The sequence below is a fragment of the Sceloporus undulatus genome, chromosome 2 (assembly GCF_019175285.1).
Source record: "Sceloporus undulatus isolate JIND9_A2432 ecotype Alabama chromosome 2, SceUnd_v1.1, whole genome shotgun sequence".
NCBI lineage: Eukaryota > Metazoa > Chordata > Lepidosauria > Squamata > Phrynosomatidae > Sceloporus > Sceloporus undulatus.
In genome coordinates this window covers 159,509,601-159,653,779 of record NC_056523.1, presented here as the reverse complement: position 1 = coordinate 159,653,779, position 144,179 = coordinate 159,509,601, and the positions used below count along the sequence as shown (strand labels likewise).

General features: G+C 43.7%; 4 protein-coding genes across 11 annotated transcripts in view; 1 reads left to right on the top strand and 3 right to left on the bottom strand.

The window, feature by feature from the left end:
• Positions 1-509, top strand: part of C1QL4 (complement C1q like 4) — a 28,274-nt gene extending 27,765 nt beyond the window's left edge. The window contains exon 2 of the mRNA XM_042454609.1: positions 235-509. Within this exon, the coding sequence (XP_042310543.1) occupies positions 235-414 (180 nt within the window). The 3' untranslated portion in view covers positions 415-509. The remainder of the gene's footprint in view (positions 1-234) is intronic.
• Positions 510-31,383: 30,874 nt separating this feature from the next.
• On the bottom strand, positions 31,384-68,198 carry LOC121922034 (trophinin associated protein). Of its 7 annotated transcripts, none has more exons than XM_042450900.1 (17): positions 68,114-68,198; positions 63,938-64,171; positions 62,843-63,017; positions 60,705-60,862; positions 58,096-58,177; positions 57,860-57,948; positions 57,111-57,229; positions 56,095-56,135; positions 54,621-54,778; positions 53,577-53,670; positions 53,312-53,436; positions 51,526-51,585; positions 50,662-50,736; positions 43,537-43,635; positions 38,478-38,871; positions 35,448-35,620; positions 31,384-32,697 (listed from the first exon to the last, which is right to left on the bottom strand). In XM_042450900.1, the coding sequence occupies exons 2-17, from the start codon at positions 64,115-64,117 to the stop codon at positions 32,632-32,634; spliced, it is 2,088 nt and encodes a 695-aa protein (XP_042306834.1). In that variant the 5' UTR covers positions 64,118-64,171; positions 68,114-68,198; the 3' UTR covers positions 31,384-32,631. The 7 variants fall into 7 exon arrangements, with proteins under 7 accessions (XP_042306834.1, XP_042306838.1, XP_042306835.1 ...); XM_042450904.1 differs by having other exon boundaries at positions 68,083-68,117; XM_042450901.1 differs by lacking the exon at positions 68,114-68,198 and adding an exon at positions 67,925-68,063.
• Positions 68,199-72,042: 3,844 nt separating this feature from the next.
• PRPH (peripherin) lies at positions 72,043-97,386 on the bottom strand. 2 transcript variants are annotated; one of them, XM_042454717.1, is made up of 9 exons: positions 96,738-97,386; positions 91,470-91,530; positions 91,017-91,112; positions 88,130-88,294; positions 87,381-87,506; positions 84,053-84,273; positions 83,152-83,201; positions 82,406-82,485; positions 72,043-77,899 (listed from the first exon to the last, which is right to left on the bottom strand). In XM_042454717.1, the coding sequence occupies exons 1-9, from the start codon at positions 97,298-97,300 to the stop codon at positions 77,852-77,854; spliced, it is 1,410 nt and encodes a 469-aa protein (XP_042310651.1). In that variant the 5' UTR covers positions 97,301-97,386; the 3' UTR covers positions 72,043-77,851. The 2 variants fall into 2 exon arrangements, with proteins under 2 accessions (XP_042310651.1, XP_042310652.1); XM_042454718.1 differs by lacking the exon at positions 82,406-82,485.
• Positions 97,387-120,317: 22,931 nt separating this feature from the next.
• On the bottom strand, positions 120,318-132,674 carry LOC121922225 (tubulin alpha-1C chain). The gene is made up of 4 exons (XM_042451353.1): positions 132,525-132,674; positions 124,374-124,596; positions 123,497-123,645; positions 120,318-121,382 (listed from the first exon to the last, which is right to left on the bottom strand). Exons 1-4 carry the CDS (start codon positions 132,525-132,527, stop codon positions 120,408-120,410), a joined length of 1,350 nt encoding a protein of 449 aa, XP_042307287.1. The 5' UTR covers positions 132,528-132,674; the 3' UTR covers positions 120,318-120,407.
• Positions 132,675-144,179: the final 11,505 nt, after the last annotated feature.

Genomic DNA, 144,179 nt, shown 5'->3' with positions numbered 1-144,179 from the left:
CAATTCCCCCAAGTCCCATATACAGCTAAAGCACTTTTGAAAGATGCCCATCCATCCTCTGTTTAAAGATGGAGAGTTAATCACCCACACAAACAATCTATTCCACCATCAAAAAGCTTTTACAGTGAAAAGGTTTTTCCTAATGATAGGTGCAATCTCTTTTCTTGTAATCTGAATCCATTGGTTTGTGTTCTCTTTCTCCACTGCTTGTTGACCTCCTTTTCTTACTCCCAGGTCCGTGCCAGTGCCATTGCACAGGATGCTGATCAGAACTATGACTACGCCAGCAACAGTGTGATCCTCCACCTGGATGTCGGCGATGAAGTCTTCATCAAGCTGGATGGAGGGAAGGTGCATGGGGGCAATACCAACAAGTACAGCACCTTCTCAGGATTCATCATCTACCCAGATTGAGCCTTCTTCCACCTGGCTCCCTATTTCTGCCCCCCAACTCCCATTCTGCCTACCCAAAACACTCTTTCCCCCCTAGGTCAGCTTTTCTTCTCCTTGGCTTTTCCACCTCCCTGGATCCTTGGGGTGGGGGTCCCTTCTGCCACTTCCAATCCTTGGAGGCTGGAACAGGAAAAAACATAACTCTGAGGAGGTGGCTATTCTGCTGCCCTCTCTTCTTGGGTCAATAACAGTGCTAGGAGGGTGGGTGAATTAAGGGATTTATGGTGCATGGGGAAACCAGGGAGGGGGTGGACTCAGGGTAATCTAATATCATCATGGGTGGGGCCCTGGTCAGTAGAAGCAATGGTCTTGAGAAGAGGCAAAATCCAGGTTTTGGGTATGCCTCTTTTGAAGGGAAGGGCAATGAATGCAGTATGGGGTCCAAACCCATGGCAAACTGGGTGTGGGATTCTATTTCTATGTCATCCCTCTTCCCTGGATAGCTCTAAGGCAACCTAGAGCTAAAGAAGGACAGCTCCATTAGTACCCCTCTGCTATCAACATTCACAAGAAATATTTTATTTATTACATTTCATGCAGTATCTTCCTTCCAGCAAGCTCAGGGTGGCTTGTGTGATCTCTCCCTCCAGCCTCATTTTATCTTCACAACAACCCTGTGAGGTAGTTTGTGACAGTGAGAGATAGTGACAGGCCCAAGGTCATCCAGTGAGCTTCTTGGCTAAGTGGGCTGGAGTTCATTTTTTGGACCTTGTGCGTTCATCTCTTTCTTCCAACCCAACACACAAATACAATGTACTTGTTCAAGATATCCCATACACACACAGATACAGTTTTTTCCCACTGAACAGATGTCAGTTGGAAAGGTAACTATGTGGATAATAAATTTATCCTGCAGAAAAAGCCGCTGGCCTTTTTATTCAGTGCAAAAAGTCAGTCCCTTTCCGACTGGAAAGTGGAAAAAGCAGGATCAAATGAGAGATAGTTTGAGTGGGCATTCATTTACCCACTTCCATCCTGTGCAGGAATTTGTGTGTCCTCTCCCGCAACACAACTACAATAATTCAGAGGACACAATTCTGGTGGCAGGTTCCATATCAGCAATTGGAAGGATGTGGAATTAAAATTTTGCTTATTTATACTGGGGCTTTCACAGTTTGAGCCTGCTGAATTTAAACAATGCAAAAGAAACTCAGCCTTTCTCATCTGTCTCTTGCCCTGTCTCCCCACCCATTCTCTGTATTGAACAGTTACCAAATAATGTTTCATGTACCAAACTGGACATTGAAAGACTGTTTCCCTCTTACTATTGTAAATTTCTCCACAGGTTAGCAGGGCAGCTGCCCACTTGGTGTCCCTTTGTCCACCCGCATGAAGATATATATATAGATAGATAGATAGATAAAAATAATATTCATATGTACCCTAAAATGGGACAAGTGTCAGAGGCCTATGTACCTCTGTATGTAAATATCTCACTGCAATCATCTCTTGCATTGAGACAATAAACACTGATTGCACCGGTCTGTGCTGCAGATCCTCATACAGCAAATGGTAATCCCTCTATGGCAGAAAGAGGAAGCATACTAAATCAGACAAGAATATGTCCCAAAGAGTTTCTGTACCATCATTGCTGCCACCCTGGAATCAGTAGAGGCTATTAAGGCTCTGTCAAATAATAGAATCTGGTGTGTCCTTGAAGGCCTCCACATGCATAAAGGAGCGCCACTAATTCATGTCCCACAGTATCTGTTGTATGAATCGCCACTTCCCCAGGACAAAACAACCAGCTCCTAAGCATACACCATTATAATCAGATTTTAGGTCTGTAACACCTACCAGTAAAACCTCATCCATGCCCCATTGCTATCACTGTGTCCACAGGTCCATTACAATGCATAACCTCCCTACTCCCCAAACTCCAGAACCACGCTTCATCTATGTCATTAGAAAATCACAAGCACCTCAACACATACAAGGACAACTTTAGATGTTATCTTAAACAACATCACAGCCATGCACTCCTGCAAGAGGGCAGTCATGCCATGCAGATGAGCTCAGCAACTTGCTTCAGGCAACACCACAGGTGAAAAGCAAGCATTGGTGTCTGAATCAATTAAATGAGGATCTAGAAGAGAATGGGGCTCTATTTAGGCTTTTTTCAGGCAGCATTACAGCTCAGACTATATTTATTAAAAATTAACGTCATCACATCATTACTTCAAGTGTACACATATGTATCCCTGTGCATCCCTGATGGCTCATGCACACATCAACACACATACAAAGCTTTTCTTTCTCTTACTTCAGGTTCTCCCATTGGAAGCACATGAGAAAGGAAAGAGGCAACGTTACACTACTTGTAGGTTATAACATGGCAACAGCTTTCCTCTGTTTCATTCCACACATCTCTAGACCTACCGAAATCTTTTAGCTCCTTTTCCAATGGTGGGTTAATTTGCACTTGTGACTTTGCTCCTCCCCTGAGATGTGAACACCTGCATTTTCACTAGGTATGTTATGTGTGCACATACTTGAAAGTGTTTGCATATGTCAGAATGGTCATGTTAAATTGTTGCTGCTGCTAAACTATAATTCATGTGAATTCATGGTACCTAGAGCATTGCTTTGCATGCGTGCGAGCAGGGATGCATCTGTACTAGGTCCCAGGCTTAATAGGAAGGAGGAGGAAATGAAATGCTGCACAGCCACAGCCACATCAGAAACAGCCCTACAGAAAACTGGATTCATCATTTCCATTTCATATTCTGAAACACCAATAAAAATAATAATTAAAAGTTCTCTGTGACCACTCTGGGACTCTTCCAGCCCAGTAAATAATACATGAAGATGTGACTGTCTGGGGTGGCACTCAAAAATACACATACCCATACAAAAGCATGCCATGTACATAGGCATTTTCATTTCTGTATTTGAACTTCAGGGTCTGGGTTGAAAGTATAGTGAGATAAAAAGGAGAAGCTCCAAAATGGACATCATACACAAACTAAATTGCACAGGAAAACATCCACAGGGTAGAATATAAAAGCCCAAACGTATTTGTGTATGGCTGTGTGATTAATTTTTATAGCACCTCAGTCTGCAAACACACTCATGTAAGTAAGTGAATGCAGATGTACTAGTGTACAAACATGCTGCATATAATTTTTTCTTGCACATTTATATTTGTGCCCTGCATATCTTCTTCTTGACTATTCCATTCTCATAATGCTTCCCTCTGCCTCTTCCATTCTTCATTCTTTCATGGATAGAGAAAGAATCCTTCTGCTGCTGGTGGTTGCTGTATGGAGGACCACACTGCGGCCTTGCTATTTTGCACAGTTCTCCCACCCCCCCCCCCCGCATGTATGTCTCTTCTTTCATTAGCAGTTTTGAAATCCACTGAAGAGCAGGACAGTGCCTAGTACATACTATAGATGGAAATCTGCCAGAGAGGCCCCGGGCCATGGCTGTAAACTCAGCCTCAGGATGGCTTTGCTGCCAGGAATGTGAACGCTGCTGGGACCACTCAACTCTGTGTCTTTAAATTAATAGAAACTATGTCTTATCGGTTAATAAAGATACTCTGGTTTTTGACTCACATCTTGTCTTTTGGTGGTGTCAGTTCAATGAACACTGCATTTCTTGAATGCAAATACTGTTATTTACTAAGCACTAACACATTCATTTGCATGCATATGCACCATATATGCGATCCCAGAAACACTTACATGCATACAGACACCAAAGCTACAGGAGCAAAGGCCCATACAGAAGCATACACATTTTCTGGACACATATTTGCAAATTTCTGTTTTCCCAGGCTCAAGAGTAATTCTTTATAAGAGATATCTTCCCTCAGTCTATTTACACTGCCATAGAATTCTTTAGCAGACACTGACTGGTATAGCCAAAATTGGGTAGTGGGGAACAACAACATTTTGTATTAGCTGGCGTATTCCGGTTTTTGATCATCTCAGCTATCTGTCTATCCTTTTTCAAATCAAGTTTGGGACTATGTTTTGTAAGAAATAATGAAAGCAACATTTCTGAGTCTGAAAGAAATTTCTGAGTCTGCCTTTTAAAGGTACTTATTATCTTCCATTATACAACACAACTCCCATGTTACACTTGTTCTACTTCACCATTTTTAGTGTTCCCTTGTGTTAAATGCAAAACAAACAAACAAAAACTGTGTGAAGAGCAAACATGGACCAAAAAAAAACAAACTTTATGCATCAAGGTGACATCACAGCCCTCTCTGTAGAACATTGGAGTTTATCGCACTGGCCCTAAAATGGGCCCAGTGCGTTCTAAAACGTGCACGCGTGTAGGCACGCATGGAACGGGATGGGGCCAAGAACCCCATTTTATCGCACGCTGGAACGCCGCCCTTGCCACCGGGCATTACAATTACATTCCCGTTTAGTTCCAGAGGGCGCCCTTTCTGAGAACGCTTTAGAACAGTTCTCAGAAATGGCGCCCTCTAGAACTGAACGGGGACGCAATTGGAATGCCCAGTGGCAAAGGCAGCATTCCAGCATGCGATAAAATGAGGTTCTTGGCCCCATCCCGTTCCGTGTGCACCTGCGCGCATGCACATTTTAGAATGCACAGAGCCCATTTTAGGGCCAATGTGATAAACTCCATTGTCTGTTGTGTTTCTTTTAATATAGAGAAGAAATCAACACTGTAATCCCTCACTTACAGTCAAAGTCGTATATTTCATCTCATTCTGCTGCAAATATAGAATAAACCACATTTTGTGTATTTGGAGTGGCAAGTAAAAGAGAAGGGAGGAAGAGATAACCAAACAGCATCAAATTCCGGATGGGCAGCCACATAGTCTCCTTAAAAACCAACATAACATTCTACAGTGTAGGCATGTCACCAAATATGTGATGTCCCTTGAAAAGTAATGTTACAGTATGTGCCTTCAAGCTGTCCATCAGTTTATGGCAACCTCATGAATTTCATAAGGTTCTTTTAGGCAAGAAATACTCAGAGGTGGTTCACCATTGCCCTTCTATAAAATATAGCAAATAGGTAATTTCAAACACTCATCTATTATTTATTTATTTATGAGATTAATTTTTATTCATTTTTAGTACAAACAGTCCAATTTACAATCAAAATAATATACAATCAAAGATAAAAAAAATTGAAGGAAGAAAAAGAAAAGAAGGATTGGAAAGAAGCAGAAGAAGAAGAGACATGCTGTACAACTAATGTTAATACACTTTAACCCCCTCCCATCCTGAATGTAATGACAAGAAAACGAAAAACAGAAAAACATTATTCTACTATTACAGATCAAATTTAATAAGCCTACTAGAATTACTAATATCCACAGCCACATATTATTATATTATTAGATTGTGTTTATTGCTCCAAAAATCCATGAATGGCTTCAGTCTTTTTTTAAAAAATCCTAAATTTGCTAATCCTTTAGGACCCATGTCAATTTGCCCAACTTGGACTAACTCAATAACTGTAACAACCCAGTCTTCCATAATCAGTGCTTTGTTCATTTCCAGGCTTGAGCAAACAGCTGATGTCATTTATTGAAGAACTGATCCATATTTACGATCCATTTCTTTATCCATAATGCCCAAAAATATATTTCTGGTAACCTTACAAAATCTATCTTTAGAATTTTTTGAATTAACACATAAATTTTAGACCAGTAACTGTTTGCCTTCTTACAAATCCACAACATATCAAAAAAGGAACCCTCCTTATCTTGACATCCCCAACTTTCATTTGAAACATCCTGGGCTATTTTCAACCGTTTATTTGGGGCTATTTGGGTTAACATCTTATACAGGTTTCTTTTAAATTATTGTAGAAAGTAAATTTTATATCTTTGGACCACATTTTCCCATACATCCATATGGACATTATGCCCAAAATGTTTGCCTGTTTTATCATTTACTCTTCTCTAAACTCATCTTCTGCCTCTAGTTTCAGAAACCATTTATACACTTTTTAAATTACATGGTCAGCGTCTTTACACAACTAATTTTCTCTAACATCTTGTCAAGATTAAATTTGTCTTTAAGTTGCATTCAAGCAAACCAGTTAAGATCACTGCCTTCCTTAAGAATCATCTCTTTTGATTTAATCTTCCAGCCATCTTGTTCAAAATACAAAAGGTCATAGAGCAGCCATCTCTAATTTTACCCCTTTTTTTCCTCTAAAAAAGGCTTCCTGTGGTGAGGTAGCTAATATTACCTTAAGAAAAAAATTATATTTATTCTTATACTAACCCTTAGGAAAGTCTTTCTAAAATATAATGATTTTAAAATTCATCATGTGCCTTAACTTTATCATAACAAAGATAACCATGCCAACCAAATCTTAAATTATGGCCCTCAAGTACCAAGAGCCTCACATCTCTAAGCAATATTCATTCCTGCAAACAGAACAACAAGGCTTGTAATACAATTTAACACCAGGGACTCCCAAACCACCACTTTCCTGAGCTTCATAGAGTGTTTTAAGATTTATTTCCGGGTTTCTTTGCCTGCCAGACAAATCTAGAAACCTCTTGCTACCATTACAGAAAAGTTATTCCATTTCTTATAATAGGGATCATTTGAAAGAGAAATAAAAGCTCTGGCAAAATATTTGCTTTTATTGCTGCAATTCTAGCCAAAAGGTATATATTTAATTTTCCACATTTTTCTAGGGTGTCTTTTTATTTCTTTCCTATTTCATAGTTATTTTGAAATAATAAACTGCTGTTCTTTGTAATCGTAACTCCCAAATATTTAATCCACTTTTTTCTACTTCATATTTTTTGTTAGCAATTTTGCTTTGTCACAGTTTCCTATAATGTCCCAGACACCTTGATTATTTTCCAAAAGAGCTTTCATTGAGTCCAATGGTTTTTTGTGTCATTAACATAAGATCATCTGCATAAGCTCTTGGCTCATACTGTTGTGTTGTTTTTTTTACTTTCACCACACAGATTCTGTTGTTGATTATTATTTATTTCTTACATTTACAGCCTACCTTAAAGCCAGTGATCTCAAAGCTGGAGCATATACAGCTCTCCATTTCCAAATCCACCCTCACAACAATCCTGTGACGTAAGAGCAGGCTCAGAGAGAGTGACAGGCCTAAAGTGAGTTTCATGGTTCAGTGGGGACAGCACACTTAACCACTGCAACCACAGACTACATCAAAGTGGCTCAGTAAATCACATGTATATATCTATGTCCCAAAGTATGGAGGTTGCTGTCAAAAGTAGAGAAGCCCAGGCACTCCATTTCTGAATTCCCTCCTGCTTAATCACATTGCCCTATTCATATATGGACACCCCCAGGGACTCTGGCCTGACAACTCTTTTAATAGCAGAGAGAGCATGATTCCCTGTATTCCTTTTGGGATTTCCATTGTCACCTACAATTACACTTCTCTTGTGTACCCCTTCTCAGGGCTGATCAATGCTGGGAAAGGCAAGGCATAAAAATGCCTCTGGATGGATGGTCCACCTGAAGGCACATCTCTCATGCACAACATTTAGACTAAACTGCAGCAGATAATACAGTACAAAGACATCACACAGGGGCCTCCTACTGAAGCATTACATTTAAGTCCGCACATCTTTCACATGCACTGGACCACCCAAGCTCCACAAATCAATTTCTCTTAGCTTCCCAGATGCAGCATCACAGTGATGCACAGTTGCCTTGATATGACCTGCAAGCTGGAACACCAGTATAGTAGCAAACATCTCTGGACATGCAGACATATGTAACATACATGTCACTATGAACACCATGCACAGGCATGTAGTTTATCCATGCTGTAGAGAAATATGCCTGCTGTTGACTTTATTTTCCATTTGCAGACAGCCATGAAAGGCCCATGAAACCAATAAATACTGACACTTTCCTAGAACCATCTGTGTGAAGCCCACTCTTCCCCACAACACTTCAAATCTGATGCAGCCAATGGCTCCTTGGTGCTGCTTGCTGGCCTCTGTCATTGCACTGACAGCTGATGAGAGACGTTTTTGCCGTAATGAGCTCCCCAGCCCATCTGAGGTGGGAAGCTGGGGATTTAAACTTCCCGACTGATCAGACTGGGGAAGCATCTATGAGAAGGAACCAAGGGCCAGGGAATTGTGTGGTGGCCTGTTGGGAGGCATAATTCAGCAAAACTCATCAATACAGCGAAGGCACAAAAGCAGAGAGAGAAAGGAGGCTGAAGAGAGAATACCCTCCAGTTCTGACCTCGGACCCTCACATATCCCTTCCTTTCTTCCCTGTCTCACGGATGGAATTTGCATTAGGCAAAACATATGCTGAGGGTGGGGTGAGGGGAGGAAAGGGAGGGAGGGAGGGAGGAAATTATTACAACAAGTTGCAATGAGAAGGCACAGAAGCGAGACACAGGCTTTAAAAGAAGGTTTGCATGCACAGCACTAATCTCAGAAGTACAAACTGGACAGATTGCAGAGGACTGCAAAAGCTATGGGGTATATAAGCCTCTGAGGCATGGCATGTGAGTAACACATACCATGTATATCATATGTGCAAAACACAGAACATTCATGCACAATGTGGTAGTATACATGCATGTACATGCTCAACTTTGGAGATACCTGGCAGTTAGCAGACCTTTCACAACCAAAGGTGTTGTCCTTATAACCTTTGAAACAAAATTATATACAGTATTTTGCAGAAGTTTCAATGGCAAGCCCAGCTTGATGATGGAAAAGTCATGTGATATATTTTTAAAAAATTAAGATAAAAAAGAATAACAATAATCATACATACAATAAGCCACAAAACATTACAAACACTAAACACTACACATAAACAATCAGACATACCTCACAGCACACTCACAAAGACTTTCAATTATCCACCCTTCACTGATTCATACATACATTCTTAACATTTTGCGGATCTCCTTCAAAACAAAGCTCTTTTAATCAGTTTACCCTTCCTATCTCTACATGAGCATATTAACTTATAATAAAATAAAAGCTATTATATAAGTTCCACAATCTTACTCTATTTCTTTTCTTATTCTTTTCCAGTTTCTCCCACTTTATCCATAATTGGGATATTCGGCCACTTCTTCTTTATATATACACATATTTTACCCTAGTCTTCTGTATTGGTTTCCTTCATATTTTCATTTGTATTTGCATTTTTGACATAATATCTACTTCCATCATATCAAATAATTTAAGGACCCATTCATCAATTTGTATTTCTTTTCTTACTTTCCAGTGTCTTGCATACACTAACCTAGCTGCTGTTAGCATATAAAAATGATCTTAGCATACTTTCCTTCAATGTTTTCTTCTATCATTTTCAAAAGCAAAACTTCTGATCTAAATTCCAAATCAGTTTCTAATATTTCCTTTATACCTTCATATATCTTATTTCAAAATCTTTTTACCTCTACACAATCCCACTATATATGAAAAAAGGTCCCTTTTCCCGCATTTTCAACATAAGTTTTCTCCATTTCTATATATTTAACTTATCTTGTCTGGAGAAAAGTGTCATCTATATATGATTTTATATTTATATTTACATATTTATATTAGATGTAAATGTTCTTTTACATCTTGGCTAACTGAATATTTTAACCTTTTATTGCAAGATTTCTCCCACTGTGATAATTCCAGTGCTTTCCTACAATTCTTTGCCCATTGAATCATATGTTCTTTTATTATGTCTTCTTCCATATAGGTTTCTAACAATTTTTTGTATATTCTTGATAGCATGACAGGTTTCTCTGACCAAACGATTTCTTTCAGATCAGTCTTAACATTTGCTAACCCCCGGTTTTTTTATCCATTTTAAATCTAGATTTCAATTGGTGGTACAAAAACCATTCACAGGCACCTTACAGACGGGCCTAAGCGGTGCCGTCGTTGCGCCAGGAATACACGCGAGGGGAGGCGCTTCCAGACGCGCCTTGCCCCTCGTGCGTATTCCGTACAGCAAGATGGCGGCGCCCTATACATACGGGCGCGGCCATCTTGACGTAACAGACCCACAGCGTCCGGACGTCTAAACCCGGAAGAGCCGTCGTGAGTGCGCGCTTTGGCACTTGCGGCGGCTCTTCCGTGTTGCCGGAAGGAGTGCGATTTCTGCACTCCTTTTTTGCAGCGCGGTTGGCTGCTGCGGCTCCTCTGCACTGCAACTGGCAGCGGCCCAAGACTGCCCCTTTTGGGCGGTCTGTAACGGGCCAGTGTTTTGGTCTTCTGATCTGATTTGTTCTAATGATTTCATTTCATATCCATTCTGGTCTTTCTTTAGGATTTCATTATAGCAATAGCAACTACACTTCCATACTGCGTATCAGTGCACTTAAGCACTCCTTAAGCAGTTTACAAAGTGTAAGCTAATTGCCCCCCAAAAGCTGGGTACTCATTTTAGCGACCTTGGAAGGATGCAAGCCTGAGTCGACCCTGAGCCCCTGGCTGGTATTGAACTCACAACTTTATGCTTTCTGAGTGAGTGGCTGCAGTGCAGGCATTTAACAACTGCGTCATCAGGGTTTATATTTACTGTATATACTCATGTACAAGTCTAGAAATTTATGTCAAAAATTGACCCAAAAATCCTGAGTCAACTTATCCGTGGGTCAATGTAAGCACTGTATTTTACCTCTTGTTTAAAAGAAGGAACCATCTCCTGGTGAAATGCAAGAGTATAGTATGTGAAGCACTGACCCCTCTATTCTCTTATCCATCCAGTCTTAAAAATAAGCACAAAGAGTTATGTCTGCTGGAATTTTGGAAATTCTTTAACATTGTTTTGCTTTGCTTCATCCTTTAGGTCTTTTGTTACATGCCCCTAAATTTCACCCTTGACTTATCCACAGGTCATAGCAAAATACATCATTTTGGCCCCAAAACCTGCCCTCGACGTATACATGAGGTTGACTTATAGTTGAGTATATATGGTAAACCATTTTTCTTTCCTCTGAGAGTCTATTCTAAATAAAGCCTCAAGGGATGATAACAATAAAGGCAGTTGTGCCCATATTCTTCTTCTATATTTTTTCCACACTCTGTATAAAGCTGCTCTAATAAAATGGTTATTAAAGTCACGATTGACCTGTAATTTCTCATAAAATAAATAGGTGTGGAAACCAAATCTTAATTCAATATAGGGTTGCCATATCCTGGATTTTGGCAGGAGATCCGCGGTTTTTTTAGCCTTCGGAATGTCCCATCCCGCTTTAGACAGCTGTCACAGACTCCCAGTTCTTGCCTCTCAGCTCTGTGTCTCGTCTCCAGTCTCCTCCAGGCCTGGCCTCCCTTTCCCAACAGGCCTGCTAGTGGAAATGTTTGTGAGAGACTGAGGCTGCAGCCAGGGGGAGGGTTTCTAGCTCCTCTGTCCCCATGGGCCAGGCCTTCCTCTGTGGCTGAGAGAGTGTGACTTGCACAAGGGGTTTCTCAGATAGGGTTTCTCTTTGCCTTCCTCGCAGGGACGTAGCCGGGGGGGGGGGGGTTGGGGGGTCCGGATCCCCCCCCTTCCATTAGAAAAATGAATGGTGTGTGCTGCTGCGCCGCCGCACTCAAGCCCCATTATAATGGTGGCACTTAGTCTGGACCCCCCCTTCCTAAAATCCTAGCTACGTCCCTGTTCCTCGGAGGCTGAAAGAATGTGACTTGCCCAAGGGTTTCTTGGAAAGTTTGTTCAGAGGGGATTTGCCTTTGCCTTCCTCAGAGAGTGTGACTTGCCCAAAAGTTTTCTTGGAAGATTTGTTCAGAGGGGGTTTCCCCTTGCTGTCCTCTGAGGCTGATAGAGTGTGACTTAAAGGTTTTTTGGAAGATTTGTTCAGAGGGGGGTTTCCCTTCACCTTCCCTAGAGGCTGAGAGAGTGTGAGTAGCCCAGTGGGTTTTTTAATGCCCAAGGAAGGGATCGAACTCTGGTCCTCTTCCACCACTGCCTCCTGCTGCGCTTCCTCAGATGCATTTAGTCTCAGAGGTGCTCCAAAATCTCTATATCTTTTAATTCTATTATTAATGTTGTTCTTCTTATTATTAAATGAAAGAAAAAACTTGGCAGCATAAGCTTTCCTAAAGTCTGCTTCCTCAGATGCATTTAGCCTCAGAGGTGCAACAAGATCTCTATAATATAAGGATTTATATTAATTTTTTTATTCAAAAAATTAATATTTTTGGCTTTTAGTTGGTTGTACAGTGGGCCTGCATCATACGCAGGCGTGCTATGTGTGGTTTTCAGCATATGCTGAAAGCCACGCGGGAGTGCATGGGGTGTAAGGGGCGGCGTGTGCCATTGTGACTAATGGGGTGTGCGCCCATGGTGTGCGTGTGCCGCTACACTGCCACATGCACGAGCCCCATTCAATTAAATGGGTCTTGAGCATACGTGTTATTTGCTTTACATGGGGGAGTCCGGAACAGATCCCCCGCGTAAAGCAAGGGCGAACTGTATCCTCCATTTTTCTTGAATCTCCTACATTTTGGCCTAAATTTTGTCCTACATTTTTTCTACATTTTGTCCCAGTTTGGTGGTACAGAATTAAATTTAGTAGCTTTTTGTCTTCTACTTTAATCCAATCTTTTAACCATATGAAAGAACTGGCTTCAAAATACAACTTTAAGTTTGGTACTGTAAAACCACCTCTTTCCACTACATACTGTATATATTTTATCATTTTTAGCCAGTTGAATTGCCTATTGTAGTTCTTCCTTTGTAATCGGTTGATCTAACTTCTATCTAAATTCCTCTTCAGTCTACAAAGAGTCAGGCATTACTACATTTGGAGAGCCAACATGGTGTAGTTTACTATGACTCTGGAGACTAGGGTTTGAATCCCTGTCGGCCATGGAAACCCACTGAGAAACCATGGGCCACTCACACTCTTTCAGCTTCAAAGGAAAAACACCTCTGAATAAATCTTGCCAGGAAATCTCCATGATAGGTTTGCTTTAAGGTTGCCATAAGTCTGACTTGAAAGCACACAACAAACACCACTTTTATGACTTTTGTTGCTACTCCTCAGAATGTCAGAGGTGTCCTTACTTAAATCAGTATGCTGATGACACCCAAATATATTTCTCTATGTCTCAGACTGAAGCAGTGACTAAGGATGGCATCTCTCCTCTGAATGCCTGTCTTGGGGCGGTAGTGGACTGGATGAGGGAAAACCGACTCATGCTGAATCGAGGTAAGACGGAGGTACTTGCTATAGGAACCCCAAATCCAGGAATGGAGTTGTGTCAGCCAGTTCTGGATGGGGTCACACTTCCCCTGAAGGATTCAGTCCGCAGTTTGGGGGTGCTCCTTGACTCATCGCTCCAACTGACAGCTCAGGTGGATGCGACAGTCAGGAGCGTCTGATACGCCAACTGCGCCCCTTCCTGGAGCTGAGGGACCTGGAAACAGTAGTACATGCACTGGTAACCTCTCACCTGGACTTCTGCAATGCGCTCTACATGGGGCTACCCTTGTGTCAAGTTCGGACACTTCAGTTGGTACAAAATATGGCAGCCAGATTGGTTATGGGAACTTCTAGGAATGGCCATATAACACCGGTCTTGAAGTCCCTGCACTGGCTGCCTATTAGTTTCCGGGCAAAGTACAATGGACCCTTGTTATACGCTGGGGTTTGGTTCCAAGATCCCCCGTGTATAACAAAATCTGTGTATGCTCAAGTCCCATTAAATATAATGACATAGCAAAATGGTGTCCCTTATAAAAAATGGAAAATCAAGGTTTGATATTTGAAATTTATACTTTTTGGGAACATTTTCAAACCGTGTATGCTTGAATCCATGTATATAAAATATCAGTGTATAAGAAGGGCCAACTGTACAAGGTGTTGGTGATTACCTTTAAAGCCCTACATGGCTTGGGCCCAGAGTACTTGAGGGAACACCTTCTTCCCTATTGTCTGTCCTGCACACTAAGGTCCTCTGGATGAAATCTATTACTGCCAAAAAAATCTAGGCTCTGGGAACATCAGTTTCCCAGAGGGCCTTTTCTATTACTGCTCCAAAACTATGGAATGACCTGCTGGAGGAGACCCGTCATATTTCCACTCTGACAGCTTTTAAGAAAGCACTTAAGACGGATCTCTTCCGACAGGCCTTTCCAATTTAGTTACCCTCCCCAGATATAGAGATATTTGTCCCCTCGTCTGTCTATTCTTCCCCGCCTATCTTTCTGTCTATTTTTTGTTTGTTTGTTTAATGTCTTTAATGTTTTTAATGTTTTTATACTATTACTGTTTAATTCTGTTTTAGTACTGGGATGGAGGGGAGGTAGGTCTAGGGTTTGATTTTTTTAAAATTTCTATTGTAATTTGATGTATTTTACTGTTGTAACCCGCCCGGATTCTTCGTGATTGGGTGGGCTAGAAATAAATCTTTATTTTATTATTATTATTATTATTATTATTATTATTATTATTATTATTATTATATTAAAACATTTTCAGGCTCCACTAAAAATGTTCACAGGTCATGGTAGTGGAGTAAGCGTACACAACATGGCCAAGCACATCTGATTCAAAGCAACTGCCAGTTTGGTCAAAAAACTTTTGCTCATATAAAGTTATTTGATCTTATCAAACCATTTCCCAGCCCAATAATCCAGCTCTAGTGTCAACCCTCTCTCCTTTGCTGAGTTTCGTTTTGGTTTTTCAACTAGGAATGAAAGGAACTGAACCCTGGAAACACCCAGGATTGAACCCAACACCTTCTACATTAAGTGTTTTACCACTGCTAATCCAGAACACCTTCCAATGACTTGTCAGCCTAATAATTTATACACAGACTTTTATGACAGATTAACTTGCTATATACAGTACTGTGCATGCTTACAATGGCCTACAGTTTATACCAGTCTAATAAAATTTGTTACCTTTCCCTTTTAATGGAAAATTGCCAAGGTCAAAGAATATACAACCTTATCTCTTAAACTGGATAAGGTGTGTTAAACTGCAACTTGCCTTGCCCGAGGAGTACATTAGTAATATAAACAATCACTTCAAAAGGTAAAATGCATCTCTTTTCTGTTAGATCAATCTTCCTGTGCTTGCAAAAAGAAGACTATTAAATAGCTACTGCAAAGGATAAAAGCACCATTCTAAGTTGCATTGAATCATTGTCAGAATAGAGTTCAAACCAACTACATAGTATTTTAAGGTTGCAATTCTACACACACGTCCTTGGAAGTAAATCCTATTGAACTTTAAAGGGCTTAAATCTAAACAGAGATTGAGATTGTACCATAAAACTTCTATATGTAAAGTAAGAACACAAAAGTGAAATAAGTGTAGCTCATCTACCGGGTGCAAAGTTATATTAATTAAAACTGATAACTGCTTTTTCTAGGACACATAAATCCATTGGATTACTGAGTTCCAGTCTACATCTAGTATTTACTATTTGACACATATTATTCCTCAGTGATACTTAAAAGAATATGTTTGCTGATTATTTTCCTCTACAACATGCATTACTCTCTGTAACAAGCCCTGCATTTCAACTGTCAGTGAGCACTCAAGTCCCATATTCTTGCCATTTATCTTTCACTGTTTCAAACAAAAATTGTAATAAATGGAACACTTCCAGACATTATTCTTCTCCATTCATCCAAACCTCAAGCAAGAATGAACCAAACTCTTTCTTTCATTTATTCCATTTTAAACTTTAAAAAAAACTATCCAAGTTACAGCAACTAAAAGAATAAGAGAAAGGGAAATGGTGCAAGGCACACTTATACAACACTTTTAAAAGCAGCATCATTATGGTGAAAGCATACATTAATTCACTATCAGTTGATTAAAATGAAACAGTTCTGGCTAAAACAGTAATACTAATTTCTACTTAAGTATATGTATAAGCAAGTGGGCTAAGTGAATTAAATAAATAAATTCTCTCTTAAATTTGAAAACCTAACTCACAGATAAGAAACGAAGCTATCAACCAGACAATAAAAACAAAACACAACACAGTCGTACTACTCCAAATCACCTCCCCGCCATTTACATGACACATATTGACTGCAGTCCTATGATCATTTACAAAAGTAGTCCTAGCTAAATCAGAAGTCATTATGTCTGAGAAAATACATTTAAAATTGCATTGCCTGTGTATTTAACCAAATTATACTGTTTTGGAGAGAATCTCTTATAAATTAAAGCTTACTGTGGAGCGTGTCCAGATGACCAAAATGGTGAAAGATCTGGAAATCATTTCCTGAGTCCTAGGGGAGCTGGGTTTGTTTAGTCTGGAGAAGAGAAGGTTAAGAGATGATATGATAGCCCTGTTTAAACATTTGAGGGGGTGTCATTGTGAGGATGGAGTAAACCTGTTTTCTGCTACCCAAGACTGGGACACAAGAGCAAAGGATTCTATCTCAGTGTTAGGCAGAACTTCCTGACAGTAAGAGCTGTTTGACAGTGGAAAACCCTCCCTCGGAGAGTGATAGTGTCTCCTTCTTTGGAGGTCTTTAAACAGAGGCAGGATGGCCATCTATCAGAGATACTTTGATTGTGAGTTCCTACATGGCAGGGGATTGGACTGGATAGCCCTTGAGGTCTCTTCCAATTCTATGATTCTATGCTCTTGTCAGCCTGCCGCAAATTCCTCAGTGCAGTGCTGGTTGAAAATATTTCAGCTTTGTCTAATTATAACATTTCACTAAGAAAGATCAGCACTGCTATTTGTGTAGTTAGAATTTATGAGAAATCTGGGAAGTAAAACTTAGATCAGTTACAAGAACCTGCTGCTGATCAACATTTAAGTCATTTACAGTGGGGGAAATGGGGCCCTTCTGATGTTTTTGGAAGGTAGTCCCATCAACACTACCCAATACAACCAATAGTGAGGACTGATGGGAGCTGGATTCCAACAGCATCTACAGAAGTAGTGGAAAATGTATGGCGTTCCAGATCTTGTTGAACTGCTACTCCCAGCAGCTGCATAGTTAGCACAGAAATTTGTGAGGAATGCTGGAAGTTGCAGTTCAACCTTTGAAGGGGCACACAGTTGCCATCCCTGTTCTGGAGCAGTGCTATTCTAAGTGGTGGTCCCGGAATGGCTGCTGGTTCACTAAGTTTGCAGGAAGGAAAGAAAAAGTTGTAGCAAATGGGAACAAACAAGGTACTAGTCTCTGATGGAAATCCTGTTTCCCTACATCTGATAACCTCAAAAGCCCTGTTCTCAAGGGTCCCGCATTTCCCGCCATTGCTCCGTCTACAGTGAGCCCTTGGTATCTGCTAGGGTTTGGTTCCAGGACACCCCATGGATACCAAAATCCTTGCTGGCTCAAGTCCCATAATATACAAAGATATAATAAAAAGGTGTCCCTTATTTAAAAAATGGCAAAATCAAGGCTTGCGTTAGATAGATAGATAGATAGATAGATAGATAGATAGATAGATAGAGATATATTCAATCTGTGGTAGCAGAATCCATGGATTACATGGAGGCGGGATTACAACCTTAAAAGACACTTAGTACAATTTACAATCAATACAACAATAAAATACTAACACTGTATTTACCAAGAATTCCTATTAGTTCTCTAAAAATTACAATTCGTCCATTAGCCAACAATCAAAGTCAAGGAAGAGCAGTCGTCATAACCTTTTTATATGGAATTCAGTGGATAAGCCCGCTGGAAGAGATCCATTTTGAGTACCTTCTTAAAGGCCTCTAAGGTAGCAATGAGACGGATCTCTTCCGATAGGTCATTCCATAATCTTGGGGCCGCAGCAGTGAATGCCTTATGTGAAGTTGTCATTAGCCTCTTATTATAATATTCTAGCAAGAATTTCCCAGATGTTCTAATAGTGCAGGGCGGTTTATGTAGGGAGAAGCGCTCCTGCAAGTAACTTGGGCCCAAGCCATGTAGGGCTTTAAAGAAACAATTAGGGTGTAATAAATGTAACTGCACAAACTTAGGCATGGATAATGTTCTGACTACTGTTAGTCTTTATGCTGTCAAAGGACTGTTTATTTTGGCTGCACCACTCCAACATGTCTGTTCCTTCAGAAGTTATTACCATATTTATTTCAACATGTCTAGATCACGTTTAACCCCATGCTGGATCATAACACAGAACACCATATTTATTCCAACATTTCTAGACCACTTTTAAGCCCATGTTAGCTTATAATACAGAAAAGACTTAACAATACAAAATGGAGAACAAAATTAATAAATAGAACATATTATCAAATATTAAAGCAGATCATTGCTTGCTGAAAGCATAAAGGCCACATACTTATTAAGTCTATTGTACTTGCGGGACTTTCATTAATTAACTGTATAAAAAACTAGAGTCTTTGCTAGGAGGAGTGGGGAAAAAGCCATAAATTTTAACCTACCATAGTGGAGGCGATAAATCACTACCTACTAACCCTGAGAGGGTAAAAAAAAATGATGTTTGAAACATATAGTTAATTATTTTTTAACTTTTGTGATCAATGCTTTAGTTCTACCTTTTCAAATTATTGTAAGCCACTTTGAATCTCATTTTGGGAGAAAGGTGGGCTATAAACCCCTTAAATAGATAAATAAATTCTATATTTCTCTATTTAAAACAATTATACACTCTCCCATTTAGCCACCAAAGGCTGCAGTGCATGAGAGACCCAATATTAAATTATACCCCAAGCCTTTATGAGCAATAGCTTTCTCTGCTTACTAGACTAGGAACCACCAAACTATCAAAAGCTGCTGCTAAATGGATTCAGCTTCCCAACAGCAGCAAATCAGGTGAAATTGCAACACAAGAAGCAAAAAAGGCTTCTAGTTTTTCTATTAGACAAGAAATTCTACTGGAGTGGAGAATGATCTGTGTTCAGGTAACTTACAGCTACTTTCTGTTTTGCTACTTCTCAGATCATTAGAACTCACCTTTCTTCTACACTGCACTCTGGGTAGGTATACACAGAACCAATCCATTGAGCTGTTTTGAGTGGTCAGGGATCTGTTACGATCTGGTCCTGAGAACTTAAGCCACTCAACAGCTTGCTGTGAAGAATTTGCCCACTATTTTTCTGATAAAATTGCTCGAATTCACTCTGACTTAGACACCAGAGTTGATACATTTTCATTGGATATAACCTTGGCCCCTGCTTGTCCAGTATTGATGGCTACTTTTCAATTTGTATAGTCTGATGATGTGGACAGGTTACTTGGAGAGGTGAGGGCCACCACATGTATTCTAGACCGTTGCCCTTCCTGGTTTATTAAACAGGTCAAAGGAGGGCTGGTGGAATGCGTAAGGGAAAGTGATTAATGCCTGTTTACAGCAAGGCAGCGACCCAACATGCCTAAGAGAGGCTGTGGAAAGACCTCTTTTGGAAGAAAAAAAACCTTATCTGGAACCTACTGTATTAGATAATTACAGAGCAGTCTCTAGTCTCCCATTTCTGGGCAAGGTGCTAGAGCGTATGGTGGACTCTCCAGAAATTCCTGGATGAGATGGAATATCTAGATCCATGTCAGTCTGGTTTCAGACCTGGCTATGGGACAGAAGCCACATTGGTCACCTTGGTGGATGACCCACTCAGAGAACTGGACAGGGAGAGATGGTTCTGTTGGTTCTGCTGCTGGACCTCTCAGAAATTTTTGATACCATAGACTATGGTATCTTTTTTTGGGTCCCTCTGCAAGATGAGTCTTGGGGGCACTGTTTTATAGTGGTTCCACTCTTTCCTAGAGGGGCACTCTCAGAAGGTGGTGCTGGGGGTTTTGCTGGACCTCTCAGTGGCGCTCAAAACCATCAACCATGGTATCCTTCTGAGCTGCATCTCTGGAATGGGGCTTGGAGGTACTGTTCTACAGTGACTCCGCTCTTTCCTGGAGGGGCGTTCTCAGAAGGTGGTGCTGGGGGATACCTGTTTGACTCCTTGGACATTGGCTTGTGGGGTCCTTCAGGGCTCAGTCCTGTCCTCTATGCTTTTTAACATCTACATCAGCGATTCTCAACCTGTGGATCACAACCCCTTGCAAAAGAGAAAACAATTTCGGCTGCATCAACACCACAAAAATAACCCACCCACCATATTACTGTTCCCAGAATTCCATAGCAGTTAAAGTAATGTCAAACCAGATTATTTCTGGACTGAGGATTTAGCCTTCATAGTGGCAAAGAGGGTTTTTCTTTACGTAAAAATGTGGACCTCCTTATAGAACAAAAGAAGAGAAGGGTGGGCTACCTCTCTCCCAATAACCGCAGAATGGAGAAAAGGGGGAACAGTTGAGATACAGGGCCTTCTCTACTACTGCTCCTAAACTATGGAACGACCTGCTGGAGGAGATCCGTCACATTCCCACTCTGACAGCTTTTAAGAAAGCACTCAAGACAGATCTCTTCCGGCAGGCCTTTCCAACTCCCCAGATATAGAGATATTGTCCCCTCATTTGTCTATTCTTCCCCGCCTATGTTTCTGCCTTTTTAAAATGTTTTTAATGTTTTTATACTATTATTGTTTAATTCTGTTTTAGTACTGGGAATGAGGTGTGTGTGTAGGTTTAGGGTTTGATTTTTTATCTCTATTGTAATTTGTTGTATTTTATTGTTGTAACCCGCCCAGATTCTTCGTGATTGGGTGGGCTATAAATAAATTATTATTATTATTATTATTATTATTATTATTATTATTATTAACTGATTGGTGGAGAAACAAGTGGAGCAATTTGCCCTCACAAAACAACTTGGCATGCACTACACACCCTTGTGTTCTCCCTGATGTTCCACATGTTCATTGATCCTGTAGGAGATGGAGACAAATCTCATAAACCTGGGTGATTCTGAGAACTGCCATGGCTCTCTGTCCTCTCAAAGGCACCGCTGCTTTAAGGAGCATGTTCACTGTAAAATAATGCAGTTTGGCACCACTTTAAGTGCTATAGCTCCATTGAATGGAGGGCTTGGGATTTGTAGTTTTACATGGTCTTTTGCCTTCTCTGACAAAGAGTGCTGGTGCCTCACAAAAGTACAAATCCAATGATTTATAGGATAGTTTTTGGTGGATTTTTCGGGCTATGTGGCCATGTTCTAGAAGAGTTTCTTCCTGACATTTCGCCAGCATCTGGGGCTGGCATCTTCAGAGAAAACAGAGATTTATAGGATGTTTGTAGGATGCAGCACAAGTGATTCAAGCTGCATTATTGCTACAGTGTAGATTTACCTTTAGACAGAAGTGATGGGATAAGGGGCCTTACTCAGGGTACTCGGCCAGTGTGTGTGCGGGGCCTTTAAGGGACACCTGGGGGGAAGCCAGGGAGGAGCCCGCCAGGTGAGAGCGGCGGGTATAAAGCCGGGCAACCGGACCCTCCCTGACACGCCCCCTTTTGCCTCCTCGCCGGACCACCGTCGCCGCCAGAGCTGCGCCTTCTGCCGGGCGGCCTCCTCCCGGGGTGTCGGAGGTGCGCATCTGCGCACCGCCCCGGGAGTGCCACCCACGGACTGAGGAGCGCAGCTTTTTATCGGGTTAGGGAGGCTTTGGGTTAGCCCGAGAGCAGAGGATGCCTGGGGTGGCTAACCTCTGCTCTTTAAATGGCCATAGAGGGGTGGGGGGAGGTTGTGGATGCGGGGGATGCATGGGCCGGGGAGGAAAGGGATAACATCATTACGAGCGGAGCTCCTATCGAGGTAGTGTGGGGCAGGGGGAGGCATGGTGGTGGGAGAAGGGACTTGCGTTCCAGGGGAAGGAGAGATCGATGCATCATATCTATCTCTCCTTCCTGTCCCCATCCCAACCTTAGGGACCTGAGGGTCGCTCCAACCGTGCCACAAACCCTGTCGCTGCTCCTGTGCAACGCCAGATCAGTAAACAACAAGACCCACATCCTCCACGACATGTTGGAGGATCAAAAGTGTGATCTGGCTTGCATTACCGAGACCTGGCTTGGGCCTGAAGGGGACGCTGTGTGGGCTCAGGCCCTGCCTGCCGGGTTCTCGGTGAAGGACCAGCGCAGGTTAGGTGGGCGGGGGTGTGTGTGGCCTTGATACATAGGAACACCGTGTCCCTCACCAGGAACCACATCCGACAGACGTCCTATATCGAGTGTATTTACTTGACCCTAAAGGCTAGGGACAGTCTAGGGATTCTGCTGGTGTATCGGCCACCCCGTGCATTAGCGGACTCCCTTAACGAGCTGACACAGCTGGTCGCTGAACTGATATTGGAGACGCCCAGGCTACTTGTCCTGGGTGACTTCAATATCTCCCTCACTACCAGCTATGTTCCATCCGGTGCGGCTCGGGAATTCATGGATACCATGACGGCCATGGGCCTGTCCCAGCTGATACAGGGTCCTACGCATTGCGCGGGTAATACTCTCGATTTGGTCTTCTGTTCGGACGCGGAAAATCTGTGGGCGGAAATAGTTAATGTTTCCCCCTTGTCATGGACGGATCATTTCCTGGTAGAGGTGAAAATCAAGGTCTCTACCCAGATCCCCCCCGGGGGTGGTGGACCTATTAGGATGGTCCACCCTCGAAGGCTGATGGAACCTAAAAGGTTCCAAGAAGCTTTAGAGGGGCACATGGTTGGAAGTGACGGCGACTCTGTTGATGCCCTCACCGGTATCTGCAATACCGGTCTTTCTAGGGCTATACACAGCATCGCTCCCAAGCGCCCTCTCAGGCCTGCTTCCAAGTGTAAGCCCTGGTACACGGAAGATCTCCGGGCAAGGAAGCGGGAACTGCGACGGCTAGAGTACCGTTGGCGGAAACACCTTTGCTTAGACGACAAGGCTCTCCTAGACCAACTGTTAAAGGACTACGGAGAGGCAATACAAGCAGCAAAGAATTCGTTCTATGGTGCTCGTATTGCGTCCGCAGAGTCACATCCAGCAGAGTTGTTCAGAGTGGTCAGGGAGCTAACTCAGCTCCCTCCCGCCCTGAACCAGATCCTTGAACCTTCTAAGGCCTGCTGTGACAAATTTAATGACTTTTTTGCGGATAAAACCTCTCGCATAAGCGAAGGTCTTAATGCTGACATTCAAGCAGAACCTAGAGTAGAGGTATCCAGAGCCTCCGTGGACTCTATTAAACTGGATCGGTTTGAGTCGGTGAGTACCGAGGACGTGGACAAGATCGTCGGAAGTGTTCGGAAGACAACCTGCTCTCTCGATCCCTGTCCCTCGTGGCTAGCGGCCCAGGGGGGACCGGCGGTAACTTTATTGTTACGCCGGATCATTAACACATCTTTGAGGGAAGGGCAATTTCCATCAGAATTAAAATCAGCCATTGTAAAACCTATATTAAAAAAGCCCTCCCTCGACCCCCTGGTACACAATAATTATCGGCCAGTCTATCTGTTGCCATTCTTGGGTAAGGTGATCGAGAGGGCGGTTGTGATCCAGCTTCAGATGGTCTTGGATGAAACTGATTATCTGGACCCATTTCAAACTGGCTTCTGGGCGGGTCACGGGGTTGAGACGGCCATGGTCGCCTTGGTCGATGATCTCCGTCTGGGCATCGACAGGGGAAGCGTGTCCCTGTTGGTGCTCTTGGACATCTCAGCGGCTTTCGATACCATAGACCATGGTATCCTTCTGGGGTGCCTGGCAGAGGTGGGAATCGGGGGCACTGCGCTCCAGTGGTTCCGGTCCTACCTCTCTGGGAGGTCCCAGATAGTGCAGCTGGGAGACGTGTGCTCTGACTAGAGGCCCCTTAAAACCGGGGTCCCTCAAGGAGCCATTCTGTCTCCCATGCTATTTAACATTTACATGAAACCGCTGGGAGAGATCATCCGGAGACACGGGGCGCGGGGTTATCAGTACGCTGATGACACCCAAATTATTTTCTCTATGTCTCCGACTGAAGCAGTGACTGAGGATGGCGTCTCTCCTCTCGAGGCCTGTCTGGAGTCAGTAATGGGCTGGATGAGGAAAAACCGACTCAAGCTGAATCCAGAGAAAACGGAGGTACTTGTGATAGGTTCCCCTGGTCCAGGAATGGCGGTGGTTCCACCTGTCCTGAATGGGGTCACGCTCCCTGTGAAGGACTCCGTACGCAGTCTGGGGGTGCTTCTTGATTCGTCACTTCACCTGACTGCTCAGGTGAATGCGACGGTCAAGAGCACCTGTCATCAGCTTCGGCTTATTCGCCAGCTGCGTCCATACCTGGCCCGGAGGGACCTAGAAACTGTTGTACATGCTCTGGTAACCTCGAGACTGGATTTCTGCAATGTACTCTACATGGGGCAACCCTTATACCAAACCCGGAAGCTTCAAATGGTGCAGAACATGGCAGCCAGGCTGGTCACTGGCGTCTCCAGGGCCAGCCATATAACACCTGTGCTGAAAGATCTCCATTGGCTGCCCATCCGCTTCCGGGCTCAATATAAGGCGTTGGTGGTTACCTATAAAGCCCTAAATGGCTTGGGCCCAGGATTCCTGAAGGACCGCCTCTCCCCGTATATTCCATCCCGCACCCTCAGAACATCTGGGCAGCAATTACTGAAGGTGCCTGGGGCCAGGCTTTCCTCCACTATGAAGAGGACATTCTCCATCGCCGCCCCGGCCCTTTGGAATACGCTGCCCACTGAGCTCCGCTCATCAACCTCCCTGGCCCAATTCAGAAAGGATTTAAAAACCTTTCTGTTCCAACAAGCATTCCCCGAATAAAATCCTGTGGGCCTCCCTCCTCTTCCGTGGCCAAGAGGTTGGGCTAATGGGGCTTTTAGCTTGTTCTTTTATTGTATTTAGCTGTTTTATGTTTTTATTGTATCTACTCTGTTTTAAATATATGTTGTAAGCCGCCCTGATCTTGGGAAGGAGCGGGATAAAAATAAAAACTTTATTATTATTATTTATTTATATGCTTTGATGTGCACCAAAAATATGCATCGCAGGAGCCAAAATAAACACCTAAAGTGCACAACCATTTTAGCATTGTTTCTTAGTAAATTTGCATCAATACCCTCTTTCCAATAGTTTTTACACACACACATGCACACACAAAACAATAGCTCAATAGTTCAGGCTCCCTCTCATCTAAAAGATTTATACATCACAAGTTAAAATCTCTGAGCTGTGTGCTTGCTGCCTGTGCTCCTGGTGCTGATGTTTGGGGGGGGGGGGTGATGTACCATTGCTTTTATTTTGCTTTTTTTTTAAAAAAAATCTGTCATAGTCTTTCCCCCTCTGACGCATGTGAGCTCTCTTGGCCTTATTCTAGCGTAGCATCCATATATCTCCAGCCCTTCCATTAATTCCGCATAGCACCTCTGAACAACTATGGGTTTCCAGATATGTTTGGCCTACAGCTCCCACCATGAGCCCTTGCTAGCACAGCTAGCAGCCAAGGATGACAAAAATTAAAGTCCAAAAACAACTGAAGGGCCATAGTTGCCCACACCTGTCTATCATATAAGGCTGCCGTGACTGGAAGGCTGTGTCACAACCAGAAACAGAGAATAATTTCTAAGAGTGTTGAAGAGGGTATGAAAGTGCCACTGCTAGCACACCCACTAATTCCTTTCATTCTGCAGGTTGTCTCTGGCCAAATGGAACAGTGCTTCCAAAACCAGCAATAGACCCACTTAACGAGAGGAGACAGTGGCCAAAAATAAATGAATTGTTGCACACACCATGGATGATAATAGCTATCTGTCATATCCACTTTTGGCTACCTCCCAACACAAACTGTAATCAAAAACTTCTCATCACAAGGTGTAGAAGAAATTCCTCCGGAAGTGCCCTTTTAATTCTGCTTGTCCCTAGTTTACATTTAAAAGTGGCAGGAAGGAAACACAGTTTTTAAAAATATAATATTGAATTTACTGTTATATGCACTATCCATATTAAAAGCATAATCCATACTGTAGTAACATATATTGGGCCAGTCAAAAATCTTTTGCAAATTTGTGCAATCCCAGGCAATATTTTTTAAAAGTGGGGAGAGGAAAAGTGGCATGGGGAGAGATTTAATATTTTAAAGACATGTCCTCTGCATGCATACCTTCCAAGATTTCACAGATGAAAACCAAGACATGTGTGACCAAGCAACACCAGTGTGTGGTGCAGATAACAAAAGTTATTAAGAAGAACAGACAAGCTAGTAGAAGCTGCAGCCATCTGCTTTTGCCTGACCCTACAGGGAAGTGTAAGATTCCATCTCCTCTTCTTCTCTCCCCCCTCCCCCCTAAGTGTGGACTACGTTTGCATTTTGAATTTAGATGAAATGCTATTGTTATCTTTCACCCAAAACAGCCCCTGGGCTTGCTGGAAGGGGAAAGCCAGATGATTAATTACATTTTGATATTTTAATTCTCTTAAAATGCCTTTGCATTATTATTATTATTATTATTATTATTATTATTATATTATTATTATTATTATTATTATTATTATTATTATTATTATTATTATTATATTTATAAAGTGCCATAAATTTACACAGCGCTGTACAAAGTATCAAAATACAAATAAAAGCCTGCCTTCAAACAGTCGAAAACAAAAGGAAGAATTATAGAATAAACAACATATTAAAACATTAAATTATCAAACAGTAGATATCCATACATAGTGCCAGCAGTCAAAGATCAGATTGCAAATTGGAAAGTTTCTCTAAACTAAATAGTCTTTAATATGGACTTTAAAGTTGCTAATGAGGTGTGTGGAAAGGAGATTCCATGAGTGGGGAGCAGTGTGGGAAAAGGGGTGGATCCAAGTAGAGGAAGTGGAAACCCATGGTTGAATTCACAGCCCTGAGTCCCTGGAACGAAAAGCACAAACAGGATTGTAAGGGGAAATGTGCTGAAAGATAAGGAGGAATAAAACTATGTAAAGCTTTGAAAGTTAACAAAAGGACCTTATAGAGGACTCTGAAACAGATTGAGAACCAATGAAAAGATAACAGTAATGTGATCATTGCAAAGGGGTGTGTTTGTGCTGAAAAGATGATCCTGGCAACAGAATGTTGCACCGAGGACAAAGGGCCAAGGCAGGCAAGAGGAAGTCCCATCAGCAGAAGATTGCAGTAGTCCAGGCGAGAAACGACCAATGTGTGAACCAATGTCTTGGTAATAGAAACTGAAAGAAAAGGTCTAATTCTAGTTAAATTATAAAGAAAAAATTGACAAGATTTGGCAGTGACCTGGATCTGACGAATGAATGACAAGGAAGAATCAAAGATGAAACCAAAACTACGCACTTCATCCTTCATCCTTCCACTACCTAAAGACGCATTAATTCATCCATTTCAGCCTTTCTCAATTTGATACTTCACAGATGTTTTAGACTTCTATTCCCATAAGACCTAGCCAGTATGGCCAACAGCCAGGCATTATGGGTATTGTAATCCAAAATGGGAGGTTGTCTATTTAATTAGAGGCTGTTCCACTTAATTACAGGTTTCCAGTAATCTAGTCCACTCTCCCAACCTACATTCCTCTACTGTGGTCTGGGACAACATGTCTTACAACCACCCCTTTGGCTTCTGGTAGATCCACAGGGGACATAGGGTATACAGGTGATTCCTGTCTTCTAGTCTCGTGCATATTTAGTAATAGGTGAAGACCCCATAAGAACAACAAAAACAGGAATCAGACCACAGAGAGATGTTGTGTCCTCTACTTTATTGCTCACAATGGCCCCACGGTCGCAATCTACAGTTAGGGGGCATTGTTGTGTTGTTTGTGAGCACATTAGAACATAATGGGAATGTTTTGCTGCAAGTCAAGATTGAGTGGATTAAAAATAAAAACACATAGAAATGTGTAATAAGCTTATGCCATTCTTTCTCTCATGCGAAGAATGCCTGTTCACTCTTGGATGGAGGTGGTGGAAAGACAAATTCAGCGGGCTGGGCTCAAATGCCAGTGTAATATGTCATTCTTTTTTCCTGATGTATTTGCTTGTTCTTTTCCACTGAAAGCGCTTCAAGCAAGACTTAACTTAAAAACACTGGGAACAAAGTGGTAGTCGGGTGTTAGTACATCTAGCTTGGACTTGACTACCATCTGCTGGTCAACAGTTGCTATGACCAATTTGTTTTAGAGTAAGCCCTCCATATCCACAGATTCTTTATCCACAGATTCACAGCTTGAAAATCTTCCCAAAAAAATATAAATTCCAAAAAACACACCTTGATTTTGCTATTTTACATAAGGGGCACCTTTTCACTACACCACTGTGTTTAATGGGACTCTTGGTATCCACAGGGGATCCTGGAACAAAGCCCCAACAGAAAGCAAGGGCCTGATGTACTTTAGAAATGATAAGAAATGAAAGAGACTTAATCAACAAAATTGTTTTCTTTATCTAATACGGAAATGTAGCTGACCTTTAGCTAAAGACAATAAAACAGTGGTTGCTATATGCTTTCAAGACACATAAGACTCTGAAGTATGGCAACCCTCCCCATGGGTTTTCTGGGCTCTAATTCTTCAAAGGGCATTTGGCATTGCCTTCATCAGCAGCTGAGAAAGTCTGCCTTGGTTAAAGTCAAGCAGTGGGTTTCCATGTGTGAATAGGGATATGAACTCTGGTCTCCAGAGTCCTAGTCTAACACTCAAACCACTACATTTTCTTCTATAAATTGATATATAGATATAAAAGAATCAGTGGGTAAACTTGTAAGAGTGTGACATTTACACACGTGTCCATATCCACACAAATAGAATAGGTAAATGAAATGGCAATGTAGTTTGCAGGATTGTAGGGCATCAAGCAATTGTTTATAACAATTAGTGATGGTCCAAGTTGATGCAGGAATTCTGTTGCTCTTCTGTTTGCAGGTGCTATACTTCCTTTTCCAGAGCTTGGAAAATTTGCTTTGAGGGACTACAGTTCCAATCCTGGCTGGAGGTTTCTGGAAGCCATACTGTGTAGTCCAACTTTTCTAAACTCTTTCCTCTACTGTTCCTCTGGTTCTAGGAACTTCGCTCATTAGCCATGGGCCAAAAAGCTCTCAGGCCAGAAACGGAAATGGGTTTTAACACTTCTAATAGTGCGATCCTATACTCACATTACAACAGGAGTATAAAGGACAGTGGAGGGAAGATAATGGTGCTTCCACATCTGATATGTACTCAAAACAGAAGGGGTGGGAAAACACAGTATTGAAGCCAACACCTAAGTGCCATCTTTAAAAGCCCTGTAACCACCACCACCACCATATACTATACAGGGCCCTTGACCATGAGGAAGTGTCTATGCCACAGAAAAGTTGCCAACAAGCTAACAGAGAGAAGAACACACACCTCCTCTCTTCCCAACAAAACAAACAAGAAGACTGCCACAACAGCCCACCTCCTTCAGTACAAGTGGCACAGTCCTCCAGGGCCAGCTACTGCCAGTCCTCAAACATTCCCCACAGCTGTAGCGGGAAAATTGTGGCCCAAATGAATGCTTCTCTCCTCCCGTGTTCCACCTCTAAATGCCCTGAAGTGTATGCGTGTGTGAATCCCCTTATGCTCCTCACAATCAGTTTTAAGAGACCATCACACAAAGGAGAGGGAAGGAAGTTGCCTTAGCCCTCCCTGTAAATGTTTTCATAATACATAGCCTACATACTGCATGAACAGAGAAAAAATAGTATTTTTCCAAGTCAACAGAAAAACCAGTTTGATCACAATGGTACAGGATCTTTCCATTTTTCATGCCCCATTATCTAGACATTTAAATTTTGTGTGTAAATACTTTGACCTAAATCCAATCACCGCTTTCCCCCATTAGTGCAGAACTATTGAAGGAATGGAACTGGTAAAAGTTTTAATTTACCAGTTCATTCAGTGGATTTAGCCTTGATGGGTTTGGGAAATAAGATTAGGCCAGGGATGTGAATCATGAGACTCCCCCTCCCCCCGCATTGTTGGATTGCAACCCTCAACATTGGTATGCTGAATGAAGTTGCTGGGAGATGCAATCCAACATCAGGAGGACCACATGATTTTTACCCCTGCTTTAGATTTTTGTTAACTTTTTCCAGGCCAAATGACTGACTCTTGCTTGTGTTTGTTATTATGGAGTTGAGTACATCATAGTGCTAATGGGGTGGGGCTGGTTAGGCAGTCACCATTTTCATCCTTAGCTCTAGGAGAGGAATACCAATGACATTACCTTTAAGTTAATTGTTCAGAGTGGAGGAGTGTACCCAGCTGATCGCCTCTTGAATTTACACCACTCTAAAAACAGAAACCTTTGATAGTCTAAGACTGGTTTACCATACACTGTATGACCATACAACATGATGTTCAGATTGTAGCCCCATTTTTCTTTCCTTAACGAATACTGAAAAGGTGGGAAAGTGTTCACCCTTCAGATATTGTTGGACAATTACCATAATCCCTCACCATTAGTCATGCTGCCTGGGGTGATGAGCACTGGGTCCAACAATATCTGGTGAACACCAGGTTTCCAGTTCCTTAAATATAGTTAACCCAGACTGCAAGCTACAGGATTAATGTTCAATAGTAACTAAATGCTTTTAATCATGCAAGCAAAAGGGAGACATTTCTCATTTGTGTTGTGCATATATTTGTGTGTGTTTGAGCAAGACTGGTAGTTGGGTGTGTTTGGGGATAGTTTGTTATTTCCCTGAGAAAGACGTTCTGGTTATTTTCTTCGCAACCTCTCTCTCAAGATTATTGCAGTCCTCAGCATCCTGGGGCATTTTCTTCTATGCTTTGCCACTGGGCAGCCTTCTTAAAGTAACAATAGGCCTAACACTTCCCACTCTATGAACACTAGTTCCACAAAGCTGCAGCTACGGTTCTCATGGCTGCCTCAGTTCTAACTTGTGGCCTTGCCATTTTCCTGAGTGATTGAGGTAAGACAGGAATCTGACTGGAAGCCAGTGTGGGAAGGTGGTGGAGTTCAGCCTTGATCCTTGCAGTGCTTGCAGGGATGAGTAAGAATCATTCATTCTCATTTAGCTTTAGATGAAACAATGTGGGTGTAACTGAATTGGAACACAGACTGCTGTGTCATTTGTCACTAGCCATTGGGCAGGACAATTACAATACAGGAGGCTCAGACATGTTGTTGAAGCTGCATATTTACTCAGAGAAAGTAATGCTTCTGGCAAGGAGGCCCTTCCTGCCTCTGTAGAGGGTAGGATCCTACATCAGTAGAAAGATCAAGCAAAAGTAGATAAACTATCCTACATTACACATACATTTGCACATACATTACATTAGGGTCACTTGGTTAAGCATTCCCACACAGGCCTAAGGAAGAGTTTACATCACAGCCTTATTTTGATCAGAATTTGAATTTAGAAATTTGTAACTATAATTCCTGAATCCTCCAGCAGGACTTGTAAATCCTTTTAGAGTCTTCGCTAACCTGCTCTGGAGTTCTAGTAGAAAAAGCCAATCAGTGCTTTGCTCTTTTGTAAAGTTTAGAGGTACTAAATTTGACTCATGGACACACAGGTCCAGCATGAAATTTCCCGAGTGGTTGCCAGGGATTCCATTACCTTTAGAAAAATGAAAAAAACTGGGCACTTGCCTTGGAGGATTGTTACATTACAGAAAATATTTTTCAGTCAATTAAATATCCTAACCCAGGCCTCCTGATGTTTTGGCCTTCAGCACCCAGTATTTCTTATCACTGGCCCTGTTAAATGGGACAGATGGGAGATGAAATCCAGAACACCTGAAGGACATCATTCTGGCAAACACTTTTGAAGCTTGGCTTCATACTTTTCTTGCCTACTCTTGCACCTGCAATCCATCTATGGTCAGAAATAATGATAAAGGTCCTTGACTTTAAAAGCAGTAAGAGGTACTTGCTTATAGAGTGCCCATAACAAAACCCCAAAAAACTGACACTCCTCGTCAGAGGTCTTTGCGAAGAAGCCTTCTGTCCTTGGAACAAGGTACTTGCAAATAATAATTAACAGGCAAATTAGAATATTTTACTAGGAATTTTTTTTTATTTTTAAAAAATCTATTTGCATGCAGTCAATATAAACTTAGTTTATATACTCTTCTGCAGCAAGAGCTTACAGCTAAAAAAAACTTTCTTTCCTTAAGACCAGTCTTCTGTTTACCACAAGCACCAGATACTCCTTTCTATGGGAGCTCTCAGGTAGTAGTAGGTATTCCAGTTCCTGTCTCTCCTACAGCTATGACTGCCCTCTGGGCATTCAGCACCCCAATGAGATTCATATATATTTAGTGAGAAGAATCAAATGGGAAGCAGTTACAGATGGAGCAAAGCACCGTCTTGGTGAAGAGGAACTTCAGTGCATCATCTCTGTGTCGACAGTCTTATGATATCATCATGAGGATGCAGGCCTCTCTCCTTCTTCCACAGGGGACAGAGGTGCAGAGATGGGTATAAAGTGCTGTGGGTAAAGAGAGCAAGAAACATTACACAAAAAGAGGCACCTGCAGTCTGGGCAGTGAAAACATGCTCCCCCTGCACATTTGACCCAGAATAGTTTAAAGCTGAATTCCCAACTTTTAAATGTTCAGCATCAAATAAAATTAGGATTTTTTATGTTTCTGAGACAACAAAAGTCTCAGACTCCTGACCAAGGGAGCCAAAAGCCTCTAGGACAGATACACAGCTGTATCTGCAGCAGGCAGTCCATTCACATAAAAGCTAAATACGAATGCTATAGTGAAATAAGAGTGTTCAAAGCTGCCCAAAAGTTGAAGCCTTTTGTGTCATGGATTTATTTAACTACTGCCTTGTAAATATGGAAAGAATTGAACTGGAAAGTAGAGATGTTTCTCCACTGTTAAAGCTGTGCAGTAATGTGTGCATAGAAGAGGAGACAGAAGCCCCTCTTTGAACCTCAGTAAACCTTTGGAGGAAACAATTCTCAGAGATATCTTCCCTCAACAGAACACCAAGAATCTAAATTTACTCAGGGGGCACAGTATACCTAAATTCTGACGGAATACAGAGCACAATTTCCAGGTAGTAGCTTGCTGTGACACACAGTCAGTCCATAGGTCATAGCACTGCTTGATGAGGATGATGTTCACTGAGTGCCTCACAGTTGGAAAGCAAAGAATAATCAATTCCCCTACCCACCCACCTGACAAAATATTAGGCAGATGGACAGACATATAATATAGTCCCTGCACATTCACTGGAGTAAGGGATGAAGGACCCTCGTGAATATGGAAAAACCACATTTTTTAAAAAAGCATTCTGTTTACCTGAAAAAACACTTCTCTGGGATCTCCAGGTCCTCCAGTGCAACTCTATGATCAAGATCTGCCAGAAATTGACCACAGAATCATGTTGGAGAACCTACAAAAGCCTACAGAAGTGTTTTCTCTAGGAACTTCTAAGTTTTCTTACACAACTCTATGGTGAACTCCCGGCAGAGTTGTGTCAAGAGTACCTATAGACTGCTAGAGAGAACATATTAATCAAATCGGCAAATAATAAAATTGGCAAATAATCAAATCTGCAAAACTCAAAGCCACAGATGTGCAGGGCCAGCCGTAGACTGAAACACAACACAACTCTTTACCTCCATAGCGTTTAGAGCCCATCAGGATTTTATATTTAGAACCTTGTAAAGATGGCTATCATATCAGGACATAAATATGTAAAGATGGCTATCATACCAGGACATTTTAAAAAAACAACAAGATTCCTACCACACCACTTAAACACTCTTTATTACCATACTTTCCCCCAGTGTCCTACATACATTTTCAGAAGTCTTTACAAGCCCTCCCTTCAGCCACCATCTTGGGGGGGAGAGGCAGGCTGGCTCCAACTGCCTGCCTGAAGAAGACAAACCCTCCCTTGTATTGTTTTTAAATGGTATGGGTGGGTTTTTGTATTGTTGGGCTATGTATTGGTTTTTATGGTGTTTTTGTAAACCGCTGTGATCTACAAGGAATAGTGGTCTAGAAATAAAATTTCATTCATTCATTCATTCATCTTGCAAGGAAGACTTGTAGTGTCCCAGGATAACAGGTGGCAATATTTTGTCCATATTATATACTGCTGGAGGGACAAGAAAGCTAATTGCTTGCCTAAAATTATTTAGAAAGTTCACAGCTTCACCACTACCTTTCAAAATCACCCTTCTGTGAAGAGTTTTTAGAATAGAAGAAGTAGGAAGCGAGGAAGTTGGAATGAAGAAATGTTTTTGTCTTTTTGTTTTCTGATTTTTTTGTTTATTTGTTTGTTTGTTTGTTTTTTGGATTTTTTTTATAAATTTGTACAGTATAATGTCTTGGTGAGGATAAAAATTTTAAATTTCCTTTTTCTTCTTCTGAAGGTTGAGTACTGTGAAGAGATGTAGAAGAGGGAAGTGTATGTAGCTGAGGGTAAGAGCATGTAGTGGGGGGTAAGAATAAAGTGAATGGTGGTAATGAAATACAGGATGATAGAGAAGGAAGGTAGAGCAGAGGAGGAGAATGAAAGAAGGTTAGGAAGGGTAAAGAGAGAAGGGTAAGAAGGAAAATGAAAAAGAAAGAAAATGAATGAGAGAACGAGAGAAAAAAAAGAAGTGACATGGACGAATTTAAGAGGAGGAGGAAGAGAAGAAGGAAAAGTGAAGAAGACTAAGAAGAAGAAAGGAACTCAGATAAAGTATTATTGTATAATATGATTTTTGGAATCTTTAGTTATGTGTTTGTATATTGTTTAATATATATATAAATATATTTATTTGTCACCCTTCTGTACATAGATCAGTTTGATGCCCTGGACCACCATGCCATCAGAGTTTCGATTCTGTATGCACCAGATTCAATGTACTCAACTATCATTACAATGCTCTACCTAAGGCCCCATACAGACAGGCCAAAATAAAGCTGCTTCGGGTCACTTTGGAGGTATGCTGTTTAAATGATGCATGCCTCCTAAGAGTCCGGAAGCCCTGGTGGCGCAGTGGTTAAATGCCTGCACTGCAGCCACTCACTCACAAACCATAAAGTTGCGAGTTCAATACCAGCAAAAGGGCTCAAGCTCGACTTAGGCTTGGCATCCTTCTGAGGTCACTAAAATGAGTACCCAGATTGTTGGGGGCAATTAGCTTACAATTTGTAAACCGCTAAGGGAGTGCTTAAGCGCACTGATAAGTGGTATAGAAATGTACTTGCTATTGCTATATCTTACCATGGCATCATGAGCTTCTAGTGTTTTTGCCACAGGGTCTTTACACCGCCGTACTGAAGGTTGGAAGGTAGACATGATGCGGGCAGTGTAGAAGGCACATTCATCATTTAAGCAGGCCTCATGGAAGCGCTGAGGTGCACAAAGGAGGTCATCCAGCCGCTGCTTGACCTGGCCTACCAAGGAAGGCATAGTACCAAAAGAGAGAGAAGCATGAACTACAGTCCCTCAGCCAGGCAGAAAGATTGTCCTCTGCACTCTCTAGGCAAGACAGCCTCTTGAATTCCATCCCCAGGGAGAGCATGTTGGTTCACTGTCTCATTGCTGTTCTTAAGAACCCAGTTGTATTTGTCCACACATTTAATAGTGATGAATGCAGTATAAAATACAAATTATGTTGCTATTTTTGAAAGTTTGCTTTTATTCTTATTTTGCCAATCATATTTTGCAATTCCCCTTAAAAACAAAGTGGAATCATAGAATTATAACATTGGAAGCAACTGTAAAGACCTTCTAACACAATCCCCTTGCCATGCAGGAAAACACAAGTACATCACTACTGAAAGATATTCATCCAATCTCTGTTTAAAAACCTCCAAAGGAGGAGCACCCATCACTCTTTGAGGCAGTTTATTCCACTGTCAATCAGCACTTACAGTGAAGAAGTTTAGGTAGAATCTATTTCCTTGTAATTTGAATGTATCACTTCATGTTCTAGTCTCTGGAGCCACCAACTTCTACATGACATCCCATCAAATATGTAAAGATGGCTATCATATCAGGACATTTTTTTAAATAAAAATAAACAAGATTCCTCCCACACCACTTAAACACTCTTTATTACCATACTTTCCCCCAGTGTCCTACATACATTTTCAGAAGTCTTTACAAACCATCTTGCAAGGTAGACTAGTAGTCTCCCAGGATAACAGGTGGCAATATTTTGTCCATATTATATACTGCTGGAGGGGCAAGACTGAAAGCTAATTGCTTGCCTAAGGACTGGAGCATGGCTTTGGTGTGGTTTCCAGACTCTTAGGATGCATGCATCATTTAAATGGCACACCTCCAAAGTGACCCGAAGCAGCTTTATTTTTGGCCTGTCTGTACGGGTCCTAAGTGTACATATCAGGGCTTTAGCCAGGACAGATCAAGTTTGGGAAAGCTGTGACAGTAACTTCTTATATTCCTAACCATTGGCCATGCTAGCTTTGATTAATCAGAACTAGAGTCCAATTGAAGAATTTTATCTGTTTCTAGCAATGGATGCAGCAAGGGCTGATAAACACAGCATTTCAAATTCTAGAACTGAAATTGTCATTTTGGCTCAACCTATTTTCCTGAAGGCAGAGAAATATCCAGCTCCAAATCTGAGGCAGTGCTTTTCTGCTGATACTATGCAACCTACCTTTCATATTTATTTATATTTCAACAAGTAACAATTTAGAAAAGCTCCAGCAAACATGAGGCTTTCCTAATTACAGGTTGAGCACCCCTTATCTGGAATACTGAAATCCAAAATACTCCAAAATCCAAAAATGTCCACATGGGTGGCTGAGATAGTGACACTTTTGCTGTCCCATGGTGCAGTGTACACAAACTTTATTTCATGCACAAAATCATTTAAAATATTATTTTATTAGCTTCAGGCTATGTTTATAAGGTGTATACAAAACATAAATGAATTTCATGTTTAGACTTGAGTCCCATCTTCAAGATCTCTCATTATGTATATGCAAATATTCCAAAATAAATACAATAAAATATTTTTTTAAAAATCTGAAATCCCAAACACTTCTGGTTCCAAGTATTTTGGATAAGGGAGACTCAATCGACATAGGATTTTAAATATACTTGCAAAAATATTTTTACAGAGAGGAATAAGTGAAATGTATGAGAAGGTTAAGCAGAAGAACAAGATTTAGTGCTGATAAAACATCATATAAGTGCACACTACACTTATTTCTTTAGCAACTGTGTGATGTATATTAAGATGAATCCATCACTTGCCCAAGACCACCACCCAAGAGGCACTTAACAGCAGATGAGTAAATGAATGCAGGGTCTATTCCACCTTCCCTTATCCACTCAAGCATAATATTCTATGGGAGAGCAAGTAGTAACATGGTTGAAGACCAAGTGATGCAGTCGTGAAGTCATGACACTTTCTGCATCAATAATGAACTGGCTTCAAGTTAGTAGGTAAGCCAAGTTTTAAAATAATAATAATAATAATAATAATAATAATAATAATAATAATAATAATAATTATTATTATTATTATTATTATTATTATTATTATTTATGCCCCACCTCTCCAATGAGATTGAGGCAGCTTATTAGATACAATACCCCATAAACCCACTCACCCACCATAACCAATAAATCAAAACAATAAACAATAAAAAATACAATTAAGATTATTAAAATGGGCAAGACAGGGTAGTCAGTGGGAGGCAGAGGACCTAAATGTGTGGGACGGATTGCATGGAAGAAGGCGATCCCATAGATAAACTGGGCCCAAGCCATGAAGGGCTTTAAAGGTCATAACCAACACTTTGTACTGTGCTCAGAAATTAATGGGTAGCCAGTGAAGGGACTTTAAAATCAGTGATATATGGTCTAGAGCTCCTGGTGACCAATCTGGCTGCCATATTTTGAACTAGCGAAAGTTTCCGAGTTAGGCACAAGGGTAGCCCTATGCAGAACGCATTGCAGAAATCAAGTTGTGAGGTTACCAGTGCGTGTACCACAATTTTTAGGTCCCCAGGCTCCAGGAAGGGGTGCAGCTGGCTATCAGCCAAAGCAAGAAATGGTCCAATGAACCAGTTGGTTTTCTGAAGCTATATCTGGCTAATAGACAATTCTTTCAATGATTCACTACAGCTGGAGAGATAACGGATGCCAAAATTTTCAAGAACAGAAATTCAAGGTCACATTCCATGCAGTACTGTATTGGGATAGGACACTTATCCATTACCACACTCAAATCCAAAATGTCTGGTGCCTGAGAAATCAACTGTTCTGTCTTACCTGAACTACTTGCACTGGATGAGGGAGGCTGGGCCAAATGCACAGAAGTGCTTGGGTAGACAGGTGGTTGGCTGGAGGCGGTGGTAAGTGTTCTGCTCGTCTCAGGGCCTACAACAGTAGACAGTGGTGTGGCTTTGCGGAGATTTGGTTTAGGATCCTGAGAAGGTGTAATGAGTGTCGTGCTAGTCTCAGGGGCTACAACAGTAGACAGTGGTGTGGGTTTGCAGTGGTTTGGCCTGGGATTCTGAGAGAGTGTGCTGAGTTGGTCCGGCTGGGCAGGTGAGCAATGAGCAGACAACAGTTTGTGTAGTTCTTCCAATGAGGGGGCAACATCACGATCAACACTACCATTATTCATCTCCTGCCGTAACAATTGTGCAAGGAGCTCAATACACTAAGGAAATAAAAGAACAAAGAAATTAGGCAGCTAGCCAGAAACTAACCTCACATTTAGGTTTCATCTTGTTTACCTTGCCATATCTCTCTTTATTGCTGTATACCTTCAAGTCATTTCTCACTTATGGCATCCCACAGGGGTTTTTTTTTATTTTTTTTTTGTTTTTTTTGGCAAGATTTGTTCAGAGGTGGGTTGCCTTTGCGACCCAGTGGGTTTCCATGGCCAAGTGGGTATTCAAACCCTGGTCTCATATCCCACCCACCCCACTTCATTCACTTATACACATTCCAGCCACTTCACCTCATTTTTCCACATGACATAGAGGCCATCCAAAGTTAACTACTCCATTGCCTCCCAAACATATCAAGTTATCCAGTGCTATACATTTCTCAAACAGTTTGGAAGCATGATTATACATGTACATTCACACACAAACATAGAAAAAGCATGCCAATTCTCTCCAACCAGTTTCCAAGAAAGGTCAAGTACGTTAACAACATAGTCATCCCTCCATATCTATGATTTTTATCCATGGATTTAAGCATCTACACTTTGAAAATATTTAAAATATATAGAAATTTCAAAAAGCAAACCTTGATTTTGCCATTTTATATAAGAGAGAATACTTATCAAATTTGCAGATGACACCAAATTAGGAGGAGTAGCTAACACCCCAGAGGACAGCATCAAAATTCAAAATGACCTCAATAGACTAGAAAGCTGGGCCAAAGCTAACAAAATGAAATTCAACACGGAGAAATGTAAGGTACTGCACTTAGGGCAGAAAAATGAAATGCACAGATATAGGATGGGGGACACCTGGCTGAATGAGACTACATGTGAAAGGGATCTAGGAGTCCAAGTAGACCACAAGTTGAATGTGAGTCAGCAGTGCGATCCGGCAGCTAAAAAGGCCAATGCAATTTTAGGCTGCATCAATAAAAATATAGTGTCTAGATCATGGGAAGTAACAGTGCCTCTCTATTCTGCTTTGGTCAGACCCCACTTAGAATATTGTGTCCAGTTCTGGGCACCACAATTCAAAAAGGACATTGAGAAACTGGAGCATGTCCAAAGGAGGGCAACTAAAATGGTGAAAGGTCTGGAAACCATTCCCTATGAATAACTACTTAGGGAGCTGGGTATATTTAACCTGGAGAAGAGAAGGTTACGAGGTGATATGATAGCCCCATTTAAATACTTGAAGGGATGTCATATTGAGGAGGGAGCAAGCTTGTTTTCTGCTGCTTCAGAGAACAGGACCCGGAACAATGGATGCAAGCTACAGAAAAAGAGATTCCACCTCAACATTAGGAGGAACTTACTGACAGTAAGGGCTGTTCAACAGTGGAACACACTCCCTCAGAGTGTAGTGGAGTCTCCTTCCCTGGAGGTCTTTAAGCAGAGGTTGGATGGCCATCTGTCAGGGATGCTTTGATTGTGATGGCATGGCATGGGGTTGGATTAGATGGCCCTTGTGGTCTCTTCCAACTCTATGATTCTATGATTCATTACATTTAATGGGACTTCGGCATCCAAGGATTTTGGTGTCCACGGGGGATCCTGGAACCAAACTCCATCAGATTCCAAGCTCCCACTGTAGTCCAAACAAGATATAATCAAGGGATGTGTTACTTTAGCCTGATCTGACTTCTCAATGAATGGGCACAGGCTAGAGCACTAGTTTTAGGTTTTCAAATCCACTCCTGGCCACAGGCAAAACCTGGCTATCCAGGCACAGATCCAAGTCCAAAGTCGCAAAACTGAAAATTCAGGGGGAGTATAACCCCATCCAGCACAGGCTATTCCCTGATCTGCGTTGTGACTAACCAGGAACACTTTTGTTTTGTCTAGATTATGTTTCAATTTGTTTCATCTCATCCAGTCCATTACTGACAGAAGTCACTGGTTTAGTACAACAGCTTCGTTGGAATCTGGAATCGTGGGGGGGGGGAATATAGAGTTGGGTGTCATCAGCATACTGGTGACACTAAGTCCCAAAACTCTGGATGATCTCTCCCAGCTGTTTCATGTAAACATTAATCAACATGGGAGACAAAACTGAGCCTTGGCTGCCCTCAATGGCCAGGGTGTCAAACAAGCATCTCCCAATACCACCTTCTGAATCTACCCCTCCAAGGAGGACTGGAACAATGTAAAGCAGCGGCCCAAGTCCCATCCCAGAAGGATATGGTAATCAATGGCATCAAAAACTGCTGAGAGGTCCAGCAGAACCAATAGGGGCACACTCCCCATCTAGTTCCCTTTGTAAGTCATCCTCCAATGCAACCAAAGCTGTTGCTGTCCCCTAGCTAGGCCTAAGGCCAGATAGAAATGGATCTAAATAATCCATTTCATCCAGGAAACCCTGGAGCTAGAATGGCACTACATGATCTAGAATCTTGCCCAATAAAAGGATATTGGCGATCCACTACGTGACCTGGAGAAGTCACACTCTCTCAGCTTCAGAGGAAGGAAAAGAAACCCCACCTGAACAAATCTTGCCAAGAAAGCCCCATTAGTCGGAAACAGTTTGAAGGTACACAACAACAACCTGTCCTAGCCACCATGACAGAACAGTGGATATCCACTTTCTGCCTGTAGGCTGCAGGTTTGTTCTTCAAATTTGCAGGAACAACTGCTAGTCTGCCTCCAACCTCTGCTTCAAGTATGTAAACACTGATTTATTGTTCCTTGAGATTAATTCATTTGCATTCCTGGTGATTATAATACCCAGATATTTTAAATCCAGAGAAACAAATTTGAAATCCATAAGATTTGTGAATTATTTCTTGACATTCCAAAGCCACATGTATGCTCATATTCTCTCTAAATTTCTTTACCTACTTCAAACACTTCCACTGATGCCCAGCAATAATATTATTAGATAACTGCAAAAACAAAAACAAAAAAACCCCTGGAGATATTTATCAGGTGGTAAAAAATTAGATTTACAAATAACATTAAACATGGACCTTCCACACAGGGAGGCCTCAAGATCCCTCACCTTCTTACCTACTAAATAGTGATTCAACTAGCCCAGATATCAGAATTCATAAGAAATTACGATACTTTCATTTTTCTAAATTTGGAAAGAAGTTTGGTACCTCTCTTTTGATTCATAGATTTACTGCCTAGTTAAGCATAAAACGAAAATTAAAATCCAGAATCTGTTTACAAGCTAAATGCTATACATCTGTTGCAAGCATTCCAACTCATTGGCCCTGTCAATATTGCCTCTATGCCCCTTTCTTAAACACCCTAATTTTAGACACTATGATAAATCTCAGTAGTTTAAAGGCTAGAGACAAATTAGAGTCTTTAAACTTGGAGATCTGGTCTATGCAGCAAACCCATTTTAAAAAAATCGCACATCTTAGAAAGAACAGATGAAGGAAGTATATCTTGGTTACAGAGATTTCAGATTTATTTACTTCACCAATTAGATATTTGGGTCAGAAGGATCTCCAAGGGCACTTACAAAATTTGAACAAAAATAAGTTTTTTCTCTATTTAAAATTCAGTCTAATTTCATTTATTTATAAACTACTAATTGAGAAAGCACTTGGGCAAATGAAGCGTTCAAATATAGTTTAGGAGACAAATCTTGAATCAAAGATCTCACATAAAGCTTGGCACACCATCTGGTCAGCTTCTCCATTTACGCCTACTTTAAGGAAAGTGTTATAAAATCTACACACAGGTGGCATCTGTATCTGGATAAACTGGGTCATATTAATAAGGCTTTGTCTGATAGATGCTGAAGTGGTTTGTGCGGGGGGGGGGGAGGGAAGGTCCTTAGAACATATGTGAATTCAATGTTCTAAATCTTCCAATTTTGGAATGAAATCCTTTCCTACATCAGTCAAATGATAATGCAGAATATACAGTTCAGAGATGTATTATTAATTTTGTTTACTTTTGATACAGGCAATACAAATCTATCACACAAGCCATTAATATCTACAGTATAATGCTATATGCTGCTTGAGCTGAGATATGAAGGGCATGGAAATCAGCAAAGGATTTATCAGGAGGTAGTTAGATTAACAATTTTAATCTAAAAATTAAAAAAATTTAAAAAATAACATGTTCAGCTGAACAGAGGAGAAAAGGACACCATTATGGAATTCATTAACTATACTGTGGATCATCTCTCTACATGAGGTCTGCCATCTAAAATTGTGGAACAACAGACCATGAACTCTGACTGATTTTACTATGTACATGGTGACTAATCACATAACTTTATTTTAAACAGACAGGGGGGGTTGGGAAATACTATAATTACAAAAAATTAAAAGCTTGTGGGAACAAATTCATCACCTCTTGAGTTTAAAGATTGAAATAAACACTCTTTGCCATATTACCACTCGAAAGTATCCCTTTTTGTATTTGCTTCATTTATATCCTGCTCATGGTGGCATGTGGCTCTCCTCCCAACAACCATGTGAGGTAGGTCAGGAGAGAGAGAAAGAGTAAGCAGTTGACGGTCACCCAGTGAGTTCCATAGCTCAGAGATTAGAATATACGTCTACCTATTTCTAGCCAAAACACTCCAACCACTACATTGCACTGGCTGATTAGTAGGATCAATGAATTAGGGATAACAAACAACACTGGAGCACTCAAGGTACATTTCAATAAGACTCCCTTTTCTACCTGGAGCGTCCCCATTTCTGGGGTGATCACAGGAACAGCAGACACCTTCTTTGCTGATGCAGCCACCTCATCATCAAACAGGCGCACAGCAATCTTCCCCTATTTGAGAGAAAAATGTCACATCAGTTCCACAGTTATGCCTTCCACCAGATTGTCATCAACAAGGTAGTATGGGTAGGTAGTATGGGAAAGAAGTACCTCATTATTATCTGCCTTACAAGAGCTTGCTGAAGCTAACAGGTCTCCAAAGATAGTTACTACATTTTGGAGCTGTCAAATGAAATAAATAATACAACTACACCATTCTTGAACCTGCCACGTAAGGTAAATTCTGTGTGTGCTTGAGCCCCATTGAAACTAATGGGGCTCATGCACAGAGCGTACGTGCCATTTCCTCTGTGTTGCACAGCTTTCAGCATAAGCTGAAATCTGCGTATAGCGTGCCACCATATGATGCGGGCACACTGTAGTTAAGGTTTTCACTAAATGACCATTTTTTACCTCCACCTCAATAAAAAACAAGTTTTATAATGTAATACAGCAACAGACTTAATTCAGAAAAACGTCAAATCACAATTACCTAAAGCCATTGAGAATAAACATAACATGTTACACTTAGCTTAACAAAATTAAGAAAATTAAGAATGCAGCTGAAGCTGGACATAGATTTTTAGGTTAAAAATTTGCATGTTAAAGGGATTATCAGTTTTCTACCAAAAGCATTAGGAACCATACCTCAAAATCAATATTCTCCAGGACATCTATAAATTGGACAGAAAAGTAATATTGGAAGAAAATCTTCCACAATCCATGATCCATATTTTTGTCATGTAGGGCCTCCTAAATCCAGTACATTAATATTCAAATAATATAATGCGGGGAACATCTTTCTTAAAAAAATAAGACAAATAATCTGCAGATTCATTAATATTCTATAAATGTAATGATGTAAACATCTCTCTTAATAAAATAAGACAAATAATCCTCACAATTAGGACTCTGTTTGGTCAGTCCATCATAGGAAAAAAGTACTTGTTCAAACTATCACCAAATCTAATTGAAAATCAATGCTTTGAAGTTTGCTTTTTGAGCATACCGTACATTTTATAGCAAGGAATTCATGACAATAAAAAGGAACATTGGTACTTACCTGTGATACATTCCAGATAAGGTCCTAGCATCCTGTAGAATGGGTAGCTCCTCCCACTTGATCCTAAATAGGCAGAAAATTCAAAAAACAATACCCAGACCCCTTTGGAAGGCAGTCATTAGCCAGCCAAGCAAACCTCACCACTGACCAACAGTCAACAGCAGAGCTATCTTGTATCTGATTTAAAAACCAAGGTAAACAAACAAAGGGGAAAAGTCATAGAAGATGAGGCGCTAACAACAGGCCAACAACAAAATCAGAAAAAGAGAATCATTAGGGGTACCCGGACCCTCTGTCAGCACAGTGTGGGTAGGATCCTAAGACCTTATCTGCTGGAATTGAACATATCACTGTAAATACAGTCTGCCTTCCCCATACGCGGTCTTGCCGTATGCAGACTTGAGCTCACACAGACGACAAGCCCAGAGGGGGGACAAAATGGCACACGCACAGGAGCGTGCTGCAATTGAAATCAATTGGACCTGAGGGCCCACGTTTTTTCCCATATGTGGAAGATGGGTCCAGAATGAATCCGCTGCATATACAAAGGGCCTACTGTACCAAAGTTCCTTTTCCCAGCAGACAAAGTCCCACTGTCCTGTAGAATGGGATTTACCAAAGCCCCCCTTTAATAGGGAAGGAGGTGCAACTACTCAACAGAGGTTCTTGGCACCACCTGCCGAAGCACCACACTCCCAAAGACCGTTTGAGATGTCTGACAGACGTGGAAGGAGATTTCCACATCGCCATCCTGCAGACCTGCACCAGGGATGCATTGGTGGCCCAAGCCGCAGCTGTTGTCACGCTCCTGGAGGAAAGAGCCCTCACCCCTTCCCAAGAAAGAAGCAGGTGTGCAGACTGGTAACAGGCAAAGATGTAGTTCCTAAACCATCAGCCCAGGGCAGACAAAGACCCCTTCTACCTCAGGCACCACTGCTGGAGGGAGGCGAATAGCACCTCCTACATCCGAAAATTCATGTCCTCTTGATGTAGATTCTAACCACTCTGCACACATCAGGTGTGAGCTGGAGCCCTAACAGATCCCTTACCAGATGATGGCAGGCTGGAAGCAGATGTATAACCTGCGACACGTGGAACACAGACTCCATAGGACACTGAGGATGAATCCATAGTACCAGCTGGTGAAAACGACATCTGGAAGCCAGGATGGACTCCTCCACAGTACTCTGTTTGTCAATCTCCAAGCAGTCACTGGAGTCCCGCTGGGTTGAGGCCATAACCAGAACCTCTGGGAACCATGGTCCTCTCATCCACACTAGCTCCACTAAGATCACCTTTAACTTGTCCCTCCAAATCTACCTTGGAACCTTATACGAGGGCGGGATTGGGTCATAGGAGAGGAAACAGTCAGATGTTTCTGCCCCTCTGACCAGAACCCAGAGACAAACCTCAGGAATGTGGCCTTAACTGGCGAAGCAGACAACAAAGAGGCGAACATGCCCGTCTCAGGATAGCCCAACACATCCAATGTTGTCTGGGAGATTGGTGTCCATTCTACACCACCAGTGCGCTGATGCACAAAGGCCTCCCTGAAGATGATCTGCCTGCAGACACAAGAATTTTATCTTTGCCCGCTGGCACCACGGGCACAACTCCTCCATCAGGGCCCTCATTTGTGTTTGTCACTTATGATACCGACGAGGCTTTGTCGTGATGTCCGTCTTCACAAAGACAATCCTGCTATTAACAAAGTCGCTGAAAGAGAGTAGGATTGTCCTGACTGACCACAGCTTCCGCCAGGGGATGCAGTGAGACTGCTCCTCTGAGGCCATCTGCCCTGAGTCAGATGGAGGCCAACATAAGCACCCCCTCCAATCAGACTTGATTGTGTTGAGATCTGGACTCTCCCTGGTTCCTCAAACCGGATGTCTGTCAAGAATAGACAGGCAGGCCCACCAGCCAAGAGATTCTGGGTCCCAGCAGGGAACAGTGGTTCTGTGATGGTTCTTCAGTGTGATGGCCTCCTGGTGAGGCAGGAGAGGCCCAGTAAAGACCTGACACAAAAGATGGTCCAAGGGAGGCAGAGTATCGCTCAAAACCCCAAGCCCTGAAGGAGGGCTAGCAGCGAGAAAAAACCTGGCCCTGACTACTCAGGATTACGAGGACTGCCGTGGAGATAGCCATGGTCTAATCCTGCAGCGGGAACCCCATCCCCACCACTGTTGCCAAAGGCATTCCTGTTCACTGGCAGCTCTGAAAAGGAGACAGGAAGGATCACGAGGAAGCCATGCTGCCTCCATGACTGAAGCGTTTCCTATCTGTTATGCTGGCTCTGGAGTACCAACACTGACACGTTGCTGTGTAGGCCCGTCTTCCTCCAGCAAGCCACCTGTGACATGATGCACTTGGCAAGTGTATAAGGGACGCTGGCAGACACAAAGATAGGGCTTTGAGCTGGAGTAACCAGTAGTTAAAGGAGAAGTGCAGGCATAGGTGGTAACTCAAGTGAAACGCATCCCTAAGGCCCAAGGCAGAGATTCCCAGGCTGAGCTGCCTCAAGGATGGTTGGGAGTCTCCAACCGGAACCTCCTCTTTGTTATCATAATTAACATTACCATCATTATCATTGTCAACATCATCATTATAGTTACCATTATCATTATGGATTGCCCCTCAAACGACCATTTTTTACAGGTCTCTTTACAAGGCAAGAGCTGATTCTAGGTATCCACCTGTAGCCATTCACTTAAAGCTGCCAGCAAGAGGCAATGCTCCACAGAGTTCTTCCTCCCGAGTGATGGGATAAATATCTTGTGGGGCCTGCCGATGAACCCTATCCATAGCCTGATCTCAGTGAGTCTAGGATCCACCGGTCTGATGTAGAATATTTCCAACTCAGGAAAGAAGGAGGAATCTTGTTGTAGCATAAACCCATCCAGATTAAGACATTCAGGTCCTATGTGCCGGCAGTGTGCCAAGCACAGTCACGCACCAGCCCAGGTGCTAGCTGTGAGGCGCAGAACCTGCCAGGGCAAGCGATTTTTCAAAACCCCTATTGGGGTTTGAACTGCCTTTGTGACTGAGTCTAGTGGGCAGAGTGGAGGTTCCTTGAGGGGGCATTGCCCTGATGGTGATGTCCTGGCTCTGAGTAGCCTCCTGACAGCATGGCGAATGGTGAATCTGGTCACCCTGGGCAGCTCACATATAAAGACCCCACATAAGCCAGGTGGTCTGCAAGGTAACCTCCCAAAATAGGCCATATAAACACAGGAGAAAGGTCCTAGCCACCATGGAGGTGGTGGCCTAGGTTCTGACAGCCATAGCCAAGGTTTCATATGCCTTTATAAAGGCCAGCACTGACCCCCTCTCCCCAGCAATTTTCAGATGTCCACTCCATCCTTGAACCTCACAACAAATATTGGGGGCACCAGAGCAATCTGGGGAAGACGAGGCCTGTACATGACAACGGGGCCCACTAGGGAAACCTGCAGATCCATAACGGCCCAAAAGGGGGATTAAGAGGCTCCTTGTCCAAGGAGAACGTGGATCACTGGAGCCAGTTTGACCCACCCAGCCCTGATCACCTGAGCTGAAAGGAGTAGGGGATTGCCTAACACAGAGGCTGCCGGCACTGGAAAACAAGTCCTCCTCAATCCCGGAAAGCTGCCATCCTGGGAGGCTCTCTGGTCAGGCAGAACAACGCCAAGGCATCTACAGCAACCGGTGATCCCAGGCAGACCCCTATCCAGGCGCCAAGCAGGCCTGACCCTCCTTAGCTTCCAAGATCCAAGACCACTCCTTCATCTCCGCCTAGGAGAAGATATGCAGAGGAGGGCTGCCCTGGCCAACATCCAAGGCTATGCTGACTCTGAGGTAAAGACCTCTCCCGCCTCTAGCTTTCCTGGTAGGGCCAAGGGAGAGTCAAACTGCCTGTCCGATAGGCCTGGAGGTCTGTAAGTTTCCCTATGGGGGGGTGATGGCTCCGAGGAGACAGGCAGATCTCATCACTGTCCTCTCTCCAATGTTGCTTCCCCACCATACTCACTAAGATCCAAGGTGGAAACTGGTGGCCAAGGATGGTTGCCGCCATCCACATGGCCAAGATGGCGGCCACTGTTCACATGGCAAAGATGGCATCCAGCACTCATGTGGTCAAGATAGAGACCATCTTCCAGCCCACAGGCATGACAGCCCAAAAGGGTGTCCCTCAATGGTCAGCTAGGAGACAGTAACTGGCAGAGAAACCTCACAGGGGTGAAATAGCTTAGTACCTTGTGCATCCTAGGCACCCAGCTTGCAGTACAATTGGTGGCTGGAAAGCACTTGAGTACTTAATGTACCCCTCCCCCTCCTCTGGCACTCTGAAAACCCATAGATAGCAGGCTGCTGCTCAGGGAACATTGCCCTGTTATAAACAGCTGGTACTGCAGGTTGGCAGTTCGAGGCCTGGACGCTGCATGATGGGGTGAGCTCCCATCACTAACTACTCCCAGCTTCTGCCAACCTAGCAGTTCGAAAGCATGCAAATGCAAGTAGATAAATGGGTAGCACTTCTCAGTGGGAAGGTAACAGCATCTGGTGCAGTCATGCTGGCCATATGATCACCGAGTAGCCTCTAACACTGGCTCTTCAGCTTAGTAATGGAGATGAGCACTGCCCATGGTCGGACATGACTTGACAACCTTGTCAATGAGGAATAACTTTACTTTACCTTTTACTGCTGATGGGGGGGCTCGGCAGGGAGGGAGAGCTTACTTACAGACCCTGGATCCAGCGATGTGAATGAAGCCAGTTGTGCCCCCAAGTCCTCTGGCCCTGAATGGGCTGGGCGGAGGAATTGGGCATTCTCAGCAATGCAGAGGGTAAACCCCTCTTCTGGCTGTGCCCCATCATCTCCTCTCAGGTGCAGCAGATCAGCCTGCTGTGCTCCTAGTCCTGGAGCCAGTGCAGGATGCCCAAAAGGGGAGCCATTTTCTCAGCAACGCGGAGAGTAAACCTCTCATCTGGCTGTTTCACCATATCTCCCTCCAGTCATTGTAGATCAGCCCACTGCACTCCTGAACCTGTTGCCAGCTCAGGGATGGGACAAGCCCTCCCCATCATCCTGGCCTATTTAATCAAGTTTGGTCTCACCAGCCAAGGGAACCCAGTTCCCACACTAGGGAACCAGCAACGAAGAAGGTGGTGGATGGAGGCCAGGGAAAAAGTCCATAGGTAAAACGAACGACAAGTCTACTCAAGACCAAGAAATTTGGCTGACTCCAAAAATGCATCCTACTAGAAGTGCAGACAGGAAAAATACTGGCTTCCAAAGGGGGTAATAGCCCCTCGCACTGGGGGCCGGGTATTGTTTTTTGAATTTCCTGCCTATTTAGGAGCAAGTGGGAGGAGCTACCCATTCTACAGGAGGATGGGACCTTTGTTGGGAAATGCATGTACCATCACAGTCTTTATAAAAGCATTCCTATATGAGCTGAATGCCTCTGAGCAACATAAATTCAAGTTATTATGCACACTTCCCCCCCCCCCCCCCCGTGGAAGGCACTCTCTACTTTTCACCTCCTCATGCATGAGTCGTCAAATGGGGGAGAGAGCTTGAGTTCTCCCCAACTAGGCTGAGCCCCTCCTGAAATGTTCTAGCAAAATTTGACCACATACATAGCTGTGTCTCCTTGGGCATTATCAATTAGAAGTGTACCAAATTATCAATCACCAAGAAATGTTAAGACAGCAATTATGATTGAACCCTCCCAAGGATCATAAAGCCAGTCTGCATTCTGCCCTAGACATACTTGGGAGTAAGCTACAATGAACACGGAGACAGCAATTCTGAGGATACATTGTGTTTGTAAGAGCCTCCATATTTAAGTATGCTTCAATAATAATGAATGGGGAAAGTAATTTGCCCTCCCCCAAAAGTACCTTCAAGTAAGCAAAACTAGTAATGATCTTAAAAACAGCTGTTGCCTCACCTTAAGAACAGTTCCAGGGTCCCTTCACACATGAACACTTACCCAGGGCACTGCAGTGTTGTCCTGTTTGGAGCCCTCTGTGACCCTCTGTGGGGCGACACTGCCTGTCACCTTAACCTGTGAAGGGCATGATTTTAGCACAGTTTCTGACGCTGTCCCTGATGTACACTAGCCACAACAGATTCTAAACCCTATTCTGGCTTTGAAAAAATTTAATAAGACATTTGTGTACGTTTGTCAACTTTTGAGTTAAAATCAGACAGTTATCACATTAAAGTCACAAGGCTGTAATCACTGCTAACATAGCCATTTGCTTTGCTTTTTCATCCTTTTTGTCATGCATGAATGTTTTTAGCCCTCCCTGTGCCTAGTCACCTCCCCCACACATTACATAGCCACAATTTACTACAGTTCCCTCTTTATCCATGCAGACTTCAGGCTAAGCAGTTATGCCTGTCAGATTTTGTAAGTTCATTGGCATCATTTTCCTTTGCTTTGTCCTTTACATCCTTTGTTACATGCCCCTAAGTTTTACGCTGAACACATCCAGGGGTCATATCAAAATCCATTAATTTTGGTCCCAAAACCTGCCCTTGACTTACATGTATAAGGCCGACTTATAGTCAAGCGTAGACCTTTGGATCCATAGGGAGATACCGAAAAAGCAGTAACAGAAGTCCCATTCTCCCTAATAGCAGTGTGACATACGCGTACCAACTAGCACGACAATGTGCACACACCGCTATTGAGGACAAGAAGGGCTTGTTGTCCACAGATGCTTAAATCCGCAGTTGGCAAATCCATGGATAAGGAGGCCCCACTGTATATGCAGTAGTCCTTCTGTAATTCTTCAGATCATCAAATTGCTCTCACCTCCTCTGTTTCTGTTGGGTGTTGGGTACTTACCCTTCTGCCCTTACAACAGGAAGAAAGAGGCACACGGTGGCATGTCCAAGGACTGGGATGCTGATCAAATACAAGAAAAAGTATTCAGAGCATGACCTGATACAGTCACAGCAAACTGCAAAGCATAGAACTTGAGAAAGGGATGAAACTAACAACTCAGGAAGGACTGATAGCTCAGTGTCAGAACACATGGCTTTACATGTAAAAATTCCCATGTTCAACCCCAGGCACCCTCCAAGATCTTGGAGGACAACACTGAAAAAGACCTCTATTGAAGACTCTGGAGCACCTGCAACTGCCACTGCCGCCGCCGCCACCACCACCACCACCATCACTTAGGGTGGACAACAGTGGACTCAATAGAGTAGAAGTGGGACTCAGTATAAGGATGCTCTGTGTTTCTACAGTAATTTTCCCCAATGTTCCTATCCCTCATCACCTTTTCCATCCAATAATTTCTATGGTGCCTCAAATTATAAGGGGAAAATAAAAGTAAAATATTTAAATAATGTTACTGAAAAAGCAAATAGAAACTATAGAAGTTACTGTGCATTAAACACTCATACCAAAATAGGAGGGGAGAGAAAATGAGAGAATGAGCCACTTTCGGCTAGTACTTAAAATTCCATAGAGTGGACACCAGTGAAGTGCCTCCACCAAGAAAAGCCTATCCCCATTTGACCCCTGCCTAGCCCAAGAAAGTTAGGCCAGTGAATATGATCTAAAGGGCCAGACAAGCTGATATAGGTCCCAACATACACACAGAGGAAATGGGCAAGTAAGAGTCCATTCAGGGTTTTTTGGACTGCTACTCCTATCAATCCTTAGGATTGTCTATGCTGGCTGGCAGTGAGGGGAACTGCAGCAAAAGAGCAGAGCTTGGAAAAGTTAGGCGCCTTACAGACAGGCCTAAGCGGCGCCGTCGTTGCGCCAGGAATACGCGCGAGGGGCGGTGCTTCCGGACGCGCCTTGCCCCTCGCGCGTATTCCTTATGGCAAGATGGCGGCACCCTATACAGATGGGTGCGGCCATCTTGACGTAACGGACGCACAGCGTCCGGACGTCTAAACCTGGAAGAGCTGTTGTGAGTGCGCGCTTTGGCGCTTGCGGCGGCTCTTCCGGGTTGCCGGAAGGAGTGCGATTTCTGCACTCCTTTTTTGCAGCGCAGAGGAGTCGTGCAGTGTGGCTGCTGCGGCTCCTCCGCGCTGCAACCAGCAGCGGCCCAAGACCGCCCCTTTTGGGTGGTCTGTAACGGGCCATTATTTCTTTAACTAGAATCCTCTCTGATAGCATATAAAGAAGCATATGTCTTGAAGGCCTCACTTTCCCTGCTCCTGACAATAGGGTTTATAGATCCAAACAGCACTTTTTGCCTTGAACCTGGAAACACACAGACAGCTGGTGAAGTGGGTGAAGAACATTTAAGCAGTGTTGAAATAGTCTTATATTGGTGGGGACACATGCTCTTTCCTTTCAAGCCTAAAGCAATAAAGGACAGAATGAGACGCAGACCCAGTCCAGCAGAGCTGCATTCTCTCCTGTCTGATCCCACAAAACCTTGCACTATTGACATGATCTGGCCTTTGCCATACTTTTTGCCCATAGTTAGCTGAGAACTCATTGCAGACTTCACAGCTAGAAACTGTCCTTTCCCCCTTGTCAGGGCTCAGAAAAAGTTCATTTATTGAACAACTCCCAGAATTTCCCAGGCAGCATGGAGGCAATTCTGGGAGCTGCACTCTGTAAAAAGGAGGCTTTCCAAGCTCGCCTTGTCTCAAGCACAAACCAAGGATTGTGGACAGCTAATGGGAACCCTTCTAGCCAGTGGATAAGGCGAACAGTCAACAGCAGAAAATCTGTCACCAGGTGTGTTGGTTAACTGGGCTCCAGAAGCCTCTGACTTCTTTAGATCTGTGAAATGGGAAGGAGTAAAGTGGGGAGGGGGGGAGATGAAAGAGAAAAAGTTAGAAGATCTCAGCTGTTAAGACAAGTCTTTTCCTAAATGGCACAAATCTACACACGTCACACACAACCCCCTCTGCAAACTATACCTTTAAGGCCCTGAGTGGAACAACAGGACACACGACCAAACTTCCCTATTGAAGATACTTTTATATGGGGATCCCGCAAAAAGCCACTTTCACCCTATAGAGAGAGAGGGAGGGAGAATCAGTACTTGACTCTTGGAGTTGTATTTAAAAAAAAGGGAACATTTCACAAGTCTATAATTTCCTATTGAACAAATCAAGGCTTACCATTTACCTCTCTTTTAGCCCACAGCTGTTGACATACTCTAGCTGAGTTTTTATTCATGAGCTCCCAAAACAGATGTCAAAGATGTTCAAGCTTCTACCTTTTCTACTAAGTGCCCTATTCTGCTGACTGACAAGACAGCTGCTTTATAGGGCCTTTTTCACACCACACAATGGTACTGCTATGATTCCGCTTAACTGTCATAGTTCCATCCTATGATGTTTGTAGTGTAAGAAGGGTACTTAAGACTTCCTCACCAGGGAGCTCATCTAATGCCTCACTAATCTAACCCCAGGATTCCTGCTGATCCTTACGTAACGCAAAACTGCACCATCCACATGTAAGAAGGAAAATCAATGTTTGCCAGACTATAGAAGATTCTATGGACCTCCCCCTGAAAAACATTCCTGGGAAACATGCTCACTGGCCAGAGAAACCTGACTGATTGCTAGGGATGGAATACCAAGAAGAGAGACATGGAAAACTGTAGGACAGAAGACACAAAAAGAAGCATCTTGGAACAGGCCATAGCCTGGTGAAAAACATTCCACACTGGAATGTGATATCAGAGCAGAATCTGAGGAGGGTCAGGGTACCCTGAAGACTAATGAATACTCTCAGCCATTTTATGTTAAATATATCTCTCAGGACTGTTCCAATGACCCTAGAGATCAGTAGCCTTCTTCCTTAGCTAAAAACACTACACGGCACATGAGAATCCTAAGAAGACGAGTGGGGAGGCCCATAGTGCCCCAGTCCAACATGGATGCTCAACCCAGCAGCCAGTCACCTTGGTAACAGAGAGGGTTTTACAGAAATCAGTGCCCTCATACTTTGCTCACCCTAGTGCTGCTACACAGGACAGGAGGCTTCTGAGCACCTTTCACTGGCACCCGCTGGGCCAAGCTCAGCTTGCCATTGGCCCCTAGGGCAAAACGACTCAAGCCTTCATTCGAGAGGATGCTCGCTTTGGCAACTGGGTCTGGTACAAACTCTTCATCTGCAAATACAAGGGGAAGAATTGTCAAGGAGATGGGGGGTGGTTCAGAATTAGCAGAGCTGTTTGTGTTCTGCACCAAAGAAAGTCAAGGACTACGCTCAGAGCACAACACAACCAACTATCCTGTTAGTTTTGTTGACTGTTATTTTATTTTCATGCTTCACTTTGAACACTCCAAGCTTTTTATGAAGGAACAATTTGAAGATAATAGATGGACTGCCTGGGGAAGGCAAGAAAAAGGTTCAGATAACTATTATTAAAATGCTCACAAGCTCCATCATTTGGTTTTGGACTTTGCTAAAAGCAAATACAGGTTAAGTCTCCCTTATCTGAAACGCATGGGAGAAGAACTGTTATGGAATTTCGGAATATTTGTATGTACCTCATGAGATAGCATGGCAGATGGAACCCAGGTCTAAACATGAAACTCATTTATGATTCATATACACCAGGGGTAGCAACCTGCGGCCCGTGGGGCCGGATGGCGGCCCGGCAAGGCCTTGGGACCGGCCCCAGCCTGGTCCTGCCGCCGATTGCCACTGGGGCCTTTGGGGGGCAATTGTCTATAGAAGCCCCAGAAACATGCATTTATATTAACATTTTTAAAAAAATCAGCAAATTTTTTTGCATGTCCTCCATTTTTTTTAAAAAAGTGTCTTCCATTTGAAAATTGTGTCCTACATTGTCCTGGTTTATTTATATATTTATTTTTTAAAAAAATTATTTAATTATTTATTTTTTGGCTTCGGCCCCCCAGTTGTCTGAGGGACAGCAACCCCGGCTCAAAAAGGTTGCCTACCCCTGATATACACCTTATACACATAGTCTGAAGATAATTTTATACACAATATTTTAAATAATTGTGAGCATCAAATCAAGTCTGTGTACATTGAACCAACAGAAATCAAAGGTGTTACAACTTTGGATTGTGGAATATAGTGGGGCCCCATTATCTGCAGGCTTGCCATCTGTGGATTTAAGCATCTGCGAATGGCAAGCCCCATTGTCCCCAATGGCAATGTATGCACGCTGTTGTGCACGTTGCACTGCCATTAGGGACAACAGGACTTGAGGTCCTGTGTTTTTGGTAACCATGAGGTGGGGGGTCTGGAACAAATCCCCCACAGATACCAAGGTTCAACTGCATTTCAAATTTCACCATTTTAGATAAGTGACATTTAACCCTTACTATCAAATTAATGTACATAATTAACAGTGGGCAAAACTGTTGTCTGCCTGTAAGCCATTTAGAGGACAGAACCTACACCCACTCTTGTCCATCCATCTGGATTATAAAGAAAAATATTTTCGCTCACCTTTCCATGATGATCCTGTGGCTTCATTTGTCCCAGTTGAGCTGCAGTTGAAAAGCAAAAAATAATACAGTTACAAGGTGTTACATGTGAACAGGGCCTCGCACCTCCAGGATTTACTCTCGGATGTATTATTCAAGCCGGGAGCAGTGGTATGATTCAGAGAAAATAAGGAGATCATCATGCCTAATCTTCATGTTCCTACTGAAAAAAGGGCAACTTGTCTTCCCTCAATTAGATACATTCAAAGCAAGGAAGGAAGAGAAGCAGCAACCCCAGTTTTCATATAGTGCAAGACGAAAAGCAGAGTCACTCTCTCCACTATGGCCACATGTCCTCTGTGGACAGCAGAACAGCCCACAAAAGGTAGACAACATTTACTTTCCACAGAGCCAGTCAGTGCCCAGCTATGAGGGGTCCATAGAGTCTCACATTACAAGCAGGGCATTCTGGGAAACTGATGGTGATACAGCAGCACAGGCAACCACCCGGACAGTACGTCTCAAACTTTGTCTTAGCCCGCAATTTCCAGAAGCTCAAGCTAGCACAACTTATGGTCAGGGATGCTGGGAACTAAAGTCCAAAACAGCCAGAGGGCAAGCTAAGTATTTGGACTCTTGCTGTATCTGGAGAGACATGCATTGATTATTCCTCTGGTGCAGCATTTCCTCAGCAGGAAAGCAACTAGCAGAGTTCTCCCAATACCTCCCACATGATTCAGGCCAAGAGTGATCAGGAAGACTCTCCCAGAGCAATGGTGATTGTATGCACACTTTGTTGCCCTCACACATCCCCATCTGAGGCAGAATTTCCCATGCAAATAGGAGAACCAGCAATGCTGCAGTACATCTCCAAAAGAGATATTACACCTCTCCACCAGAAGAGTGACAAAGCAGGACAAAAACAACCATTAGTTTACTCATCATGCATTGTGGCCTTAATACAACTTCCTTGTCTTTCACAAATGTTGCAGGCCATTCACCTATACAACCCATTGGGCATTACTGTTACTCTCTCACCTTTGGATACCCGCCTGGGTCATTCTGGTCAGACATTCTGTGCTGGGCTTGGCTGCAGGATCTTCAGATTTGCCCACTCCCAGATCCTGTGCTGTCTGTTTTGGCTTAGCTGCCTCCACCTGATGCAAATGTCAGAGAGACACAAGGTCAACTGCTCTTAAGCACAGTTCTGCTGGCAGAAGCCACAAAAACAGGTAAAGGGGCAGCTTAATACAGTAACCCATCCATGACTATTGCCCCCTTCAGAACACTCCAATCAGCTTTTCCAGAGTGGGGAAGGAGAGCAGCTACTCAAAATATTGGCATACCACATGGAGCCATCACAGGGACAGTCCATGCAAACAGGAGCAAGGACTACTTCAAAATGATAGCACTTATGCTGCCATTTTGGAGCAGTCCTTCTAGTAGTGGAACTGCTCCCACACTGACATTTTGGTAGTTGTTCAAGACTGCCACTCTATTGTGTTGTGCCCTGACCAGCCACTCAAGATAGTGCTTGCATCTGGTTTCATGGTGGGAAAGTACCATCTCAGCTGCTAGATACTAATTCCAAGAGGCTAGCCAGCCTGGAATCTGGGATTCTTTAATCTCCATTCATAAAATTCCTTGTAACTTTGCTAAAGTAGAGTAGCTCCTAAGCAAACATGTTCAGAGACTGGTAGAACCTTTCAAACCTTTCACCACCCCTAGCTATTTAGCCAGTGCTGCCACATGCTCGTCAGAGAGAAGAGAGAGCATGCATTACTCACCCTGGGACCAATGTTCTTGAGATTAGTTGACAATGTCTTTAGCTGCTGAGTGTTCAGAGCCAGGCCACAGGACTGTGGGTGTTCTGAATCTGCCATGAGAAAATAAAATGAGGCATTTATAGTTTCAGATTCAATTCTCTGTGCCCAGAAGCAGTAAATTCAGCTATTTCAGAGATCCAGTAAATTGCAATGTGGAAGTTGAATGAATGAGTCTCAGACCCCAAATTTATTCATACCTTTCGAAGTTGATTTGGAGATGCAAGAAAAGCGAACAAGATTTCCTTCAGGAACATTCATATACAGGGAGCCTCGGGCAGTCTACAGGAAGAGGGAATATATTCATTAACCCAAAAAAAACCCCACCCTAAGGCAAAACAGAATGCAGAGAAGCCCTTAGTAACTACATGGCTCAGTCTAAATGGCTGAGTCTACCACAAGTACTGTATTGATTGCCACTTCCATAGTTTTCAAGAAATGGTAGATAGCACACACAACCAAAATGGAAGGCATACACCTAAAGGTGGATTTTCATGCAGACTAGGGTAAAATTTTGCTGAAGTGGATTTTTAGGATAAGCACAGAAAAGCCTTCCCAGTACACAGGAGAATTCTGTTCACGTTTATTCATCAAAGCTAAGTACCAACACAGAAGAATTTATGCAACTGCGCACTAGCCCAACACTAAAGCTAAGCTGGAACTGGAATTCTTTTTGAAAGGGAAAATTAAATCCAAGGAGAAAAAAAAATCAACACATGGGAAAGTAGAATTTCAAATTTCTTTCATTAAATGTTCTCATTAAAAGCTCTCTTAATCTACCTACCTAAGAGACTATATTTTGAGCTACTGCCTCACTTATAATAGAAGTGTGCCTACATTCCTGCTCTACTCCATTTATAGATCCATTTTCAGGCCTGATTATGGGGATGGAAACAGTTTTGGTCACCTCAGTGGATGACCTATGCAGGGAACTGGTCAGGGGGAACTGTGACCTGGTTGGTTTTGTTGGACCTCTCAGTGGCTTTTGATGCCATTGACCATGATATCCTTCTGGGATGGGGTTTGGAGGTATTGTTCTACACTGACTATGTTCTTTCCTGAACATGAAACCACCGAGAGAGGCTGTCCAGAGGTTTAGGGTCAGGTATCACCAGAATGCTGTTGATACCAACCTTTGTTACTCCTTTCCAACTAATTCCAAGGAAGATGTTGAACTGGTGCCTGGCATTTGTAATGGACTGAATGAGGGCAAACAAATTGAAGCTTAATCCAAACAAGACAAAAGGTGCTTCTCGTCAGTTGAAAGACAGATCTGGAAATAAGGATTCAGCCTGTGTTATATGGGGATATACAGTGCTCTCGCTTCATACACAGGCGTGCCTTATGCAGCTTTCTGCATACGCTGGAAGCTGCTCTGGAAGAAGCAGCACCATGTGCCAGAAAAAGCAATGGGGCTTCAGCATACAAAGAATTTCCCTTACACAGGAGGGGGTCCGGAACGAATCCCCCGCATAAGGGAAGGGACCACTGTACTCCCCTCTGAAAACACAGGTTTTTAGTTTAGGGTACTCCTAGATTCAGCTCTGACCCTGGAAGCCCAGGTTTCAGCAGTGACCAAGAGTGCTATTGCATAGTTAAAACTAGCGCTCTTACTGCACCTGTTTCTGGAGAGGATGGATCTGGCCACGGTGGTACATGCCTTAGTTACCTCCCATTTGGATTACTACAGTATGTTCTACGTGGGGTTACCTTTGAATGTTCTCAGATTTTCCCGTTGGCTGCAGTCAGATTTTTAACTGGCTCCATGGGCTGCCAGCCCGTTTCCAGGTACAATTCAAAGTGCTGATTTTGATCTATAAAGCCCTATATTGCTTGAGTCCAGGACTCTATCTCCTTTGATGAACCCATTAGAGTGCTAATATCATCTGGAGAAGCCCTTTTCTCTGTCGCACCACCCTCTCAGGCTTATTTGGTAGGAACAAGGGAGATAGCCTTCTTGGTGGCTGTTTCCATCCTTTGGAGCTGTCCTTTAGAAAGGCCAGGATGGTCCCACCTTTGAAAGCAGGTCGAAACATTTCTGTGCCATCAAGCTTTTACATACATACATTAGGGTTTTAATGCTGTGCAGTTCTGTGTTAAATTTGCTATATAGTTTGAGTGTTGGGCTGCGAGTCTGGACACGAGCGTTCAATTCTCCGCTTGGCCATGAAACCCTCTGGGTGACCTTGGGCAAGTCACATGCTCTCAGCTTCAGGGAAAGGCAATGGCAAACCTCCTCTGAACAAATCTTGTCAAGACAACTCCATAATAGGTTTGCCTTAAGGTCACCATAAGTCGGAAACAACTTGAAGGCCACAACTACAACATATAGCAATAGCACTTACATTTCTATATTGTTTATAGTGCTAAGCACTCTAAGCAGTTTACAACATGTAAGCCAATTGCCCCCAACAAGCTGGGTAGTCATTTTACCAACCTACGAAAGGTCAGAAGGCTGGGTCAACCTGGAGACCTGCAGATTTGAACTACCAACATTTTTGCTGCAGTACCAGCATTTAACCACTGCGCCACCAGTGCTCCCTAAATTTTTAATGCATTTAAATATTTTTAATGATTAGTGTTTTACCTTCATAAATTGTTTTTTAAATCTTATATTTGTACTTAATCTTTTTGTATTGTTTTTAAACTCTGTTGTTTTAAAGATGGTGTTACCCGCCTTGACTCCCATTATCAGGAGGAAGGTGGAATAAAAATGAATAAAATCAGTAAATAAATATGCAATGGACAAACATGCAGCGCATCAACACACAGTTACACAACAGCATGTTTATGGGAAGGAGGAACTCACTGTAGTGCTTGCTGAGCATGCTCTATTTCCTCTCAGAGGGACTCTTCGGGCCAGGCTGGGCTTATGGGTTGCACTCACTGTGTGGCTATTCAACCCTGTGTTGGACAATATGCTGGCAAGAGCTGCAACATCAGGCACAAACTCAACTGTGCTCACTCCTACAAAAAGAATTATGGACTCACATGAGCAGCACAGAAGATTAAAAAGCACAGCTGAGGGAGAAAAAGAAATTCTAAGCAGTTGCTTACCCATCAATACCCAGTTTTCCCACTCCCTGCCCCAACCCCCAGAGTCAGAAACATTTCCCCTAACCTGCCCTTGGTTAGTGGAAGACTAGAAAGAACTCAAACTTCTCAGCCATACCAGTGATCACAAATCACATCACTAGATGAGATAAAGATACCAAACAGGGTCCACATCTTCCAGAATACGATGAGCCGCAAGTAGAGAATGGGATGGAGGGGAAGGGGAAGCAAGATGAACTGTGCTAGAGGTATTGATAGATGGATTGATATGTACCAGAGCATCTTTAGGAAATAATTTGTTTTGATTAGTATAAACCTGAATGGCTAAGACAAGTAAACATACATGCTTCAGGGGAGAGGATAGTGGAACAAACTCTGTTTACTCCTGCTTACCAGATGCCTAATTATACTGACTGATCAGCTCGTCCATCAGCGCTCCAAGAGCCCAGATGAGCACCACTGCTGCTAGGAAACTGCATTAGCTCATGAGCTAAAGCCTAAGCATGTGATATTATCAGTTTTCTACTTGAGTGGTAGTTTATGATAGTTAAGAAGACATCCTGTTGATCCTGAAATGTCTCTCTTTCTGGGGATATCCTTGCAAATGACTCAGTTAGGTGACACAAAGATCTATTACAGTAAAATAATTAAATATGCAAGAAAGGACTTATAACATAAATACCCACATCCCTCAACTTGAGAAAATTTATTTCTGCTAAACTCATATCCCAGTTTTCCAGACTGACTTACAGTCCTCAGGCTCAAAAAAATCAGTGTATTTGAAACAAAATGACTGAATGATTTGCTCGAGGCCAGTTAGTAAACTCTGCAGTCTTGACACATGTTCAAACAAGGCTTACATCCAAACCAGTATCCTGACTATCTCCCCAGACTGAAGTTAATCAGTGGCTGCTTTTAGTAGTGCTAAAATCATATTTTAGTATTATGTGAACATGATCAACTTTTCCCTAGGGTTCACATGCCTGTCCTCCTCTGGTGCAACTGTACAAAAAACAAAAAAAGCTTTCTCTGCATTATAGATTATCCACAGTTTATCTGAAGTGTTGATAATCCCCAGTACAATTTGCAAAAGCAAGACAGCTTCATAAATCATGGCTTGAAAGTGGCTTGTTTCCACTAATTAAACGTAAGTTAACTGCAGCTGTAGAGGTTTAGATGATCTAGCAAGTTGTGCTTAATGGAGAACACAAACAAAAGCTACAGAGCTATTCCTCATGATCCCGCCTACGGAGGGAGGAAAAAGTACAGAAGCCCGGGGAGAGACCAGGCTCTTCTCATAACTGTAAACTATAGCATATTTTAAAATACAGCATAATAAACTAATGCTATGAGGATCAGCCTGGTGTAATAGTTTGAGCATTGGACTAGAACGCTGGAAGGCCAGAGTTCAAATCCCAGCTTGGCCATGGAAAAAGACTGGGTGATCTCAGGCAAGTCACAGAGGATGGCAAAGGCAAACCCCCTCTGAAGAAACTTGCCAAGAAAACCATAGGGTAACGGTAAGTCAGAAACAACTTGAAGGCACACAACAACAAACTACTACAGTTTAGCACTAGACTGGGGAGTCTGTAGCCTTCCAATGCCTTTGGACTGCAACTCCCAAATTTCTTCTAGCCATGAGAGCTGAAGCTAATGTAGCTGCAATCCAACCATATCTAGAAGGCCTACACTCCTCCCCCCCCCCCTTTAGTATTACACAGAAGCCACTTCATGGGTCCTGTTTGTATTATTTAGTCATCAACAGATTCCAAACAGCAAGTGTACCAACAACACATTATTCCAAGTTAAAACTAGTTACGACGTACATTTTGCTTTCATTCATCTTTGTCTTAAATACGAGCACCTAATCTCCTCTCCCACTGGGATCCATACCTTTACCATCAGAGACACTGCCTTCATTCCTATGACCAAATGTGCTGAGCTGCACTTCCCCCAGGGGTTCTCTGGAAAGGCTCTTGGGCATTAAGGCAGCTACTGGTTGCAAAGCTCCATCACCAGGTGTTGAACTCGTGTGAGGCACCTTGCTTCTGCCACTGGATGTGCATACCTACAGAAAAGGAGGGCATGAACTGAATGGCCTCCATCTTTAGAACCTTCCCAGCTTTAGGCAAAGTTCTTCCCCACTCTCTTGTGGATGTCCTTTAGGGAATGAGGACAGACTTCTTATTCAAATGCAGTAGCACAGGTCTGAGCCAAATCCTTGCTGGACTGTAACCTCCATCAGCTCTGGCCAGCATAACCAATGGTTTTGGAAGAAGGGAACTACAGTCTAACAATTTCTAGAGCAAGTATGGGAATTATGCAGCCCACTTAAGGCACCAGGGCTCCTTCCCCAACCTGCTGGGAAGAACATCTGCATAAAATGGCCAATTTGAAGTTAACTTAAAAACAGCTCCTGAAACTCTGTGTGTGTGTGCATGCTTGCATGTGCACACATGTAACTGGCCACTTGGCATGCATCTACACTGCAGAAATAATGCAGTTTAATGCTATTTTAACTACCATGGCTCCATCCTACAGAATCCTAGGAATTGTAGTTTGTGAGGCACCAGCACACGTTGGCAGAGAAAGGGAGTAGAATCTAGAGAAGCTTCCCTCCTCTGCCCCTGCTTTTAAAGGGTAATATATTGGGCCTTTGATATCCGCTAGAGTTTGGTTCCAAGACCTCCCTCATGGATACCAAAATCTGTGGATGTTCAAATCCCACTATATACAGTAGGGAAGTAAGATGGTATCCCTTATATAATATGGCTAAAATCAAGGTTTGCTTTGCCAGGTAGGTGGAGGGATTATTCTAATTCTGGAATATTTTCAAGCCATGCATGGGTGAATCTGTGGATTCAGAATTCATGGATGAGAGCCAACTGTAATGAAATTGAGGAAGTCTGAAGAGGGCAGGCACAAACCTTCCCCAAAAACAAGAGAACACACTATCTGGGCCATGCCAAAAACAACTTTCACACTCACCTGCTGATGCCAGCACTGCCGCTGGTGCAATTGCTTCCGTTCTGGCGGAACTCCACTTTTGGACAACACAGGGATCTTGCTGCTGCTCAAGGCATTTCTAGCATGGACAACGCTCTCCTTCCATGCCAGCTCTGGGAGGGGCAAGGCACCTTGCTGATTTTCCTTCCCCACGTGAGCCATTTAGTAGCGTTATCCCAATCCTATGGCTTAGTTTCTCTTTGTCAGTGCTTGTACCTGTGTGTAGTTTTTAAAAAGGTTTTGTGACAGACAGAGAAAGAAGTAACAGAGCAAGGCTAGAGGGAACAGAAGTACAATGGAGGTCTCAGTACAACCAGACACCTAAAACCTGGTTGTATAGTCAACTGCTCAGTTTCCTTTCAAGCTGCAAAATGTTCATGAATACTGAAGAACCTCCTATCAATTTCCTCACAAAAGTGCCAGAAGATGCACCAGTACTCAAAAAAAAAGTGCCAGAAGATACAATAACTACTCCACAGTGGCTTACAAAAGGCGCTACAGCCCCAAGGCAACCACTACATGCCATTTATAAAGGGCAGTTCAGGAAGGAGAGGCCTAGGTTGGGCAGAGTCCTCACCTCTTTCCCAGATTGCTCCAGGGCAGCAGCCATGACACTTCTGCTGCCCAAAGAGCTTCCACCGGAAGCAGGTAACAGGCAAAGCCCAACCTAGCGGTGCCAGGCTCAACCTCAACCAGAATTTGCTTTACACTCCTTCCTCGAGAATAGTAAGTTGGATAGTTTGTGAAAGCAGTCCCCTTTTCCTCACTTGCTCTTGAGTCTCACTGTTTCCTCGGACATTGCTTCTTTAGTATGAGGTTGAAAACACAATGTAGAAATAATCCAGTTTGAGACAACTTTAACTGCATTGGCTCAGTGCTAGGGAATCCTAGGAATTTATTGTGTCACCAGAGCTCTGACAGAGAAGGCAATAGTTTTGTGAGACCCAGTTCCCAGAATTCCCTAGCATGGAGCAAGTCACTCTCAAACTGGATTATTTCTGCAGTGTGTTTTCGACCTGAGTTCAGATTCTGAGAATAGACTTCTCTGAATGTAAAGGTTGTAAAGTAGAAATAGTTTTTACTTAAGAGGGTCTCGTCACTGCTTTACGGTGAAGAGCCATGCGTGCCATTCCATGAAATTCGTAGAAATAGAGAAGCCACCCCATATTCCTCACCCCCGGCCCTAGCCTCTGGGTTTTGTCATCTACAAGGCTGACATCTTGTCTTCAGTCCCCTGGCCCAGTCCCTTCAGCTCCCTGGCAGAATCCTCTGTACTACCTTTGATTTTTTGAACCAGGGTGCCATTTAAAAAAAGGCACAGGAATAAGCTCAAGAAACATGGCTCTAGCAGTGGTTCCTGCTTCTAGGCTTCTGCATGTGTCACCTCCACAGTCTCCATGGGGATCCTGTGAGAGCCGCACAAGCAGGGTGACTAGATATCCTCACCACAAAGGAAGAGAAGGCACCACAAAATGTAGGGCATGCAAGGAAAATGGAGAGCATGGCCAAATAAAAGCTGGAAACACTAATATAAATGTTAATTCGTGCTTCTCAATTATGCTGAAAAGGCAGGACAATTTAAAATTCCTCCTGGACAGAAGACTGAAACGTAGGGCATGTCCTGGAAAAGGAGGGTGTCTGGTCACCCTGTGCACAAGAGAAAGAAATGTTAACAGATGCAGTTCTTCCCAACACAGTAAAGCACCACTGGGAAAACTATACACAGCAGTCACACAACTTTTAAACAACAGGAGCCTTACCGAAGGGTGTCATCTTCATAAAGTTTTCTTCCGTCTAGCACAATGTTTTCTGACCTTTGGCCCACCAGGTGTTTTGGACTTTAATTCCTAGAAGCCCCTGCCAGCTTGAGCAAAAGTCATGAATTCAGGGAGCTGAAGTCCAAAATGACTGGAGGATCAAAAAGTTAGAAACCACTGCTCTGGCACTACTGCTTGATCATCCGTTCCACCCTGCTTCTTTGTCTAGTCCAGCAGTGGCAATCATATGGCCTTCCAGATGTTGTTAAGACTGTAAGTTCTAGCAACGCTAACCAGAAGACCAAAGGATGCTGGGCGTTACACTCCAGTTCAACAAACATCCGGAGGGCTGAAAGATGTCAGTGCCCAAGGGATAATCCTCTTCTTTAGCCACTGCCATCTTTCAACCACCTTGAATATTAACCAGCATTCTTTGTTACCAAGAAAATCTCTTTACCCCAATACACATAATTATGAGACCCAACACTACTACTACTACTACTACTAATAATAATAATAATAATTTATATTTCTCCCCCTCTCCAAGGATCAAAGCGGGAGCCTTATATCCCCCATACACTTCTAAAATTATTATTTTGTTTATATATATCCCACCTTCCTCCCAGTACAGGGAGCCCCCTTAGGCTTAAGCCACTAGGTTTTGAGTGCTGAAGACTCTTGATATGATAAAAAATTATCCTTATCTCAGGGAGGCTTAAACAGGGAATTTTTCTGGCCCACTAGATGTTCTGCACTACAGCTTCCACAAGCCCCTTAACACTGTAGGCAAAGCCATGCTTCACACACTAAACACATAATATCCTCTCTTCTGACAGTACTGTATACTTTTTCAGCCTTCTGTTTAGATCGCCCATTACTGAAATACTAATATAATACTAATACAAAGTAATACCTGACAGCAGCCTCTCCCCTGAGAGATAGAGGCTGCATCTGCATTGCACAATCCAGTTTGACACCACTTTACTTGCCATGGCTCAGTGCTATGGAATTCTGGGATCTGTAAATTTGTGAGACACTTATGCACCTCTGTCACAGAGCTCTGGTGCCACAACCAGGATGTCCAGACACCCTCCTTTTCCCTGACACGTCCTACATTTTAGCCTTCTGTCCAGAAGGAATACCAAAATGTCCTCCATTATGAGCATGATTAAGCAGAATTAATTTACATATCTGAGTTTTCTTAGCTTTTATTTGTTCATGCCCTACATTTTCCAGTTTGCAGTGCCTTGTCCTCTGCTGTGGTTATGACATCTGGTCACCATGGCCACCACAAACTACAAGTCCCAGGATTCCATAGCCCTGACCTAAACCATGGCAGTTAAAGCCGTGTCAACCTGAAGATGCAGCCAGAGAAAAGCTGTGAGAGAATTGAGCAGAAGGTAAAACTCACCTCAGCAAACTATTGTACCTTCATGATGCAAGGTTTCGAATTTGAATTTACATTCTCACAAGCAAAAGGATTATATAGGTCTGTCTCTGGATTTTCCACTCCAAACATGTATCTGAGGAAGTAGGCTCAAGTCTAGGAAAGCTCATGCTCCCACCTTCTTTCTTTCAGTTAGTCTCAAAGGTGCTACAAGATCCCTTTGCAGACTGATTTTCCAGACTAACATGGCTATGTCTTTGGATCCACATTAAATTATCTTTGTATCCATTACCTCCCTTGAAACTGCTGGAACATGCTATTTCACTCATTCACCGGTGAAATGTCACACCCTCAAAGGAGGACAAAGCACTGAAAAAAGTACGACCAAAGAAAAGCTAAAAACACTCCAATAAAGGTCAATTCTTGCTTCTTAGTCCTGCTCAAAATGGAGGACGTTTGGAATACATCCTGGACAGAAGGCAGACATGTAAGGTGTGTCCTGGAAAAGGAGGACGTCTGGTCACCCTGAGGGCAGGGCACCACAAAATGTGAGACATTCAAGAAAAATGGAGGACATGACCAAAGAAAAGCTGAAAACACTCACAGAAATGAAAACGCATGCTTCTTGACTCATATTCAAAATGGAGGACGTTCAATAAAAATGGAGGGCATGCCCAAATAAAGGCTTAAACACTCATATATATGATGTAAATTCCATGCTCAGAATGTAGGGCGTTTTGGAATTCCTCCTGGACAGGCACCGCAAAAATGTAGGACGTTCAAGAAATTGGAGGACACGACCACCTAAAGACTGGAAACACTTACTGAAATGAACATTCGTGCTTCTGGACATGCTCAAAATGGAGGGCGTTTTGGAAATGTAGGACATGTCCGGGAAAAGGAGGACGCCTGGTCACCACCCTGTTCCTTCATGGCTCGCTCCTCTTTTGCAAAGCCCTGGAGACCCCATTATTATCACTCACCTCCCCTTCCTTCCTCCAGCGGGATACTTACCTCACTCCATCCACACCAACCTCCGCGACCATTTCATAAAGAAGCAAAGGGCTCTGATTGGCCGGTCCGCCTCCGCACGTGCTTCCTGAAGGGGCGTGGTTAGAACGTTGAGAAGAACAGAGGAGAAGGCGGGTCGGGAGAGACCAAAGGGAGCAGGAAGACGGGGGGATGCGGAATGAGGAGAAGAGGCGGAAGAGACCAAAGGGAGCAGGAAGACGGGGGGAATCGGATTGAGGAGAAGAGGCGGAAGAGACCAAAGGGAGATGCGGAAATGGCTACTCTTTCCTCTTGGCAGAGAGGCCTGCAGATGGATTGATTTATGATATCAATTGGGATCCAAAGCGGCTTACCGTCTAAAAACTTCCAATTAAAAGCTTGCAAAGACACAGCTTAAAAACTTACAAAAGTGATAACTAAAATAGAATTAGACTGTTGCCATGTTAAAGCAGATCCATTGTTCAAAAACAGAATACAGCACAATTAAAAAGAGAAAAACACTTAAAAGCTATACACATCAAAACAACACAACAACACCCCCAGGATGTTGTTTAAAAGCTTCCTGAAGGAGGTTTGAAGGCTCCTTTGTTCACTGGACTCTGGAAGCCCTATTATTATTATTATATTCATTTCCAGAGCCCAGCTCCAGAATATTGATATAATATATAGATAAATGCCTCTGAACAAAATATCCATGCCACTGAGTGACCTTGGGTGAGTCACACTCTCAGCCTCAAAGGAAGGCAAGGGCAAACCTGTGAACAAAGGTGACCAGATGTCCTCACCCCAAAGGAGGACCAGGCAGTGCAAAATTGGAGGGGATTCAAGAAAAACGTAGGCGGTGACAAAAGCTGAAATGTAAATCCATGCTTCTTAGTCCCGCTCAAATCCTCTCAGCATGTTAAAAACCACAGATCTATAACTTTGGCCACCCAAACTGAAGTCATAAGAAAAGTGGATACTAGTGAAAGGAGGGAAAATAATCCCTGGATGAAGCTTTTAAGTGGTTTCTAGAATGTTTAAGTGCTTTTGTTTACTTACACAAGGTTGATCTGATGTAGTTGCTTTGTTTCATGTGGATATTGCTAGCTTTAAATAAACATTTGCTGAAACATATTGAATTGATCTTCTTTTTGTGGTCCAGCCAGGAACCTATCCCCATTCTTTCCATGTTATTTCTGACTCTGGTACCAAAGATTCTGGTAAAGAAGTAGTCATGCAAAGGAACATTTCTGTTTAGATAAATGAGGTATATTTGTATTGTGTTCAAAGTCATTATCTCTCTCTATAGTCCAGGGATATAGAAACACTGTTCCTTCAGTTCCCAAAAGTCCTAGCCAGAAGGGGCAATGATAAAAGATTAGAAAACTTTTAGTTTTCAAAGGTTCCCCACCCCTGGCATAGCCTTTACAAGAACCTTGTCTACCTTGTGAGGAAGGGAGGTACAGTTTTCTTGATACCATTGATAAATAAGTGAAGTTAGTTGGTATTAAAATACTATCTTATATAGTTTTTTAACTGCCTTTTAGGTCATGTGTTTACCTTCCAATATATACCAGCACAACAGTGTCCTTAAAAATCAGCTACCATTTCCACACTGATGTCTGAAGATAAATTTGAAATAATAGGTTTCCATTTGTGTGTAGTTTTCTGCCTAAGGGCTATTGAAATGCACTTGAAAGTAGAAACCTGATCCCCCTCCTGAATTATAATCAATAAAGATATTAATATTTGTAAATTGGGTCCCCTAGTACAGCCATACTACAGAGTCCTGACCATTGAGAAATAACGGTCTCAGAGGAACTGAGAAAGATACAGTTACAGCTGCAGGACTGTTGGAGATGGCAGTTCTCAGTATGAGATGTACCCCTTTTGATACATTTTATGTACAGGGGCTGATTAAAGGGGAAATAAATAGAATGCTCTATTGTTGATTTCTGAAACCTTACACCAAGTAGACATGTACACTGAATGAAGTAATGGGAATCTTAGTAATGTACACATGAATTTTTTCAGTCATCTGTAATGTAACCTTACAAGCTTATAAATGTTGGAATCCCATCTCTGAAGATGCCAGCCACAGATGCTGGCGAAACATCAGGAATAAACTCTTCCAGAACATGGCCACATAGCCCGCAAAACCCACAAAAAACCTATCAATAAAGTTGCTCTTTCTTTGCTCCCACACAGACTGCCAGGTTGTTCTGTTTGAGAGGGGAGGGGAATCCCTTGATCAAGCACAACTTTCTTTCCATACAGATTCAGGATCGGCCTGCAGTCCACATACACTAAGGGTGGTTGTGGTGGGAGCTGATATGTTAGTTCTCCCTCCTGCTTATAATTGGCGGCACATCTGGGGGAAAGCTAATGTGGGCTCATTTGGACCCAGCCAGGCTAACCTCCTTGGAACAAAGACCAGTACCACTGGGTGAGCAGTGGCTATAGTGAGTTTTCTTACTGACTTCCAGGAGGTGGCTATGGGGGTCTGGGTAGGGTAAGCATTTAGTTGTAGATCCCTGTATAGGAAAGATGGGAGGTGGAGAGAGCATTCCCATTGCCAGCCCATTGGGACTAATGTATCACCTTTGGGAGGATGGGCAATTGCCAGTGAGGGCAAACATGAAGCTTCAACAGTTGGTAGAACTGTGCATGAAAAAGTGACCCAGCTACACAAAAGAATTGAAGGTTGATGGCAAGATCTGGCCAGTGTGGAGGGCCTTCGAATCAAGACCTATCAGAGAGGTCTGGGGGGAAACTCCTGCTTATACACTCAGTTACTAAACTGTGATTCTGCATCAAGATCTCCCAAATATCTCCCAAAGACTTTATACTGAATGACATAAATTCCAAATTATTATTTGACAAAACATCCGTAGATGGGCAATCCTTATTTCAAACATTTCCTCAGCTTCTAATGTAACAGTATATAGAGAGATCTTGTAGCACTTTTGAGACTAACTCAAAGAAGTTGGGAGCATGAGCTTTCCTAGACCAGGGACGTATCCAGGATTTTAGGAAGGGGGGGTCTAGACTAAGTGCCACCATTATAATGGGGCTTGGGCGCGGTGGCACAGCAGCACGCACCATTCATTTTTCTAATGGGGGGGTCCGGACCCCAAGAACCCCCCCTTGGCTACGTCCCTGCCTAGACTAAAGTCTACTTCCTCAGATGCATTTGATGGAGTGGAAGCCAGGGACAGACATATATGTGCCATTGGTATGTCAGAATGTCAATTCAAATTCAAAATCCTTTGTGTATGAAAATGAAATGGAAAGTCCAGTATTAATGATGGTGGTTTGTGAACAAAGGCATTGGGAATTAGCTTTGGTGTGTGAAAATGAAGTGGCAAGTCCACTTTGGCATTGGAAACTAGCCTGTAGGTGAATACAATAGATGATTGTAGGATGCCCCCCCTGAGGATGGGGTCAGATAGTGTTGAAATGTGTGTAGTGGAAACCATTATCTTTTTCAGTTTATTGCTTAGGGACTGTAGTCTATAGATGAACTCCAGTTCTGCTGTTTCTCTTTCTAATCTGCCTTTGTGGTTCTTTTGTTCAAGGACCACTGTTCTGAGGTCTGAGATGGAATGACCAGGGAGATTGCAATATTCTGCCACTGGTTTTCTTCTTATCCACCTTGTTTGCTGTCCAGCTCTCCCATCTGTACATGGTGATGGTGAATACAATGGCTTGGACAAGTCTAATTTTAGTGCTCAGTTTAGGATCTTGTCTAATTCTTTCATAGCTGCCCTTCTCATTGCTAGTCTTCTGCTTTCTTGACTTCAGTCTCCGTTCTGATCAATACTAGATCCACAGTATGGGAAATCTTTTAACTATTTCAATTTCCTCATTGTCTAGGTTGAATTTAAGACTACTTAGCATCAGAGAAATCCTCCCCCCCAAAAAAGGACAGAAGAAGAAGGTCTCTTTAATATGATATTTACTGGCTGGTTGGAAGCAATACATGGCACACAATGTCCAAGTGGCATTAAGTAACAGTCACTATCCAGGTGAGATCAAAAAGCATCAGAAACAGTTCTACAGCAACCACTCCCATTTCCATGCTACCCTGCGTTGTCTTTGTGGGAGTGTGAGATTGATTGTTTTGTCACCTGGGCATACTACATCATCTTTCCCAGAGTGAAACATTTGTGAGACAAGCCAGATTGTAAGGAAGGATATTCCAGAGAGCCAATATATGACAGCATGCTGGGGGTAGAACACAGAAGAGTGGGCCTGATGGCTAATTAGCACAGTATGGTTAACCAAACCAAGATTGTGCCAAGATTGAGTGGATCAGGTTTAGGGCACTGATCTGTTCTTATGGAGGAATAGCACCGGGTGTTTTCACCAGCTGTGAGTAGGAGTATGGGGAACCAACAGGGAATCAGCACCAAAACCCATATAGGAGAATTCTGTGATCCAAAACCTATTATCAAGGGGGAATAATAAAGAAAAATATAGAAGTAAGGCTGAAAGAGGTGTCAAAAATCCAGAATTGGAACTGTGCCATGTGCTAATGCCATCACATAAGGAATCACTCTCAGAAAGTTTTGAATTATGGTGCAACCCAGTCCTTTACAGAGTTGAACATACTACACAGTGCATGAGATTGCAGACTTAGAGGCTGGAAAGTGGTGCTGCTCCTGCTGTTTTGCCAGAGGGACAATTTTATAACTGTGACAAATTTGCAAATCTTGCTTCATTTCTGTGACTGTCGATGTTCAGAACAGGATCTGAAGGAAAAATAGTTATCCAGATAGTTGTCCCAAATAAAAGGAAAACAAAATGAATGGCCACTAATTGGGAACAATCTCCTCTTTAGTTTTTTGTGCATTTTTGGGCTATTTCCTCTTTATTTTGAATGCCAGCTCCCAAAAACTACCATAAGCAGACTAAAACATCCGTCAAATCTCTTACAGATGAGAGAAACAATGAAGCATTTTCTGCAAGTCAGATCTCCACCAAATACAAAATAGCTCAATCTTAAACCATCTGTTATTGCCCTAAAGTATGATCTACTCAGAAAGATATCAGGTTCAAATGCTAAAGCCTCTTTAACTAGGATGAACACATACAAATGCTATTCTTTTTCTGCCCCCCTCCACCCCATTGCAGCAACGTTAAAATTGTCCCATGGCAGAGGTGTAGGCCATAAAAGTAAGGGGCAGCCAGAAGGGGTAGGGGCACAGTTTCCTTTTGCGTTATTAATATTAAAGATGGGCTTTTGAAGCTGCAAGTTAGCAATTCTGGAACCAGATATAACAGTTATCTGGATAATGGAATTTCTCAGTTATAGGCAGAGTTTCCAGAAGGTATGGACTACAACTCCCAGAATCTTCGAGTCACAGGGGCATTTTGGGAGTTGTATTCTAAGTAAATTCCTAAGTGCATTGCAACATAACAGAACTGGGAAACTGAGATCATTAAGAGAAGCTGGCAAGTAAACATACTTAGAATTCAGCTGTCAAGTCAACTTTTGGTTTTATAGACCAGAAGGGGAGAAAGACTCCACAGACGACAAAGAAATAAAAGCTTCAAAGGGTTTGGAAGACTTGGAGAAAAATGGAAACTGAGACATCCAAATTATCTTGCTCACGTTTAGGTTCTCAGCCTAAGGCAAGCTTTCAAAAAGTTAAATCAAGGCTTGAAAAACACTGAACTGTTCTTCCTTCAACAAGGGAACAGAAACGGAAAAGAAAAAAACCTATAGGGGCCTTATCTGTCACATTCTGATACTGTTGCAATTAATAATACTGTATCTAGGAGGTGTTTAAAAGAGAACTAGCCAAGTTCTTGAAAGTTAAAAATACAGATGTAAAATGGGATAGCTAAGGGCATTCTTACAGTGAACTCCTATCTAAAACATCAAAGAAATTATGAATAATGATGATACAGTATGTGCAGGCTTCCTTGTAAGCTAGTTTCTCTCCTCTTCTAAGTTAGAAGGCCTTATGCTACTGATCCCTTCATTGACTCACCAAGCCTCCATTACGCTCCTGATTTTGTTGTGTTGCATCTTCTTGAACAGTTTTGCCAGAAGTGTCCCTGAGAGCTACATCTTTCTTTGTACAGTGCCTTCAGACTAGCCGTATAGGTACATGAACTGTATTTTAAAGGATCTGTTATGGGATAAAAAGTTTTATTCATGTAATATGGTGGCTCTACAGCAGAGATGGGAATTGCCAGATCCTCCTGATGGCATTGGACTGCAAGTCACAGCACATAGTCAATGGTGAGGGCTGAGGGGACTTGTAGTTCAATATCTGAAAGGCTGTAATTGCCCACACCAGTAGCAGTTCAATGGGACATTGAGAGGAAAGAGCAAGCCCACTTCTTGGCCTGCCATGTATCCAGTATGCTTGGTTGCTGCCAAGCCCCATTTGTCATTTCCTTTACAAAACTAAATATTACCTGCATGAGTAGTATCTGAGATGCTGGCCACTAAAAACAGGCAGCAGACACAATGAATGGGTGACAAAGAAAAATGCAAGATGAATGGTGATGAGGCCAGACAGACCTTTTAGCTCACTGGCCACCTGCTAAGAAACGGGGTCCTAAAGCAGTTGGATGAAGATACAGCTAACAACAACATTGGTGAAGGCAAGCCATTCAGCTCAAACAGATTGGGAAATAGCATGTTGAGAAATGGACTTGGCACAGAGACCAATTACACTGATAGCAGCGGCTTCAAAAGCCACCACAAAGCTTTCTTCCAGAGAAATGTATTTTTTACTAACAAAAACCTGTTTTCCAATTGAGTTACTCATCTAGAGTGGGAATGAGAAGTACAGTCAGTTGTCCACTGTCCCTCATCACTGTAGCAGCAATATGCTGCAATTTTCAATTAAAATGGAAAATGAGTCCCTTGTTTTCAAGTTGTACTCTGCAAAGTCTCCTGGAAGCATGATTCTGCTTGAATCATGCTTTCTGCCAATCTTGTTTTAAAAAAAGATATTGCCTTTATTCTGTGACTGCTCTGCCTCCAAAATTCATCAACACAGGGGCAAGATCAGTAGCAGTGGTACTAGAAGGCAGCCCCTAGTGGGTTCAGGGCGGGTTATTCCCCACACCACAGTTGCCCCTCTCCAGTCTAGACTCTGAGAGGACTGGAGAGGTGAAAGATGCCTTCAAAAACATGTGTCTCTCTGGTGATTTCCTGCACAGGGACGTGACTAAAGAAAAGAGGAAAACAGTTCTCCCTGCCTACCAAGTGGCTCCCATGGTTTAAGGTGGAAAGGAAGAAATTTTCTCTGATCAATCAACATGGCAAGACATGCAGTGCCTATACCTGTGGTCGTCATGAAGTTGAATGAAGGAAGGGAGTATGGAATGTGAAGAGAAGAAGAGGTAGAAGTAAAAACAAAATGGCAGCTAGTAGGAGGGCTGAAGTGTAGTGATAGCTTCCATTTAAATGGGGTAATAAACCAGCTCCTTGTCTGCACTTTTAAAGACACTGTCCATGATACGGAACACTGTCCTGACAATATGTTCAAAACCTTGGACGGCTCTTTTAAATTTGGACTAAAACCGAATGGAATGTATCACTCACTCAGAGGATTTTATCTTGGAAGAAGTTATCTGCCACCACTGCTGAAGCAAAGACAAAAGACAAGGTGATAAAAGTGATTAAAATCTGAGAACAAACATAACCATTAGAAACCTGGATCTGAGAAGCTATCTTTATAAGACACTATCTTTAGCATCCACGAGAAGCTACAGCTTGTGCCAGCAAAACATTCATGCCACTTAATTATGTGTAATAAACATATCATTGTGTTGGTCCACCAAAACAAATCCTAGAGTCTACAGATAGCAATCTCTTTTCATTATATATAGCATTTCTATTGGCCAGCAGGAAGTAATCAACACCCACTCATGGTAAGGAATCACAATTGTTAGATGTAGGCATATTCCTTCAGTATTTTTAAACCATCACCTTTGGCTCAGCACGTGTGAAAGCAATGTCTACATGCTGCTGTAGACTCTAAAAACCATTTGGTCCTCTGCCTTTCTCACATCTGTGACACTGCCCTGTATGCAATACAAATGAAGGGGGAACCCAGTGGTGTTCTGGACTGAGACCAGCAAAATTGACTTTGGTGCCTTTTTGTACCACATAGGACTTGACCAGAGGGGGAATGAGAGTGTGAGGTTTCCACAAGAACACAATGAAGTGAGTAGAGGAGAGGGAGACTGCTTTGGAAGGCAGGAGAAGGTCAGATGAGCTGTCAAGGACTTGCAATCTTGAAATATTGTCTCAGCAAGACCCAAAGTTTATCTGATTCAGGAAAAGAGTTATCATTTTCGAGGTGTATGATTTGCCTCTAAAGAAGAAAGGCAAAATAATGTTACTTGAAGCCTGCAATAAATAAAACAAAACACATTTATTTAGGTTTAAGTCCCAAAAGCCCAACATTAATCAAACTGGGGAAAGGAAGCTAGCATGTTAGAGGCATACAAGTGGCCTGTGATAAAGAGTTATTTATGAAGGCAAAGTAATGTCACTCCAAGGCTGCTGTATGAGAATAAAACTGTCTAGGATTAAGACCAATTGAATTCAGTGGGACTTACTTCTGAGGAAAGGTTTGGGTTGAAAGGTTGCCATTGTGTCCCATCAGTGTTAAGAACCAGTGATAAACCATATCAATCAACTTGTCAGTGACCTGTCCTTTTTCTTTTGAGTGTTTTTGGTTTTATAAGAATATCCTTGAAAACATACATTTCTTTTAAAATGGAATCAATAATCTATTTTTCATTTATTATTATTGGGGGCATTTGTGAATACAGTACTTAAGGAATATGATTATTTGTAGCATTTGTACAGCACTTTCAAGGGTTCAGAGTGCCTTGCATGCATTTATCTTGTTATCCTTACAACAACCTTGTAAGGGAATTCAGTGGTATTCTCCCTCATGTTGCAGGCCTGGGGGAGAGGGGAATGAGCTAGTGAGAGACTGAGGTTGAGAGAGGAAGAGAGATGACTGGCTAAGGCCATCTGGTGAATTCATGACAGAGGCAAGAATCAGGAACTTAGTGGTACATAGCTTCCACTTATAATCTTGATAAGAAGATCAGTTGAGAATCTCTGTAAGGAATGATTGGTTATAGTGGTTAACACAGAGAATTAAATGGTGACCAAACATTTGGTTCTCTTTGGTGTTTCTAGGTTGGTGTTGCCTAGCTAGACTTGCCAGATATCAAGATTCTGCCATTTTGCACAGTCATTGAATTCTGTGGACCTTGTGATTATACTCAAGGTTTTAATCCAAATATACCTGGCACACCTAAGCCTCACATGGCTTGATCTGGATCAAGAAAGAAACCTTTCTCTCCTCCACAAGAGAATACTGATATAGGATGGGATGGGGCTTTACTGAGCAAGATGAGAGAAGGTGTGGTAAAAAAGAAAAGAGGCACTGGAAGAGTAGAGTAGGATGAAGAAGAGTGGCATCACCCACTCCCCAGACTGTGGGCGGTTATTGCTGGGATCACAACCAGGCTGACCTCAGGAAGGCTAGAGGTGCACATTAAGGGGTATAACTGGTTTGTGAAGCCTGGCAGACAGTGCAGGAAAGTTGTCAGAGGTAAGAAGTATCATTATCATTATCATTATCATCAGTAAGGCCAGTGTGGCTTTGTGAGGAAATGGGGGAATCTGCTGCTGGGACTTCTTCTGTAGATTGGTTAGCTTTAGTGCCCATCTCCATGGCATCTGGGAGGCACTGGGTGTAGCCAGCATCACTTCTCTATCTCAGCCCTCTGCTCTTTCCTGGATTCAGTCACCACCTGCAGAAGACAAAAGAGCAGGTCACAGGATCACACCAAAGCACAGTGAATGTGAGAGCAGGCAGGACGTGAGGAGTGAGAAAAGAGCCAGCATGATGTAGTGGTTTGAATGCCAGACTATGACTCTGGGGCTGCATCTGTACTGCAGAAATAATGCAGTTTGACACTGCTTTAAATGTCATGGCTCAAAGCTATGTAATTCTGGGGTCTCTAGTTCTGTGAGATATTTAACTTTCTCTGTCAGAGAGCTCTGATGCCAAAAGAAACCACACATCTCAGAATTCCAAAGGATGGAGCCATGATAGTTAACTGCATTAATTCTGCAGTACAGATGCACCCAAGGAGAGCAGGGATTGAATCCCCACTCAGCCATGGAAGACCTTGGGCAAGTCACACTCTCTCAGCCTCAGGAAAAAGCAACAGCAAACCCTACAAGTCAAAGTCAACCAGAAAATATAACAACAAAGGGAATAGAATGAGCACTGCTAGCCCATCCACAGATTCAGAGGTAGGGTCATGTGCATTCCCCCATTCTGTGCATTCCCTCCAGGCCTTTAGCATGGGGTGAAATACATACACACACACACACACACACACACACACACACACACACACACACAAACACATTAAAAATGTAAAATAAATGTAAAACAATTGATTTGAACTGTATGAGCCTAGAGAAAGAGCAAGAGAGAGAGAGAGATCACTGACGCTAGTGGACAGAGGAACCTGGGTAGGATCTCAGTCCATTTTGTGGCCCTTTGCTCCTTCCCATATCTGATGCAAGGAGGAAAATATGCAAAAAAAAACCTACTGTGTGCAAAATTTTATAACCTGCAAAACTAAAAGAGGAGCCAGAACGTAGAATTCATTTATTTAATGAGCCACTGTTGTAGCTTGCTTCTCCTCCATAGGGAGGGGGACAGCAAAAGATCCAACCTGCATGGTTACACAATGCCACAGACCCCTCTTCATGGTGACCTATATGGTGAATCACTTCTAAGACAGGTTCACTTCAGTGATGAGTAACAGAGATTTCCCCCCTCTTTGCAAGGAGAACTAACAGCTCACAGTCTCTCCAATCTAGCCAATACAATAAATGCACAGTCTTATCATTCACAACTGAGCTGGAATAGCATAAAGAGGCCACTAGATGGTTCTACAGTGTAATTCCACTGGCTTCCCTTCTATAGTCCTTTCCCTTTGAAAAGCAGCTGGTTTTACTCACTCTCCTATCCCATAGGTTTTTTTGTGGGTTTTTTGAGCTATGTGGCCATGTTCTAGCCCTCAAAAAACCACAAAAAACTATGGATACCAGCCGTGAAAGCCTTCAATTTCACATTCTCCTATCTCACATTCTCCTCTCAACTCTGCTTGGCATCCTACTTTTTCAAATGCTGCCCCACAACCTCACTCTCTCCTCACCAGACCTTCTGAGCTTATATCAGAGCTGGACTGCTAGTTTTTGGCTCTTCCTCCACAGTTATTTCCCACCACATTGTTACAGCTCCCAAGTGTCCCAGTAGCTTCAATCTGAGTATAGTCCAGGAGGGTTCCCCTGGTAAGTGTAGCCCTATTACACACACCCCCAAAGAGGACTGGCCTGTGTCCACTCTTCTCACGCCTCACCTTATCAAAAGAATTGGCATGTTGCTTCCCATGATGGTAAGTGACTGTAAAGACATAAGGCTGCAGGCTAAGGTACCACTGTACAAGGCTTTAGTTAGTATTCTTCACACAATGTAATGTAATGGGCATGGTCAGCTACTAGGCAAAAGGGGGCACCCCAGAAATAGTGCCCTAAAGTGTATACAGACCACTTAACTGCCAAGGCCTCCCATTCTATAGTGGAATGTCATCATTGCTGAGGGTTTAATTTTTTATTCAGAGACAACATGGGATGCAGTCTGCACTCCTTATCAGCAGATCAGGGACGTAGCCAGGATTTTAGGAAGGGGGGTCCAGACTAAGTGCCACCATTATAATGAGGCTTGGGCACGGCGGTTCAGCAGCATGTACCATTCATTTTTTTAATGGAAGGGGAGGTCCGGACCCCAAGAACCCCCCCTCCTTGGCTACGTCCCTGAGGAGACATGCCATCTGCTGCTTTAACCATCCATGGACTGCAAGCCACCATTTTTGGGTAATGGCGCCACATGCATGAGACCATGCTAGCCAGCACACAGACACCACACCGCCATTACTTTTAATGGGACTTGAATACGCATGGATTTTCATATCTGCATGAGGGTCCAGAATGGATCCTCCCATGAATACAGAAGTCCGACTGTATTTCTCTTTCCCACCTTTCTGATCCAGGATTGCTCTCAACCCATATTCCAAGGAATCTGTTTGCCAAATGAAAGGTTTGGAAAAATCAGGCACTTTTAATATGTGAGCTTGATACAACTTATCTTTGAATAGTTGGAATGCCTGATCTTTTTGTTTTTCCCAGTGTAGTTTTCTTGAACTCTTTTTAAAAAATCGGTTAGTGGAGCAACTATGGCAGCAAACAGACTGTCATCAGTACAGGCTGCACCACAACTGTACACTGGATTGTGCAGGGGTAAAATATCCCTTAGTCTTTGAAAGGTGGCCATAGCCCCATGTAAGCCAAAGGTCATAAAAGTGAAGTGATAGAGCCCTTGGAGGTGGCAAAGGTAGGACCTTACCACACAGGGCACAGAAGTAGGGTCAGTTCGCATTGGTCGATGCGTATTCGCATTATAATGCATCATTCATTCACACCCGCGCTCTCTGAATACGCTTTGTCGATTCGTATTCGCGTCATATCGCATTGTTGTTTCACACCTGGGCGGCCTTCCGAATCGAGGTTTTGCGAATTGGCCAATGCGTATTCAGGCAAAGTGAGGCAAGTGCAGATTGGATAACCACACCAGCCCAATACAATGTGTATTGGCCGATTCGCATCGGCAGCCTTGCGCATGCTCTGTGGGGCTCTGAACGGGGCGCAACATTTTTAACTTCCGGGGTGAAGAATGAGGTCACTGTTTAGCGCATAATATCGCAAGAATTGCTGCCTTTAGCCATTTACGAAATGGGTATGCACCATCTGTGTGTGTGTGTGTGTGTGTGTGTGTGTGTATGCACACACATAAATACATACATACATACTTATATATATACATACATAGTGGTACAGCCAAAAGTGAGATGCCTTTTTTTATGTGTACACACACATTTGTCTATATGAGTGTTTATACACACACACACACACACATATATATATATAGATATAGATATAGATATACACACATATACACATAGTGGTACAGCCAAAAGTGTGATGCCTTTTTTATGTGTACACACACATTTGTCTGTATGAGTGTTAATATATATATATATACACACACACACACACACACACACATATACATACATATATATATATATATATATACACACACACACACACACTGTGCCACAGCCAAAAGTGTGATGCCGTATTTATATGTGTACACACACATCTGTCTGCTTGAGTGTTTGTATATATATGTGTGTGTGTGTGTGTGTATACATATACATATACTGTATATACATACACACACACACACACACACACAGATATACACACATATACACATAGTGGTACTGCCAAAAGTGTGAAGCCGTATTTATATGTGTACACACACAGCTCTGTGTGTGTGTGTGTGTGTGTATACATACATATACATATATACTCACATATACATACACACACAAACTGTGGAGCAGCCGAAAGTGTAACGCTGCATGTATATGCTTACACACACATCTTTGTGTGTGTGTGTGTGTGTGTGTGTGTGTCTGTATACACACTATACATATACATTCCCCCCCCCCGACACAAAAGGTTTCTGCTTTATCTCGTTCAATGGAAAAATCGCTCCCCAGCCCCGGCAGTTGTCCTGAAAGGGGAAAGGGCCAACGGAAGGAGATGGGGGAAATTCCAGCGCAGCATCATGGGAAATTTGTAACCCATTGGTCTTCAGGAGAACCAGTGGATTGGATGTACACACCAGCCAAAGCAGCAGAGGTTTCGCACTGGCCATCAATATGGATCCTGTGAATCCACTATTTTTGCGGACTCGCAAAACGGAGAAGCTGGCTGCCTTCAGTTCGGAACCCAGCCGTGAATATGCATTGGCCAAAGCGTATTCACGTTATATCGCATTGGTCAATACGTATTCTGAGCTCACAGGTGTGAAACACCAATGCGATATAATGCGAATATGCATCGACCAATGCGAACTGACCCTACTTCTGTGCCCTGTGTGGTAAGGTCCGTAGTCTTTCTCAAGATTCAGGAATGAGGGGGATTTGCCAGTATCCTTTGGTGAGATCCAAAGAACTCAGATACTGAACAGTCCCTAGCTTTACCATAATTTGTCTACCCTTAGCATGGGGCAGGCATCAAACTTGGATACCACATTACCCCTGCGAAAATCTACACAAAAGCACATAGTACACAGCACTCCAAAGATGGGAGAAAGGGAACAAGCTCACCTCTCCATCCTGGGTCTCAATGGTTTTGATCAGTACTGTCTTCCTTGTATGGGTCTCTACAGTGGGCTCTGGCTCTGAAACTACATGGAATAGATGCAGTAAGGAGAGAGGATCACACCACCCTCAAGATAACCATCCCCCTTCATCTCCTTGATTTAAAAAAAGATCCCTTCAGACAGTGATAGGCAATCAGAAGGATCTGGAAATGGCAAGGTGGTGATGGATGGGAGCAGGAGAGGGACAGGCAGTGGTAGTGTCTTCCATGTCTGTTTCCAAGGGAAAGCAGGCGCAACAAAGAGACTGAGCTCTATAAGTCTATGATTCTATGAACTGAGCTCTACAAGTCTATGTAGGATAGGAAAGGAGAAAGGAGAGGAATTTATACAACACACCTTAGCTGTTAACCAGTGCATTTCAAGCAAAGTCAACTATAAATCAGCTCTGGGTAGGGACTGATCAACATGGGGCACAATGAGCGCATCAGGAAAACATAATCACTTTACACAAAGGCACAAAATCCTAGATACAGTTTAGAAAAGATGCTTATTAAAATTGCAGCTATCACCATCTTCCCAGTCAGTGGTGGCCATGCAAGCTAGAGATTCTGGGAGCTGCAGTCCAAAAATGTAACTTTTCCAAGCTCCAGCACTGATGGCACAAAAATATCTTTGTGCCAACTCTTCTAGAACCCCACATTCAGGTGCAATGGCTTGCCCCTCCCACAGAGTGAAGCAATATAGGCTTACCTGTAGTCCTGATGCTGAGAGATGCCATGGAATGGACAGGAACAGTAATCCTAAAGGGAACACACTAGTGAGTAAACAGTATAACATCTAACTAGCACCTAGGCTTCCCCTTTAAAAGTCCTCTTCCATCCTTTAAAGACAGATAATATTCCCCCTGTTTTTCATTCATGCAAGAATACCCTGTAACCTGAGAAAAGAGAGAGCTACCATTCCCAACACTGTTTTAGGAGCCACCAGAACACCCCACTTGGTGCTTCCCAGACATCCTACTAAGCAAAGTAGCCAATCTACAGTCATTTGCCATCTTTGTTTCCAGAAGTGCCATATGGACCCTAAGGCATTTTAACAAAATGAAGACAGCAGGCAGCTGCAATGTGTCTGAGTGCAAGCGTGGGAGGAGAGAAGGCAGAGTAGGGCATGCTAGATGGATGTATGGGGTGGGTTGCATTTGTGTGAGAAATAATGTATGGTGGATGATCTTTTGAGAAGAACCATTGGAAAACAATTCTGTAACAAAGAGAAGGAAATGATGTGTGTTATGTAGTGGGTAATTGGGTGTGGTAAAGTGAAAGTTTTGGTAAACTTGGGAAAGAAAGAGTGTGAGTGTGTGTGTCTGACTATCTGTCTCTGCATGCATGCACACATGTGTATCAAAGAGGGAGGGAGATTTGGAAGGTCAAGTTGAAGCTTTCCTTCCGTGAAACAGGTGGAGTAGAAAACAGTGGTGTGGTCTGGGATTCAGACTTCACCTCTGTCTTTTACCTCTGAGTAAACTGTGTTTCATTGCCTCCTCTGAAATGGCGCCAGGTCCACCACTGCAGCCATTTTTCACAGTGTTCATGACACAAAATTCCAGACATGCCCAGAAAGGTTGGAGAGTTCCTGTCCATTGGTTACCCACCTGCTCTCCTCCCCCTCTAGAAGCTTGCGGTAAGTGGCAATCTCAATGTCAAGAGCCATCTTGACATTCAGCAGGTCCTGGTATTCCCGCAGGTGCCGTGCCATCTCTTCCTTCATGTGCTGGATCTCCTGCTCCAGCCGTCCCACGGTATCCTGGTACGAGCCCACCTCAGCCCCATATTGGTCCTCCAGATCCCTCATCTGCCTCAGCAAGGCTTCATTCTGGCAAGGCAAGTAGTACTGGGGTTTTATTTTTATTTTTACCATATTTTTAAAGCATAGCTTGAGCCTAGACCCCTTACACAAAAACAATAGGGCTCAAAATGATGGTGAGTAAACGGCTAAAAGAAGATGAGTCTGCTGACTCAGAGCTAGTGACTAGATTCTTGGAGCTTCGAATAAAAGTAAACCCATTTTTAAAATCTTGTTATCATCAAACTTAAACCACTCTTTGGGTGAGAAAGATAAATAAGTGAACATATACATGGAAATATACAAATATGTTCATCAGGCCCAATCTAAGCACTAACCACATTGGCTCACCAGTATCTTGTCTCCCATCCAGCACACACACTGTGGTGTCAACTTGCATTATTTTTACAGTGTAGATGAACTGAAATCACTAGAAGTAGTTTAAAGAGTAGTTTAAATTTTAAAGAGATTGTCACAGAATTCTCAGTCTTAGCAGATGAGTTGCAGTATTTAGAAAAGGCTGTTAAGAAGGAGCTGGGATTCACCATTTGTTGTTGTTAACTGGCCGCAAGTCAATCTCAACTCATGGCAACCCTATGGATGAGACATAATTCCTGAAACCCCATACCAGTGAACTCCTTAATAGAGTCCATCCATCTTTCATGTGGTCTTCCTCTCTTCTTACTTCTCCCCACTTTTCCCAGCATTATTGTCTTTTCCAATGTGTCCTCCTTTCTCATGATGTGTCCAAAGTATGACAGCCTCAGTTTGGTCTTGGCTTCCAGGGAGGTTTCCAGCTTGATCTGCTCTAGGACCCACTTGTTTGTCCTTTTGGCTGTCCATGGGATCCTCAGCACTCTTCTCCAGCACCACATCTCAAATGAATGGATTTACAAGCTTCATTTTATATGCCGCTTCATACTGCCTAAGCAGTGTCTAAGCGGTTTACAACTGTAAGCTAATTTGCCACCAACAGCCTGGGTACTCATTTTAGCGACCTCGGAAGGATACAAGCCTGAGTCGAGCTTGAGCCCTGTTGCTGGTCTTGAACTCGCAACCTTATGGTTTTGAGTGAGTGGCTGCAGTACAGGCATTTAACCACTGCGCCACCAGGGCTCCTTTTCTTTTTATCTTCTTTCTTAACTGTACAGCTCATGCATCCACACATAGTAATAGGGAATAAAATGGCTTGTATGATTCTAATTTCTGTGCTCAGTTGTATATCTTTGCATTTTAGAAGATTTTCTAGTTCTCTCATAGCTACCCTCCCCATTCTTAATCTTCTTTTGATTTCTTGACTGCAATCCCCATTTCTACCAATGTTTGATCCCAGGTATAGGAATTCTTTTACTATTTCTATTTCTTCATTGTCTAGGTTGAACTTGTGAAAGTCCTCAATAGTAATTGTTTTTGTTTTCTTTATGTTCAACAATAAGCCTGTTTTTGCACTTTCCTCCTTGATTTTCCTTACTTGTTGTTCTAGGTTGGTGAGGTTTTCTGCTAGTACTATGGTGTCATCTGCATATCTTAGATTGTTGATATTCCTACCTCCTATTTTCACTCTTCCTTCTTCTGTGTCCATGCCTGCTTTTCTTATAATATGTTCTGCATACAAGTTGAACAAATAGGGTGAAAGGATACAGCCTTGTCTAACCCCTTTATTAATTGGAAACCATTCTGTTTCTCCATGTTCTGTTCTGACAGTCGCCTCTTGTCCTGAGTACAGATTCCTCATCAGGACTATCAGATGTGTTGGCACTCTCATGTCTTTAAGGGCATTCCATAGCCTTTCATGATTTATGCAATCAAAGGCTTTGCTATAAGTCTATAAAGCACATATTGATCTTCTTTTGGAATTCCCTGGCGCACTCCATTAGCCATATTATGTTTGCAATGTGGTCCCTAGTGCCTCTTCCTTTTCTGAATCCCACTTGAACCTCTGGGATTTCTCTCACCATGTAAGGTTGGAGTCTACGGCCCTCTCCAGATGGGCCCTTTGCGGCACGTCCACGACATGCTAGGGTTGCCTCAGGGCGGCACGTGCACATGCCCTGCAACCCTAGCATGTCATGCATGCAATGCCGTTTTGCAGTGCCTTACACACGGCCTGCGTAACCGTTACGTTGCAGCTGCACAGCTCCCATACGGAGCTGCACAGCTGTGACATATATGCGCTGTCTTTGGTGCTCTGTGGCGCAGCAAAAAGGAGCCACTTTTTGAGCTCCTTTTCTGCTGCGCGGCTGTGCCACGCAATTTGTATGCTGTGGTGCAGCTGTGCAGCAGAGAGAGGCGCCGAGGAGGTGCTTCTTCTGGGCGGTCTGTACCCCGCCTATGTTGCAGAATTTTCATCATGATTTTGCTTGCATGGGAGATCAGTGCTATGGTCCTATAGTTGCTGCAGTATGTGTCTCCCTTTTTGTGGACGGGGATGTATATTGATTGCTTCCAATCTGTTGGCCATCGTTTTGTTTTCCATATCTGTTACATATGTTGGTTAGCACTAGAGCTGACTCTATCAATGTGGATTGGAGCAGTTCAATTGGAATATCATCTGTTCCTGGTGATTTGTTTTTCGCTATTTCTCTTACTGCAGTTTCCACCTCACTTTTTAGAATTTGAAGTTCATCTTCATATGGCTCTTCATTTCATATGTCCTTCATTTTGTCATCTCTTTTGTATAATTCTTCTGTGTATTGCATCCAACATATTTTTATTCCCTTCTGGTCTTGAATTATGTAATTTTTATTGTCATAGAGCATCCCAGTCCTTGGTTTGATCATTACATACAAAAAATAATGAAAACAGAGCTTGGAAATACTGAATGATTTGGACCACATTTCCCATAATCTCCTACATGATGTTGAGAGCTGTGGTCCAAAAAAAAGCAATTTTTGCATTTTGCTAGAAATAGAATCTGAGGTTCAGGTTCTTGCTGAGGTTTTGTTCAACCAGCAGGAGCATCTCCTGCAGAGGGCGGCACTGAGTCCATTCTGCCTATGCACAAGTCTCAGTGATCAAAGCAGAGGGATCTTGGGATACAGAGCAAAGCATCTCAGGAAAGACAAAATCTTATGGGTCTGTCCCAGGAAAAAGGACCAGAGTCTCATGCTAGCATAGTGCAGAGGGAGACTACTCACAGTTCCTTTGAGCCCATCCACCTCACAGGTGAGACTCTGGATCTGGCGCCGGGATTCATTCATCTCCTGTTTGGCCTGGCGAAGCGCCTCATGGTTCCTGTTGGCTGCATCCGAAAGGTCAGCAAACTGCAAGAAATTAGGGGGTGGAAGTTTTTTCAAAACACGGGGAAGAGCCCCAAGAGCAAAGAAAAGTTCTCCTGTTAGGTGGAAGCATTTGCCTCCAGCCAGCCTGGGAAGAGGGTTGAGTGAACCAGGAAATTCACACTTAATTGTTCTAGTTAACAAGGCCAGCTTGAAACAGTAGATTGTCCCCTGTATCTAGGAATGTGGAGGATACAGAAAGTTGCCTGAGAATAGGACAGTGTAGCCCAGTAATGTCCACCCAGCCCAGTACTTTTTACTTTGACTGGCACCAGCTTCCCATGGTCTTAGGAAGAAATCACTCCTACACAAGGGTTACTTTTTTCTTCTTAATTGCAGATGCCAGCTATCATACCTGGGACCTTCTCAACACTACTAGTGGGCAATGGTCCTTCCTCACACTTGCAGCAGCCCCAACCTTGTCCTGCACAGAATTCACGGCAGCAAACAGAGTTTTCACAGAGTTATCCTCACAGAAACCCTACAGGGAGTTTCACAGCCAAATAGACATCTGAACCCAGACCTTGGCTATCCCAAGGACACTATGCAGGTTCTGTCAAGATACGCCCCAGCCACCCGCAACACATAATCCCCTCTAGTTTAGGTACCTTGGATTTGTACCACTCTTCAGCCTCTTGAAGATTCTTGACAGCGATGCTCTCATACTGGGTGCGGATCTCTTTCAGGGCAGCCGTCAGGTCTGGCTTGGCCTGCTCCACCTCAACTTGCACCTGCTGCTGGCTGTGGATGCTCACCTGCATGTCGTGCATCTCCTACATGTGTCAGGCCCAAAGGGAGGCATGTCAGAGACATACAAGGATGCATCAGTTGTGAAAAATGATTGGTACACATAAGGTCAATTGTGCATCACAGAGCCATATGAGGGCCATGCAGAAAAAGCAGAACACAAATGACAAAAGATCCAATTTGATACACATACAACACAATAACATTACACATGGTAACAAGAATTTGAAACTCTACACAAAAAATGGCATTGTTTAGAATTAGAGACATCATAAGAGAGTTGCCCACCCACAGACGAACTATCAGGCTGACAGACAAAATGCAAAACAAAAACAAACCACCCACATTGTCACTGAATTTCTCAGGGAGATCAGCTCTGCCCAGCCTAAACACACAGGCTAGAATCCTGTTGGTAACACATGTACACTCTATGCACACATATGTCCTTTCATAAATATTGTAAAAGGAGCTATTTAGTGGCTCCTAAATAACTCTCCCCTCCCACTTTGTACACCTGCTGTAAATAACAAGCTTAGCCATTCAATGGGCAGCGAAGAAATCATTTAGTGGCTGCAGGAATTGTGGGGCACCATGGTTATACAGTGGACCCTTGTTATACGCTGGGGTTTGGTTCCAAGATCCCCTGTGGATAACAAAATCTGTGTATGCTCAAGTCCCATTAAATATATATATCTCTCTGGCTTTACTTCGCGAACGAAGATTCAGGAAGGACTCATCCTGCACTTTCTACGAGCGTACTGATGACTAAAAAGGCCAATCCGAGATAAGCAAGTCTGGTTGCAAAAAGCACAGCAGAAAGTCTCCTTGGGTGATGTTTCTGGGTTGTGGTTCTTTCTGCGTTGTCGTTTCTCTTTGAGACTCATTCGGCGTGAGCTTTCAAAAAAGGCTGCAGCATCGTGGATAGTGCGTCTCCATGCCTCCCGGTATGAGGCTAGGGCGGACCATTGTTGGTGATCTATCTGGCCAAGCCTGAGATGTTGTTTCAGGGAGTCCTTGTATCTCTTCTTTGGGGCACCCCTCTTACGCTGACCCATGGCGAGTTCACTGTAGAATACTATTTTTGGGAGGCGATGGGCCTTCATCCTAGAAACATGTCCTGCCCAGTGCAGCTGCATTCTCAATGCTGGTGGTCCCTGCTTGCTCAAGGACAGCAACATTTGCAACATAGTCAGTCCGTATATTTAGAATTGTGTGTAAACAGCGCTGATGAAAGCATTCGAGGAGTCGTAGGTGTTGGCGATAGGTGACCCATGTTTCAGACCCATAACAGAGAATAGACAGTACAATGGCTCTATACACATTGATTTTTGTGCTTCGCCTCAAGTGTTTGTTACTCCAGACTCTTTTGTGAAGCCTTCCGAATACACTATATGCCTTTGCTAATCTGTGATCGATCTCTTTATCAATCTTGGCATCTGAGGAGATGATACTTCCCAGGTAGGTGAACTGCTGAACGGACTTAAGCACAGATTTGCCTACAGTGATGTGGAGATGGTAGTGTTCTTCCTGAGGTGCCAGCTGGTAGAGAACTTCCATTTTCTTCAGGCTGACTTCCAGCCCAAAGAGCTCTGCAGCTGTAGCAAAACAAGATGTTAGGCGCTACAGAGCTGCTTCCGTATGGGCAACAAGGGCAGCATCATCAGCAAAAAGCAGCTCACGGACTAGATAGTTTAGAGTCTTAGTGCGGGCCCTCAGGCAGCTTAAGTTAAACAGGCTGCCATCAGTATGGTAGCGTATATAAATGCCGTCTTCTTCTTCAAGAGCTGCCATAGCCCTTTGGAGCATCATGCTGAAGAAGATTGTAAACAGACTTGGAGCAAGAACACAATCTTGTTTCACACCATTAGTTATTAGAAAGGGCTCTGAGAGAGCGTCGCCATATCTGACTTGACCTTGCTGGCCTTCATGTAGCAGGATGATCATTTTGAGGAACTGGGGGGGAGGGCACCCTATTCGTTCCAGGATCTGCCACAGACCTTTTCTACTCACAGTGTCAAAGGCTTTGGTGAGGTCGGCAAATGTTACATAGGGGTCCTTTGTTCTGCTCTCTACATTTCTCTTGCAGTTGTCTAAGGGCAAATACCATGTCTGTAGTGTTCCTATTAGCTCTAAAGCCACATTGGCTTTCAGGATGAAGTTCTTCTGCAATAGCAGGAACTAATCTGTTCAGGCGTATCCTCATTAAATATAATGACATAGTAAAATGGTATCCCTTATAAAAAATGGAAAATCAAGGTTTGATATTTGAAATTTATACTTTTTTTAACATTTTCAAACCATGGATGCTTGAATACGTGTATAAAAAGGGCCGACTGTAAATGGGATTTAGAAAAAGCAGTGCTCTTCCTTTTGGATTTCCATTGTATTTGCTGAATATCTGGGACTGCTGCTGTTCTCTCATGGCTGCAGAAGAGCAGATGGATGGTTCCTGGTATCCTGTACCCGTGCTGGGGTATAACTATAGTGTAACTATGGAGTGGACAAAAAAGAAGACATTGCCCCCTAATAAGAATTTTCCTTCACTCCCAAAATATCTAGGGTTCTGTGGACATTGTGCACCTTAAAAGTACCTTGTTTTATGCACAGCTTTCCCTGCAAATGTGTATCCAAGGCAATTCTCCTGCAACCTTCAATGCTACTCTTTTTTTTAGCAGCCAAGTGAGATAAAAAAATATCAGTGAATAACTACAATAAATCAAGTGCCTTCTGCCCTTATGCCAGGCCTACCTCCTCATGCAGTTTTTTGAGGAATTCAATTTCATCCATGAGGGATTCAATCTTGCGTTCCAGCTCCAAGCGAGAAAGAGTGGCATCATCCACATCCTTCCACATCAAAGAAAAGAGAAAAATAGTAAACAAAGTCAAGGATAACTTATCCATCTCTTTCAATTTTCACGTAAAATGTGAAAGGAACAGTGCAGGACAGAAGGTAGTCAGGCGGACATGGGTGGAAGTTAGGGGATGGGACAGGATTCCCTGGCTCAGCACAACTAGGGAAGTCTACAGAGCTGCCAAAATGGCATTCAAAAACTAGTCCTGATCTTTGACATATAAGCAATGGATGAGAACAATAGTGTAGGTGAACACGCTCATTCATACATGGGTGTTAGATCCAAAGTGTGAGACCAGTATGAAAAGGGAAATGTGGACTGATGAAACAGAAAAGATGGGTTTGCTCACCTTGCGGAACAAAACCAAGTTATTCTCAGCATCTTCACGCTTGTGCATTTCCTCATCCAGCCTGCAGAGAGAGCAACAAAGACATGCAAACATGACTTGCCTTATTTCTAGTGTGCACAGGGCCAGACTGCAACCCTGACTCTGACCACACCCTATCTTACCCAACACATCCCCTTTCTTATATCAGAAAGTATATGTATATATATATATATATATATATATAGAGAGAGAGAGAGAGAGTACCGTGTGTGTGTGTATACACACACACACCTCCCTGCCCTTTGGACATCATATATACCTTTACTGTAACCCAGAGGTACTCAAACATTTTACCCTTGGGACTCCCACTTTACATCTATAAATGGACAAAATGCCCCCTGACTCAGTATAGCATATGAATAAAAATATTTTATTTAATGTATGTATTTTCATGCACACATTCATATATATTTGTATTTTAGCATTTTATCAGGAAATAACATTGTTCAAGTAAATTCAATATTTGACTAAATGCATGTGTAAATTTTACACATAAAAATGTCTGGATGATGATGAGGAGGGATCAGGGCCTCTAAGTCTTGTATCCCTCTGTGAGCAACCCTTGCACCCTCTGGTGCCATCCTCCGCCATTTGAGAACCACTGTTGTAATCTCTCCTTGCTGCCATCCACAAAACCACATGTTGGAGAAGTTACTTTTTTCACTATAATTGTCACAATCCCTCAGCCAACTTGCCTGGCAGCCATGCTAGCTGGCAGATTCTGAAAGCCAGGCTGCTTAATTTTCAAAGATGTTGCTGTGTTTGTTTCTTGCAGCAAAAAAGGAAGAAGGAAGAAGGGGAAGAAAAAGAAATGTAGCAGCATCTTTAAGATAACTGGTTTTTATTTTTGTATAAGCATTCATGGATATAAATCCCCTTTTTCAGATGTAGTGCACAGTGATAGTAGATGCATTGAAAACAGTATTCTATTACATCCCATCCTATTTCCATACCATTGTAAATATACATTGTGCCTGAGCACTTGTCATCATTCTGTACTGCTTCCAAAGAAGTGGGTTCATATCCACGAAAGCATATGCAAAAACAAAACCAGTTAGTCTTAAAGGTTTTGCCGCATTTGTTTTTCTCTTCCTCCTTTTTATCATGTTTAACTCTTTGCCAATGGCCAACAGAAGGGTATGTGAAATGAACTTCTCCAGTTACCTTCTTTTTCTGTGTGCTTGCCAGTGTGTCTGTGTGTTTGCATGCCTACAATACGCCTGTCAATTTATGGTGACACCATGAATTTCATAGGGTTTTCTTAGGCAAGGAATACCCAGAGGTGGTTTTGCCAGTTCCTTTCACTGAAATACAGCCTACAGCATCTGGCCTCCCATCCAAGTACTAAACAGTGTTGACTCTGCTTATCTTCCAAGATCAAACAGGATCTAGTGCCTTTAGGGCAGTGATGTCCAAACTCTGGCCCTCCAGGTGTTTTTGGACTTCATTTCCCAGGAGCCCCAGCCACCTTGGCCAATAGCTTGGGATTCTGGGAGCTGAAGTCCAAAACATGTGGAGGGCCAGAGTTTGGACATCACTGCTTTAGGATATTTGGGCCCTTCTTCTTGGCACTGCACAGAAGAGTAAATAAACAACAGGCTTACTCAATGCTGATAAACTACATCTCTCATTATCTCACCACATTAGCTATGAGAGCTAGGGTGGATGGGAGTTGCAATCCAACTTAATTGCAAAAGAAACATTCCACAACCTTGGGATAAGGGGCAAAAGAGAAAGGTAAGTATGACTAGAGAGATTTGGTTGGAGGAGAGATGCAAATTTAGTGAAATTAAACAAATTCCGAAACAGTTTACAGGCATTAGCAGTGGGTTTAAAAAAAAAGTATCCCATTCTTTTCATGTGAAGTAAATATCTATTATTATTAACCTTTGGATAAAATTTAGATAAAACATTTTTGCCCAAAGAGCAGGTGGCAGCTCCTATATGGCCACACCCTTCTCTTCTGATGCATCGCTCAGTATTCCACTCACCCACATATACATATCACTTGGAAGATGAAAATATTTAAGAAGGGCAAGATGGAAGATAGGCAGCTCTACTGCTTTGCACACATAAAGGAAGAGCCCTGCTTCAAAGTTCCTCTCTCTTCCAGGCTTCCAACCCTTATGCTTTTCTCTCCTCTTTTCCAGCTGCCCCATTCGCTACACCATGAGCAATGCCAGGTTGCGGAAATGTAAACCACACCCCATGGAGCCTTGAGGGAATGCAGTCTTGGTTCCTTTTCCCCTTAGTTTGGTTCTGCCCATACATCTCAGTTAATGGGGTAATGAGAACCAGTGTAGTGTAGTGGTTTGAGTGGAGACCAGGGTTCAAATCCCTGCGCGCCATGCAAACCCACTGGGTGACATTGGGCAAGTCACACTCCTCCGCCTCAGAGGAAAGCAAAGGCAAAGCCCCTGTGGACAAATCTTGCCAAGAAACCCCTGTGATAGGTTTGCCTTACGGTCGCTATACTGTACATCAGAAACAACTTGAAAACCCAGAACAACAAATAGGGTGATGGCCATAATGAGATATGCACAAAAATGCTCCTATCCTATGATGAAAGAGGCTCACAGTATCAGATGGGGGGGGGGGGGCTTATGCACGAACCATTGCCCTAACTTGAAGAGATGGCTGCAGGTAACACACTCAGGCTGGCATCTGCTGCACCAGACTCTTGCCTAGTCATACCCAACTCCACCATGTCACTCCTTCATTGCCACCCCACACTCCTAGAGCACCCACTGCTAACACCACCACCGCATTCTACAAAGAGCCACACCCTCCTCCCTCCTTCCTCCCCTGCCCCATCCAGGCATCCCATGGGTGCCACAAAGCCAAAGGAGAATGGTCCAAACCATGAAAGTCCACCTCTCCTCCTGCCACACCCCACCACCTTCTGCTGGTTCCTCCCAAGCACCATGCTCTCCTGCCCCACCCTATAGGGGGGCAAGCTCTTTTTTTCTGGATGCCTGGGTGCTTTCCTTTGCTGCACTTCAACATCCACTCCTGACCTGTGATGCCTTGCCAGACACATCCCGTTAGCGGAGCACTTCATCAACACACCTTTTCTGCCTTCCTCCTTGGCTCACCTCAAGGACCAATCAGGAATTATACTTCTTTTTCTGCATGCATCACTTTTTTTGGGGGGTGCCACCTAGAAATTCCCACCTACTTTGCCTTGTGTGCATCTTTCACATCTCATCCTCTCTGAAGTTCAGGACAGAACACAGATTCAGCATGGGAGGTAGCACACAGCTGCATCCCACCAAAGCCATCCTCTCAAATCCCAGATTCCAGGTTCAAAGTCTTGAGCCCCAGTCCTACGTGACCACGCAGCACAGCGCTATGAATGCTTACTCAGAAGAGATCTCCAGAGTATTCAGCCAGGCTCAGGCCCACATAAGTGTACCTAGATTTGCAGCCTCTGTCAGTTTAGATACAGCCCCTCCCTCAGTATTGATGCACCATCCAAATGCTGGGTTCATGCCTTTATAACCCAGCATTGGACATAAACAGCTGGAACTGGGATGTAACCAGTAATGCCTTCCTTTGGGCTGGAGATTAATATGATTCCCAACCCAGAGCAATCCCTGGGCCACTGAATTCTTCCCTCTAATGCAAAGGCCCAGAATACAAAAGAAAAACTGTTCCAACAGATTTGACATTTGTCTTATATGCAGTTGGAATATTTGCTGTATACATCAGGTAAAAAAAAAAGCAAGTATGACACAGGTTTACTTGGCTCCTATTTGTTTACTGATCTTGAAATGCAGTACAAAACTTGTATGTCTTTATGTGGCTGCTTGCTGAGACATAATAGTAATAATAATAATAATAATAATAATAATAATAATAATTTATATCCCATTTCTCCAGTTGAATTGAGGCGGCTTACAACATTAAGCAGCATTAAAATACATTAAAATACTAAATAATGATTAATATCATAAAAACCTTATAACCTAGAAACCCACTCACCCTCAAATTTAAAATGACATTTCATCCTTTTGCATCCTTTTGTTTCTTTGGAGAGCTGGAAATTAAGGAGGCAAAAACCTTCCCTGAGCAGCCCAGCACCAGGGCTGTCTCTCTCTGCTCTAAGGATGAGGGGCAGAAGAAGACAGATGGTGGCTGTCTGTCTGATGTAGCCTATGGGACACCCTCTATGTTGGAGATTACTCTCCAGCTCTGCCTTGCTGTAATAGCCCATTGCTTGCAATAAGACTAGGAATCCCACTCGTGTAGTTGTGTGTCTTCACACATATGGTGATCCCACTCATAGTACCAAGCAAATCTACTCTTTTCTTCAGAGTCTAAAGTTGGGGAGGGAGGGCTTAAAAGGAGCATAGGGGGCAGAGCTGGAGCCTCTCCCTATTCCAAAACTTGACTGGCTGAGATTAGTGAATGGTAAAATGGTGGATAGAAAAGGCACTTTGCATATGTTCAGAGAGTGCTTCCTCACCTACCCCATTGTGGACTCAAAACTGAACATTGCTGTGGGAGCTGTTATATGGATTGCATTCTGTGTGGCATAGCAGTTTGAGTGTTGAAACCTGCTCAACTTTGAAACCCAATGGGTGACCTTGGGCAAGTCACACACTCTCAGCCTCTGGGGAAGGCAATGGCAAACCTCCTCTGAACAAATCTTGCCAGGAAAACCCCATGATAGGTTCGCTTTAAGATCACCGTAAGTCAGAAATGACTGGAAGGTATACCATAACAAGAAAACCTATGTTGAGAGAGTACCTCTTCACCTGCCCCCTCAGGGACTACGAACTGAACGTTACTAGGGAGAACTGCCTAAAACAAAGTCCTGATTTATACAGACTGCATTCTCGGCCCTTAGATTAATTCTCTCAGAAGCATCTCTAACCCGGGATGACTAGACATCCTCCGTTTCCAGGAAATGTCCGACATGTCAGCCTTCTGCCCAGGAGGAATCCCACAAGGTCCTCCATTTGGAGCATGACTTAAGAAGCATCAATTTACATTTCTTTGAGTGTTTTTAGCTGTTATTTGGTCATGTCCTCCAGTTTGCTGGGCCTTGTCCTCCTTTGCAGGTAAGCCATCTGGTGCCTGGGCTCTAACCCACCCCTCCATAGGGAAGGGGGCTTGCAATGCTCTTCATCCCTCATTCCCACTCCCCCGAAAGTCAGCTAGAGAGAGAGGGCAAAAAGCCCCTTCTCAAATTCCAGGCCGCCCCCTCCTTCCCTCCTTGCTGACCTGTGCTTGAGGGCCTCCAGGTCCTCGGCCAGGCTGTCCCTCTCCAGCTGGAGCCGGTCTCGGTCCTTGGCCAGGGCCTGGAGCTGCCCGCGGAGCTGCCGGAGCTCGCCCTGGAAGAGCTGGGAGGCCCGGGGGGGCTCCTGGGCGCGGGCCTGGCCCAGTTCGGCGGCGAGGGCGGCGTTCTGGCCCTCCAGGAAGCGGACCTTCTCGATGAAGGAGGCGAAGCGGTCGTTGAGCTCCTGCAGCTCCAGCTTCTCGTTGCTCCGCGTGGCCAGGAACTCCGCGTTCAGCGCCTCGGCCCCCGAGAAGTCCAGCGCCGGGCCCTTCTCCCCGAAGAGCGCCGCCGGCGAGCGAGGATGGAGGCCCGGGCGCAGCAGCAGCAGCTGGGGGCCCGCCGTGGCCCCGCGGGAGGAGCGGAGCCTGGAGGCCGAGGAGGCCGAGGAGGAGGAGGCGGCGAAGCGGGACGAGGAGGAGGAGTAGGAGCCGGCCGAGCCCAGCATCCCCGACGGCGCTGGCCCGAAGGTGCGGCGGTAGGAGGTGGAGGAGGCCCGCAGGTGGCTCATGGTGGCCCCGGAGGAGAGAGGGAGCAGCTACCGCAGGAGAAGCGAGAAGGAGAAGCAGCAGAAGAAGGCGCCGGCTTTCCCGGGAGCCGCTTTATAGGCGGCCGAGGGCGGGCTCCTCCTCCTCCTCCTGCTGCTGCTGCCTTGGATGCGGCCCAGAGCCCCGCATTGCAGAAGGAGGAGGAGGAGGGAGGCTCCCCGCAGGAGGTCCAGGCCCTGGCACCTTCTTCCCAAAGCAAAGCCCCACCCGCTCCCAGAGCAATGCCAAGCCGGGCTCCACCTTGGGGCATCCCTCCTGGACCCAGGGATGGAGGACGTGGCCCCGGGAAAGGAGGATGGCTGGCTGGGCACCCTGCAGGCCAAGGGCAAGGCGGCGGGCCAGGGCTTGGCTCGGTGGGCTTTTCCTAGTCGGAACCCAGGAGGCCCGGTTCGTCCTCAGACCAAGCGACAGCCAGCCTCCGTCTCACGCAACTCCTTCACGAGGCAAACCCTAGCATTTTTTGGGGAACACACTCCTTCCTCGGAGGCCTTTAAGCAGAGGCTGGATGGCCATCTCTTTGATTGAGAGTTCCTGCATGTCAGAAGGGGGTTGGACTGGGTAGCCCTTGGGGTCTCTTCCAACTCTATGTTTCTGTGATAGAATCATAGAGGAGTTGGAGGAGACCCCAAGGGCTATGCAATCCCACCTCGTTCTGTCTTCAATCAAAGCACCCGGCCTCTGCTCAAAGACCTCCAAGGAAGGAGACTCATCCACGCTCCATTGAAGGAATGTGTTCCTCTGTCCAACAGCTCTGACCGTCAGGATGTTCCTCCTAATGTTGAGCTGGAATCTCTTTTTGTGTAGTTTGCATTCATTGTTCTGGAGCCTATGCTTTTCTGCTTGATACAGTCCCCATGAGGAAGCTTTCTGCAGAACGAAGAGAGGCAAAAGTTTGAATAACTGGTGGGAAAAGATGGAACCTAAGTGTCTTACCGCTCCACCTTTTCTTTTTGCTGGCCTTTCTGGTTTAGGAGGGAGAGAAGACAGCCATTCTTCTTAGTAGAAACCCTTCCAGTGAGCTTATGGTCTCCATCAAACAGCTGCTCAGCAGTTAATTCAGAACCTTGACAGAACCCTGTGTCTTTACAATCAGTCCTTCCCTCACACTTGGAAGGATCTCTGCATATCCAGCAAGCATGAGATGATGGGCGTGCATGCATGCACTTAAAATCTGCAAGTCATGGATGATGCACCTAGAAGAACACCCTCCTCCATGTGCACAGAAGAGAAAGAAAGAGAGACCCACATATGCTGCCTCACATACCAATTCCAAAAACAGCCTTGACACCCCTCCCCACCTACAGAGCTTTCTGGTGACACAGAACGGAAGTGAAAGGTGGATATGGATGCCGGCTCAACACCACCCACTCCTTTTTTAAATCTAATTTTCCTATCCAGATCTCATTTTTATCTCATTTTCCTATACCTGCTTAGCCTGGTGCTAATATATGTAACCACGACTCCAGTTCATGCCTGTTTGGAGGGTGAAGGGCTGGAGCTTTGGATTTGAAAGGCTGCAGAGAGAAATCTCTTTCTTAAACCCATGCTGCTGCTCTTGCCCCCTTCACCAAGAGTTTCTGATGGCAGCAGCTCCTTCTGCCCCAAATCACTCCCCCCCACACACACATTCACTCACATTATAAATGTTTCTTGCTTTGGTTCTACCAGCATCACCTCCTTCATTTATCCACACACACACCACCACCTTCAGACAACTTTCTGCTCAACTCATTTATCTGCTCCACAGTTCCCTTTCAAACTAGGTTCAAAACTGTAGAAAGAGTCGTATTTGGGCTTCCACAGAGTCCTTCAGCTAGCAGGTCCAGATTCTAGTAGATGTAGCCAAGGAACATACTTTTCCAGGCTCTGGCTAAAGCCACTGCACTGCAGCTATCACCTCTGCATTGCCTCTTTTCCTTTCATTTCCTTTTGGGTGAAGAAACCACCATTTGGTCACACCTGATCATAGATCCTTACCAAAAAAAATGAAGAATGAAAAGTGGTATCTTAAAGGCCATAAAACAGTGAGCTAGATGGGACAGCACTACAAAAACCTAAATGTATATAAACCGAGTGCAATACAGCAGTCTTCCCCCAGCCTGGCAACCTACAGATATAAAACGTCTGGAAGGCACCACATTGTTGCAGGCTGATTTTTAGAATCACTCAACTGCTTGTTGTTGTCGTTGTTGTTGTGTGCCTTCTGACTTATGGCAACCTAAGGCAAAGCTATCGTGGGGTTTTCTTGGCAAGACTTGTTCAGAGGGGGTTTGCCATTGTCTTCCTCTGAGGCTGAGAGCATGTGACTTGTCCAAGGTACCCAGTGAGTTTCATGGAAGAGTGGGAATCAAACCCTGATCTCCAAAGTTCAAGAAACTCACAGCCAGCCAGTGATGGTGAGTGCCTTGCATGTTCTGGGTGGCAGTGAAGTCATAGAATTGTAGAGTTGGAAGAGACCCCAAGGGCCATCCAGTCTAACCCCATCCTGCCAGGAAATCACAATCAAAGCGTCCCTGACAGATCACCATCCAGCCTCTGCTTAAAGACCTCCAGGGCAGGAAACTTCACCACTCTCCATTGTGAGAGTGTGTTCCTCCTAATGTTGAGGTGGAATCTCTTTTCTTGTAGCCTGCATCCATTGTTCCGGGTCCAGTCACTCCTGGTTTTAGCCAATGATTGAAAATGGCTGTCCAAGGTGCTGAAGCCTATTGAAAATACAGTCAGAAACTCAGATAGCTCCTCAAAAGGTATACTAGTGAATACAGAAGAAGGAAGAGTGAAGACAGGAGGAAGGAACATCAAAAATCTAAGATAGGGCACCATAATACTAGAGGAAAACATCATAGACTTGGAACAGTTATTAAGGAAAGTTTAAAAGAAAGTGCAAAGGCAAGCTGCTGCTGAATGTAAAGAAAACAAAATTAATGACCATGGAGGATCTACATAAATTCAAACTAGATAATAAGAAAATAGAAATTGTTAAAAATTTCCTGTACCCTGGATCAAATATTGACTGCAGTCAAGAAATCATAAGTCTAGGAATGGGAAGAGCAGCTATGAAAGAACTAGACAAGTTCCTGAAGTGTAACGATATACAACTAAGCATCAAAGCTAGGATTGTTCAGGCCATTGTATTCTCCATGTATGGACGTGAGAACTTATAGAATCATAAAGTTGGAAGAGACACAAGGGCCATCCAGTCCAACCCTTGGCATGCGGGAACTCACAATCAAAACATCCCCAACAGATGGCCATCCAGCCTCTGTTTAAAAACCTCCAAACAAGAACTGAACAGTGAAGAAAGAGGATAGGAAGAAAATTAATGGGTTCGACAGACCATCTCTTTCCTAGCTGGATCAGGGCCACAACAACCTCATGCTGCGGCCCCAATCCAGCCTTTCGAGGCCACAAAAATGAGCTGTAGAAAGTAGCGCTGGAGGCATGCCATGCCATGCACCGCCTGGAGTGGCATGCAGCATCAGGGTGCCGGGGGGCGGGGTGTAGAGTTGGGTGTGTGTCATCAGGATGCTATATCCTGACTCTATCCCTAGGCCAGCCTTTCAGGTTCTTCCCACCACCACCAGCAGCAGCAATAACATGTGATGGTCTATCACTGGACAACATATAGCTGACTTTGTGAACTGCCTCCAATGAAAAACACAATGTCTATGGGAAAGCTGTATTAAAGCAGTCACTGTGCCTTTGGAGCCAACACAGCTGCTTCATACAGGGAGGCCATCTTGTGGCAGAACCAGTCATGCAATGCACCAAGTGACCAACCCACTAAAGAGGCACTCTCATCAGGGAGAAAGCCGTCCCTAGGGTTTGGTCAGTCCTGTGGCCACCTGCTGAGACTGCCAATATCTGGGCTAATTAATGCCAGCTACACAGTTAATAGGTTGGGACAATGCCTGTGTTTCTCAGCCTATGAGGGAAATACAACCTAGCGGGCTTGGAACAGAAAAATTATGTCAGCTGGAATCGTTCAGGCCTAGAACAACTGATTTCACACAGCAGGTGGTGAGCAGGGAGCAAAGCTTCCACTAAACAGCCTAAATATCCTAAAAACACTAGATCTCATCTGAACCTGGAAGCTAAGAAGGGTCAGCCCTGGTTCATACTTGGATGTGAGACTGCCAACAAATATCAGGTGCTACCAGCTATATTTAAGGCGAAGGAACTGGCAAAACCACCTCTCAGTATTCCTTGCCTAAGCAAACCCTATGAAATTCATGGGGTTGCCAAAAGTCAACATGCAGTTTGAAGGCACAGACACACACAAAGCCTCTGCTATGGGTGTGCAAGATGCATTTGTCCACAGGCCTAGTTGTATGTACATTGGGCCAAGAAAACTGACAATTCTGTGCCAAGTTGTTACGTGTAATTCTAGATATTCTCTAAGCATGACTATGTCTGGGCTTATTTTAAACATTTTGCTGGCCATAAAGAAGGTCCAAAGCACAGCGTGGATAATTTACTTTTTGGGACTACAAGTCTCAGTATCTTCCAGCCAGCATGACCACTGACGATGGTTGGCTTACAGCTTCTGGGAGCTGTAACCCAACAAGGGAACATACAGAAGTGCCTAACCTACCTAATCAATTTGGTACATTGAGGGTCCCATTAGGATGTTTGTTTGGGCTCTCTAATGTGTTGGTATAACCTCATCACCAAATATTTTCAAAGCAACTGGCTATGAGATGTATTTAGGCTTGCGCTTCAATGAGACCAGGAACTGAAAACACTGCTGTGTGTGTCTTTGGTATTAGGCATGAAAAACAGTGAAGTAGTTATATTCAGTTATATGTACATCCAGCTTTTCTTCGAAGATGCACAATGCAGTAACATGCTTTCCCCTCCATTCTGCCCTCACGACAACCCAGTGAGGTAGGCTAGGTTGGAGTCAACCCAGTGACCTTTATGGTTGAGGAGAGATTTGAACCTAGGTTTTCACAGATGTAACAGGAACACAGGAGGCTGCCTCATGTCAAGTGAAACCAAAGGTCCATCTGGACCACTTCTTACAGGCTCTGTTTATTTTTGGTCTCATCCGGAGATCACAATTGATTTCCCATCCAAGTACTAACCAGGTCCAACCCTCCTGAATCAGACAAAATCAGAAAGGTTCAAGATGCTACTCTGCCCTGGATAAAGCAGGGCTGCATAATGTGTAGGCTCCAGATATTGCTACACATGGACTTGAACTCCCATCAGCCCTAGCCAGCATAGCACATAAAGAATGATGGGAGTTGCAGTCCAACAACATCTGGAGGGCCACACATTCCCCATCCTAGGGCTAGAAGCACTTAAATTTTGTTTGTCACTGTACATCCAGCTGATAACATAACTGTAAGCAGACCTAATAGTACTGAATTTGCAGATTGGTAGTCTCCTGTCTTCCTTCCCATGCACCCTATTAGTAGTTATGTTGGGAACATTATTTTTGGATAACAGCTCACAGCTTCACAAAAAAACTCTGCTTGGGCTGGCTGAGAGATTCTGGGCACTGTAGTCCAAAAGGTAACATTTACAAACTCTGGTATTATTGTTTATGAATGGCCAATTAAACAAGGGGTCTGAGAAGATGGAGAAAACAAAGCATTTCTAAGCATTTTGCTCATTAAAAAATACAAAAACTACAAATAGCATGCCCAGGATGGCATGCAACTTATCTGGGCTGGCGAAGAGCAAGCTGGATAATCAGCCTGGCGAACCTTTCCTGCAATCTCCCATGGCTCTTAACAACTAATGGAGCTTAGCAAACAGAAAGGAAGAGAGAGAAAGAAAGAAGCCAAGAGACCTGATCCTTCATCAGCAGGAAGTGCTGGGGCCCAGAGAAAGACAGCCAGACAGCCAGAGATTAAAAGACAAGTAAGAAATAAAACCCTGCCCTTGCTATTATTGCAGTCTTTATTCTCCTGCTGCTTGAAAGTAAAATAATAATAGCAATAATAATCCTTCTTAGGAGCAGTTGATGCAATCAGCGGAGGCAGAATACCTCTTTGATGAGCCTGTCCCTTGGGAGGGCTGCTTTCTACTATGGCAGCAGCTGCTGTTCTCATTGCATGACAAGTGTGTCTTTTAGAGCACTTGGGGGCAATGGGGCTGCCAGGACAAGGCTTTTAGGCCAAACTCCAGGACCCTTCTGAGCAGAATGGGTTGAGCACTTATGTATATGGGCAAGTATGTATACTGTGTGTGTATGCATACATGTGCATGTGTGTGCGTGCATGTACATTAATATATATCCACAATCTACTGCAGTTCTACGTTGTTGCACCGTAGGTTCCCATCAACCTAGCCAAAGGCGTGGGAGTTAAAGTCCAACCATATGGAGAAAGCCACATATTCCCATGCTGTTATTGTTGTTATTGTTGTTATTGTGTGTCTTCAAGACCTATGGCTGGGATGAGCCTACAGAGGATTTTCTTGGCAAGTTTGTTTCAAAGGAAATTTGCCATTGCTTTCCTCTGAGGCTGAGTTGGTGTGATTTGCTCAAGGTCACCCAATGGATTTTCTCAGCCAAGTGGGAATTTGAACCCTGGTCTCCAGAGTTATAGTCCAACACTCAAACCACTACACCATGATATCTCTCCACATCCCCATCCATCACCTAAAAAGCCCCTACCCACCTTCCAGTGAAGCCATTAAATGCAGAGTCTAACATTAGCTAATTGGACCACCATTTGGGGTGGTTTTCTCCATGCCAGTTACAGCTCTCTCCCTTCTGAATGTTTGTGCTGGCATGGCGAGCAGTGAGAGATCACACATGCCTCAGCCGCATGTGGCAATAACAAATAGCTTCACACAGACAGCTTGGCATGCTATGGGGGCCACCAAGTGAAGGAACTAAAATGGCCTCTATGCTGTGTGGTGTATTTTAAAAAAAAACCCTGTAAAAATTATAATATTTCACTTCAGTTTAACCATTTTGTCCATTGTGCACAATTACATCAGCGTCCATGCTGCACAATTATATCAATTATACCATAGCTCCATCCTGAAGAATCCAACTGGGGGTGTGTCATTTGACTATTCTCTCCTAGAGAATTCTAAACATTCCCTCACTCTTCTTGTTGTTGTCTGCCTTCAAGTCATTTCTTACTTTATGGTAACCCTAAAGTGAACCTATCCCAGGTTTTCCTTGGCAGAGTTTGTTCAGAGGGGGCTTGTCTTTGCCTTCCTGTGAGGCTGAGAGAGTGTGATTTGTCCAAGATCACCCAATGGGCTTTCTGTGGCCAACTGGGGATTCAAACACCAATCTCCCTGTGTCTTAGTCCTACACCCAAACCATCACATCATACTGGCTCCCTCCTCACTAAGCAATAGCAGAGAATTCTAAGTATCTCACAGAAATACAAATCCAGGATGTCACACAGTTGAACCTTGGTGACTGACTGAAGTGACATCAAAGTGTTATAACTGTGTAGTAAAGGATATGCCCCATATCAAACCAAGCTTTGTCTGTAGCAGGGGTTTTGCCGACTGAAACCATTGTGTGATAATCACAGGTTGTGTGAATGGGCCCCTGGATGCCTGGATTCTGTTGGTTCTCCTGTCAAGTTGTGCGTACTTGGGAAGAATGTCTAAGGAACATGAACAAAAAGAAGCCAGTAAGGCAATGAAGAAGAGCAGGATGCAAATTCTTGCTTGGCAGTGTCTGGACAAGATGTTCCTCTTCTTTTATTTTTCTCTCAGCTGAAGTTCTTTACCTCTAAATCAAGACATTATGAATGACCTACTAATGTGAACATCAGAAAAGCAATTACTGTAAAGCTCCTGGCGCCTCAGAAAGTGCTATAAAGATGATAAATAGAAGGAAAAGGCTGCAACACAGAGCTTACAGGGGCCTGTTAGACTGCCAAAATAAAGCTGCTTCAGGTCTCTTTGGAGGTATGCTGTTTAAATGATGCATGCACCCTAAGAATCTGGAAGCTGCACCAAAGCTGCCCTCCAGTGCTTAGGACTGGAGTGTGGCTTTGGCATGACCTCTGGACTCTTAGGACCCATGCATCATTTAAACAGCATACCTCCAAAGAGACCCGAAGCAGCTTTATTTTGGCAGTCTGTAACAGGCCAGGGGCAGAACAGAAAGCGCCTGGCCAATGCTACTCATCCTCTGCCAGAAAGTGGTCTAAGATTCAGTCACAGATCTGAGTAGGCAAATAATGGCAGGTTATTTATGATTATTCTTTATATAGAATGTCTGGCATCCATAGAGAATAAAAAATGCAGGTCTCTGCCCTGAAGCACTTACATTCTAACTGTAATTCTAAATGAAGGTGTGGGCAGGCATCCAGGGTAGGGGGGATTAAAGAAGAAGGCGAGCACAAAGAAGCAAAGTCAGCAGGAGGAGAACATGTACCAAGGCACTTGTACTTGTGGTCACTTTCTGTAGGCGCTGAGGGCTAGGCCAAAGAAACAAGACTGGTTCTGAAGAAGGATTAAGAAGGAGACTAGTGGCATCATAGGGGTCCAGAGGGGAGAAACACATGTCCCTCCAGACAGTGCTGCATCACAACTCCCTATATCCCTGTCTACCAGTCTTAATGGCTGAGGCTGATGAGATAAGGAGAAATACAGGTGTCCTACCTCTGGTCCAGATGTTGGGGGAGGAAGTTGGCTAGCCTACACATAAGTGTATTGTGCAAATTGTTGCAGATTTTCGCACCTTCTTGATTTCTTCACTTTCCTGTGAAAATCTGCATCTATTCACTCTCCTGTTACCAAAAATGCCCAACAATATGAATCCATGTGAAGTCAACTGATGGCCATGTGTCTGATAATGAGCATCCTTGTGAATACACAGATAAAAACCATGATTCCTTTTTACTATGGAATTTGTGGAGTTTTTGGGGGGAGCCTCCAAAAATCCTGAAATCCTCCAAATCACATGTGGCCAGATTGTAGTATATTAAAATAGAATGTGGATTTTTAATCGTGTAGAGAAGCCCCAGAGACAAGAGGTATGAGGGGAGAATGAGAGAAGCAATTTTAGAAGCTGCTCAAGAGTCCCTCAGGCAGCTGAGGAGGGGGGTGTCCAAGGACAAGGCTATGAAGACAGTGCACTAAGGAAGGAGGCAAATCAGGGCTGGTGCCAGGTCTGAGAAAACCACTGTGAGCAGCTGTATGCATGGAAGGGAGAGACAGGCTGTGAGGAAGGGTGGCAGTTCTGAAAGGAGTGGCAGCAGTACTTGAGTGCTGCCAACCACTGGGAAGAGCAATGCTGGACCATTGTAAAACTGTCACCATCTTAATTCCTTCACAGTGCCTCTCTCTGGGCATTACATTGATTGCTATTGTGGACCTTCAAATCATTTCTGACTTACGGCAATCCTATCACGGTGTTTGCTTGGCAAATTTTCTTATTCTTGCCATCTTCTGAGGCTGAGAATGTGTTCCATGGCCAAGGCAGGATTCAAATCCTGGTCTGCAGAGTCATAGTCAAACACTCAAACTAGTATACCACACTGGCTCTCCTCTGGACATTAGACATACAGGAAAAAAGAATGATAGGGTCTTAGCCTTAGTCATGGTGGCCCCTCAGAGCTCTCAGGCCCTCCACTTTTTACCCAAGAGTGCCATGTGCTGATCCTGGGTCTGAGACAAAGCCAGAGAGAGCTTGGAATGTGATCTGATGGATTGAACAGGATCATGCACTGTGTCTAACTCGGTACTCTTTCTGCAGCCTTCCACCACAGTTATGGGTTTTTCTGGCTGTTTCAGAAGAAGAAAATTAACCTCTGTGACATCAGCAGAATATTGGATGCACACAATGATTAAAGTGCAGACTCAAAGCCTCTCTCCTCACTCCCTACATCCCTCAGTTAAACTGAACTACCTTTTCTTAGTAGTGCTGAGAGTCTGGTACCACTCTAAGCTGGTTCAGGGACAGCCATATTAATGAGGTCACCATGAGGACACAGTGACAGGCAATGCAGATATAATAACAAATAAATTATTCCTGAAACAACTTTCAGGAAGAAGGGCAGACAATCAGTGATAAATGTTTCTCAGATCAGTCATTCAAAGCAACTTCCATCCACAGTTCCTGTGCTGCTATTCTGTCACCCCCACCCCCACTCCACCCCCATGTCTGAGAATTGTGCCAGCTACTTACGGGAAAGCCAGGCAATTGAATATATTTGCTGAGGGACTTGAAATGTGCCCAAAGCACTGCTAAAGGGGATGGGATGGAGGGAGAGAGGTTGGAGCAGGGCAATTGAAACATCAGTGAAATGCCAACTGTATTGAATTTTCAGCCTTAATGGATCCTCTGCAGCCAGACCAGCCTTTGCTAACAGCCGGACACTAAATTAAATTAACTCTATTTTTTAATATTTTAAAATGCTGCCTATGGGGGAAGCAGGGAGATAAGTGTTTAGTATCTCCACAATAATGAAAACATGGGGAAGAGGAGACTATATATGCTGTGTTCTTGTTTTTTGGGCACAGAATACTAGCATCCCCAAACCACCGGCATTTTGTTGCTGGAAGTGGGAGTTCTCACCATCTTGAGTATAACCAAGAAGGAAAACTGCCCCTCCATTCGTATTCATTTGCATAGATGAAAGGGTTATGGATCATGTCTATAACCCTCCACCTCAAGACTTTCCTGGGCTAGGCAGGGATGTGGAGGTCTGTGCACACAAAGTTTCATCACTAGCTGGAACCTCAGCAACTATATTCCTGAGGAATTCTGCATGCACAGAGATCTGCTATGAGTGTGGTTTCCTAGCTCATATATACACTTCAAATATGTGAATGATAGAGATGGGCACAGATCAAAATCAATTGTTCAATTGTTGTAGTTAACTGCTGTCAAATTGACTTTGATTTATGTTGACCTCTTTCTGCAGCCTTCCAGCACAGTTAGAGAGCTTTAAGTCATCATATCAGCAACAGCCCTCCTCAAATCTTACAGATTCAGGGCCATGGCTTCTTTGATTGAATCTATCCAAAGTCATCACTAGGGCATGAAGAGGGTGCAGACCACACTAGGTGACATTTAAGAAGATGGTGAATACCCAGTAGGGCAGTCACTCCCCTCTATTTATACCATTCTTTCATGTATTGATTCCATTCTCTCTTTTTTCTGCTTGGTCATACAATGTGTTTCCCTGCTGGTTGCAATGTAGAGCATTCCAATTCTTGGTTTAATTTTCTCTTTAATTTCTTGGATCTTGTGGAAGAGGTCTCTTGTTCTTCCTTTTTTATTGTCACCTTATACTTTTCTGCATTGATTGTCTTCTGCTTCCAATTACTGTATGTAGTCTATAAGATGTTCATATTAGCTATCAGGTGAGTTACATGTATATAGTCATTTCCTGAGTTGCATGAAAAATGTGTTTGTGATGAACCATCTATTGGCCTTGCAAAATTCATTCAGCCAGTCTCCTGCCTCATTTCATGATCCTATGCCAAATTTTCCAACAATCTTTGATTCTACTCTGTTTCCTACTTTTGCATTTCATTGCCTGTGATTAGAAGAAGTCCTGTTTTAGTGTGTCATCAATTTCTATCTGGACTCCAGCATAGAATCTTATAATATTTTTTTCTTCTGCCTCTGTTGTTGGAGCATAAACCAGGATTGTGGTTATACTGATGGGTTTTCTTTGAAGTCTTATTGTCATAATTTGGTCAAACTTTGCATTACCTGTATATCCTTTGACTGCTTTTGCTACATATCTCCTCGCTATAAATGTCACCTAATTTCTTCTTAGAATTTCTTTCCCTGAGTAAAACACTGTAATTTTCTGATTCAAAATGTCCATTCCTGTCCTATTGCAATGTTTATATGTTCCATTTTTGTATCTTACCAATAGAGCTACTTCACTCTACAGAGACTGAATTTACTCTAGTTCTAAATAAAATATCTCAGAAAATATGGAAAACAAAACTATAGCCCACAGATTGTACAACATACATTCTAATCCCAAAGTAAGGGGACACCGGGGACTGGAGTAACCACAAAACCATTTTATTAATTTCCCTTGCAAGCAAAGTGCTGCTCAAAATATTCTACCACAAAGACTTTTACTGTATATGGAAAGAAAAATGCCAGATGTCCAAGATGGGTTCAGAAGATGAAGGGGCACTAAGGATCATGTTGCAAACATATACTGGATAATGGAACATACCAAAGAATTTCAGAGAAAAATCAGCCTATGCTTCATAGATTATAGCAAAGCCTTTGATTGTGTAGATTGTGAAAAACTATGGATTGCTCTTAAAGAAATTTGTATGCCATGACATTTAATAGCCCTGATGAAAAATCTGTAGTCAAGACAAGAGACTATTATGAGGACAGAATATGGGGAAACAGAATGATTTCCAATTGGTATAGGGGTCAGGCACGTTTGCATCTTATCACCCAACCTTTATAACATGTATGCTGAAGATATCATATGTAGAACAGGACTAGACTCAGAGAAAGGAGGAGTGAAAACTGGAAGAAGGAACATCAACAATTTAAGATGACACAATACTACTAGCAAAAAATAGGAAAGACTTGGAACCATTACTGAAAAAAGTAAAAGAAGAGAGTGCAAAGGCAGGTTTACAGCTGAATATTAAAAAAACAAAAATAATGGCAACAGATGGCCTACATAATTTTAAAGAAGATGATGAGAATATTAAAATTGTTAAAATTTTCCATACCTTGGCTCAGTCATTAATCATAATGGAGCCTACAGTCAAGAAATCAGAAGGACATGGAAGGGCACCTATGAAGAAACTATATGAGATCCTGAAGTGTAAAGATATATATTTGAATACTAAACTTAGGATTTTCTATGCTATTGTATTTCACATTTTTATATATGGATGTGAAAGCTGGACAGTGAAAAAAGAGGATAGGAAGAGAATCAGCTCATTTGAAAGATGATACTGGAGAAGAGTTCTGTGGATACTGTGGATTGCTAAAAAGACCAATAAATAGGTCCTAGTGCAAATCAAACCTGAATTCTCCCTAGAAGCCAAGATTACTAAACTGAGACTGTCATACTTTGGAAATATTATGAGAAGCCATAACTCACTAGAAAAGACAATAATGCCTCCTAAGGTAGAAGGCAATAGGAAAAGAGGAAGACCACATTATAGATGGATAGACTCAATCAAGGAAGCCATGGCTCTGAATCTGCAAAGCCAGGAATTACTGATGTTCATGAATAATTGATTGTTTTCAGGGGCCAGGCTGAGGCTTCAAAACCAGTTTTATAGTGCAAGGCTTAGCCCTGAAATACAAAGGAATCAGTCAAGGGAAGAGTGACTCAGGGGATGAGCAGAGTGCTTTCCCACACGTAAATCATGGTCAAATTTCACCCCCAAAAAAGGCATCTATGTAAAATCTCATAATCTATATTTCAGATTGGGAATGTGTATGGTCCTTGCAGTGTTGTTAGGCTACAGCTTCCATTGCCCCTCAACACAGGGATGTTGAGGGATGATGGGAGTTGCAATCCAGCAATTTCCAAAGGGTCACATGTTCTCCCAGCCCAGTTTTCTATAGTGCTGTCAACTGTTCAAAGCTCTTCACATTGTTTGATCTTTGTTAACAACACTGTCAGGCAGCTGAGTATTAGCTGGCCCTTGGAAATGAGTAGTTATAGTAATAATGGGTTGCTTATAATTTAGCTCTTTTTAATAGCAATGGCATGGCTAAGTTATCATGACACCATGAGAAATATATATATATATATATATATTGGCAGTGTAAGGGTAACTTTTAGTTATTTTGTGTATTTAAAGGAGTGTATGGCCTCACCACTTAGATCTGTTTTGTACCACAGCCCAGCAATTGGTAGCTTGTTCATGTATATTAAAGAATGAACTAAAAAGTAACTGTTTCCATTACTTTTGAACAAGAAGAAAGCAGAGCGTTACTTTCAATTTCTTGAAAACGATCCACTTTTGAACACTGGTCCTTGAACTATTTACTTTGTGAAAGTAACTTCCCACACTGCCTGTACATATTATGGATGAAGAGGAACGAGGATGAGACAAGGCACAGCTTGCCTGCAGACCGCTTTAGTGAGTAAAGGCAATGTAACCTTAAGGATAAGAACTTCCTGACTGTAAGAGTTGTTTAGAACGTGGGAAGAATTATTTCAGAAGGTGATGGAGTCCCCTTCCTCTGAAGTTACTTACAAAGCTTGGGTGGCCATCTGTCAGGGATGCACTAGCTGTGGATCCCTGTACTGCCAGGCGGGGGTGGACTAGATGACCCTTGGATACTTTCCATCTCCACAAGTCTATGTTTCCATGATATTCAAAGAGCCAGCGTGGTGTAGTGCATTGAACTACGGCTCTGGAGATCGGGGTTCAAATCCCTGATTGAGCATAAGAACCCACTTTGGCAGGTCACACTCTCTCAGCCTCAGAGGGTGGCCATAGCAAACCCCCTCTGAAGAAGAAACTCGCCAAAAAAACTCTATTAGGGTTGCCACAAGTAAAAACTGAGGCACACAACAACGACGATGACGACGACATTCAAACCCTGACTTATGCTGCATCCACACTGGAGGAATAACCCGGTTTGGCACCGCTTTCACTGCCCTGGCTCAAGGCTATGGAATTCTGGGAGTTGGAGTTTGTTGTGGGCCCAGAGCGGAGCAGAGCAGGGAATCGACCCCTGATCTCCAGAGTTAAGAGTCCCGCACTCAAAGCAGCCCTGTGCCATGCTGGCTCCCAGGGCTTCATTGGGAAGAGCCTCTCTCCTCTGGCCATCGATCGCAGGCGCTGCGTCTGGCGCCAGCCCTGCGGACACAGCTGACCCAGCCACCCCTGGCCTTTGAGCGAAGCCAGGCAGATAGATGGCCTCACCGCAAGGGAGGGCAACCCCCCCCCCCCCCCACGATGGAGGGCATATCCGAGAGCAAAGCGAGGACAGCCTCATCACAGTATAACCCACGCTTCTTCAGTCCTGCTGCAAATGGAAGGCGTTTGGGGATGTCCTCCTGGGCAGAAGGCTGGAATGGAGGACAGGCCCTGGGAAAGGAGGCCATCTGGGTACCCTGGCCAAGACTGAAGTGGAGGACAGGTCTTGGGAAAGGAGGACATCTGGGCACCTTAGCCAAGGCTGAAGTGGAGGACAGGCCCTGCGAAAGGAGGACATCTGGGCACCCTGGCCAAGGCTGGAATGGATGACTGTTCCTGGGAAAGGAGGACATCTGGGCACCCTGGCGAAGGGGCCACGGTTCCAAATACATCTCTCCTTCATTGCAATACCCGATCCATCCATTCATCATCATCATCATCATCATCATCATCATCATCCTGGGCCACGAATAAAGGGGCTGCAAGATGGGGTGGAGAAGAAGAAGAGCCCTTTCGCCAGCTCTTGCCAGCTCCCGTTGGAGTGTGAGCCTGGCGCAAGAGGGCGCGATTGGGTCCCGCAGGAGGCCACGAAGCTTTTCATGGAGGTTTAGCTCTGAGCTGGGCTGCCAAGGAGGAAGGGGAGGGAGGGGAGGGTGGTGTTGGTTGTTACGTTCCCTGGAGTCGACCTTGACACATAGGGACCATCTTGGGGCTGAGGCTTCTCCAGCACTCCCTGTCCTCCATTGCTCTGCTCAGGTCCTGCAGTTTCATGTCCCTGGCCTCTCTGGTTGAGGCTATCCACCTGGCCTGTGGCCTTACTCCCTTTCTACTGCCTTCTACCTTTCCTAGCAGTATTGTCTTTTCTAGTGAGTCATTTCGCCTCACGATGTGGCCAAAGTAGGGCAGCGGCGTCGGTTTGGTTATCTTGGCTTCTGGCATCACGCTTAAGCAGGTCCATTTGTTTATCTTCTTGGCCATCCATGGTATCCTCAGCACTCTAGCTTAGGCCAAATGAGCGGCTGCCACAGGCAACAGAATGCCGTTTCTAGTCTTGTTGTTGCTGCTGCTGTTCAAGTCATTTCCAACCTATGGTGAACCTATCATGGAATTTTCTTGGTAAGATAAGTTTCCAAGGAGGTGTTGCCTTTGCTTTTCTCTGCAATTGCCCAAAGTCACTCAGTCAATTTCCATGGCCAGGCAAGGATTCGAAGCTTGATCTCCAGAGTTCTAGTCCAGCACTCAGATCACTAAACTATACTGGCTCTTTTTGTCATGTAAGAGGAGCCAATGGTTAGTTAATTTGTCATTATGTACTCTTACTGCTATGGAGTAGGGATTATCTGCCTCCTGTGGCAAAAGGAAGTGGCTGCATTGGATTTGGGTGGACTGGGGAGGATGGCATTTGGCCTGAGACCAAAATGCATGGGCTAGCCTTGTGTTTCATATTATATTAGAAAACACTGCAGGAAAAGCCAGACAGAAGATTGACTCCCACCTACCAGGTATAGTCTAGCATAATACCTGCTTTAGTGGACAATCAGTATTTCCAGTTGGCCTTGGGGCCTTTTCGCTCTACACACTTATAGCCCTATGATCCCACTTTAACTGCCATGGCTGCATCCTATGGAATCCTGGAATATGCGGGATTAGTGTGACACTGGAATTGCTCTCTGGCAGAGAATTTGAAATAATCCTTCCTAAACTGCAAATCTCAGCATTTCGTAGGATGTTCCCATGACAGATAAAGGGGAATCATGGCACTATGACTGTGTAGTATGAAAGCATCTTTTGTCTCTTCCCCTACTGGTATTAGATGATGACTCAGAGCTGTTTGTGTGCAAGCTAGAATCCATTAGTTAGCCTTTCAATCAAACGGAAACACAATAAGGTCCAGCTGTTTTTATTGTGTACTGACATTCTTATGAACAGAGAAAGTCCAGACATGCTGCTCAGAACTTGGAAAATGTTACTCTTTTGAACTTCAACCTCCAGAATCCCCAAGCCAGTATAATTCTGGGATTTGTAGTCTTAAAAGTAGCTTTTCCGAGCCCTGCCCCTTATTTCTTAAAGCACAACTTGAGAACTCCCTGCCAGAGCTCTCCTTCTCTCTCTCTCTCTCTCTCTCTCTCACACACACACACACACACACACACATATACACACTTTGTAAATAGCCTATTGAGTGGCTAACATTTCAGTGGCACCTGGATTAAGAAGCACAAAATCAAAGAGTTGGAAGAAGCCACAAAGGCCATCCAATCCAACCCCCTTTCATGCAGGAACTCACAATCTAAGCACCCCCCACAGATGGCCATCCAGCCTCTGTTTAACGGAAGGAGACTCCAAGGGAGTGTGTTCCACTGTCGAACAGCCCTTACTGTCAGGAAGTTCTTCCTAATGAGGTGGAATCTCTTTTCCTGGAGCTTGCATCCATTGTTCCGGCTCAAATTATCCGGAGCAGCAGAAAACAAGCTTGTTGCCTCCTCAATATGACATCTCTTCAAATACTTAAACAGGGCTATCATATCATCTCTTAATTATCTCTTCTCCAGGCTAAACATACCCAGCTCCCTAAGTCTCTCTTCATAGGGCATGGTTTCCAGACCCTTCACCATTTTGGTTGCCCTCCTCTGGATATGCTCCAGTTTATCAACATCCTTTTTTTTTTGTGAGCTGTAGTGCCTAGAACCAGGTGAGACCTGACCAAAGCAGAATAGAATGGTACTATTACTTTCCTTGATCTAGAGACTATATTTCTATTGATGCAGGCAAGAATTGTATTGGCCTTTTTAGCTGCTGCATCACATTGTTGACTCATGTTCAACTTGTGGTCTACTAAGACTCCTAGATCCCTTTCACATGTAGTAAGACAGGTGTCCCCCATCCTATATCTGTGCGTATTATTTTGTCTGCCTAGGTGCAGTACCTTACATTTCTCCCTATTGAAGTTCTTTCCCCCCCCCCTTTTTTTTTTTTTTTTTTTTTTTAGTTTTGACCCAGCTTTCTAATCTATTAAGGTTATCTTGGGTTTTGATCCTCTCTTCTGGGATATTAGCTACACCCCTTAATTTGGTGTCACCTCAGATTTGATAACTATGCCCCCTATTCTTTCTCTAAGACATTGATAAAGATAATGAATAGCACTGGGCCCAGGACAGAGCCCTGTGGCACCCAACTGGTCACTTCTCTCCAAAATGAAGAGGAGTCATTGCTGAACACCCTTTGGTTTCAGCCGGTCAACCAGTTACTAATACACCTATCAGTTGCATTGTCTAGACCGCATTTTACTAGTTGTTGCAAGAATATCATGGGGGACCTTGTCAAAGGCCTTACTAAAATCAAGATATGCTATGTCTACAGCATTCCCTTTATCTACCAAGCTAGTAATTATAGATATATAATGAAATCAGATTAGTCTGACATGACTTGCTTTTGAGAAACCCCTGTTGACTTTTTGTGATTATGGCATTCCCTTCTAAATGTTCACAGACTGTCTGTTTAGTGAGCTGTCTGTTTAGTGAGCTGTTCTACAATCTTTCCTGATGTTGATGTCAGACTAACTGGGCAATAATTGTTGGGATCCTCTTTTTTCCCCCTTTTGAGGATGGGACATCTCCTTTCCCCCATGAGTTCTCAAAGATTATTGCCTGATTACACGTGCCAGTTCTTTCAATACCCTTGGATGTAGTTCATCTGGTCCCAGAGACTTAAATTCAATTAGATTAACCAGATATTCCTGTACTACCTCTTTACTTATTCGGTGCTGCATATCCCTATTGTGTCTTCTGCTCCATTTTCCTCAGTTTGAGTACCCTTTTCCTTTTGTGAGAAGACTGAGGCAAAGAAGGTGTTGAGTAGTTCTGCCTTTTCTCTGTCCCCTGTTAGCATTTTGCCATCTTCTCCACATATAAGCCAGGGCAAACACATAGCCAACTCAATTGGCATCAGATGGACTAAGCAAAGGAACTATGGAGAAGCCACAGATTTCTAGGCCACTATCCATCTCAGCCAGATACTATGAAAACAAGAAAGAGCCTTCCTCCTCCCCCCAGCCTCCCTGTTGTGTTGATTTTCTGCCCAGACCTGGGTTTATGCAGATATGGTTGCAGAATAGCTGAAAGCAACAGCAGTTGTTAGTACAATCCTTTCAGATTCTACTGCCTTTTAATTATGCTTCCACCCAGTAAACCATTTGGCAAGAGGCTATTTTCTCATGCATAGAAGTTGAATTCCAAGTTGCAGACTTAGCAGTGTGCACCCATCCTTTGATACATGGCTTCTTGTTGGCCTAGAAAGAACAGGCAAGAGGCTTGTAAAGCCAAGGGCAAAGATAAAAGCAAACACATTTTGACAAGCTGGAGCCCAGTGTGTCCCCCACAATGGCTCATCCACATCACCTACATACAAATTACTTTTATGATGCCTTTTATAAGCCTATTTTTGTTAACAATCCAGTGAAAATAAAAACAGCAGGGCCTGAAAGATCAGCAATTGCTCTGAAAGCACAATTTTTGGAAGTAGTATTTTGATCATAATTTTTAAAAGTACTATCTTGGTCAGTGTATAAAAGAAGGCTTTGTCTTTTCTTCTAAGTTTATTGGTGCAGAACTTTTTCTAGTCATGTTTCCAGCACAGCCCTTGGCACTGATCACAGTTCCTTTATGTCCTAGTTCCCCATTTTGCTACAGCTATGTCTCCTTTTAGCCATGCCAGGAGATATTTTATTGGCTTTTCTAGCATAACCAGAGCATTTACAGGGCAGTTAGCTAACTTCTGGGCTTCTCCCTCACCCTGTAGTTAAATACCAGATCTAGCTCTACAACATATCATAGCTTAGTCTTGCTTTGTCAATGCAAACAGCTTCAGAATAGCCTCCTTTTATAACCCTGAATGATATAACATGAATTGACTCAGCACCCATATCATGGGATCACATATTGTACAGGCACCTCATTGTGAAAGCATTGTCGACCCAAGAAATTAAGTGATCGTCAAATATCAAATTCAGCTCACTGCAGTCTGGGATGCTGCCCTCAGACTCCCTAGAATGGAGAATGACCCTACAAATGCAAGTGCCCAACCAATCTTTTTCATTTTATGATAGTTGTCAAAGAAATAGATCTCTGGACAGTCTTCTCCCATGACAAAATATCTTGTAGCACTTTTGAGACTAAATGGGAGAAAGAAGTTTGTAGCATAAGCTTTCATAGACTTATCTTCTACACTAGACTTAAGTCGACAGATGAAGCAGATCTAGGCCCTGTGCAGAGCAGCCATTAAGGCCAGCCTGTAGGCAGAGTCAGGGCATCACATCCATATGATGCATGCCTCGCCCCCACACCCAGGGTGCCATGATGCTGTGCACTGCACTGCACTGCACAGCACATGGCTGTACAGCGCTCCTCTGCCACTGCAACTGCATGATGCAGTGGTGAAGGAATGCCATAAAGCCATGGAGCCACAGCTAATGTGCCCTTCCGGGGGCGCAAAAAGGGGCTGCTTTTTGTAGCTCCTTTTTGCACCCTGAAAAGGCAAGATCAGGGCGACAGTGTGCGGTTGCCCCAGCCCCAATCTGGCAGTCAGGGGGTGGCTGGAGGCTGTCCCTTCGGCGCTGTCTGCACAGCCCCTTTGTCCAAGAAAGCTTATGCTACCAACTTCTTTCTCTCAGTCTGCTCTCTGTATCCACAGATTCAAGTATCCATGGCTAGAAAATATTTTTTTAAACTCCAAAAAAGTAAACATTAATTTTGCAATTTTATATAAGGCACTGTATTTACTATGTCATTGTATTTAATGGGACTTGAGCTTCCACAGATTTTGGTATCCACAGGTGGACCTGGAACTAAACCCCAGCAGATAGTAATGGTCCACTGTAATTTCAAAGGTGTTACGAGACCCCCTTGCAACAATATGACAAATAGACTAACACGGCTACATGTTTGAATTCTTCTCTTATGATCTGAGGTAAGTGCATCTGAATCTACAGCACAGCTGGGGAATATATATATGATCCTCAGATGTTGCTGCACTGCAGTTCCTATTAGCCTTAGCCAGCACAACCACTGAACTAGGGTGATAGACATTAAAGTTAGGTATGTGAAGAGCTATACATTCTGCTGGTAGGTCTCTGGTTGGTCTGCCAACTATTTACCATTATTTAATAATGGCAACAAAATTAATTTCTCATCTACTCTAAACTACATGCCTGAAGTCAATATTTGGGTAACCAGGAATGGATTTTTGTGCTAAAGGACCAGAAGTTTCCTTCTGAAACTTAACAATGAGAGCCATATTCACCATCCTATAAAAAAGTTCTAGTACAGTACCTCTCTTTCACTTGAATTGCTTGAGTACTGCAATGAAGACCAAGGGACCTATCCAGTCTATTAGTGGTTCCTCTCACCTTTTTTTTTAAAGTTACAAGGTACTGTAAAAGCAGGAATACTGTCATATCAGATCTCCACTTCATTCCACGAGATACATTTGCTCCCATGCCACCATTTGCTCCCATGCCACCAAGTTTCAACTACCTAGACACAACCACCCACAGTCAGTCAATGACCAGGGGTATAAACCTGCATAAGCCTTCACGTTCTGGGTCTCCAGGGGTGCTAAGTGTAGACTTTTGTCTCCAGCTGAGCAATGGTGTCCAGGAATCCAGGCACAAATCTCCACTGACTGGCCACAAGAATATGCTTGGGTGTTCTCCAGCTATTCTTGCACAGCCAGGAAAAGGGAGCTGTACAAAGAAGTACGAGATACCTACTAGTGCAATGCCCTAAGAAACACTTGCACTGGTGTGACCCACCATTATATCTTAAAAAGATAAAGGCAGTCCCTTGACATGAATGTCTAGGTGTAACCGACTGTAGGGGACAGTGCTCATCTGTTTCTAAGCTGAAAAGCCAGCATTGTCCAAGGACAGCTCTGGTGGTTGTGTGGCCAACATGACTGCAGCGAACAGTTACCTTCCCACCGAAGTGGTACCTATTTATCTACTTGAAATTGCATGCTTTCAAACTGCTAGCATGGCAGAAGCTGGGACTAGTGATAGGAGCTCACCCCATCATGCAGCACTCGGGCTTCGAACTGCCAACCTTCCGATCTTCTGATCATCAGAACTGGTGTCTTAACCACTTAGCCACATAGTAATCAGGCTTCGATGTGTGGACTGTCATTTGTTGTTGTTAGCCACCCTTGAGTCAATCTCAATTCATGGTGACCCTGTGGATGAGACATCTCCAAGATTCCCTATCTTCTACTAGTTTTCTGAGTTCTTGCAGATTCATACTCATGACCTCCTTAATAGTCCTTCCATCTAATGTGTGGTCGTTCTCTCTTTCTCCTTCCCTCCATCTAGCACTATGGTCTTTTCTAATGAGTCGTGTTTTCTCATGATGTGGCCAACATTGACAGCCTCAGCTTAATCATCTTGGCTTCTAGGGAAATCTCAGGCCTGATCTATTTTAAGACCCAATTGTTGTTTTTAAAGCAGCACAAATAACCCTTGGATTCTTCCTGTGAAATTGCTTTTCTGTCAAAGGAATCTTTTTTAAATATCCTAGAAATGTTTTTGATTTTATTGTTAGAATGCTATCTTGACAGTTTTGTGTTTTGTTTTACAATAGCTTACTATATTTTTCCTCTACCTAAATGTTCCCTCAGATGTTTTTTACTACAACTCACATCACCACAAGCCAGCATGGCCCATAACAATGCTGGTTGGGAAATAAACAGAAGTGATCCCCCAAAACATTTGGTAGATACCAGATTCAGAGAGGCTGTTTTGTGGTAAGAGTACCCTAGAATATCTGCTAGGAAAGAAAAATAAATCCATAGTATATAGTAATTTGATAAGAGGCCCTTGAATAGAACATGTGTCTGATTAGGAGTTACCCTTCCTGTCACCAAATTGCTAGAGTGCTGCAATTTCTAGGTCATTGTCCTTGCTTGCTTCACTGGTTTTCAAACGCACATGTTGCCCTGCCACAGAACCATTCAATCTTTGCCAAGTTAACAGCCCAGCCAATCCCATTCAAATTATTCAACCAGGATGTTCTCAACTGACACCAGAGCATAGCAGGTCTCTGGACTACACTCTTTATGTAGCTCAGTAAGACAGGACATGGCTTGTTCTACAAAGAAAGAGAAAAGACTGCTTTTATCTGAAGACAACTTTTAATGAGATTTGGCACAATAGTGACAGGAGTCCAGAAGGAAGCAGGAGTAAAAAACAGAAAACCTCATACAAGATTAGTATTCTTCCCCTTCATCTTCCCCATCTGCACTGTCTGCCCCAACCTCCTCATAATCCTTCTCAAGGGCAGCCATGTCCTCCCGAGCCTCGGAGAACTCTCCTTCCTCCATCCCCTCCCCAACGTACCAATGGACAAAGGCACGCTTGGCATACATCAGGTCAAATTTGTGATCCAGGCGAGCCCAGGCCTCAGCAATGGCTGTGGTGTTGCTCAGCATGCAGACCGCACGCTGTACTTTGGCCAGGTCGCCTCCAGGGACCACAGTGGGGGGCTGGTAGTTAATGCCCACCTTGAAACCAGTGGGACACCAATCCACAAACTGAATGCTACGTTTGGTCTTGATGGTGGCAATAGCAGCATTGACATCTTTGGGAACAACATCACCACGGTACAACAGGCAGCAGGCCATGTATTTACCGTGACGAGGGTCACATTTCACCATCTGGTTGGCTGGCTCAAAGCAAGCATTGGTGATCTCAGCTACAGTTAGCTGCTCATGATAAGCCTTCTCAGCTGAGATGACGGGGGCATAGGTGGCCAGGGGGAAGTGGATACGAGGATAGGGCACCAAGTTGGTCTGGAATTCTGTCAGATCTACATTCAGGGCACCATCGAATCTCAGGGAAGCTGTGATGGAGGACACAATCTGACTGATCAGGCGGTTGAGGTTGGTGTAAGTGGGGCGCTCAATGTCTAGATTCCTGCGGCAGATGTCATAGATGGCCTCGTTGTCTACCATGAAGGCGCAGTCGGAGTGCTCTAGGGTGGTGTGGGTGGTCAGGATGGAGTTGTAGGGCTCAACTACGGCTGTGGAGACTTGAGGAGCTGGGTAGATGGAGAACTCCAGCTTGGACTTCTTGCCATAGTCAACAGACAGCCGCTCCATCAGCAAGGAGGTAAAACCAGAGCCCGTGCCACCACCAAAGCTGTGGAAGACCAGAAAGCCCTGCAGGCCTGTGCACTGGTCAGCCTGTGGGAAAGAAAAGACAGATGTTCAATGCAGGTTTGCAAAAAAAAAAAAATAAAATAAAATAAAAAAAACAACACGATTCTGAATATGCTTGCCTCATACACTCTTTGAAATCTCTATCATTCAGTTAACTGGAAGGTCATCAGAAGGTTGAAAGCCTTTTTTTCAGGAAGATATGCTAAAAAGATATTTACTTAGCTGCATAGAGGCTCCAGTTAATAAACTCAAGGCATATTTCCTATCTTATTCTTCTATTTTAGGAAATCTTCTGACAGTCCACATGTTGACTCCAACTGCTACCAGTCCCTTCCAACATGGCTGAGTTCAGGACAATGTGCCTTACAGCTCCAAGGCAGCAGGCTTTCCCACTTTTGAAGCAGGTATTATGCAGTGATGCTTAGCAGCCCTTCTCATCTCATTTGATCCTAATCAATTTATGCCTGAATTTCTCCTACTATAGTTTGTTGTGGGTTTTTCTGGTGAGGAGGAAGCAGAAGAGATAAAGAGGGGAAACAGCAAGGATTCTGCACAAGGCAAAACCACCTCCCATCAACATAACCAAAAAAGAAAGAAAAGCCATCAAGGACCTCAATTCGGATCCATAAATCATCATTCTCCCAGCAGACAAAGGCAATGCCACAGTAATCATGGATACAGAACAATACAAACAAAAAATCAAGGAACTCCTGGATCCTGCTATATACAAAAAGCTGAAACAAGACCCAACCAGCAGGAAGAAACTCTTCTAGAACATGGCCACATAGCCCGAAAAAAAAAACACAAAAAACTATGGATGCCAGCCATGAAAGCCTTCGAGTCCCCTACTATTTTAGAATGTAGTTCATAGTTCGTTACAAAACTAAAGGCAGGAAACAGGTAAGGTAAGCACATAGACAACTTCTCCTTTCCAATACAAGAGATGGAAAACCTTTGGAAACCCTCCCCAGTTTTTCTGGCCTACAAATCCCATTAGCCCCAGCCACTGTGTCCAATGATAAGGAGGTAAGAGAGTTGAAATTCAGAACATGAAAGTTAAGGTTTCCTCAGGTCTGTCCAAGATGATAGGCCCAATATAGAAGAAGTAAGGATAAGAGACCAGCTCATAAAAGCTAAAGCAGGGGGAAAGCAAGGCAAAGGTGTCTACAAGCTGGCTAAAGAGAAAAGAATGGGCCATGTGGAGGTGGTGGGAAAATGCCATTGCTACACAAGTCTGCATGCTTTTGATATACAGGCATACCTTAATGAACAAAACCTCTGACAAAGAAGCTTCTTTTCATAAAGTTTTTAATGACCCTCAGCCCCCTTCCTATCCCTTCTTGTCTTTAGTCTAGCATCAGCATTGGAAAGATGGTGGAGTAGGGCTGAAGTAACGCAGACATTTGGTGTCTGATTTCAGCAATTTGTCTTCAGTAAACAATGTAATAAAAGTTTGAGCTGTTGAGTATGAGATTCTACTCTTACCACTCCTATTGCAGATGTGCGTGCCTGCCTACAACAGGCAAGGTATACAGGAGCTGCCTGCACAATCCCTTACTGAGCACACATGGATGTCAAATCAGGGGTAATGGAGAAAACACATAAGCCTGCCTTGCCAACTACCCCCAGCATGTTAAGAAAAAAAGAAAGAAAAAGGCCTAGGTCTTTAAGTTTGGCCACCAAAATGGAAATCATAACAAAACTGAAAACTGATGAAAGAAAAGACATCCCTATATAAATTCTGAAGGAAGCTTCAAATAGTCTCTAGAAGATTTCATATGTTTGTGTCTACTTATATAAGGCTTACTTGACCCTGGTTGTTTCATTTCACATATACATATTGTTTATTTTGGATTTTAAAATTCTGAAACATGTTTTATTACTCTTCTTTTGTGGTGTAGGAACCTATCCTAATTCTTTCCATGTTATTTATGTGTTTGGTACAAAAGTTTCAGTTAAAGAAGTAATGTGCAAGACCACATCTATTTTGTTAAGTGAAGTATACCTTAGCTTGTACATGGAAACTTCTATGTTAAGAACAGAGTAGTAATAAAACCTGTACTCCAGAAAATTGTCCCTTTCTCAAATGAAGAATCCAAAGGTTACTTGCTATTCTAGAGGCAGTATCAGTTGCTTACCAGCTTCCTGATCCTGTCAAGGACCAAGTCAATGATCTCCTTGCCAATAGTGTAGTGGCCCCTGGCATAGTTGTTGGCCGCATCTTCCTTGCCAGTGATGAGCTGCTCAGGGTGGAAGAGCTGGCGGTAGGTTCCAGTGCGCACTTCATCTGCAGAGAGAGAATAAGGGAGGTTGGGATGAGGGAACATTTAAGATGTTCTGGTATAGTGTGAATTTGAACTACCAATTCAGGATGTGCTATGAACAAAATGCCTCTTTTGCACAAAACCAGGGCTTTCAATGGAGAACTGAACTTTAGGAAGTACTAAGCTGCCAGACTAGAGTAAGGAACTCACTGGGAATTGCCATTTGAAGGGTTGCCAGGGAGGAGAATCTTGGATGAGCCGGATGACTATTTTTTGGAGTATTTCTCCAAGAACCCAGTGATTATGTAGGCTAGGGGATTGTGGGAGCTTTAGTCCACAAAAATTACTTTCTTCATTTCTTGATACCATAGCATGAAACTGCTTTAAAACCAAATCAGATTATTAGCATATGTAATGCACTACTTAATCCCATTGCAGACCTACATGCAACCTTTTTACCCTGGAGGAACCCTTAAAATAATGTTCAGGTCTCAGTGAATCTTTGCAAACAAATTACTACAGTACACACACACAAAAAAAAACCTCAAACATTTATTATTATTTTTCAATCATAAGCTCTCACACATAAGTAAGCCATATCGCTTTTACTTTCTAGCCTTTAACCAGAAATGTTGGGGACTGAGCAAAGGATCTTGTGCATGGAAATTTCTGTGCCCAGCCATTAATCTTTAGCCCTCTCCTATGACATCTTGTATTTGAAGAGCATGGGTGACATAACATGTATGCTCACCAATCACAGTTGGCTCCAAGTCTATGAACACAGCTCTGGGGACGTGTTTGCCAGCTCCCGTTTCACTGAAGAATGTGTTGAAGGAGTCATCTCCTCCCCCGATGGTCTTGTCGCTGGGCATCTGCCCATCAGGCTGTATACCATGTTCAAGGCAGTAGAGCTCCCAGCAGGCATTGCCAATCTGGACTCCGGCTTGGCCAACATGGATGGAGATGCACTCACGCTGTGAAGAGACACAGATATATTCCAAAGTAAGCTTGTTCCAGAGCAAGTAATGAACAGCACATTTTAAATGTTTTAGACAAAGCTTTTTATTGACTAGAGTCCTCTTCATCAAGAGACAATCCAAGCAATAGGTGCATATGCAAACACATCTGAAGAATTAGGATAGCTTACTCCACAATAAGAAGGGGGATATTAGGCAGGCTGGAGGTATATATGGGCAATTTGCACAGGTTTAGTAAGGGTTTCTGACCTCCAACTATTTAAGCAGCAACCTAAATTATCCTCCTGAAATTAAGCAAGCCTTGAGGAATCGGAAGTGGATTTTTCTGTGTAAAGAACATAAGTTTTCTACCCAACATAAATGCCTGAGTTCAGAAGACTCCAATTCTGAATGTATTTGCAAAGGGTTGATTCCAGGGTTAGGGTTCTAGTACAAAAAACAAAACAAAAACACAGTAGTGCCAGCAAACCAATAGTTTACCCTTAATGAATTCATTAGCGCTTGCTGCAAACCCACAAGAAATATTTTTCAGAATAATTTTTAGAATATTTGTAGGGGGGAAAACTGAGTTTGAGTTTTATCCATGAATTCAACACTATCTATTGCCTGAAGAACATGTAATAAGTGCTTGAAGTCTGGCAGTTTGCCTATGAAAAAATGCTGGAGGAAAGTAAAAACCTCTTATCATTATCTCCTCTGAGGAGGACAACTAGTAAACAGGATGCCTCCTGCTTCAAATTGCTAGTTTCCCCTCACTAAGAAATAAGCAAGTTTCGCCTGACTCCAGAAGCATTCCTGATTGAAGACACAAAGTTGTTGCCACTCTGTTCTCTCCACTTTTGGGAGTCCCTAAAGAACTCTCTATCATTTAACATTAGCTGAGTTAATTCAGCATTCCTTTAATCCTAAACTTAAAAGGTTTTCTTCTCTCCCCTTCCTCACCCCCTAGCCTTTTAAACCAGCTTAAGCCACCCAGCTCCCACTACCTAAGTCACAGCACAAGGGGTTAGATAAACAGAAGTGAAAATTGCATTTTGGAAGGCTAGGATCCACCCCACCATCACTATTATTCCTCCCTGAACAGAGCTAACTTACACTACTTAAATGCACCAGATTCCATTTGTTCTTGGAAAGGGTTAGTTCTTGGATGAGAGATCACCAATGAATACCAGAGGCTACAGATGACATTTCAGAGGAAAGAATTGGCAAAACCACCTCTGACTATTCACATTTGGTGGTTCTTGAGATTCTAGCAGGAACCAGACTAGATCCTGTAGGCCTCACCACTGTCCAGTCCTGCTTTAAACTCTCCTTACCTGTATGACTAGGGCACATTGTCAGTCTCACATTAAGGCAAAAAATATCCTCTCAAGGAACCAGTGGTGAGGTTTCTTCAATAGGGTGAAAGAAAGGATTTTCCATGAGGATTTAGCACTTTTGGTTGAATGCAAGAAATTCAAAGCTAAACCCAAGCCTATATTGGGATCCTGCTTGTTTCACCTGAAGTCCTATGAATGCTTAAGTAGATCAAGTAGAGAGGAATGCAGTGGGCCTTATTCAAGTTAATATGAACAGCAGAATTGTGCATGAATGTGCCCTCAGGTCAGCTGTTGACTTATGGCAACTCCGTGAATTTCATAGGGTTTTCTTAAGCAAGGAGACAGAAGCTGCTTTGTGTGTGATGCAACAAGGGGGCCCAAGAGAGATAGGACTGCAGTAGCCATACTGTGTGAACCTGTTTTACGTGATCCATTAAACCTTTTTACTATCTGTCCTTTGTTTGCAGACCTTGTGCATTATTGCTTTAGTATCATTTAGTTCATCACACTAAAACATTTCAGCCAGTAACACATATGAAGGGGTCACCTTTCACAATAGTATTATAAGTGCCACAATTTACTAGGACAAAGTTGTCCACTCAGTACCTCTTCCAAGGCCACTGTGATCACCTGAGCTTCTTCTTCTAGAACATCAGAGACCTCCCCATCAAAACAAATGGGAAAAGTATTTATTCCTGAAAGGCTGCAGGGGCACAGTTTTCCTCAAGGTACACCCGAAAGGATTTCCAACTCCCCCAGCCCTTGTAAATTGAAATTAGAAGTGCACTGGGAGTTTTCTGTTTTTCTTTTAATTCTGCCTGTTTCGGGGGTGCAATACAGCCTGCAGTGGGTCTTCAAAGACCAAGACTGGCTCTGGACCCACCCATGTTGCCTGTTCCTGGATTTAGAAAAAATGAGGTGTGTTATTTCTTTATTTTTATTGCTAGCCTATGTGGCCCTCCTTAAGTATCACAAGTCTATTTGAATATGACCTAAATTCAATTGCTTAGTCTCAATTATAGTAAACCCATTATATCAGTGAGATTTACATAAACTTTGATTTATATAAATCCTCTTCATGTAATGGGCCTGTTCTGGCTGGGACTAACAGTTGGATTTAGCTCTATGCTTTTGACAGTGATGTGTTTTAAAAAGAGAGGCAAATCTGTCCTGATCAGAGAGCATACTGATTGGTTGGTTGGATAGTACCTTTCTTCCCTAATCAAAATTAGATTACTCAGAGCAGGGATGGAGAACTTCTGGCCCTAGATGTCTGCCCAACCATAAATCATGTGGGTAGAACAAATCAGAATTATAGGCCAAAACACCTGGAAGGCCAGACACTCTCCAACCTTCCACTAGAGGCTTTAAACAGTGCATCAATACTAAAATCCCTCCCCTCTAGAAGCAACCCAACCCCTGTGCCAAGGATTGTATCCCAGATACTGTTGCTCATTCCTAATCAGCACTGGAAGCCTTGGATGTGACTCAGAAGAACCACCCAAAGTATTTCTGAGTCATTGTGTCTACTGAAGCACAATGGATCCAGCAAAGGGGAGGCGGGGTCAAGCATCAGGGTCTTCCTCTGTATTTATGATCAGACAGACACAAGTGACTAAAGTCCATTTTTCATATATCTAACCCTGGCAGTTTGGAAATACCATTCTGTACTTACGTCATGGCAGCCCCCATGTGGAAGGGGAACCGCCATTTTGTACCGACTCAGTCAGTACTAGGGTTAGGGGCATCTGGAAGTGACGCCCCTTTTTAACCGTAGTATGGACTGAGTCCGTACTTAAAGGCCCGTCTGTAACGGGCCTATATAATTAGATTATAGTATCTTAACTTTGCTTACCCCATACACACACCATCTCCAGTCCCCACTTATTTCCTATGCCAGTTCCATATAATCACAATCCACACAAGGACATCTGATTGCAAACAGCAGCCACATTAAAGGTTGTGCCCCAAGTTGTTCACTGGGAAGATTATAGGAGATTCTGGAGTTCACTTTAATTGGTAATGACTCCTTCCTCAGAAGTATCCATCTACTTGTTAATGAGTACCTCCCATCAGGATTAAGCTTGTTTTAACTAGCTGTATATAGCAGAGGGCATAGTCAGCAATAGCTTGCAGAAGAGGAAGGTTAGACTCAGGCCTCACCCACCAAAATATATTTCAGTATTTGAGGCTATTTAAAATGCTACTTTAAATGCCACTCTCTTTTTCATGGAACACAAAGGGAGGGGATTCATTTAAACACAGCTTGGCAAGTGCAACAAATTGCTGCCTTGTGGGCTTCTGGAATTCAGAATGCCTGTCCACTAAAGAGTACCAGATATTCAGTAGTTATACAAGTTAAATATTTATCTTTAGAACAGGAGTGAGAAATCTGCAACACTGCTATTCCATTCATACCTCACCACCACCCATGCTAGCTAGGACTGATGAAAACTGCAGTTCAGCATCCCCAACAGGGCTACAAGCTCTGCTGTAGGTATGTTCGGTTCGGTGAAAATGCCCCCTAAATTTGCAAATGCCCCCTAAATCACACAAATGCCCCCTAAATTTGCTACAGCTGTATGTGACGTCTGCATGTTCCTCCAGATGCAATCACAACTCTCCTAGACAACAGAGGTGAGAGATGTTCTGACTGTTCATCTGAGAACACCAGGGGGCCCATGTGTCTTATTCCACACCTCTACCTCACACTTTTCACTGGGAACCTTACCAGAAGCTGGTTATGAGAACCATGGGCAGGAGGAACTTAGATGGCTTATTAAACCTGTGCCTTCAGAACTGGTGACTGTAGAACATCATCGCACCAGTCCTCTCAAACAATAGACTAGTTTATGGGGCAAAAGGCAAACTGTTGAACCCACACAGCTCTGCACTCCCAACAAAGGGGAAAGGCTCGGATTCTACATAGGTGCAGCCAGGAACCTGGCTATCGCTGACACCAGCACCATCACCATCATCTCCAACATCTGCTGCCTCACTGTGCCCAATGGCACAGCAGGCCTTATGGGAGAAGAGTCATTATGATGTTCTTGAGGTGCAAGATCTGAAGTGCAAAACAAGTATTTGGAAGCAGTCACACCTGATGTAGTCAGCACCCTTTATGATTTGATAGCTTGTCACTGTAGAGCTCAAAAACACCCAGAGGGAGACTTGGAAAACTCTTTCTACTGTTGTCCTCCATTTCCATGGATTCTTTATCCACAAATTCAAGCATCTACAGCTTGAAAAACAAACTAAAGTATACATTCCAAAAAGCAAACCTCAATTCTTATTTTATGTAAGGGACACCATTTTACTATGCCACTGTATTTAACTGGACTTGAACATCCACGGATTTTGGTATCCATGGGGGATCCTGGAACCAAACCCCAGAGGATAACAAGGGCCCACTGTACTTCACTTCAATTCACACCAGCCCCAATGGCAACTTTACTATAGGGCTCCTGGAAAATTTATGACCCTCCCAAACCTGAAATGCAGTTGGCCCTCCACATTTGCGGCTTTGACTTGTGTGGATTTATTTGCAGTTTTGATTAATATGTTAATGTATTAATAGGTTCTCTCTAGGTCCTCCAGCACAGCTCTGCCAGAAGTTGACCATAGAGTTTAGAGAACCTACAAATGATTCTGTGATCAACTTCTGGCAGATGTTGGCCATAGAGTTGCAGTGGAGGACCTGGAGATTCCTTGAGAGGTGTTCTCTTAAATTTAAAAAATTGTTGTTTTTTAATTTGCGGTTTTGCCACATTCATGGGGGTCCTTCACCCCTAACCCCAGCGAACATGGAAGGACCACTGTACTAAATCCTGGTTTGTCCCCATTAACGGTGGTATGATTTTTTTTTAATGTCATTCAGCTCATTTTATTGAGCAACATGTTGCCTTTTAAAATGGATGTTCCAACTGCATCTTCAGCGCTCTCCTGTAGTCGGGCTGAGTTATGCAACAGAGCTATTATTCCACCATTCATAGTTCTGCATCCCTCCCTTGGGTTGGAGAGCTGCAAAATTGTTGGTAAGCTTTGTCCTGCCCATCTGCAGCTGGCCTCATGCCATGGCCTATAAAACCCCTTATAGAAGACTCTCTCAGCAGGAGCCATGCCAAGAGCTCCACAAGTTCAAACTTGGCCACTTTCGCTTTTAAGATCACTCCCCAACTGGAAGAAGATTACAGTGTTCCAGGAGGCTGGGCTTAAAAGTGTGACCTAAGCTGCTTAGGCTAGCATCTTGTACTGTGCAAGTATTATTTATTTATTTATTTAGAAAAGGCTGTGTGTTATGCAGAAATTCTCAAGAGGTAGAAAAGAGGTTTTTCCCAGTTGGGAGGAGACTTTGAAATGAGGGAAAGAGGCAATGAGGTAGTTAATCCCTAAATGAGGCACCTTCTTGGGCTGCCCCCTCCCCACTTCCCCGAAAAGTGACTCAGCTGGCAGTCACAAGGGGCAGGGAGGCCAGGGAGAGGAGGCCAGGCCTACCTCCAGGGAGCCACCACAGTCATATCCTGTTGCTCAGAGCAAGATAACATTTCCCCTTTATGGGTGGTCTTCCACTGGCCTCTCTCTCTCTCTCTCTGTTCCTTCACAATGCCCCTCTGAACTGGTCTGGGCAAGAGCTTTGATGCAAAACATCTATGGACCTATTAACCACAACAAGTAAACTGAGGCTGATGCTCACTCTGCCATTGTTAGGCAAAGGGAGGCTGCTGCCTCAGAAAGCAGAGTTTACCAGTCATGTAAGTATGTAAAGAGCTCTTGTAGCACCTTTGAGACTAACTGAAAGAAAGAAGTTGGCAGCCTGAGTTTTCCTACAATCTCTACATACTGATTCTACAGACTAATACAGCTGTATCTTTGAATTCTACTGCTACAGTCATATAAGGGCAACAAAGTGGAAAATATTACTGCCAGAGTGGTGGAGAGGTCTGAGTGATGGACTAGGACTCTGGAGATCAGGGTTCAAAGCCTTGCCAAGAAAACCCACTGGGTGACCTTGGGCGAGTCAGAACATACTCAGCCCCAGAAAACCCCTGTGACAGAGTTGGCATTAATCAGAAACGACTGGAAGGCAAACAGCAACAAACCTGGTAACTATTTAATGTGATGCTACAGTGTTTTTAATTGGAGGTAAGAGGAGAGGTGTTGCCTCCCACAAAGCTCCTTGGTGTCTTTGGCTGGTTATGATCCTTGATCTGTATATGTCTACTAGGCAGGGGTGTATGTTTGTCTCAGTTAGCCAATCCCTGAGCTTTATGCCCCTTGTATACCCCTGTCATCAACAATTATTCCCTCCAGCCATCTGTATAGACCCTAACTTGCCCCAAACATCTCCTGGCATCCACCTCTGATTCGCTGTTGTGTGCCTTCAAGTCATTTCTGACTTATGATGACCTTATCACGGGTTTTTCTTGGCAAGATGTGTTCTTGGGGGGAGGGGGGTTGGCGTTGCCACCCTCTGAGGCTGAGAGACTGTGACCTGCCCAAGGTCACCCAGTGGGTTTCATGGCTCAGTGGGGGTTCCAACCCTGGTCTCTAGAGTGATAGTCCAAGCAAGACTTTCTAGAGACCAGGGTTGGAATATAAACGGTAGAGAGAGTCAGCTCTGGCTGGGTCCTCTACTTATGAAGGAGTCCGAAATCCCTGTTAAGCTTCTCTGCAAGTTCCCCTCCTAAGGCCTGGGCAGCCACCCAAACCGGTTTTTGAGAACCACGAGGGAGCTAGGATCCACCCCGCCCCAACGGTTGGTGCAATGGAGTTTTAGGGGTTGAACTGGATGGCCTTGGAGGCCTCTTCCAGCTCTGGGGCTTCATGAAACCCCCACTCCACCCCGAGATGAGCCTTCTTAACGTGCAACTGGACACGTGTGCTGCTCTCCAAAGGCAAAAAGATCAGGGGGGGGAGGCAACTGGTGCTTAGATGGAAGTTCGTGGCGAGGCACTGCTCCACACATTCAGGGGAAGCGCCAGGGCCCCAGAAGAGCGAGGCCGCCGAGGACACTCCCTTCCCCCCCCCCCTCGCCTCGCCTCGCGCCATTCAGCCTCCCGGGCGTCTCCTCCTGACACGTGTCTCGGGAGGAAAGTCCAGACGAGACTTGCTAAACCCTTCGCCTTGCCAGAACCAGCGTGGCCCAGTAGTTGCAGCGTTGGACTCTTCTTTATACTCTTACACTATATGAACCGGGTCCCTTTCTGGGGGAGAAAAGCGGCGCCGAAGTTAGATAAAGTAAAAAATAAATGATTGGGGGGTGTTAAAATTAGGGTTTTTTAAAGCGTTTTTATCTTGTGAGACGCCTTGGGTCCCTTTCTGGAAGAAAAGCGGCGTAGAAATGACTCTGGTGACCAGGGGTCGAATCCCGACTCGGCCATGGAAAGCCACCTTGGGCGGGTCACACTCTCTCAGCCTCAGAGGATGGCAGTGGCAATCTCCCCTCGCCACGAACATCCCGAGATAGGGTTCGCCATCAGTCGGAACCGACAGGGAGGCCCACAAAGACAGCTTCCTCCCTCCCTCCCTCATCGGGCTCAAGCCTCCCTCTCCCCCAAGTGTTCTTCTCCTTCCCGGTCTCTCCTTCCTTTCCCTTCATCCACTTACCATGTTCCTTGGCGAAGGGAAAGGGCTGGCAAAGGACAGGCAGCTGCCGAGGGAGGAAGGGCGGGAGAGTCTTCCTCACTGACCGACTCGTCAAGGGAGCCTCAAGTGAGCAGAAACTTCTGGTCTAACTCAGCCCTCGCCTGGGAGGGGCCTTTTATAGCCGCAGGAGGAGGAGGGGCTCTGGGGCTTTGTTCCCCTTTTTAATTCCCCGGCCCCTAATTGGCGGGTTGGGGGGGGGGAGGATGTCTGAAGGCAGTGACGCGCGCATTCCAGAAAGGGGGGGGGGGGGGCTGAGCGGCCGCCCTCCTTTTCCCGGACATGTCCTCCCTCGCAACTTTCTCTCCAGGAGTAGAATTCAGAGAGAATCAAGTCTGCAGAGAGATAGTGTAGCACTTTTGAGACTCACTGGAATATAGATATAGATATACTGTGCACGTACGTATATTTGCCAGGAGATATTTGGGAGTAGGCTGGCAAAGTGGGGAAAAGTCCCCCCTTCAGAACTTATTTTGCCAGCCTGCCCCCCATCTCCTTATATGTGTGTGTGTTTGCCAGAAGGAGATGGGGGGGGGGCAGGCTGGAAAAGTACATTCTGAAGGGGGGACTTTTTCTCCTCAGAGAAAAAAGAAATGGCGGCTTATCCCCCCCCCGGATATTCCCATTCAGTTTGGAAAAGAAGATGGTGGAAAGTGGAGAGAAAATGCCAAGTTGAGGAGGAGGAGGAGGGAGGGAAGGCGGAGGTCCTGGGAGGGATTTGGGAAGAGAGTTGCCGCCAGCCAGCCAAAACGCAGCCCAGGCACATTCCTGAGGGATGGCTGCTGCTGGGCTCCTCTGCTACAGCAGCAGCAGCAAACCTCCCATGACCCCCCCCCCCAGAAAGGGAAGGGGAAAGGGGTCTTGTTATAAGTGGCACCTATAAAAGCCCCTCCTCCGCCAAGGCTTATATGATGACACCATGAATTCATTCCCCTTGCAGAATCCCCAGTCTCTTCTTGCGAAGGGATCTTGTTGTAGCATCTTTGAGACTCAGGTCCAAAACACACTGCAGAAATAATCCAGTTTAAAAACTCTTTTTGACTGCCCTGGTTCAGTGCTAGCGCTAGGGAAACCTGGGAACTGCAGTTTGTTGTGGCATCAGAGCTCTTTCTGACAGAAAAGGCTAAATGTGTCACAAAACTACAGTTCCCAGAATTCCCTAGCACTGAGCCAGGGCAGTTAAAATGGTCTCCAACTGGATTATTTCTGCAGGGCAGTTTTGGACCTAACTGAAAGAAAGAAGCTGGCTTTGGTAATTTGTTGTTGTTAACCGCCCTCTAGTCCATCTGGGCTCATGGTGACCCTGTGGCTGAGACATCTCCAAGACCCCCTGCCCTCCACTGCTCTGCTAAGGTCCTGCAGATTCATACCTGTGACCTTCCTAATTGAATCTAGACATCTACAATGTGGCTTTCCTCTCTTTCTACATCCTCCACCTTTCCTAGCATTATTATTGTCTTCTCATGATGTGGCCAAAGTATGACTGCCTCAGCTTTATCGTCTTGGCTTCCAGGGAGCATTCAGGTTTTTTTGTTTCTTCAAGGGCCCATTTGTTTGTCTTTTTTGGCTGTCCATGGGATCCTCATCACTCTTCTCCAGCACCACATCTCAAATGAATTTTCTTCTATCCACTTTCTTCACTGTCCAGCTTTCACATCTATACATGGTGATGGGGAATACAATGGCTTATGCAATTCTAACTTTAGTGCTCAGTATATATCTTTACTCTTTAGGATCTTGTCTAGTTCTTTTCAGGCTGTCCTTCCCATTCCTAGTCCATCTTCTGGTTTCTTGGCTGCAGTCTGCTTCCTGGTAGACTTTTGAAAGACTTCAGCCTATTTCCCCCATGCATCTGAGGAAGTAGAATGAAGTCTACGAAAGCTCATGCCACCAGTTCCTTTCCTTCAGTCTCAAAGGTGCTGGCATACTGATTCACCAGACGAACATGGCTATGTCTTTGAAGTCTCTTGTTTGTTGTTATGTGCCTTCAAGTCATTTCTGGCTTATGGCAACCCTGAGGCAAACCTATCACAGGTTTTTCTGAGGCTGAGAGTGTGGGATTTATCCAAGGTCACCCAATGGATTTTCACAGCCAAGTGGGGGATCAAACTCTGACCTCCAGCCACTACACCAGCCTGGTTCTTGTAGCTGTCCTTATTTGGGGATGGAAAAATAAAACATTGCCTCTGCTTCGTGTGAGCTGGCCATGCTGGCTGGGGGATTCTGGGAGCTGAAGTCCAAAAAGAAACTCTTCCAAGTTCTTCTCCTGGGAGCCACTCATCTGTCATGCAAAGGTGTAGCTGTGGAGATAGTGATATTGCCACCATCAGAATTTTGTTCGTCCCATTAAATATTAATCTCATGCTCAAATTTCTAACATTGCAGTAACTTTAAACTTCAATTGACACATAAAAATTCAAATTCAAATAGTGGATCAAGGGACTGGGATCACAACAAATACAAGAGTTCCAGCTGAGAATGATTTTCAGTGTTTCATTTCATGCAATGCTAGAAATTTGCAGAAAGACAGGAAATTTCATGGGGCAGCAGAATTCTAGGGCAATGCCCTTACCACTCCCCAGACACCCCTACTGTCATATGATCTTCATGCCTTCAGGACTGTACACATAAATATGAGAACCATACATGCTCTGAGCTATTCGGGAGGGTCCTTCTTATTTGAATCATCACTTTCTATCCAACTAGAATGATGTCTGAGTGGGCAAGACCAACATAATTCACCCTTCCCTCTTGCTATTGGCATTTGACTATATGCTACTATCAGATTAGCTCTTTCTAGTGAGGAGGAGTGTCTCCTATGCTCCCAGCCATGTGTGAATAGAGGCTTTGTTTCAGAGTACATTGACATGATCAGAAGGATGCAAGGCTGAGAAAGGAACCTGTGTACTGTATTGCTTTGCTTTATTCTCCTTGTGTTTTGGGAATGACTGCTTCTGTTTCACTGCATAGCCACTCAGGGGTGTGACTGTGGGGGAGGGCCAGCATAAGGGCATTTTCCCTAAAATAATAATTCTTTACTAACTTAAGATTTCAGATGAGTAGTTATAGAGTTGTTTTGAGAGCCAGTGTTGTGTTGTGGTTTGAGCATCAGAGTAGGACTCTGGAGCCCAGAATCCTGGCTCTGCTATGAAAACCCGGCCACATTGGGCAAGTCCCACTTTCTCAGCCTCAGAGGAAGGCAATGGCATGCCCTCCATGAAGAAACTTGCCATGAAAACCCCAAGATAGGGCCATCGTAAGTTGGAAACAACTTGAAGACACATACACTCAGTTATAGAGTTTAGGTTTCTAAAGAAAGAGTCAGGCAATGTTATTGAATATGTGAACACAGCAAGCGTAAGAGCTCTGAGTATGAAAGATTTTTAGTGTCCCACTCTCTGCAATGTTAGAAATTTGGGAGCTGAAGGAAAATTTCATTTTAAGGAGGCAGAATTCTCATTTGGGATCAAATGTTGCGTACCCTCATAGATACACACCTGCATCCCACCCTACTCTTGTTATCTACCGTATTCCCTTCCTTCCTTCCTTCCTTCCTTCCTTCCTTCCTTCCTTCCTTCCTTAACTGTTAAGAACAGGAAAGTTAAATCAACTCTTCACTTCACTCTTAAGAAAAGTGGATCTTCAAAAGCATGTATTTTGTGTATTTTTGTTGGCCAATTGAAGATCTCACTGTTTTGTGCATTTGGGATGTTATTGTACGTTGCTATATGGCCAACATGACTACCCCTCAATATGTTTTTAAGAAAAGCCATGTCACATTCTACCAGTAGAACTACAGTCATGTTAGCAAACACATGTTTTACCAGTCTGGACTGATTAAACCCTCCTCCTACTCTCTCTTATCTCCTGCATTGGGTCAGTTTAAGTTCCTGAAACAGTCCAGAGAAAGAAAGGAGTGGGGGGAAGACAGGGAAAGGGTTTGTAGGGAATGTTGAGTCATGCAGGAAGGGATAAGAAGCCCATTCCCATCTGATTCTCTTCTGTAAACTCTACTTGCCTCCACATTACTACTATGAATCAAACATTGAGTGGAAATTCCCGCTTTATCTGGTAATGTCTAATTATGGCGGAGTACAGACCGCCAGAAAGAGGCGCCAGGGGGCCCCTCTCTTTGCTCCGCAGCAGCGCCGCAGCAACCAAACTGCGTAGCAACAAAGGAGCATTAAAAAGTGGCTCCTTTTTGCGGCACAGTTGCACTGCTGCAAAGCTACAAAGACATCCTGATGGCGTCGCAGCCGCGCAGCTGTGACATCATAGCTGTGAGCCCCGTGTGGGTGGTGCTGCGCAGCTGTGACGCCATCACATACTAGGGTTGTGGGGCATGTGCACGCGCCACCCTGAGGTAACCATAGCACATCATGGGAGTGCCGCAAAGGGCCCATCTGTACAGGGCCTATATCCTGAAAATGCTTACTCTTCTTTTAGAGCTAGAGCTGTCAATACCTGTGGTACAGTTCTCCTGTACCTGCACAGTTCATATGTGTTAGAAGCACCTGCACTAAAAATTCAATATATACATTTTCACAAGATCACGTGAGGCTTTCCTTTCGTGCTCTCAGCCTTGTTTATGGAGTGTGCAATTTTCACATGTGACAATCTACATACGGCCCATTTTATTTTACAAAAGTATACCTACTCCTTTCAGTAGACCTTACTTCCAAGATAGTAGCTCTAAAAAGAGTTATTATTCATAGTCATTATTACTTATTAATGTATTTATTGCATACACTGTAATTTTTTTTGTTGTTGTTCCAGGAGATTCAAGTATATGAATGGTTCACAAAAGAGGCAGCACTGGTCAAACTGGGACCTGTTCAGGCGTTATTTCACACAGCTTTGGCCATCTGGGGTTATCTGGTTATCCGCTCTTCCAGAGAATCACTAAAATAATTAGTGCAGCTAGCTGGCTTTGCTGCCTTGCTGTCACCTAAGAACAAATTTGAATGCTTTTCTTGTGGAATGTGAGAAACATTGCCCTGAACAAATGTTTCTCTAGAAACAGCTTAGGTAAAAAGGCCTTGTTTCCCAGGGAACCATGGTTATTTATTTATGAACCTCTGTGACACAAACATTTTGACAACCACAGTGCAAGGAAGCAAGCAGATATCCTCAGGGTAAAACTGTACAGGAGTGCTGTGGGGAAATGAACACAGACTGGTTTAATCCCAACCAAACTAATTACCCTATAAGTAAGGTGGTCACTATCAACATTAAATCAGTGTAAAGTAGGGCCAGAAGACTTGCACAACAAGGAATTAGTTTGCAGTTTTTCTCGTGAGATTCTAATCTGATGGCGCAGTGGCAAAAAGCTGTGGGAAGGACAGAACAATGTCTTTATGCTGAAACTAGCACTTAAATCATGGTCAAGGACCACATACAGGCAGTTGTCCTGGTTCAGTTATGAACACACACCACAATCTGTAAGCCCCCATTACAGTATGTGCTGTGTAATTTAGGGGTGGGCAGACTTCTGGCTTGGGTGAATCTACTTTATTTTTCTCCACAGCATCCATTGACCCGTCCAAAAGACACAAACCTAGAATTAACCAACACTGAGCCCATGGATATGTTTCGAGTACTAGAATTTGTTTTGAGTACTAGAGAAGAACAGAGTTCACAGTCCTTCTACACAAAAATTTTGTTACAGAGATGGAAGTGAGATATCCCTGATGGTTTATTGCAATGCAAAACATCCAGAGATCTCCCTTTAGATCCAGACCAGTCTTCTGCCCAGCTCCTTGGTGTAGTGTCCTCCATTGTTAAACACATTGCTTGCGCCTCCCCTCCCATTTTCTAGCTCTTCTCTGTGGGGGCCATCTAATTTGTATTCTGTGAGTTTAGCTTTGTTTCTGGGTAAAAGCATGAATATGCCTGCTTTCTTTATGTTTTAAAAACAATCAACTCACTGTTTTCTTTTTTAGGGGTTGGGGATTACTGGGACTTGATTGCTGACAGGAGATTTTTTATTATTATTATTATTTGTATGAACTGAATGGAAACATAGAGGCAGCCTCTTGCAACATAAGTCTTAGAAGAATGTGGTTCAGTGTGGCCTAGATGCTCCTTCTGCTGCAGCACAGGACAGAATCTCCTCACTCTGTTGTGGAACTATTAAAATCTGACCTGAGGCAAAGTGAAGGAATCATCAGGTGCCCTCCTTACCCCTGCCTCAGGTTGTTCTTCTGACTGCAAATGTCTCTTTAATGCCAAGTGTCTAAATAAGAGGGCATTATATTATTATTGTATTAGTAGATTTTCCACAGGAACAGGCACTGGAGGGTTGTTGTTGTGTGCCTTTAAGTCATTTCCAGCTTATGGAGACCCTAAGGCAGGTTCACAGGTTTTCTTGGTAAGACTTTTTCAGAAGAGGTTTGTCCTGGCCTTCTTCTGAGGCTGAGAGAGTGTGACTTGCCCAAGGTCACCCAGTGGGTTTCCTAAAAAGGAGGAAGGGAGTGGGAGGGTGGGAAATGTGGCAGCACCTTTAAGACTACTTGGTGGTTTGGTTTTTTTAGCATGAGTTTTTGTGACTATAAACACACTTTTTCAGATGGTCCACAAAGATGCAAATCATGCCCCTTGCTCTAAATTTTTCAAAAGGGTAGGCAAGGTCTTTATAGTGGCCAGTTACTATTCATGTTTGATAGCAATAAATCTCCTTACCAAAAGTCAGATTTCTTGAATTCAGAACTCTCTCTGACAAGGTTCCTTTTCTTACATGTGCAGTAGCAAGGACTCTTATATTAACATATGTAGTGGGCCATGAAACTGTTCTGTTGGTTTATACCTCTGCTAATGAATTGGAATTTGTGAGTATAATTCAATCCAGCTGTTTGAGTCTTCCTTTGTATTTCCTTGTTCAAGGGCCACAACCTGTAATCCCTTACTACAGGGGTGGCAACCTGCGGCCCGCGGGCCAGATCGCCCAGCAAGGCCTGGGACCGCCCCTGCCCAGTCCTGCCGCCGATTCCCGCGGGGCCTTTGGGGGGCAATTGCTATAGAAGCCTCAGAAACATGCATTTATATTAACATTTTTAAAAAGCAGCAAAATTTTTTTCGCATGTCCTCCATTTTTAAAAAAGTGTCTTCCATTTGAAAATTTTGCCTTGGTTACCTTGAAATGCTTACGCTGACTTTATCTATATTTACGATCGATATACATATTTAAAAAAACGTTGTGTTCTCTCTCCGACTATTCAAATTCCATCTCTATATACTTTCCGTTTTCATTCTAAAAGCAGTCGAGAAGATCTACAGGAACTCTTTCACATCTATTACATAGGATCATGGTCGATTAACAACCCCACATCTATATTAAACATAGTTCTAATTTGCCCAATTTCGTCGATAATACTCTATAAATGTGTTTCCAGTCTTTCCTGTAGCGTCCTGTCAATTCATAATCCACAGCTTCTTGACATTTTGTCCATTTCAAGCAAGTCCAGCAGTTATAATCCAAGTTTCCCATATTGGGTTTCTTCTTTCTTCCATAGTTGTGTCATATATGGTTCTTGGCGCTGATAACATAAAACATAGTTTGCCCATTTGTTTTCATATTTTACTTTAACATATTTAACAAAAAGACTTCTGGTTTAAATTCTACATTTCCCCCAATTATCTTTTAATTTCATAAAAGTGAAAAAGGACTGTAGATAGGTATTTATCTATTACTTCTACATCTTTTCCTCTTCTTTCCCCCCCCGTTTTTTTTTTTTTCTTTTTCTTCTCTCTTGCCCTTTCCTCTTCTCTTTCTTTACCTCCTTGCTTCTCTTTTCTCTCTTCTTTCCTTCTCTTTTCTCTTCTTCTTTGTTTTTTTTTTTTTCTTCTTTCTTTTGTCTTTTTCTCACCACTTCTTGTCGTTATAATGATTGTACAAGAAATGACTGTCTATACGGTGTATTTTAAAAGAAAAGCATTAATAACATTTATAAAAAAAAAAAAAAAGAAAATTTTGCCCTACATTTGTCCTGGTTTATTTTATATTTTAATTTTTTTTTTAATTTAATTTTTTGGCTTCGCCCCCAGTTGTCTGAGGGACAGCAACCCGGCCTCCGGCTCAAAAAGGTTGCCAACCCCTGCCTTGACGATGGCCGGTTACAGACTGGCAGTTTAGGTGCGTGTTCGCCACCACTAGGGTTACGAAAGGGCGGTGCTTCCGCACCGCCCTAACCCTAGTGCGTGGCGAACAAGCACTAAGGCGGCGGCCCTTCCGCACGGCAACCGACCATGAGTACGTCATGGCTGGCGCCCGCCTCTAGACGGCGGGCGGCGCCATGACGTATAGTACTCCACGCCAGGCCGCTTAGTGCGCCCCTGGTCACGAAGCAGGAAGGAGCTCCGCTTTGGAGCTCCTTCCGGGTTAGTCCCGCTGGGCGCAGCCCGTCTGAGGCTGCGCCCACGGACTTAAACGAAAAGGGCCAAGCGGCCGCTGTTCCCTTTATCTGCTCCCCGCCGCCGCGGGGTGTTCCTTGGGCTTGAAGCCCCAGGACAACCTCTTTTCTGGCTGCGGGAAGCGGCCTTTTGCCGCTGTCCCCGCAGCCCGAAAAGCGGCGGATCGGGGCTCAGCGCTGCCGGTGTAGCCACTGAAGCCCCGATACTCCGGGGAAAGGGGCGGGGCCAGACCGCCCAATGGGCGGTCTGTATCCCACCTATATGTCCAGGAAGGCTGAATGTTCGCAACTGGTTTTAGTATTGCCATTTCTTATAGATTTGTACATTTCTCTCTTGCATAGAGCTGTCCGTGTTGGGTCCATGTAGAGTGTAGAGAGGCACGGCTGACATAGATGGTGTGATATATCACAGACGGGGGGAGAAAGGCTGTAGAATGCACTGGTGTGTTACTGGGCCCCTGTAATACTGCCCCAGAGTAGCGGAGGTAGAGGTTTGGCACTAGATTTGTGGCAGAGTCTTCCCGTGTATTATCCACGTTAATACCTTGTTGAAGTGAGTAGTTGTTTAAGATTGGGGGCGGTGCTGAGGCTAATAAGAGGCCAGCCTCCTTGTTGTAGCTCCTTGATTGTTTGTGTTTGAATGGTCTTACTGGAGACTAAGGTGTCACTACTGGAGTGTGTTGTTGGTCATTTTGTGTTTTTGGTCTGTTGTAATCGGGCTTCCGGGTATTATCTTGTGCCTTGTGATTTGTTTTCTTCACCTCCTTCAGTGGGGCTGTAGTTTGAGAAATGTCTATTGTAATCCAAGAGTTTTGAGACCTGGGGGTCGTGAGCAGAGCAGTTGTAGTGGAGGGCTTGGGCAGAAACAACAGACTATAGTAGTGTGTTGTGGATTGAAGCATGTAAGTATATTACTAATCAGTTTTTTTTTATAGAGCATGGTGCTTGGGGTTCCCATGGCCAAGTAGAAATTAAAACCCTGGTCTCCAGAAGTCAGAGTCTAGTGCATCAAACCACTATACCACACTGGCTCCAGAGAGTAGGTTCCTCACGCTCGGCCAAAATGGCAAATAATAGAAGTTCTACCAAACAACTATTATTTGCCATGAGACACAAAGATGGGAAAACTTTAGCCACCAGCCAGACAGCATGGCCAATGATAGGCTTTTTGAGAGCTAAACATCTGGAAAGCTAAAGACTCCCTAACCCTGTAATGACAGCTAAGTGGAGTTTCCAGGTTCAAAGGTTGCCTACTCTTATACCGGGCACTAGAGGGGGAAAAACTACTTGCATAATACTAATGTATAAGTCAGAGATTAGGTTAAAAAAATTGACCCAAACATTATCTTGACTATATATGGGTTATGTAGGTACTGCACTTTAATTCTCTGTTAAAAAAAAAAGAACCATCCCCTGGGAAAAGCAGAGAGTATTTTCTCCGGAAGAACTGACCTCCCTCCATTCTCTCATCTATCCAGCCTTTAAAGTGAGCACAAAGTTATGCTGCTGGAATTTGAAGTTCTTTGGGCAGTTGTTTCCTTTGCTTCATCATTTAGATCCTTTGTTACATGTCCCAGTTTTTTACCCTCGACAAGGCGCCGGCTCATCCATATAGGTAACATAGGCAGTTGCCTAGGGCACAAAAGGTTTAGGGTGGCACTGCACTTGCTTGGAGCATGCGCACGCACAGCCCCAGCAAGCGCCAGGGCGCCCTTCACTCTCCTCCTGGCTTTGCTGCTCAGGAGGAGAGTGGAGGGCGCTTGCCTGGAGCACGTGCACAGCCTCAAGCAAGCGCCAGGGCCCCTCCGCTCGCCTCCTGAGCAGCAAGCCAGGAGGAAAGCGAAGGGCACCCTGGCGCTTGGCCAGGGATGTGCGTGCGCACGCTCCAAGCAAGCACAGGCGCCCCTAAACTTCACTCTCCTCCTGGCTTTGCTGCTCAGGAGGAAAGTGGAGGGCGCTTGTTTGGAGGCGCGCGCGCACAGCGCCAGGCCAAGTACCAAGGGCCCTCCGCTCTCTCCTGAGCAGCAAAGCCAGGAGGAGAGCGAAGGCCCTTTCCTGGCTTGAACAGTGCCAGGGGAGAGCAAGTGCGCTAGCCTGGGGCTGTGCGTGCACACAGTTCCAGGCAAGTGCCAGCCAGGGTGTCCCTTGCACTCCCCTGGCTTTGCTGCTCTTTGCTCCTTGCAAAGAGGCACAAGCTAGGAACAAGGGCCAGGGGAGAGTGAAGGGCGCTTGCCTGGGGCTGTGCACGTGCACAGTCCAGGCAAGTGCCAGCCAGGGTGCCCCTTGCGCTCCCCCTGGCTTTGCTGCTCTTGCCTCTCTGTTGTGGTTGTTGCTCTTGTGTGCTCCAGGTCATTTCCAATTTATGGTGACCTCATCCTGGAGTTTTCTTGGCAAGATTTCTTCAGCGAGGGTTTTGCCCTTGTCATCCTCTGAGCTGAGAGAGTGTTGACTTGACCAAGGTCACCCAATGGTGTTGCATGGCTTAGACAGGATTCGAACTCTGGTCTCAGAGAACGCTCCAATGCTCAGATGGCTCAGGCTTCCTTGCATTGCTGTTGCTTTTTTCTTCTTTTCTGTCCCCAATGATTAGTAGTTGTGAATTTGGGTCTTGGGAGTTGTGCTGATAGGCATGTCAAAATGTCCTCCATTTTGAGCAGGACTGAGAACATGAAATATATTGTTTTTATTGATTTTTTTGGCTTTTAGTTGGTTCCATGTCCTCCATTTTTTCTTAAACATCCTTACAATTTAGCCTAGGTTTTGTCCTACATTGTGTCCTACATTTTCCTACACTTTGAGGGGCTACCAGGAGGGGGGGGGGCAAAATATTTTTCGCCTAGGGTGACCAAATACCTAGAGCCAGCCCTGCCCTTGACTTGTCCATAGGACATATAAAAATCCATAATTTTGGCCCAAAACCTGCCCTCGATGTATACATGAGGTCGACTTATAGTCAATATATACGTAGATGGTCAGTCACCTTTATCTTCTGCTTGTTACTTTCCCAGGCTGGACAATGTTGGAAACACCGTACAGTATTTGGGAATGTTACATTTTTGGATCACAACTCCCAGATTCCCAACCATTTGTCCAGTTTTCTCAGCCTCCAGAAAAACAAGGTATGGCCTGATAGATTTCCATAAGAGTCCAGAAGGCCTTGTTTTCATCAAGGAACAGCTACCAAAATGACCACTTGACACGCCCCTACCCC

Coding starts and splice junctions, on each gene's coding strand:
- LOC121922034 (XM_042450900.1), bottom strand. CDS start 64,117: ATGGCTCACGTGGGGAAGGAAAATCAGCAAGGTGCCTTGCCCCTCCCA. Junction 57,230..57,859: donor TCAAGAACATTGGTCCCAGG/GTGAGTAATGCA, acceptor CATTTGCATCAG/GTGGAGGCAGCTAAGCCAAA. Junction 56,136..57,110: donor ACCCAGGCGGGTATCCAAAG/GTGAGAGAGTAA, acceptor TTTCAACTGCAG/CTCAACTGGGACAAATGAAG.
- LOC121922225 (XM_042451353.1), bottom strand. Junction 123,646..124,373: donor CTTGGAGCCAACTGTGATTG/GTGAGCATACAT, acceptor CTCTCTCTGCAG/ATGAAGTGCGCACTGGAACC. Junction 121,383..123,496: donor TTGACAGGATCAGGAAGCTG/GTAAGCAACTGA, acceptor TCTTTCCCACAG/GCTGACCAGTGCACAGGCCT.
- PRPH (XM_042454717.1), bottom strand. CDS start 97,300: ATGAGCCACCTGCGGGCCTCCTCCACCTCCTACCGCCGCACCTTCGGG. Junction 91,531..96,737: donor CTGGAGGCCCTCAAGCACAG/GTCAGCAAGGAG, acceptor CTCTCTCTGCAG/GCTGGATGAGGAAATGCACA. Junction 82,486..83,151: donor TCTCAGCATCAGGACTACAG/GTAAGCCTATAT, acceptor TATTCCATGTAG/TTTCAGAGCCAGAGCCCACT.